At 39.2% G+C, this 141,813-nt stretch overlaps 1 long non-coding RNA gene and 1 pseudogene across 2 annotated transcripts; one reads left to right on the forward strand and one right to left on the reverse strand.

The window, feature by feature from the left end:
* Positions 1 to 19,344: 19,344 nt before the first annotated feature.
* LOC148082860 (uncharacterized) lies at positions 19,345 to 76,685 on the forward strand. Of its 2 annotated transcripts, XR_015710846.1 has the most exons (6): positions 19,345 to 19,384; positions 19,947 to 20,034; positions 75,817 to 75,889; positions 75,969 to 76,053; positions 76,131 to 76,291; positions 76,361 to 76,685. It is a non-coding gene; the product is annotated as an uncharacterized LOC148082860 (long non-coding RNA). The 2 variants fall into 2 exon arrangements; XR_015710847.1 differs by lacking the exons at positions 19,345 to 19,384; positions 19,947 to 20,034 and adding an exon at positions 75,665 to 75,714.
* A 12,678-nt stretch (positions 76,686 to 89,363) lies between these two features.
* On the reverse strand, positions 89,364 to 97,533 carry LOC148082861 (uncharacterized; annotated as a pseudogene).
* Between the last annotated feature and the right edge of the window lie 44,280 nt (positions 97,534 to 141,813).

Here is a 141,813-nt window from a genome sequence, read left to right on the forward strand (position 1 = left end):
CATTAGAGGAAGTGAAATACTTGGGTGTCATTTTAGACCCTACACTTAATTAAAAAAAAAACATGTGAAAAAGGTCTGCAATGTGCAGAAATTTAACATTGCTAACTTTCAACACATCAGGAGCTCCTTATCATTGGATAAACTTTCAACTCCCAAGGTAATAAACAGACAACATGAAACATAACTGCTACAGACTGTAAACCACACTAAAGTCATTTGGAACCCTGACTCAAAACCAAAAATGTATTTTGGTGGAATGTGCAGAAATTTAACATTGCTAACTTTCAACACATCAGGAGCTCCTTATCAGGAGCATCAAAATGTTATTTTAATGCAATGATAATTTCACATTTTTTGTACTGATTGTCATCATGGTCCCAAGCGAAACCCACAATTTTAAACTCGCTTTATCTTTGCACAGCCAGGCCTTAAAAATCCTTGATCAAAAACCTTGGCGTTACCACCATTGCAACATACTTGAAAACAGCTTTATTTGTTCAGCTATATAAATACAAAGACTGGCTTTTAGACCACCAGTCCTGCTCACACTAATAGTAGCAGATAGGTATTTGGCCATCAGATGACCTTATTAGATTGTACTGTGTTTTTGTATATTATTGTGTTTTTGCTTTATTTTGTATGTGATGTATTATGTAAACTGGACTACAAATGGAAAGTAGCATTGTGCTAAATCTGGTGCAGCCATCTTTTTAATGTAACTACATATTGTCCTTTTAAATAAACTAAAACTGAAACTGAAAAGATGATATTCTATTTTTAATCTTTGTATCCTTTTTCTTTGTTATTTTTCTTTTATCTATGTTCTTTATCTTTAGATTTTGATTGTGTCATAATGCGCTTTCTTTTTATTGCTCTTTGCTCTTGCTCTTGTTTTATGAATCTTTTGTCTTAAAATTGCTAGATGGCAGCAGTCATTCATCCTTTACAGCTAAAAGAACAACAAAATCAGAGGTCCCTTCGATGATTAAGGACGAGAGGATACAGTCTACTCCAGAAGCTTTCAAGCTTGATGTTTGGACATATTTTTGGTTCAAAACAAATTAAAGTATTAATGACTTTGACAAGAGTCATGTGTTCTGTAAATACAGGATAGAGTCAAGTGCTGGGACAATACTACAAATATATCCCTGTTCTTATTGCTGTTGATATCGCATTATATAAGATATAGTTTTCCTTGTATCATGATACATATCGTATCCCTTTGTAATACAATACCTTTAATACCTTATCAAACAGCTGATTTCAGACTTCTCTTTCTTATCTCCTCAGAGAGAGAGCCATTCAAAGCTTTACTGAAGATTTACAGTTCTTAGTCTCTTTAATTCAAAACTTAAACTTTAGAAACACCATTCAGGGTCACAGGATGTGAGGATTAGTAGTGCTCCAAATGTTTCAAACTATCTAAATTCGCCAGACACTACTACACAGCAGAGGAGATTTATCTGGAGAATGATTTAACTAGTCAGTGTTGGTATCAAAGGCTTTTTTCGCCACTAGATTCAAATGTGTTCTTAATGCTTTACCTGAGAAGCAGATGGAAAAGGCTTTAAGTTTCTTAATATAAAGATGCAGGAGCACACTTGAGAAGAGCATCTTGGTTTTTGAAGAAATTGTGTATATTTTTAAGAATTATTGAATGCATTTTTTGGTCAAGGGAAATCAGAGTCTCTCCCGACACTGTGAAGATACATATTGAAGATATCTTCCAAATAACCTTTCAGAGGAATCTGTAAATAAAAATTGAAAGCTAAGTGGATGGAGAATCAAGGCCAGAGGCCACTAACTTTTTTTGATTCTCAGTTCTCAGAAGAAGCACCATGGTAAAGAATACACAAGATTGAAGAATTAATCAAGTTTTCCCTCTCTCTTTTAAATTTGCAAAACAAAATAGTCACTTAATAAAAAAAACAAAAGAAAATTACGACCAAAGCTTTATATCCTCATTGTATAGCACTGGTAGGTTGATAAGGCCTTATAAAACAGCTGATGAAGTATCATGATACAGTGTCTTCATTTTGAAAGACCACTAGATGGCACTCTTTGGCTCTTCTACTAATTTGATGAAACCTCATATCATTATTATTAACATCTAGTGGTCTTTCGAAATGAAGAAACTGTATCATGATACCTCATCAGCTGTTTTATGAGGCCTTATCAACACATCACTATCTAAGAGTGAATGATGATCGTCCAGTCCATTAAAGATGACATCATTGCAAACTCTACACACAAACTGTACATTTAAACAAAGTAGACAATCCTTTTTAAGAATTTTTATTACAGCAGTTTTTTTCTTAAATTAATTATATTATTTATTGAATATATAGAAATGAATTGACTAGATTTTGAAGACTATTAAAGATCTAATGAGGGACGGTATCGCGAGTCTCTCTAGTGAGTTGTAGATCACAGCAGGAACTACTGTTTAATCATCCTCTCAACATATTTGAACAGTCACATGCATTCGCCAATCAAAATCAAACACTCTTTGATATTTGAAGCTTCACGCTGCTGCAAAATTATCAATTATTTAAAATGTTCCTTGCGAGCCAAGAGAAAAAGAGGAGGCTTAATTTTCTTGGTTAACAGAATGATGGCCGTCTCTCCTTTCTATTCCCTCCCCATCGTATTCAAAGATTAATGTGAAGGTGCTGGACACAGCTGGACGTGGTTAATTCTTCCTTTTAATCTATCTGATGAAAAACAAACAGAACACATCTCTCTTTTAGATCTTTAAGAGCTGTTATACAGTAGAACATTTTTTGTCAACCCTCCAGTCTGAGAAAACAGATTGGTGATGAAGAAAGTACAGTAAACTGTACTGATGGGTAAAAACAGCATTTAAAAAATAAAATAAACTGCAGAATTATTTGTAATCAAACAATGGCTGAGTGAAAACACTCTACAGCTAAATGTGGACAAAACTGAAACATTGGTGATTGCTCCTGATGATAAGATTCCAGGGTTGAGTCAGTACTTGGGTGACTTAGGTCAGTCTGTCAAACTGAGCCTGAGAAACCTGGGTGTTGTATTTGATAAAGACATGTCTCTTGTTCGACATTGCAGAAAACTGACCAGAAACTGTTTCCTTCAACTGAGAAAAATCTCTAAACTTAGGAAAATGTTGTCGGAACATGATCTGGAGCTTGTAATCCATGCGTTTGTTTCTTCTCGTCTGGACTATTGCAACAGTTTGTTTTCATGTCTTAACAAGAAGGATCTGTCTCGTCTGCAGTTGATTCAGAACTCTGCAGCGAGAATTCTGACCCGCTCAAGTAGAAGAACTCACATCTCTCCGGTCCTTAAAACTCTTCACTGGCTTCCAGTTTCTTTCAGGATCAACTTTAAAATTCTGGTTCTTACTTTCAGAGCTATTCATGGTCAGGCTCCTCCTTACATCACTGATCTGATCCAGCCTTACACCCCAGCTCGGGCTCTGAGGTCTGTGGATCAGAATCTACTTATGGTTCCACGCACACGGCTCAGGACCAGAGGAGAGAAATCTTTTCAGGCTGTTGCTCCTAAGCTTTGGAACGATCTTCCTCTCTCTTTGCGCTTGATGGAGTCTACTGACTCCTTTAAGAAACATCTTAAGACGTTTCTATTTGTTCAGGCTTTTCCTTGAATTTCTCGAACTCCTGTGTTGTTCTCAGTATTATCTTGATCTTTAAAGTATGTACTTTTTTGAGTATTGTTTTGATTGTTTAAGCGCTTTGTGACCCTGGTCTCGAAAAGCGCTATATAAATAAATATTACTTACTTACTTACTTACTTACTAACGAGTGTAAATGCAACGTCATCAATTCTCAGTTTTCGATTTTTATTAATCAAAACATTAACCCTTTGGTTATCTCAGGGTCAAGGTGACCCTGTGGCCTGATTTCAAAGGGTTAAAGAAAAAAATCCCCAAAAACATTAACGTCAAAATGTAACATATTGTCGTTTAAATATTTAATATTTACTATCTACTCAGATTTACCTTGAAACAAAGACTAACATCTATGCTGTCTATTTTTTTGTGCTACTTGTTATGATAGCTAATCTCATATCCTGACGTCTCTTTGGAAAAAAAAAGGTGTAAGTAATTCCTGAAGGAAAAGTAAATAGTCACCAACTAGACAGAATAGCTTACTCAAACAAAAAAACAGATGTCTTTTTTCGTTCTAAAGCCCTGACAGATTGGTGTCATTTACTGCAGAACAAAACGTAAAAGGTTAAGAGATTAGACATTTTCTGTTTTGTAAATTGGGTCATCAAGAAAATGTGTTTTTTTCGGTGATGGTTGAACAAGTGATAATAAATACAATCTCCATTTGCTTCTTTCCATCTTCCTTGTTTCATAAATATCCCATTGGGGGTTTTGACAAAGTTCTCTTCAAGTCCTCTTGTCATCCATCTAATCTAGTTGCTAAATTACTCCCATTGAAAAGCTGAGCATCCTTGACTAACACTCAGCAGGCTTTTCCATGATTTTCTGAGACTCCTGTGTTGTTCTGGGTGTTATCTTGATCTTTTAAGTATATATTTTATTGGATATTGTTCTGATTGTTTAAGCGCTTTGTGACCCTGGTCTAGAAAAGCGCTCTACAAATATTACTTACTTACTTACTTACTCTTCTAACTGCTTCTGGTATTTATTTTTCATAACCTTACATCACGTCCCAGAAGACCCCTGTAAGTTCACACAACATTCTGTCTTTTTTCTAATGATCCACATTCTTCTTGTATCAAACATCTCCTTCACTTTGTTCTTACCCAGCTATACCATTAGCAAACATCATGGTTCACAAGACTTCTCATTGAACCATGGAGCCTCAACTCCTACAGCACAGGTCACCACTATCCTCATACATCACCTGCTCAACCCTAACACACTTCTTGAGGCTAATGATTTTCTTATAAAGTGTTTTATAGTATAATTCCTGTAAGTTCGATGGATGCATGTTGGAATAATTTGGAGGGTAAATGTCAATCATTCGTTGACCCGAGCTGGAATATTTATGGTCATCATCATTATTATTATTGACCACTCAATGTCACTTATTAATAGTTAACCGCCACCACAGTGATCTTGCATCCGTTCTTCACAGCATCAGAGAGTTAAACAGTTAAACAGCAGGAGTCGGAAAGAAAGTGTGCCCTTATGGTGGGCAGGAAGAGAAAATCCCTTGGTGCGAAGAGTTGCGATCAGGACAAAGGACGTTGAGAGTTCATGACTTATCTGTTCGTCACTTAGTATTTAAGACTAAGATGCTGAGTCATGCTTGATGTGTCAGAAAAAAAACTTTAATGCAACAGCCTGTGTTCACATTTCTCATGTGAATTGAGATGCAAGACTGTATTACCATGGCGTACAGACGATGATATATATTCTAATAAAGGTCCAATATGAAAGTTTTTAATCTTCTGAGGACCCAATCTTCAGTAGAATGTAGCACAAATAATAGATCTTCTCTCAAGATGACTTCCAATCTTGATATGTATCTGATCGAATCAAAGAATTTTGTTACAGATATAGTTATACACACCACTCTGTCTACTCATATTCCTTCCTTGCGCTGCATATCATTCTGTTGAGTGCCCACTCCATTGCAAATAAATCCTTTTCTCTAAATGATCTCTTCACAAGAGAGTATTTGGATTATTTGTGTCTTTCAGAGACATGGCAGAAAGAGGAAGAGTTTATTCATCTTAATGAACTCTGTCCTGCTTGCTGCTCTGTCATGGGGGTGCTTTGGCTGTTGTTTATAGAGATAGTTGTCATGCAGTGACAGTGATTCAGGCACAGAAATTCACTTATTTTGAGTCTCAGTTGATCTCATACTATGCGCACAAACACACACACACAAGCACCACTATTGATCTCATAAAGTGCAACATTATTTAGAAAAAAATGCATTTACTCACGTAGTTCATGGAGGAAATGTGGCGGATAAATCCATCTGAAGCTTGGAGCAAGTATAACTATCTTAACAACGTCCAGCTTTTCTTGAAATGTCCTTCTTGAAAATTGCTTTGCAAGTATATCCGCGACTAGATCAAGCTCTTCAGCTATTGTGTTTAAAAACAAACAGTTAAAAGAACTCAAATCATCGTTTCAGCTTCATGTGGCTAGTATCAGTGCTATCCATTCAGAGGACATGAACGTGTCACGCGTTCAACACACTCAACGCGTCCAGCGTCATGGAAGCTGTGAGAAGAGTAGCTGCCAAAACGCTGACGTAGGTGTTGCAAACTCTGTTTGGTAAACACAATCTTTCGGCTGCTGTTGATTTAAATGTACAAGAGCAACTTCTGAAACGACTGTTCTGGCAACACGTGACAGCTTAAATATGATTGGATGAAAGCTATAACATGAACGGACAATCCTGGAAACAGTGCTCAACTTGTGCAATAAAGCGGAAAGAAATTAAGGCGAGAAAAGACCATGAGGAATAATTCAATACATATTTATGAAAAATAAATGATTCAAAAAAATAAATATTTTATAACTATTTTTATTTTTTTAAATTAAAAAATTAAATTTACTTTCTGATTATATTTAGGTCAGCAAAGAAGGCCTTGCTGCCCAAAGTGTTGTTTGACATGAAAAATTCTGTCATGTGTCCCATCACCCCTGTCTTCTGTGAAGCTGACAGCAATGCATTGTTGAGATTTTTCACTGACCAAATAATTTCAGATCAAAAAAGAAAACCTCTTGTTTTGTGTGGAACCCCTGCTATCGATGAAGCCTGTCTAAACCTTTTGGGCCTTCATTAAGCCTGTAACTCTAGCTGATATTTTAACTGATATCTCTAGCTGTATTTTAACTGTGTGTTGTTTTTGATTGTTAAAGCGCTGACCCTGGTCTAGAAAGGCGCTTTACAAATGAATGTTACTTACTACTTACTTACTTACTTCCATCTTCAATGCTTATTTGTTGACAGCCACGAATCTGGTAAAACATTCAGAACAACACACAAAAGCAACTCCCTGCTATTTTATTTAGTATGTGTTCACTTCACAAGCATCTTAAAAATTCTTCAATAAATTAAACATTGCTAAATAAGACTGTAACTAAAGATTCACTTTTTCTCAATGGAAGAAACAAAGCCTTGATCAGCCCACTTCTGTGCCGTAAGTCCCTTTAATCACCCTGTTGTCGTAGCTTTTTCAAGTGCAGACTAGAGTAACTTTATCACCTTTGAAAGTTGGATGAACGTCTTATCGGTGAAAAAGCTCTCAAGCTGCCCAAGAGATTTACATTAATGTATAAAAGATACTGAACTCTTTAGCCACATGCAGCCTTCACTCAATAAGTCACACTGAAGGACGAGGGCGTCAAATTTGTTTAACAAGCCATAGTTAAAGAGCTTGTTTTTTTTATTTACAGCCATTTTATGAGTTTCTTAATAACCTTCTTTTGGACTTTTTGTCTTAATCTAGATATGTGCTACTAGCCTGGAACTATATACGTTTATATAGGCTTTAATCTACTGAATGATCTAAAATGGGATCAAACACGTTTCACCGTAGCAGTGGGTGGTCTCTGATCTCCTCTTTGAGGAACGATGGATCACACCGAGGACTGTCATCTATTATCCATAGAAGCTATGCAGATACAGATCGCCAGCTTTCTCCAATAGCTTACTTTTCTGATATATGTGACTGAGCTACCAAGCTCAAATTAACATGCAGCGAAGGTTTTCTACACAGCTTTCAAAATGATCGAAAGAGCCGGTACAACTGCAGCTTTACTAAAATGTTTTGCATTTAAAAAAAATGGTGGATTCAGTTTAATTAAATTAATTTTGTTACTTCTCTGTCTCTGTCTTTCTACTTCTCCCTTTGACCACCTACTTTAGTTGACCTGACTTTTTGACACATTCTTATATTTAGATTTAGGACTCGAAACTTAAAGAGCAACTAATGTGAAAACCCAACTCTTCTGACTCAAATGTTTGAAATGTTGAAATCTTCCTCTCCAAGATGCAGTGAGTCATCGTGACCATGTCTGGAATTTATTACTTTATAAAGTTCTCCCCTGTAAGCGAACGAGAGTTTACCAGAATGAAGTCCATTGTTACGTTATATTGTCTTCAAACCTTCTCCAGCCAGCTGTAATCACACACCACTTTGTTTATAAAATGAGTCCCTTCGAAGTGGAAACTTCCATGATTGATTCAAGATTCAAGATTCAAAGGGTTTATTGTCATAGGTACTACGTACCATGAAATTCTTACTTTATACCCCCGAAAAAAGTGCACAGTAAAAAATAAACATATATATATATATACATATATATATATACATGTGTAGCAGGACGAGGTTGTTGGCATTCCAGCCAATCCCGTCTTAGCCTGCTGGTTAAAAGGAGGCGGTGCGCACACTTCTCCCTCGCTCTGAATGGCTGGAGGCTGAGTTCCCACCTCAATCAGCGTCCTACGCTTCCGCTTCCGGGGTCAGAGGTAGGCTGTTAGCGACGACTGTGGTTCTCTCGTGGTGTTCTGTCCAGCTCTGTGGTAAGCTCATTGATCCTTTTGATAGATTCCTCTCTGGGTGTGTGCTTGGCTGCGTGTTGCTTCCCCTCTGCAACTTCTTTACGAAGTGGGTGACGCCGTTTCGTGCCGTGCTCCCCAGGAATGTTTTGATCGGTATGTGGCTAGGTGATTAGCACATATGGAGCTTTCCTCCTCCGGTTTTTTAGTTTATTTTTAACTCTGCTTTTATTGATCCCCCTAGGTCACTTAGCGCAGCCTCCGCTAAGTCCACCCGCTTATTTCACTGCTGTTTTGTCTTGGGTTGTTTTATTTAAACTTCACCCGGAACTGCTGGGACGGATCGGGTGGCAACGATTCGCCCCTCCCGACCACCTCTGTGTCCCGACAGCCGACTGTGCGTGTGTGTGATTGGCTAATCGCACTAAGTCGAGCGAGCGACAGCGGACTGAGGCTCGGTGTCGCAGTTCACCCCGGACTCTTGAGTTCTTGTGTTCATTTTTGTTTACGTTTATTTCAATTGTGTCTGTTTCTTTCCGTGTGATTATTTTGATCATTCTATGTTTTGTTGATTTGTCATTTGTTTAGTTTTACAGTTAAAGTATATTCATTTGTATTTTGTTCGTCATTGTCGTCACTCATTGTTAACGTTTCACTCTCTATCTGCTCAGGAGCTGCCGTACTGCGGTGTCGGATTGGTGTCCTGTTGGTGGTGTTTCCCCCCTTTCTTTTGCACGTGGGTTTTGTTTGTAGTGTTCCCAGGGATCCCCCCTTTTCGTTGGGCATCTCTCACCGTAGGTGTCAGCCCTGAGCAAGGGTAGTCGTAACCAGCACTGTTTTATTGTTGTGGTAAATTAATATATAGAAATAATAAATATTCTTTCTGAATTACTGTCTCTGCTCCTTCCCGCGAATGAACCTATGTGCTGACCTTTATATTAATATCCTCTGGGTGAAATTCCCAGGGTGACACAAATCACATAAATAATACTCTATCCGTGCTCGTGTCGCCACAAACTGGCGTTGTTGGCAGGATCGCGTGATTGAGAGCAGAGACAAGTGTTCAGTTTTAGATTGAGTGTGTATTCTTCTATTTTTGTTTAGAAAGCGAGTGACCAACATTTTGGTGTCTGACCTGTGTTTATTTTTTTCCTGTCCCATCCCCTGAGACAAAACAGCAGTTGGTTTTCGCGGATCGGCAACGAGCCCTGTCCCACCTTACCTGGCTTCATCCTCAAGGTAAGGGTGGTCTTAGTTGTTCAAAAAAAAAAGAAAAAAAAAAGAATTTAAATGATAGAGGCTGAAATGCAGGAACTTAGGGATTTAGTTGCTCAATTGAGGGCTGACAATGAGAAACTTAGGCAGGAAAAGGTTGCAGCTGTCCCTGGCCCTAGTACAGCCCCTTCAGTTTCCCTTCCTGCATCCTTCAGCGTCAGTGCCCCTGTAACCGAGAGACTGGTTATGTTATCACGTGATAGAAGGTGTCCCATGTTTAGGGGAAAGTCGGGCATAGGGTTAGGTGAGTGGCTGGAGGAGGTACAAGCCGGTATGAGGGCTCGTCACCTATCTGTTTCCGATCAGGCATTCTTCTTGTTCGATCATCTAGAAGGGGAAGCACGTGATGAAATTAAGTACCGCTCTGCTGAAGATCGTTGTGACCCAAGTAAAATCATTTCAGTGCTGCAGGAGTTATATGGATGCACAGCATCTTATGTAGCGCTACAAGAGGCGTTTTTCTCCCGACGTCAACATGAGGGAGAGACTCTCCTTGAGTTCTCGCTCGCACTTATGGGTCTAATGGCATCCGCGAAGCAGCGTGCACCCACAGGCATCCCCAATGCGGAGGTACTGTTGAGGGATCAATTTGTGGAACATGTGCTGGATGGGTCACTCCGTCGGGAGTTGAAGCAGTTTGTTCGCGGGCAGCATGCCTCTACCCTACTGGAGGTCCGAAGTGAAGCCATCAGATGGGAGCGAGAAGGTTCGCCCAGCAAGGCTCGGGGTCGTAGCAACTCTCTTCCCCTGGCTGTTGGTGCTCAGTATGTGGTTCAGGGTAGTTATCCGTTGGGTGTCCCTCAAGTCTCAGAGTTCAGCGAATTGAGAGAGATGCTTAAGTTGCAACAGGAGCAGTTGAACCAACTGACTCAAAACATTTCCCGTCTGCAAGGTTCACAGCAGCACAGCCGGGCAGTTTCTCGTGGTCCTATAATTTGTAGGAGATGCCAACAGCCAGGTCACTTTGCTAGGGACTGCGATGGATCACGTGCTCCGGCCCGCAGTCGACCTTCATCACCTTCTGCACAGCAGAGATCATTCCGCTCTGCTCACACGTCGGAAAACTAGCACCCGCCGCATTGCAGAGTCACAATTCGGAGGGGGCAGTTATTGGCTCAAGTGTTCGGGCAGGCGATGTTTAAGTGTCCAAGCTCATGTCTTCCTGTCCTCATTTAGCGGTGAACATGGGCGGAGTTGCAGTCTCGTGTTTGGTGGACACGGGGTCCATGGTGTCAACCATATCGGAATCCCTCTTTTACAAAGAGTTTGAACCATGGGGTCAAGAGCGACTCCGGGCTTGTCATTGGCTGCAGCTCACAGCAGCGAATGGTCTGGCTATCCCATATATTGGTTACCTAGAGTTGGATGTTGAGCTGTGTGGCAAGTCGTTACCTGCCTGTGGCATTTTAGTGGTTAAAGACTCACCTGGCGGTACCCATCTGCCGGCTCCAGGTGTGCTGGGGATGAATGTCATTCGCAAATGCTATGGGGAACTTTTCGGTCAGCATGGCCTGGCATTGTTTCATCTACCGGTGGTGTCTGAGGCTCCTACTGCCGTCACAGAGGCCCTCCAGAAGTGCCATGAGGCCTGTGAGTTGGCTGATCCGAGAGCAGGGAAGCTCAAGCTACGTGGTAAAAAGGCTTGGCGTATCCCTGGTGGTATGATGAAGATTGTAGCTGCCACATGCTCTGATAAGTACTCCAGCACTACAGCACTGTTTGAACCACCAGAGTCTGGCCTGCCTGCCGGACTGCTGGCTTCCCCCGCGCTAGTGCCGATAGCCCGAGGCACGGCCTATGTGCCAATTTTAAATGTTGGTTCGTTGGATGTGTTGCTCTACCCCCATTCTGTTGTTGGAACCATACAGGAGGTTAAGGTCGTGAGTTTGCCAGCTGGTGTGACTGAGGTTCTGTCTGCGGTGGCCACAGTTTCTTCTCAGTCTGTTTCCTTCCCAGTGCGTGATCAGATGGCTGAATTGGAGTTTGGTCATCTTCCGGCAGAAGCGCAAGGTCAGGTGAGGGCCCTCCTGGGTCAGTTTTCATCAGTCTTCTCTGCCCATGATGGAGACCTAGGATGTATTGACCTGATCGCCCATGAGATCCCCCTACTGGATGTGGTTCCAGTACGGCAGCGCTATCGCCGCATTCCCCCATCTGAGTACGAGGTAGTCAAGGATCATATTAACCAACTGCTTGGTTCCAAGGTCATTAGAGAGAGCAGCAGCCCCTATGCTTCCCCGATTGTGCTAGTTAAAAAGAAACATGGCAGCCTCCGTATGTGTGTCGACTATAGGCTCCTTAACAGTAAAACCCGGAACGATGCATTTCCACTGCCACGCATTGACGAGTCTTTAGACGCCCTTAGTGGAGCCCGTTGGTTTTCCACGTTGGACCTAGCAAGTGGCTACAATCAGGTCCCTGTAGCGGAGCCTGATCGTGCCAAAACTGCTTTTTGCACACCCTTTGGCCTTTTTGAGTGGAATCGTATGCCATTCGGGCTTTGCAACGCACCTAGCACTTTTCAACGCTTGATGCAGCGCATTTTTGGTGACCAGCAGTGTCAGTCCCTGCTGCTCTACCTAGATGACATTGTAGTTTTCTCCTCTACCATTGAACAACATCTAGAGAGGTTGAGGTTGGTACTGGAGCGTTTGCACCATGAAGGACTGAAGGTGAAACTTGGAAAGTGTGCCTTTTTCCAACAGGAAGTGCGGTATTTGGGGCACGTTATTTCTGATCAGGGTGTCTCCACAGACCCGAGCAAGATTGAAGCGGTCGCCCGCTGGCCACCCCCTACTACCGTATCGGGGCTTCGCTCCTTTCTCGGTTTTTCCAGTTACTACCGTCGCTTTGTGGACGGTTTTGCAAAGTTGGCTGCACCTCTGCACAAGTTGGTGGCAGAGCTGGCGGGTGCCAAGCCCAAAACGGCCAGCAACAGCATTGCATCCCATTGGTCCGACGAATGTCACACTAGCTTCGAGTCACTGAAGGCCAAATTAATCTCCTCACCAGTGTTGGCCTATGCAGACTTCTCCCTTCCATTTATCTTGGAAGTGGACGGCAGCTATGGTGGCCTAGGTGCTGTTCTGTCCCAACGACAAAATGATGTGGTTAGACCAATAGCTTATGCAAGCCGTGGATTGAGGCCTACAGAACGAAATATGGAGAACTATAGCTCCATGAAGCTGGAGTTCTTGGCTCTTAAGTGGGCCATGACTTAAAAGTTTAGGGAGTACTTGTTGGGTCACCAGTGTGTAGTTTACACCGACAACAATCCCTTGAGCCACTTGTCCTCTGCCAAGTTGGGGGCCACGGAGCAGCGGTGGGCAGCTCAGCTGGCCTCGTTCAACTTCGAAATAAAGTATCGGTCAGGAAAAAGTAATAAGAATGCTGACGCCCTCTCCCGCCAGAACACACCGGAGCCACCAGACCTGCATACTATGGTTCGTGGCACCCGGCTACCTGAGCCCTTGCAGCAAGCGCTACAATGCGGCAAAATTGTAGCCACCCAGTCGGTAGCTGCAGCCTTACCTCATCGTTCGCCGTCTGATATTGCTACCCTCCAGGCTACTGACCCAGTTATCCAGGAAGTATTGGCCTTCTGGAGGTGTCAAAGACGACCCAATAATGAGGTGCGGAGGCAGATGTCCGCTGCTGCTTTAGTGTTACTCCGTCAATGGGATCGTCTGACAGAGAGGGACGGGTTAGTTTATCGGCAACTTTTTAGACCAGATGGGGCGGAGGTGGTGCTGCAGTTGTTGTTGCCTGCTGTTTTAAAAAAGGAGGTCCTCACTGAGGTTCATCAGGGCCATGGTCATCAGGGCATTGAGAGGACTTTGGAACTTTTGCGCAGGCGTTGCTACTGGCCAGGTATGACAGCTGAGGTGGAACAGTGGTGTCAGGCATGTGAAAGGTGTCAGGTAGCAAAAGTTTGTAAGCCGGCCGCTCGTAGTTTCATGGGCCACTTGATGGCTTCTCGGCCTAATGAAATTTTAGCTATTGATTTTACTCTCCTCGAGCCAAGCCGTAATGGTTTCGAAGACATCCTGGTGATGACTGATGTATTCAGTAAATATACCTGGGCGGTCCCTACCCGTGACCAAAGGGCAACTACTGTTGCCCAGGTCCCGGTGACTGAGTGGTTTTCCAGGTTTGGGGTACCCGCTCGGATACATTCGGATCAGGGACGTAGTTTCGAGAGCACCATTATAAAACAACTGTGTGAGTTTTATGGCATTGACAAATCTCGCACCACTCCATATCATCCAGCAGGAAATGGTCAGTGTGAGCGGTTCAACCGAACACTCCATGATCTTCTGCGTACTTTGCCAGTGTCTCGGAAACATGACTGGAGCTCATGTCTACCCCAGGTCTTGTATGCCTATAACACCACACCACATCAAGCCACTGGTGAGTCCCCATTCTTGTTAATGTTTGGCCAGGAGCCCAGGCTCCCTCTTGACTTTCTCCTAGGTCGGGTTGAGACCCCCGTGGGAGGTTATATTCATGAGTGGGTTCAGGAGCATCAAACCCGACTGCAGATGGCATTTGAGGGGGCCCGTGACCGATTAAAGGTGGCCGCGGAGCGCCGTAAGAGAAATCATGATCAACATGTCCGGCATGCTCCTCTGAAGGAGGGCCAGTTCGTTTGGTTGCGGGAGCTTGGTGTGCGGGGCCGCCACAAGATCCAAGATCAGTGGTCATCTGTCATACACCTTGTCTTGAGGGTACCGAAAGAAGGGGGCTCGGTATACACCATCGCCCCAAAAGATGATGCAGATAGAACCAGGCAGGTCCATCGTTCCTTGTTAAAAGCCGTAGTTGGTGTCGATCCTTCATGTGAACCTCCCGCTGTTCCCTCTCCATCTCCGCCCGAGTCAATTCAGTCAGAAGATGAACTTTCATCTGAATGTGACTGGCTGGTTTTAAGGACCGAGAGCTTTTCACCCATTTCTGTCCAGGCTGGAGCTCCAATCCATACTAGCCCCAGAGGTCAACCTTCAACCTCTGTGCACCCTGATCCTATGGTGGACAGGCCCCGTCTTCTCCCGTCGGTCGGCAGAGAAACTGTGCGGCGTACAGTGAGGTCAACTGCGGGTCAGCACTCTAATGTTCACCATCTTCCACGGCCGTTAGCAGACCCTGAACAAGGATCTACTTGTCCTTCCAACTCAGTGTTTAACTCTGTTGCTGCACTGTTTAGACCGTGGCAGTAAACTCGGTCATTGTGTCCGGTTATTCCATCGTCGGGCCGACGATTCAATTGTTGGGGGGAGATTGTAGCAGGACGAGGTTGTTGGCATTCCAGCCAATCCCGTCTTAGCCTGCTGGTTAAAAGGAGGCGTTGCGCACACTTCTCCCTCGCTCTGAATGGCTGGAGGCTGAGTTCCCACCTCAATCAGCGTCCTACGCTTCCGCTTCCGGGGTCAGAGGTAGGCTGTTAGCGACGACTGTGGTTCTCTCGTGGTGTTCTGTCCAGCTCTGTGGTAAGCTCATTGATCCTTTTGATAGATTCCTCTCTGGGTGTGTGCTTGGCTGCGTGTTGCTTCCCCTCTGCAACTTCTTTACGAAGATGGTGACGCCGTTTCGTGCCGTGCTCCCCAGGAATGTTTTGATCGGTATGTGGCTAGGTGATTAGCACATATGGAGCTTTCCTCCTCCGGTTTTTTAGTTTATTTTTAACTCTGCTTTTATTGATCCCCCTAGGTCACTTAGCGCAGCCTCCGCTAAGACCACCTGCTTATTTCACTGCTGTTTTGTCTTGGGTTGTTTTATTTAAACTTCACCCGGAACTGCTGGGACGGATCGGGTGGCAACGATTCGCCCCTCCCGACCACCTCTGTGTCCCGACAGCCGACTGTGCGTGTGTGTGATTGGCTAATCGCACTAAGTCGAGCGAGCGACAGCGGACTGAGGCTCGGTGTCGCAGTTCACCCCGGACTCTTGAGTTCTTGTGTTCATTTTTGTTTACGTTTATTTCAATTGTGTCTGTTTCTTTCCGTGTGATTATTTTGATCATTCTATGTTTTGTTGATTTGTCATTTGTTTAGTTTTACAGTTAAAGTATATTCATTTGTATTTTGTTTGTCATTGTCGTCACTCATTGTTAACGTTTCACTCTCTATCTGCTCAGGAGCTGCCGTACTGCGGTGTCAGATTGGTGTCCTGGTGGTGGTGTTTCCCCCCTTTCTTTTGCACGTGGGTTTTGTTTGTAGTGTTCCCAGGGATCCCCCCTTTTCGTTGGGCATCTCTCACTGTAGGTGTCAGCCCTGAGCAAGGGTAGTCGTAACCAGCACTGTTTTATTGTTGTGGTAAATTAATATATAGAAATAATAAATATTCTTTCTGAATTACTGTCTCTGCTCCTTCCCGCGAATGAACCAATGTGCTGACCTTTATATTAATATCCTCTGGGTGAAATTCCCAGGGTCTCGTTGTTGAACACACAAATCACATAAATAATACTCTATCCATGCTCGTGTCGCCACACACGCATATATAAATAACTATATATACATGCATATATAAATAACTATATATACATTTGAAAGAATCAAATCTAAAAACAGAGGAACAAAAGTACAAGTAGTGCATGAGGTAGATGTGGTTTAACTGTTGAGGAGTCTGATAGCGGTTGGAAATAAAGAGTTTTCAGTCTCGTTGTTCCACACTCCTGTATCTGTGGCCTGAGGGCAGGAGTGTGAACAGTCCGTGCTGGGGGTGCGTGGGATCTTTGAGGATGGAGACAGCTCTACTGTGGACCCTGCGGTGGTATATGCTCTTCAGGGAGGGCAGAGAAGTTCTGGTGATCCTCTCAGCTGTCTTCACCACTCTCTGCAGGCGTTTGTGGTCCGCCACAGTTCTGCTGCAATACCACACGGTGATGCAGCTGGTCAAGATGCTTTCAACGATGCAGCTGTAGAAGTTCCTGAGGATCTTTGTTGACATCCCAAACTTTCTGAGCCTCCTCAGGAAATACAGCCGTGTTGCGCCAAGATCCTCGCTGATGTGGATGCCCAGGTATTTGAAGCTGCTCACCCTCTCCACTTCAAGCTCTCGGATATATAGTGGCTGATGAGGCTCCCTCTTCTTCCTCATGTCCACTATGATCTCCTTCGTCTTGTCGGTGTTGAGGGTGAGGTTGTTGTCCTCACACCACGCCACCAGACTGGCAACCTCCGTCCTGTAGGCCGCCTCCTCCCCGCCAGTGATGCATCCTATCACTGCTGTGTCATCTGCAAATTTAAGGATGATGTTGTCCTTGTGGGATGCGACACAGTCATGGGTGAACAGGGTGTAGAGGATGGGGCTGAGGACACATCCCTGTGGCACACCGGTGTTTATGGTGATGCTCAGTGAGGTCTTGTCTCCAATCCTGACCGACTGGGGTCGGCCTTTCAGGAAGTCCAAGAGCCAGTCACAGGCTGGGGAGGGTGTGGTACAGACCGAGTGCAGACAGTTTGTGGGTGAGTTTGTGGGGAATGACTGTGTTAAAGGCAGAGCTGTAGTCATTAAAGAGCATCCTTACATAGTAGTCTTCATTCTCCAGGTGGAAAAGGGGATAATGGAGGGCAGAAGCAATTGCATCTGAGGTGGATTTGTTGGACCGGTAGGCATACTGTAGGGGGTCCAGTGTGTCTGGTATGTTGCTCTGAATGATGGCCAGCACTACTCGCTCAAAACACTTCCCTATGATCGGAGTGAGTGCTACTGGTCTGTAGTGATTCATGCAGGTGGGTGGGTTTTTCTTGGGGAGGGGGACGATGGTTGTGGTCTTGAAGCAGGTCGGAACAATGCTCTGGCTAAGGTAAAGGTTGTAGATGGAGGTGAGAACATCAGCAAGCTCGTTTGCACACGCTCTGAGGGCCCTGCCAGGAATGTTGTCTGGTCCTGCTGCTTTCCGTGGGTTGATTTTCTTCAGTGCCTTATTGACCTGTTCTGGTGATATAGTTGGTGGGGGGCTGAGGGGGTCCAGGTATGTTTGTGTTGCCCCTCTGTTCTGTGGCCGGAGTCTTCAAAGCAGGTATAGAAGGTGTTGAGGTCATCCGCAAAACTGTCTGTGGAGTTTATTGTGCTGGTGGTGGTGCTCCTATAATCAGTGATGTGCTGCAGGCCTTGCCACATCCGCCCGGAGTCGGCAGAGGAGTAGAAGCTGTCCAGCTTCTCCTTATACTGCCTTTTGTGATGGCCTTCCTCAGTCCGTACTTGGCAGCTTTGTACTCCGCTTCGCTGCCAGAGTGACAAACCTTGGTGCTTGACCAACCACAGCAAAGTCCCTTTCTGGACTCTGGTGTACCTAATCTACACTTCTCACCCTGTCTCCTTACCCATTTTCTTCCTTTGTTTCATACCTCTGTTCTCCTCTTCCTATGTCATGACATTAGTCTGTTCACACTCAGCCTAGTTTTGCTCAAGGTTTCTGCCTGTTAAAAGGACGTTTTTTTGGCCACTGTCTCTTATTGTGATTCGCTAAGAACTTATTTCTAATTTTCAAAACGTATTTTAACTGATTCTCTCTTATGAAGTGTTATTAAAGCATTTAAGTGTCTTAAGAAACCTGTTAATAAAATTGAACAGCTTTTATATTGCAAAAATTACCTACAGTGGGTTTTTTTGAAGAGCTCTTGGACAAGGACCAGGATCTTTCTGTGGCAACACTCTGGGCTACTCTTTCTTGGAAGGCCTTCATATGTTTCAAATGTATCTACTAAGCACCACCTGCTGGTGAGAGAGGCTTTATAGATGCTTTTGGGTGTGATATCCCAACACGTCCTCACACCCAAGGTGTCATACCGTCCTACGCCGTGCAATGTCCCCCTGGCGTCACTAAGGTAACGTTACAGGGGGGACAAAAACGTCGGTATTCGCCTACCCGAGTCACCCAGTAATATACAGAGCACCCCCCGACGTCGGATTCAAACGACCCGGGTTACATTTGACGCGTCGCCAACCTCTTCGTTGCCATAGTAACGTGACGTGACGTCTCGCTGGTATCCTTTGGCTACCGTAATTCTACAACTATGAAGCGCACTTGAAATGTTTAATGTCAACAGTGTGATTCTAACCCCGATTGTGCTTTACGACCTCAAACCACTTTAAGGAGGTACAGAGTGAATATAAATCGGTAAAAATGCTAAATTTTAATTTTTTGGAGCTTTGATTGTTCACGCATCGCGGAAGTCAAGAGGCTCTCGCGGATTAATACATGCTTAAAAGGTCCTGTAAAAGTGACTATATTGTATATTTGTAGGTGTTTCAACTCCATAATGTTGACATTGTTTTATGAATGAGTAAAATAAAGTCTGTGCTATTTCGCTTGATCCTCTTTATAATCCGGTGCGCTTTTCTATGAAAATAGAATCTTTCATTGAGATTGCGTTTATGGACATATGTTTTCTTTTTATTTAGCTTTAGTTTATTGAGCGTCTACGTGACGTTTGTCAACAGTAATCGCGATCCTGCAGAGGTGACGTCACACACACTAATAAACGCCACTTCCTCCAAACTTCCGGATGATGACGTCACACTTGTTGACAAAGATCGATAGCATCTTGTGCTCACGTTTGTGCTGTAACTTGACGGAACCAGGTGCGCGTCACTCGTCTATTGAGGTAAGATATCATTATTGCTTTAAGTCGACTCAGAAATAAGGTTTCATTGTGTAATGTAACTTTCTGTGGTGCGTTAACACGAGAGCTAGTTCGCTAAAACATAGCTTTTTAAATTATAATGCAACTCACACACGTATTTTGTTTGTTATTTTGAAAGGACGAAAATATATTCAATATTCCAATAAAAAGTTTGCTATATTGGCAGGTCAAGGTAGGCGATTTATTTTATTAATATTCAAGATATTGATTTCATTTATCACTTCCGCATATTAATACAGATAACATATTTATCGTATTTAAGTATATAAGTATACGTTTATTTGAACCATTTTGGATGAGGGATTTGATCTGTTGTTGTTTTCTTTAAATAAAAGAATATATATAAAATAATAATGAAAAGTATTTTAAATTCCAGCATAAAGAGGTAAACCAGATGGAAACACAATCAAACAATGGATGAAGGAAGCATTGAGAGCTTATCTCTGAATGATCAGGTATACTTGCTTGTATTTATTGATTTATTATATTTAAAAGGGAGCACTAGTATGTTTTTGCATGGAAGTGACCTGCAAGAACTGCCCAGAACTCCAGACCTGCTTGACATGAAACCTTTCTCTCTGTGGTTCCTGACAAATGATTTCAAATGTGAAGTAAGTGAGTAATATTTGTAACATAGTGAACACAAACTTGCATTTGAATTTTTGGATTAAAGGCGCCGACGAGGACGGCTGCCTCTCCAGTAGCTCAGCAGCAATTTCTATAATTTTCTTTTTTTTTTGTTTTTTTTTACTATAATTTTTTAAATGGATACTTTTGAACATGAGGAGAATCCTCTTGTTTACTCAAGAGAGGATCTACTGTCGCTGAAGTCAATGGCACGGGCTGGAGATCGCCACTCAACAACCAGCGGATCTACAGAGAGAGCAGCTTGTTGATCTTCACGGAGACGTGGCTCACTCAGCTGACTCCGGACTCACACATGGAGCTGCCTGGTTTCAGCACCGTCAGAGCGGACAGAGACGCGCGCGTGTGTGGGAAGCACAAAGGAGGAGGACTGATCATGTACGTGAATAAACGCTGATGTAGTCCGGGACACGTTACTGTGAAGAAAGTCTCGTGTTGTCAAGATTTAGAACTGTCGGCTGTCAGCATGCGTCCATATTATCTACCGCGTGAGTTCAGTCACGTGATCGCGCTGTGTATCTACATTCCTCCAAGCGCTGCGGCTGCATCTGCCTGTGAGAAGATCCACACAATGACAGCTCGACTTCAGAATCAACATCCTGACGCGTTTATCATCACCCCTCAGCTCCACACAACCACTTCCCAGCTTCACCTCACTCCAGGTACAGGATGTACTTTGGAGGATTCGTCCAGGGAAGGCTGCTGGTCCTGATAAGGTGTCTGCTCAACTGCTGAAGACCTGCGCTGCTGAACTAGCTGAGCCGCTCCAGCATGTCTTCAACCTCAGTCTACGGCTGGGGAAAGTACCAACTCTGTGGAAGACTTCCTGTATAGTTCCAGTCCCTAAAAAGATCCGACCGAGTGTGCTGAACGATTACAGACCGGTGGCACTGACTTCGCAGCTGATGAAGACACTGGAGCGGCTGGTCCTCAAACATCTCAGGCCACAAGTCCAGCACGCGCAAGACCCCCTGCAGTTTGCCTACCAGACCTATGTGACCCTCAGCCATATGAAACTTGGTCTGTGTGACCTCTGACACCTGTAAAGTCATATGCTGGTAGAACCATAATGATAATCCCTCCCAAACCGGAAGTAGCTTCAGGAAGCACCTAGAGAAACACCCTTGAACATATATGTGTACAAATGGAACATGAAGAGCCTCTAAAAGTTTCAGATCATTTAAATTAACAATGGTCGATTTATAGAGCTTCAAAGTCCAGATTCCTCCAAGTTTCCCATGATACCATGGGGCACAGGAAGTTCATATCATCAAACCACCACAGTTCAACTCAGAATGGAGTCTAGAATAACATATCCAAATATCAGCTCTGAGGTCCAAGTAGAAAAAAAGTTGCCTAAGTCCATTCCTGAAGGATCTCTCTCCAGCACCCCCATGGACTCTCCTACACTCTCCTCTTTTCTCTCACTATATCCTCCCTCACTCCTCTCCTTATCCATCTGTCTACCCCCCCATCCTTCCTCCCAGCCGGTCAAAGCGGCAGGCCGTCAACAATGAGTCTGGTTCCGCTCAAGGTTTCTGCCTTCTAAAAGGAAGTTTTTCCTCGCCATTGCTCACTGTACAGCTCACTGTACAGTGTTTTGTTTCTTGCTCTTTGTTGAATTGCTGGGATCTATTTTTCCTTAATCAACTGTAGTCTTATTTCAACTGTATAGTGTCTTGAGATAACTTTGTTATGATAAGACACTTTAAATAAATAAATTGAATTGAATTGAATTGAAGGATCAGGTCCGCATATTCTGTTACACTTAGAGACCATCTTGACAGAAGAATGACAACCTCTCCCTCATTTTTGGATTCATTGAACCACACTACTCACAGGATAGAAGGAGACCATCTGAATGTGTCATATAAATATCAGCTTTACAAGCCTTACAAGGCCTTCATGCCTCTTGAAGTTAGAGAATTAACCCTTTGATGTAGCACAGGCCACTACAAACAAATGAATCATGTTGGTGTGTGTAGTTTTCTGATAGTATAACAGCAGTCTTGAGTCACCTATCAATAACATAAATATGTATATTTTTAAGTTCAAACATGTACTGTGGGTCTCACAAAGGTTTTAGACGTGCTGTCTTCTATTTCATAGTTTGAGTGTAATTTACAAATAGCTCTTCAGTTGCTATTTTAAACGATTTACTGATGATTTAAATCAATTTTTACTGTTACCCATATCACATGGAATGACACAATTATGAAAGTTATTGCAAGTGTGGTGATTTCAAGAAAGGAGTGGTTTATCTCTATTTATATCTTAAATATATCCACTGTGTTTTGCTGCATGTTTGTTTGTTTATGTTTGTATTTTGTTTATGTACTTTGGGTGTTGATGGTTAATAATTGAGTAGTGAAGGGTTAGGTATAGACGAGCTTATGCTTCATCCTTCTTAATTTGGACATGTTGGGTAAATATTATTGTTTTGACTATAATTATTGTTTGACTAATGTCATTGGTTTTGTTTGTTTGTCTTAAGTTTACTTTCTTATGTAACATGTTTGAAATAAAGCATTAATTAATACATGATTCATTAACATATGATGTCTGCTTTGCCTGAATATTGTTCATGTTGAACTCTATGTCGATCTCAAACCAGGGTAAACAGATACTTTGTTACAACTTTAAATGACCAATAGTCATTTTCACAACACATTACTGCACTGATGATGAATACTGTGCGACGTTATTCAAAATTATGTCAAATTGTGCTTTATTACAGGTTTCATATCAAACAATTGTTCACAGATCGTCACAAATGTCACGAGTAACCATCAGAGTAAATCTGCACGACGTTGATGGTCTCGTCCTCAGCAAAGACTTGTGTGTAGTAGTTTCTGGTACGAGTCATGGTTCGAGTGACCTCATGCTGACTTGCTGCTGCTCCCCAAATGCTCTGAAGATCCTTCAAAGCCTCACCAGTCAAGCCCATGGTGCATCTTAAAAGAATAAGACAATAAGTATGATCAGCTGTACTTCTGTTCTTCACTTGCTAAATAAACTCTTACCTTGCTGTGACGCTGCCATGCGAGACAACTCTTTCAGGGAATCACAACGACTTGACAGAGACCAGAGGTGGTTCATCTCCTTCTCAAGAATCTTTCACTTCCTGCCGTCTCCTTACTGCCATAATAACGTCGAATGCTCTTTGTCTGAAAGTCAACAGAACCTGGAAAACATTGTATTAATGAAATCGTTTGATTCTGATCATTTGAAGTGTAAACTCTAAAAGACTCTTCAGTCTAGTGTACCTTCCACCTTGACGGGCACGACTAAGTGTTTCCAACAACAGAGGCCAGAAAACCTTGACCATAAGCGTCAGCATGTCAGTGCGTCCTGCCACAGAAATGTATTGATCATTATTACCAAACATGACTATTTTAATGACCAAAGTGTGTATGATGTAACCACCTCACCTGCTTTTGACATGTTGACCCCTTCCACCTCCGATGGTTAGTCCAGCACCTGATATGCAGCACTCCATCTCACCTAGAAAAGAACATAGAATTGCATTTTAGATTATTTACATGATGGGATGTGCTGTAGGTTTACAAGTTTGTGTTCACTATGTTACAAATATTACTCACTTACTTCACATTTGAAATCATTTGTCAGGAACCACAGAGAGAAAGGTTTCATGTCAAGCAGGTCTGGAGTTCTGGGCAGTTCTTGCAGGTCACTTCCATGCAAAAACAAAACAAAAACATACTAGTGCTCACTTTTAAATATAATAAATCAATAAATACAAGCAAGTATACCTGATCATTCAGAGATAAGCTCTCCATTTTTCCTTCATCCATTGTTTGATTGTGTTTCAATCTGGTTTACCTCTTTATGCTGGAATTTAAAATACTTTTCATTATTATTTTATATATATTCTTTTATTTAAAGAAAACAACAACAGATCAAATCCCTCATCCAAAATGGTTCAAATAAACGTATACTTATATACTTAAATACGATAAATATGTTATCTGTATTAATATGTGGAAGTGATAAATGAAATCAATATCTTGAATATTAATAAAATAAATCGCATGACCTGCCAATATAGCAAACTTTTTATTGGAATATTGAATATATTTTCGTCCTTTCAAAATAACAAACAAAATACGTGTGTGAGTTGCATTATAATTTAAAAAGCTATGTTTTAGCGAACTAGCTCTCGTGTTAATGCACCACAGAAAGTTACATTACACGCAATGAAACCTTATTTCTGAGTCTTAAAGCAATAATGATATCTTACCTCAATAGATGAGTGACGCGCACCTGGTTCCGTCAAGTTACAGCACAAACGTGAGCACAAAATGCTATCGATCTCAATAAACTAAAGCTAAATAAAAAGAAAACATATGTCCATAAACGCAATCTCAATGAAATATTCTATTTTCATAGAAAAGCGCACCGGATTATAAAGAGGATCATGCGAAATAGCACAGACTTTATCTTACTCATTCATAAAACAATGTCAACATTATGGAGTTGAAACACCTACAAATATACAATATAGTCACTTTTACAGGACCTTTTAAGCATGTATTAATCCGCGAGAGCCTCTTGACTTACGCGATGCGTGAACAATCAAAGCTTCAAAAAATTAAAATTAAGCCTTTTTACCGATTTATATTCACTCTGTACCTCCTTAAAGTGGTTTGAGGTCGTTAAGCACAATCGGGGTAAGAATCGCACTGTTGACATTAAACATTTCAAGTGCGCTTCATAGTTGTAGAATTACGGTAGCCAAAGGATACCAGTGAGACGTCACGTCACGTTACCATGGCAACGAAGAGGTGGGCGATGCGTCAAATGTAACCCGGGTCGTTTGAATCCGACGTCGGGGGTGCTCTGTATATTACTGGTCGACCCGGGTAGGCGAATACCGACGTTTTTGTCCCCCCTGTAACGTTACCTTAGTGACGCCAGGGGGACATTGCACGGCGTAGGACGGTATGACGCCTTGGGTGTGAGGACGTGTTGGATATCCCTATCAGACAAGTCAGTCACACATAGAGTGCTTGAGGATACTGATTTGTTCTGTATGTTTTCCAGCAAGCATACAGACCCCCTGCTGCTCATACTGTACGTTTGATCATAGAGAATTCATCCACCATCTTGGAGCCAAAACCGTACATCAGAACAGAATTATCAAGGGAGATGATCCTCTCAGTGGGGGAATGAAAAGGCAGATTGGCTGAGCATCCCTGGATACTGTGAATCTCATCTTTAGACCCATTATGTACTGTGTCATAGACAGCCTGGCTTTATGCTCAGCAAAAAACATTGTTGACCCTCCTTCACTTCATGTCCTCTCTGAACACTGTAAGGAGCTGGGTAATGCATCTGCAGCTAATTGTGTTCTGTTAGCAGGAACCTTCATGTATGATACATGAATGTAGTGGTCCCTTTGGTTTTTTTTGTGCACCAACTGACTGAATTATACAAAGATTTATTGATGAGGTCATTAATACGGAATACACTGGTGTTATCTGAGTAAAAAATGTATAATTTTGATGTTGTGTGAATACATTATAACAAAATCTCCTGATGAGATGAAATCTAACATTCACAGCCTGACTCAACAGCCTGTCTTTTGAAGTAAAGCAAAAGGGCTGAAATACTAGCGCAGGTCAGCATCCATTAGTGAGATATGGTTGGTCATTTGGTTTGATGGAGAAGACGGCAATGGTCCAATGGCAGCATTGTGGTTGGACTATTGCTAGTTTATTTCCGTGTCTAAACAAGAAAGAGCTGTCAAGTCTGCAGTTAATACAACTCTGCAGCAAGAATTCTGACCGGCTCTAGTAGGAGAACTTACATTTCCATAATCCCTAAAACTCTGCTTTAGCTGCTAGTTTCTTTCAGGATCAACTTTAAAATTCTGCTTCTTTCTTTCAGAGCTATTCATGGCTCAGGCTCCTACTTACATCAGTGACCTGATCCAGCCTTACACCCCACCTCGGGCTCTGAGGTCTGTGGATCAGAATCTGCTGATGGTTCCACGCACACGACCAGAGAGAAATCCTTCCAGGCTGTTGCTCCTAAGCTTTGGAACGATCTTCCTCTCTCTTTGCTTTTGATGGAGTCTACTGGCACCTTAAAGAAACATCTTAAGACCTTTTTATTTGTGTAGGCTTTTTCTAGATTGTCTTTGGGCAGCTGTGTTTGTCTCTATGTGGTCTTGACCCTTTAAAGTATGTACTTTAATAGTTGATTGTTTTGATTGTTTAAGCGCTTTGTGACCCTGGTCTGAGAAAGGTGCTTTACAAATAATAATTACTTACTTACTTACAAATTGAAATAGCAACAGCTAGGTTTCTTCTCACTTCCCCACGAAGAAATGCCTCTGGCATTTGCTTTGTGTAGATCATTTTCTGGCTATGCTATAATTTGACCTGGCCTGAGAGGGCCATGTTTCATTGTCTTAACACATCTAAACACCTGGCCAGAAATCTCATAGCACATTTTACGATTGTTGTCAATTTAATCGTATTATACTGTAAAATTAATGCATCACTGTTTTATTTAAACCTACTGCCATTTAACCCTGCCTGGTTCACCTTGCCCCAGAGGCCGCACAAGGGATACCACAAACACATTTGTTGTTGTGCCTCCGGGTCACATTGATTCAGAGATATCACAAGGGTTAACAGCGTCATGTCAACCAGGTTCCAGTGTTTCCAGGCAACCTGAGAGATTGTGTAGCCAACATTAGTTAGTTTTTACTCTGTCATGGTTACAAACGACAAATGGTTGCAAAACTTTCCCCCTAAATGTGTTGTTCCAGACTGTTCAATGTGGTGCAGTAAATTTGTTGATCACAACAAATACTGGGCTAAAACAATAAGTTGATCAATCCATTAGACAAATTAGACAACACCTGCAAATCTACTTCATTTCTTGCTGAAAAGTTAAGTAACTTGGTCGTGTGACTCAATAATTTGACTCTGACATTCTTGTTACAGATAGGGTCTTTAAAGCTGATGGAGGCAAGAACATTTTGGGGTCATATGAAAAAAGGCACGCGTGGCGACCATTTCCATTTATGTTACTCGCCGAGAATGTTTTTTTGTTGTTATCTTGCTGAAACGCTCACAGGTGGCCTTTAGCAGAATATAGTTTTCTTTGATTGGCTGCAGAGATAAGAGTGAACGAAAATGTCACCAAATAGAGATTTGTGGGTGTGTATGTGTGTCTCTCAGCATGTTGGTCTAATACATTTTTGTCTTTTCCTCTGATTCATTGTTGGTTCAAAAATAAATATAACATGAAACAAACAATGACAAATTCTCAATAACGTGGTGGTTCTCCCAATCTTTGCTGTCAAAAAGATTTGATGATGCAATCACATTTATTCAATTCAAATCTATTTTATTTAGTGTCAAATCACATAAGAGTTTTTTTTAAGATACTTAACAGTTCAGACTAAACTTCTTAAGAGAAGAAAAAAATCAGGTCCAGCAAATCATAATTACAAGCTTTTGGCAACACTGTTGAGGAAAATGATCCACTTCACCGGCATAAACCTTGAGCGGTACCAGTGTGGTCAGCCTTCTGCTGTGACCGGCTGGGGCTGAGAAGGAGAGAAAAAAGAAAAGGTGGAAAGACCTTTTGATCAATCAGGTGTCTTAGCATTGTAATCAGTTGATTGTCTACCAGGATCGGTTGGAACAAAAACCTGCACCCCCTGTGGCCCTTGAGGACCGGAATTGCAAACCTCTGATCTCAGATTCATGTCATGTGACCTGCCATAATATTGTCTGGAACATCTTCATGTAGGCCATGCTCTGTGGATTTTCAGTTCACCCTTTCATTTACTCCAACTCACTTTACAGAGAAGCAAGTTCTAATATCCTATATCAAAATATGGAACGAGATTAGGAAATAGTCAGGCTTTGCCATAGTTTCTACCTCATCTCTGTTATTAGTAAACAGTGTTATTGCGCTATAAATAAAAACTAAATACTGAACTAGCGTGATGAGTATTTGCTCAACCGTAGGTATTTACATGTTATTCCTTGCATGTGTTTAAGAGCTTTGCTTGGAAGTTAGGAATGGAATGTCTCAAAAGGACACATAGGATGTTAACTCAGATTTGCGACCAGGAAGAACACTAAGCTTTGTTTGAATCATTTAAGACGAGTTGTTTTTTATGGATTCAAACTTTGTTCTTGTCTCTTGGATAATCAAAAACGTACGATGGAGTATGAAGGTGCGAACTTCTTACCTCAGTGTGAAATCAGACATTCTTTGAGAAGGTTTCGTATTACTCTCCAAGTAAAATGGTTGTGACTTTAAACCCATTCTAATGTCTGTTAGCTGTTATTTGAGTTTTGAAACAACTTTCTGGCAAATATTTACTACCATCTGTTCATTTATCTCGGTACTTTCAAATTGCAAATTGTTCCATCATTTCCTCACCTGCCACCTGAACAGATGTTGGAGGAACTTTCAAAAATCTATCTACTCACTTCAAACCGATCTTTCAGACAGATGGCATGCCTCTCCGTGCACTCTTCCTCACATGTTCTTTCTCTGCCCTACTCTATCCAATTATTGAAATAACTATTTATTTGTTCAATGCCTGTAAAAAAGTCTGTTCAAATAGCCACACTTGGCTTTCCTGAACGCTACAAGAAATACACTAGTAATCAGCTCAATGTTATTGCTATCACAACTCTGTTCTGCCATCATCCTCTGTTATTTAATGAGTTAATTAATAAGATATGAAAAGGTCAGATTATACTCTCGAATATTAATCATACGCCGAGGTGACTTTCTTGAAAGATTATTTCTAAGTTCTGTTGTGTAGTTTCCATGAAATCCTTAACACCAGACTATGTATTCATTTTTTGTACCTTAAAAAGCATTTTTGTCATTATTCGCACCTAATAAAAAATCAAAATGTATATAAAGAAAGAACTTCAAAACACAAATGGGGCCAAAAAGTTTCCAAGAGGTCTAACGACAAAAAAAAGCATACGGATGGATGGAAAAGCATACGGATGGATGGATGGATGGATGCATGGATGGATGGATGAATGGATGGATGGATGGATGGATGGATGGCTGGCTGGCTGTAACTGAAGGTGGACCAGGTTATGATCAGAGCTTCCAAGTGGAGAAAGAGGTTTGGCTCTGTACGCATCACTGAAGTTGAAATAAAGAAGGTCAATTGTCCTCTTATTCCTGGTGAGACAATCCACCGCCTGGTGGAAGGTAGGCAGTGTAGAGTCCAGGTTGACACACAGCGCTATCCCGTGACTGATCTGCGGTAGATAATATGGGCGCAAGCTGACAGCCAACAGTTCCAAAACTTACAACACAAGACTTTCTTCACAGTATCATGTCTCGGGCTACAACAGCGTATATTCATGTACATGATCAGACCTCCTCCTCGGCGCTTGCTGACAGCAGATCCACTCTTGAGTAAACAAGACGATTAATAATGATAAAAAAAATTATTAATAAAAACAGAAAGTTATTGATTATTGCTAAGGACCTACTGGAGAGGCAGCCGTCCTAAAGCGCTTAAACAATGAAATACTCGATAAAATATATACTTAAAAGGTCAGGATAACACAGAGAACAACACAGCAGTTCCAGAAAATCAAGGAAAAGCCTGCACAAAGTGTCTTAAGATGTTTCTCGAAGGAGTCAGTAGACTCCATCAAGCGCAGAGAGAGAGGAAGATCGTTCCAAAGCTTATAAGCAACAGCCTGGAAGGATTTCTTTCCTCTGGTCCTGAACCGTGTGTGAGAAACCATCAGTAGATTCTGATCCACAGAACTCAGAGACCGAGCTGGGGTGTAAGGCTGGATCAGATCAGTGATGTAAGGAGGAGCCTGACCATGAATAGCTCTGAAAGTAAGAACCAGAATTTTAAAGTTGATCCTGAAAGAAACTTGAAGCCAATGAAGAGATTTAAGGATCGGAGAATGTGAGTTCTTCTACTAGAGTGGGTCAGAATTCTCTCTGCAGAGTTCTGAATCAACTGCAGGTGGGACAGCTCCTTCTTGTTAAGACATGAAAACAAACTGTTGCAATAGTCCAGACGAGAAGACACAAACTCATGGATTACAAGCTCCAGATCATGTTGTGACAACATTTTCCTAAGTTTAGAGATTTTTCTCGGTTGCAGGAAACAGTTTGTTCTCAGTTTTCTGCAGTGTTGAACTAGACATGTCTTTGTCAAATACATCACCCAGGTTTCTCAGGCTCACGTTGACAGACTGACCTACGTCACCCAAGTACTGAATCAACACTGGAACCTTCATCAGGAGCAATAACCAGAGTTTTTATTTTTTTCCATTTAACCATTTTTCTGCAAAGTGTATTCACTCGGCCATTGTTTCAACAATTGACTAAGCTGTTTAGCCTCTGGGGCTCAGTTGGATCAAAAAAGCAGTATAGCTGGATGTCATCAGCAGAAAAGTGGTAAGAAACATCAGGAAATCTCTGATTGATTTTGCCCAGGGGAATCAAGTGCAGTAAAAACAATAAAGGACCCAAAACAGAACCTTGAGGGACTGCACACAACAGATCCGCTCATTCAGACCTCATTTGATTTGCAGATACACTGAAATTGTGCCCAGAAAGGAATGATGAGAACCACTGTAACACAGACCCAGACAGTCCCACTTCATCCCTCTGTAGTGATTTTATTCCTTATAAAAAGGTTTATTTTCAGAACATCTAAGTTCTGGTAGATTTCACTTTAAAATTGCCTCTAGGTAAGAGTTACCTGAAGAAAGGGGACACCACCCTTGTTTTATAGTGCAAGGGAAACTATTACATTTACGTGAATAATAATTAATTAATTGGCCTAATTAATTAACTATGAAACACTAGTTTTAATCAATCTCATTTAACTGAAGTTTACTACTTTTTGTCATGATTATCTGTTCTTTACTGAGTAAGAGGCTCTTAAATTGACCGTTATTACACCAGAATAGAAATGCGTACAACGACGTGACGTTTTATAGATTTATTTAAAAAGGGATGAACAATGAATGACAAAAATGAGTATGTTATATGTAAGTTTCGGAACCGAGAATAAAAACGGAAACGGGAAAAGAATCGTGTACGGAATCTTACTGGACTACCCACATATTAAACAACCCAGACACAAATCAATTTGTTCAAGATGAAGTGATCAGCTTCTTACTTGACGGTAGATGGTGAACGGAGGTTTGGGCAGCAGCTGGAGACCAGATGAAGGTGGCAAGCGGGTGGATGTCAATGGAGTTGGAGGATGAGGATGAAGTAGAGGATGATGAGGAGGACAGTCAGGTACGAGGGGAACAAAGTTCTTTCGATGGTCCGATGAATCACAGTGTCGGCTTCCTGTTTGTAGACACCTCACGTGAACGCGCTGAACGCCTGGAATGTTCACTTCGCTGAGGGAAAGTCTTTAGGTCAGGAACACTTTCTTCTTACGGGAGGTAAGGATGATTCACGGGCTGTTGCTTCTTGATGGAGATTCGCAGTCTGGGAGACGTGCTGCGAATATTGGAATAATCGGACCAGTCTGGTCAAGATTATTAAGAAACTCACGGAACTTTGCGGAGTCTGGAACGATGCTGGAAGCGGGTCCTTCAGTGCGGTCCTCAGTTTGGACTTGCAGGAGCTCGTCAGGAGGCCGGAGATCGTCTTGAAGGCAGGTGGTGAAGACCAAGTTTATCACGCGGGAGGTGATAAGCTCTGATGTTAAGAGGCACGCTCTGTTTTTCGGAACAAAACGAATTCTCTAAGTTGAACACAGTTCTTATGTTGAAACTTGGTGATTGTAAAAAGGGGCAAACCCTTATGATTGGTTGACGTTTCTTAGGCGGGAAAAGGGTCTTCCAAACTGACACCCCCCTCCTCCTCCTTCTTACCTCTCCAATTGTCTTTTCTTCTCATCACACAAGAAAAATCATATGTACATTAAAAATGCTTTAAAACGATTTGTTCTTTCTAGATTCTTTTCCCACGGAGCGCGGACATTCAAATAACACCAAACATGACAAATTTAGACTACGTATTACAAAATGAAGGTTTTGATAATGATTAATTAAATTCTGATATTTTATATGTTATTTCTTTCTTCATTTTGATAACTTCAAATACAGGAACAATGACAGCTGTTCAGACACCACTTTCTCCAAGATCTTGGACAAGAAAGGGAGCTTAGAAATAGGCCTGAAATTAGAATAGAAATAGAAATAGAAAAGCTTTATTCATCCCCAGAGGGGAAACACACTTTCACAACAGCGCAGTTTAAAAAATAAAGTGCAAGGAAAAAGAAATAATAAAAGAGATAATACAAAATAAAATAAAAACGATCTTAAGAATATACAATTATTTACAAAAATTAGAAATTTAACACTATTAACAAAATAAAATACAAAAAAACCGGGAAAATAAAAATAAAAATAAAAGACACACAAGAAGAAAAACACACTACGGATTAGCATCAGGATATTTAAAGTAGAGAGTTAAATATCCTGACACCAGTTGGGATGAAGGACCTTCTGTAACGCTCCGTCCTACATTGGGGGTGCCTGAGCCTGACACTGAAGGAGCTGGCCAGCTCCTCCACGGTCAGGTGCAGTGGGTGAAGAGCGTTGTCCCTGATGGAGGGTAGTCTGGAGAGTGTCCTCCTCTCTCCCACCTCCTCCACCGAGTCCAGCGAGCGGCCCAGGACAGAGCCGGCCCTCGTGACCAGCCTGTTCAGTCTCTTCCTGTCCCGGTCCGTGCTGCCTGCTCCCCAGCAGACCACAGCGTAGTGGATAGCAGAGGCTACCACGGAGTCGTAAAAGGTCCTTAAAAGTGGTCTGCACACTCCGAAGGACCTCAGTCTCCCCAGGAGGTGGAGGCGACTTCGGCCCTTCTTGTACACGGCGTTGATGTGTGTGGACCAGTTCAGTTTATTGTTGAGGTGAACACCCAGGTATTTGAAGCTGTCCACTAGCTCAATGTCCGAGCCCTGGATGCTCACCGGTTGATGTGGTGGGGACTTTTTCCTGAAGTCAATCACCATCTCCCTTGTCTTACCGGTGTTTAAGCAAAGGTAGTTGCTCTCACACCAGTCAACAAAGTCCTTGATGACTGACCTGTACTCCAGCTCGCCCCCCCCAGACACGCAGCCCACAATGGCCTGAAGTAAGTCAGGTCTAAGTCTGGCTTTTTGAGCAAAGGCTCCACAATGGCATGTTTAAATGCATTGGGAAAAACCCCTGTGGAAAGGGAGAGGTTAACCATATCGGTAACCCAGGGACCAATTACATCAAACACTTTGATAAAAAGCCTACAAGGATGGACGTCGTCTGAGTAGGAGGAGGGTTTCATCTTGCTTACCAGTGCCGAAATATCACCCGGAGATACAGCACTGAAGGAAGACCACGAGTTGTAGACAGGCTCAGTGACAGCAGGGCTTCCACATAAGGGCGGCTTTGATCAATTTAATTTTGTCAATAAAAAATCTCAACAATGCATTGCTGTCAGCTTCACAGAAGACAGGCGGGATTTGAGGTTTGGATTCCTAAATTGTATTCCTAAATTTACTAGAAGTCAATGATAAAAAGCCAGAATAGAAGAAATATGATTATGCCTCTCAGTCTTAGTCCAGAGTTCTGAATCAGCTGAGTCTGAAGATTTCCAAGAGATAATGATGACAGCATGTAACACACTTAATGATACATCAGGCTGTGGTAATGTATTACAAGAACAAGTCCCTTAGTGAGTGTTCGCTGATTTGGGCTTTGATCCTCTTAACACTCGCTTATTAAGCAACAATGAACAGTCTCCTCAGGCAATAATCACGATCAGGTCAGAGGTCGCATTAAAGACTTTTAGTGACCTGTGCCGAAACTGTGATGGACAGAAACTTCCAATTAGCGTCAGGAAACCCTGTGTGCGTGATTTTGTTTTGCTTGATTGAAAAGCCTGACACACACAGTGTGCCTATTGACTCACAATATACTCGTGCGAGTGTTTGTGTGGCTCACTGTAAGTGTGTGTGTCGGACTGCACGTATTCTTCGTGCCAAAGGTCATATTGAATTTTAATTACCCATTAAGAGTCTATAGGGCACGTGCAGTTGCCACGGTGACCCCATGTTTGACATGCGGGCTGATCATGAATGCAAACATACAGCTTTGTGGATTCAGCATTTGTTCATCCACAATCCTGAGCGAACATGCACAAGAAAAGTATGTTCCTGGATGTGCATGAAGGAACATTTCTGCACACGGCTGCTAATTAGTTGGAATCTGGCAACATACTATTAGTAACAGGCTACTTGCCTGCATAGGTATATAAACACAATTAATAAATGCAGGTCAGCAACATCCACTAAATGCACAGTTGGATCATTGTTATTCATGAACATACTGAGCTCACAAGCTGGTTTTCAACAGTGACTACAGATGTCATCAGAATTTTATTTTACATATTGACAGAGGATAAGAAGCCTTGTGTTGTGTATTAGTGGTATTCCTTGCGTTGCCTCTTGAAGCCAGAGAGGTTGTTCAACTTGACCTAGAGATAACACGAAGAATACCACAAATACATTTGTTTGCTGGCCTCAGAGGGCTTAAGCTGTTTAAACATAAACAATGAAACAAAAATCTAAAAAAATGGTCAGGTTTGATAGTAATGTGACGTAACACGTACTTAAAATAAAAATCAGATTTGTTTCTGAATGAACAAACTTTACTTGTATACAAGGGAGAAAGTAGAACAGAGCTTACATGTTTGTCTGTATTCTTTCTGAAGCACAGAGCTGTTAGTTCGCTGTTATATCTTCATCCCAGTTTCACCAGATGTTTATTTTATTTATTATCTTACTTCAAAGGTTTCCATGAAAATCAAACTTGGATGAGTTATTATCCTCAATGTTAGGAGTTTACTCCTTCAGAGACTGATTTCTGGTCATAAGCAGTCTCACACAAGCAGTCATGTAAGACCAGCAGTGAAACAATTATAACAATATCATATCTAGTTAATTAAAATTGATAAAATTACTTTATTTCATGACATTCCCGTCACAAACAAAAAACAATTGAATAGCTGGCTAGCTAAATGGATGAATGAACGGATGAATGGAATAACGGATAGATAGATAGATAGAAATAAAAATATATATTGTAGCTAAACAAAAGAAAACAGCACAAAAACAACAGCAAACCCTGCCAATGGTTTAATTAAACAACATGAAATATATGAAGTACTTCCATGATTGATGTTGCAACAAAAACAACAACAATAAAAGATTCCACCCTCAGGGGACTTCAAACATCCGGTGGAGTTAATGTCTAACCACTGCACAACAAAAGATTTCCACTTTTTGCCTTTCGGGACCACCGTAGTTGCTATCCTCAAGTCAGTCAATGCCGAAACATTCAAAAAACTTTTGTAAATTCAAATAAAAAAAGAAACCAAACTTTAAGAATTTGGTTGCTTATTATTTATATATTATTATTATTGGGCAATTATATTTTAGCACATTAAGTTATTTTGCTAGGCGCTTTACAAATAACTTTTTTTTACTTTACTTACATACATACAAACACCGAGAAAAGTGGACCTCCTTGTCAGCAATAAAGTGGAGAACATAGGGGACAAGGACAAGAGCAAAAATGTATATCATTTTTTTTTAAATTGTCAACAAGTTATCAATTAAAAAAACTCAAATTGAAAATCCAAAACATTTAGTAGAACATGTATAAGACTTCAATTAATAAAGGCAATGGGAAGAGAAAAGACAATGTCTCATCCTTTAATTTCATCCAGTCCAGCCATCCTTGATCAATAGTAAGTTAATAGATTCCCAAGACCAGCTATACAAAATGATTTTCCATCAACTCACGCCTCATACAAGTGCACAAAGGACTAAATCTAAACGTTCACATTTGCCTCACATTGATCTGAATATTGATCTGATCTTTCAAGTGAAATTGTATCCCGTGGAATCGCCCAAATACATTTAACAGCACTTAACGGATAAATCCAGACAGATTTATTTCCTGATGGATGCTTTTGTCACTATACTCACGATTTATGTCTCCAACTTACACATAAACTGCTATTCGAAAAAAAAAGCAATTGAGGTCACATGTAGCTAGAGATAGTATGTCAATGAAAATGGCTGCGCACAGTAGTGCTCAGATGCCAGAGCTCCGTAGTTGAAAAGTAGAAAATACAGCTGGATTAGGAATTATTTTAAACCTAATTTTTCACAAACTATAAACACAAAGTATGTTTTAACTGAATGAATACAAATTCAAGTCAGTTATGGCATAACTTTGACCAAAAAATGTTTTTATCACCTAAGGAAAATCTCTAAACAGGAAATGTGTTTGTGTCTTCTCGTTTAGACTATTGTAACAGTTTATTTTCCTGTCTTAACAAGAAGGAGCTGTCTCACCTGCAGTTAATACAAAACTCTGCAGCTAGAATTCTGACCCTCTCTAGTAGGGGGACTTACAATTCCCCGATCCTTAACAATACCAGTTTCCTCGAGGATCAATTATATAATTCTGATTTTAACCTTCATAGTTATTCATGGTCAGACTCCACCTTACATCAGTGATCTGATCCGGCCTTCACACCAGCTCGGGCAGAGAGGTCTCTGGATCAGAATCTACTGATGGTTCAATTTTCTTTAAATTTGTATGTATTTTTAACTGTGTCATGTTATTTTGTTTAAGCACTTTGTGTAGGGAGTTCAGTCACGTGACTTGACCCAGGGGGAAAACAGGGTAAACAACCCAATTTGAAACTTTAAAAGACAGCTCTGCAATCCTGTGGCCTGTGTCATTGATTTATGTACCACGGTCTTACGTCTGCTTTTTCCTTGATGATTTCGGAGGGGTTCGTCACCCATATAAGGTATCATTCGAGTATTATCGGCTAGTAAACCCTTCCCGAAGCATTCATGAGAAAGGGCGAAGTTTTTCGAGCACATCCTGGCGTCACAAGAAGGTAAGAAAGATTTATTTTGTAATATTTTTGTAGAAGTTGAAAAGATATCGATCTGCATCTTGGAAATATTAAAAAAGATATTGTTAGGAACAATTTGATATATAGTTTATGTGGTTTGTTGGGAGATTACGTGACAGGGCTTTGTCCGGGCTTCGCGGGTGGCAGGGCAGCTGGGTCACTGCAGTCAAGTGAGCCGCGATCCAGCCGCAACTTTATAACACTTGCGCTTTTGTGAAGGTGTTACGGTAGTGAGAGAGAAGTCACATGCGGAAGGATCACCGACACTATTACTGATAGATTCTCAAAAATAATCTGATATGGTGACATTAAAGTGTCTTTTCTCTCAATAGATTCCAGAGACTCTTCTGTTCTAGATTTGAAGGGACACTTGCTTGATGAGACCAGAGTATGTATATAGTATAGTGGTGCCATTCTTGACCCCATTGGCCCCATTGTTAAGGCCTTTGTTTATTGGTGACCAAAATCTTGATTTCTTAGAACTAAAATTTTCATTACTCCCCAATAGTACATCATAAAAAGATGAAAAAAACCCATTTACCCAGATACAAATATCTGTCTAAAGTACAGACATTTAACAAGTCTTTACCAATAGGCTCATATCAGCGATTGCTTTTATGCACATTCATGCCATATCTGGAATCGAACTGGCAAAGACCCTCGTGCATACTGACTCTCGCGCACATAACTTAGCCACAAATTATGCTGAAATGCAACAGTTTACTACATGGAAACACATTCAAAATCTTTATTTTAAATTATTTCTTTCATAGTTTAACATTTTAGAACTATTACATTTTTTGTATCATTGGCACCGTTTTCAATAATAATTTCCAATACATATGAGGGTAAAATAAAAATGTATGCAGTAACTTATACGACGTATAATTTAGTAGAAAATTAGTCAAAAGGAAAAAATAAAACGTAATGTCAAGTCAAACCTTGAGCTTGATAAATAGCTGTTGGAAATAAGTTAATTACAAAAATCCAATTTGTTTGAAATTGGTTTTGAAATTGTTTTAAAACCAATACAACAAACCAATGCAAAGCTAAAGATGTTCTTGGGTAATGTTTAGATTTTTAGATTTTTGCTCTCACCCCACTCACCATCAACTTTTCTGCCTGCATGCTATATTCCACTTCTGCCCTCTTATTTTTTCTTTGTCTCCATGCGCTAGCCTTCCTCTCCAGAGACGAAAACCGCTGAACATGAATTTATTTTTAGTTTGGTGTTTTAAGACTACAACTGTGTCTGTGGTTTTTTCTTGGACATGGTCATGTGAGCAGCAATCACTCAATCTCAACAGATTCATAAGAAGATAGTTTTGATGGCATATTGAGGAGTGTTGTGTTTTAGCTCCAGTTTTAAACTGAGAGCGCCACATACTGAAAATGATGACACTGTATATCTAATCTTTACAGAAGTTGAATTTTTGCTATGTTCTTCTTACTCTGTCTCTGGGATCTTGAATCAGTAATCCAAAAGTAGAATACGATTGTTTTAGTTGCAGTCTAAAACTTCCAATGACAGTGTTGCAAACGTCTGGAATTCAAATATTGTTTTTGGGAGGATGATTTTTTATTCCACTACTGTTTTTAAACTTTCACAAAAGTACTGTGCTAGTTCAGCTCTGGTACCCGTTACAAATTCTTAAGTATACCTCCTCCATTGTGCTAACACTAGCCTATATGTCCGGCAGCTGTGATTGAATAGCAGTCTTGTTGTTGGAAAGTTGTGTTTTTACGGACTGAAGGTCACTTTTATTGGTGTTCAAATCTTCATCCAATGCTGTGCGAAGTTCGTTTTTAAAATATCCACAATGTCCTTCCTCAGTGAGGCCAATAATTCAAGCTTCAGGGCTTCTGTGTCGCAACCTGCCGGCAATGCCAAAGGGCTTTGGGGCGAGGTCGAGTCACTCAACCCCGCGGCCTCTACCTATGGAGCAGGTCCAGATGATTCGGCAGCATTTTGTGATTTAGAATTCCTGCTTGTCATGTCGCATTAATCCAAGAGTGATATAAAGTATATAGCAGTATTAGATGTATTTAATTTATTATTTATTATTTTAAATCTTAATTTAAATTCATGACAGATTTATCGATTTATCTTGGGACACTTAACAGTTTAAACAACACTTTACTCTAGAGAGAAAAACAGTTTTCCAAAAGTCACAATGAGCAAGCATTTTGTGAAAGGAAGGCCTTTCTTTTTAACACGAAGAATCCTCAACCCGAACCTGATTCAGCAACACGTCCTCACACCCGTGTTTGTGCAATGCAAAAAACAAAAACGTTGGTTTTAACCTACACGGGTCACCCATTAATATACAGAGAACTACCCGACATTGGATTCAAACGACCCGGGTAACATTTGACGTGTCGCTCAACTCTTCGTTGCCATGGTAACGTGACGTGACGTGTCGCTGTTGTCATTTGGCTACCGTAATTCTACAACTATGAAGCGCACTTGAAATGTTTAATGTCAACAGTGCGATTCTACCCCCGATTGTGCTTATCAACCTCGATCCACTTTCGATTCGTACATGACGACCATAAATCGGTAAAAAATGCTTCATTTGTATTTTTTGAAGCTTGGATTATTAACGCATCGCAGAAGTCAAGAGGCTCTCGCGGAGAAATACATGCTTAAAAGGTCCTGTAAAAGTGACTATATTGTATATTTTTAGGTGTTACAACTCCATAATGTTGACATTGTTTTATGAATGAGTAAAATAAAGTCTGGATGTGCTATTTCGCTTGATCCTCTTTATAATCCGGTGCGCTTTTGTATGAAAATAGAACCTTTCATTGAGATTGCGTTTATGGACATATGTTTTCTTTTTATTTAGCTGCGATTATGAGCGATCTACGTGACGTTTGTCAACAGTAATCGCGATCCTGCAGAGGTGACGTCACACTCGCTAAAAAAAGGGAGTTTAGAAAAAAACACATTGACAAGGTAATGATCCAGTTCCTTATATATGTTCCTTGTTTATTTAACTTGAAAATTGCGCATTTAATCTGTATTTAACCTCCATTTTTTTTACACAGCTCAGACGTAGAATATGATCGTGCAGGAATGTAGAGCCGTCACACCACAGGAATAAAACCAGATATTGTGCTTGTTTGTTTAAAAGCGCCATGGAATACAATTGTAGATGTGATTGTATAAAGACCGAGTTAAGTACTGTAGTTGCAGGGTCTGGTAAAAGTTTTCCAACTGCCGAACTCCATACGCAACTTCCTCCAAACCTCCGGATGTTGACGTCACACTTGTTGACAAAGATGTATTGCATTTTGTGCTCACATTTCTTCAGTAACTTGACGGAACAAGGTGCGCGTCACTCGTCTATTGAGGTAAGATATAATTATTGCTTTAAGTCGACTCAGAAATAATGTTTCATTGCGTGTAATGTAACTTTCTGTTGTGCGTTTACACTAGAGCTATGCAACTCACACACGTATTTTGTTTTTTATTTTGAAAGGACGAAAATATATTTATATTCCAATAAAATGTTTGCTATATTGGTAGGTCATGGTAGGCGATTTACTTTGTTAATATTCAAGATATTGATTTCATTTATAACTTCCGCATATTAATACAGATAACATATTTATCGTATTTAAGTATACGTTTATTTTAACCCTTTTGGATGAGGGATTTGATCTGTTGTTGTTTTATTTAAATGAAAGAATATATATAAAATAATAATGAAAAGTACTTTAAATTCCAGCATAGAGAGGTAAACCAGATGGGAAACACCATAAAACAATGGATGAAACATGGAGAGCTTATCTCTGAATGCATGATCAAGTATACTTGCTTGACAGGTTGGACAGGAGGGCTGGCACTGTGGTTGGAATGAAGCTGGACTCACTGGTGACAGTTGCTGAGAGGAGATCATTGAACAAACTACTGTCCATCATGGATGATGACAGTCATCCTCTCCACACTGTCATCAGTGAGCAGAGAAGCAGAATGAGTGCATGAATGCTCCTACCCAGGTGCAAAACAAATAGACTCAGGGACTCATTCATCCCTCAGGCTATTAAATTGTACAATTCTGAGTTCGGGGGCAGGAGTGGAGTGAGAGTATCTGGATGTTCTGTTCCATGTTAGTCTTTGTATCCTTTGTCTTTGTTGTTTTTCTTTGACCTATTTTCTTTGTCTTTATCTTTATACTTAGATTGTGTCATCTTGTTCTTCCTCTTATGTTTTTTTCTTATTTTATTTTTTATGTATTATTTTTTATTGTTTATGAAAAATTGCTGGCTACTGGAAAAAACAATTTCCTCCTGAGGGATCAATAAAGTTTTACCTTACCCTTACCTTACCTTGTATTTATTGATTTATTATATTTAAAAGGGAGCACGAGTAAGTTTTTGTTTTGTTTTTGCATGGAAGTGACCTGCAAGAACTGCCCAGAACTCCAGACCTGCTTGACATGAAGCCTTTCTCTCTGTGGTTCCTGCCAAATGATTACAAATGTGAAATAAGTGAGTAAGTAATATTTGTAACACAGTGAACACAAACTTGTAAACCTACAGCACATCCCATCAACACTATCAACACTATTTCAACACTATCCAACCCACTCTGCTGCAGGACAAACTGACTAAGATGCATGTGGATCCTGGTCTGGTCTCCTGGATTGCGGACTATCATACTGATCGACCACAGTATGTCAGGCTGAAGGACATCAACCAATCTGACACTGTGGTGTGCAGTACAGGAGCACCTCAGGGGACAGTACTGGCCCCTCTCCTCTTCACCATCTACACTTCAGACTTCTGCCACAACTCAGAGCTGAGTCTCGTCCAGAAGTATGCTGACAACCCTGCTATTGTTGGATGCATCAGGGACAACAGCGAAGACGAGTATAGGAGTCTGATACATGACTTTGTGGACTGGAGTGAGAGGAACCACTTGCAGCTGAACACCTCAAAGACCAAGGAGCTGGTCTTGGACTTCGGGAGGTCCAGGACAAAGCCACGTCCAGTGTCCATCAGAGGCGACGAGGTGGAGATAGTGGACAACTATAAGTACCTCGGTGTGTGGATTGACAGTAAACTGGACTGGTCCTGCAATACAGACCATGTATATAAGAAGGTTCAGAGTAGACTGTACTTTCTGAGGAGGCTTCGATCATTTAACATCTGCAAGAAGCTCCTCTGCATGTTCTACCAGTCTGTGGTGGCCAGTGTCATGTTCTATGCTGTGGTGTGTTGGGGTGGAAATGTGTCCAAGAGGAGTGTCAACAGGTTGGACAGGTTGATCAGGAGGGCTGGCTCTGTGATTGGAATGAAGCTGGACTCACTGGTGACAGTTGCTGAGAGGAGATCATTGAACAAACTACTGTCCATCATGGATGATGTAAGTCATCCTCTGAACACTGTCATCAGTGAGCAGAGAAGCAGAATGAGTGCACGAATGCTCCTACCCAGGTGCAAAACAAATAGACTCAGGGACTCATTCATCCCTCGGTCTATTAAATTTTACAATTCTGAGTTCGGGGGCAGGAGTGGAGTGAGAGTATCTGGATGTTCTGTTCTATGTTGGTCTTTGTATCCTTTGTCTTTGTTGTTTTTCTTCCTCTTTATGTTCTTCTTCTTATTTTATTTTTTATGTATTATTTTTTATTGTTTATGAAAAATGTGCTGGCTATTGGTAAAAAACAATTGTCAATAAATAAATCAATAAAGTTTTACCTTACCTTATCATGGAAATAATCTAAAATGCAATTCTATGTTCTTTTCTAGGTGAGATGGAGTGCTGCATATCAGGTGCTGGACTAACCATCGGAGGTGGAAGGGGTCAACACATGTCAAAAGCAGGTGAGATGGTTACATCATCGTCATTAAAATATTCATGTTTGGTAATAATGATAAATACATTTCTTTGGCAGGAGGCACTGACATGCTAACGCTTACGGTCAAGCTTTTCGGGCTTCTGTTGGAAACACTTGGTCGTGTCAAGCTGGTAGGTACCAGACTGAAGTCTTTTTTAATAGATTTTACACTTCAAATGATCAGAATCATACAACTTTATTAATGGGAACTTTAAAACAATGTTTTCCAGGTTCGGTTGACTTTCGGACAAAGAGGATTCGATGTTGTTATGGCAGTAAGGAGACGGCAGGAAGAGAAAGATGCTTGACGCTACTACATGCAAGTCTTCGCTGAGGATGAGACCATCATCGTGCATATTGACTCATATTATATATTATATATTGAACAGGGTTCATGAAATGATTTCTTTGTTTGTAGTGGCCTGTGCTACATCAAAGGGTTACTTCTCTAACTTCAAGAGGCATGAAGGCCGTTGTAAAGCTGATATGTATGACACATTCAGATGGTCTCCTACTATCCTGTGAGAAGTTTGGTGTCAATGAGTCCAAAAATGAGTGGGAGGTTGTCATTCTTCTGTCAAGATGGTCTCTTAGTGTAATAGAATGACCAGACCTGATCTTCCAGAAATGGATTCGGGAACTTTTTTTCTACTTGGACCTCAGAGCTGATATTTGGATATGTTATTCTAGACTCCATTCTGAGTTGAACTGTGGTGGTTTGATGTTGCTATGAACTTCCTGTGCCCCATGGTATCATGGGAAACTTGGAGAAATCTGGACTTTGAAGCTCTATTAATCAACCATTGTTAATTCAAATGATCGGAAACTTTTAGAGGTTTTTCATGTTCCATTTGTACACATATTTTTGAAAGGGTGTTTCTTTGGGTGCTTCCTGAAGCTACTTCCGGTTAGGGAGGACTTATCATTATGGTTCCACCAGCATATGATTTAAGATGTGTCAGAGGTCACACAGACCAAGTTTCATATGTCTGAGGGTCACAGAGGTCAAATAAGACCAAATAGCAACAATCATGAAAAACACGTTTTTGGCCCCGGTTCATTCCCTGGGGGTCTGAAAATGAGCATGATAGTTGACTGTTAATTCATTTACATGTTATTGATTACTGATGTATGATTATGTATATGCTTATGCAATACATATTATTGATTACGTGTAATTATAGATGTAATTATTCCAATAGTAGTAAACTTTTAAGGCACAAATGCCTTCGACACTGGATAAGCTATTATCTCCAATATGAATATTGTACATGAGCTGCTTTTTATCACCCTGTCATAATAAAAGGTATGAACTGTTATCATAAAAACTTTATTGTAATTTTTTAAGCATTCGTTGTTATCAATTATAGGCATCTCTGAAGTTACAACTGCATTGATCATGTTGGGATGAATACTATGGGAGCGTTATTCAAAATGACATCAAATTGTGCTTTATTACAGGTTTCATATCAAACAATTGTTCACAGAAGTAACCATCAGAGTCAATCTGCACGACGTTGATGGTCTCATCCTCAGTGAAGACTTGTGTGTAGTAGTTTCTGGTCCGAGTCATGATTCGAGTGACGTCATGCTGACTTGATGCTGCTCCTGAAATGCTCTGAAGATCCTTCAAAGCCTCACCAGTTAAGCCAATGGTGCATCTTAAAAGAATAAGACAATAAGAATGAGCAACTGTACTTGGACTATTTCTGTTCTTCACTTGCTAAATAAACTCTTACCTTGTTGTGACGCTGCCATGCGAGACAACTCTTTCAGGAAATCACAACGACTTGACAGGGACTTCCAGTGTTGGTTCATCTCTTTCTCAAGAACCTTTCACTTCCTGCCGTCTCCTTATTGCCATAACAACGTCGAATCCTCTTTGTCCGAAAGTCAACAGAACCTGGAAAACATTGTATTAATGAATTCGTATGATTCTGATCATTTTAAGTTAAAATCTATTGAAAAAGATTCTTCAGTCTGGTACCTTCCACCTTGACGGGCACAACCAAGTGTTTCCAACAACAGAACCCAGAAAACCTTGACCATAAGCGTCATACAGAAATGTATTTATCATTATTACCAAACATGACTACTTTAATGACCATATGATGTGTAGTGCATATGATGTAACCATCTCACCTGCTTTTGACTTGACATTGACCCATTCCACCTCCGATGGTTAGTCCAGCAACTGATATGCAGCACTCCATCTCACCTAGAAAAGAACATAGAATTGCATTTTAGATTATTTCCATAATGGTATGTGCTGTAGGTTTACAAGTTTGTGTTCACTGTGTTACAAATATTACTTACTCACTTACTTCACATTTGAAATCACCTGGCACGAACCACAGAAAGTTACATTACACGCAATGAAACATTATTTCTGAGTCGACTTAAAGCAATAATTATATCTTACCTCAATAGAAGAGTGACGCGCACCTTGATCCTTCAAGTTACTGCAAGAGCTCGAGCACATTTTCTGACTCAATTTGACTTGACTTGACAAAACGCTTATCCGTGTGTCACCAAATGGGACGTCATATCCGTGGGCTTGGAGGAAGTTGCGTGTTATGCGTTAAAGTTAAAAACTTTTTTACCAGACGCTGAAACTACAGAACTTTATACAATCACATCTACAATTGTATTCCATGGCGCTTTTAAACAGACAAGCACAATATCTGGATTCATTCCTCTGGTGTGACCGGTGTACATTCCGTGCACGATCAGATTCTAGGTCTGAGAGAATTACAAAGTACGGATACAGATTAAATGCACAATTTTCAAGTTAAATAAACAAGGAACATTTATAAGGAACTGGATGATTACTTTGTCAATGTGTGTTTTTCTAAACTCCCGTTTATTAGCGTGTGTGACGTCACCTCTGCACGATCGCTGAATCAGGATCGGATTAGTGTTGACAAAGGTCACGTAGATCGCTCATAATCGCAGCTAAAGAAAAAAAAAACATATGTCCATAAACGCAATCTCAATGAAAGGGTCTATTTTCATAGAAAAGTGCACCGGATTATAAAGAGGATCATGCAAATCGAATACAAATGAAGCATTTTTTACCGATTTATGGTCACCGTGTACCACCTCAAAGTGGTTCGAGGTCAGTAAGCACAATCGGGGGTAGAATCGCACTGTTGACATTAAACATTTCAAGTGCGCTTCATAGTTTTAGAATTACGGTAGCCAAATGACAACAGCGACATCACGTCACGTTACCATGGCAACGAGTTGGGCGACGTGTCAAATGTTACCCGGGTCGTTTGAATCCAGCACGGCTTCAGATGGTATGACGCTTCTGGTGTGAGGACGTGTTGGATTCAGAGTGGGCAGCAATGTTCCCTCTAATTTTTTTCGCGTCCGGGCAAACACACCATCTCCCTGAGCGGCCCCTTGTACCACTGTGAGCAACATCAGACGTACTGTCATCAGGCCAGTATCGCATCCATTCAATATTAACTTGGGATAATATAATTGATTTATATAATAACCATGTCATCTTTGACAATTAATATTATACTTCCTAGCTACAATTTTATGATTTAATTATCAAGAGATCAATGTCAGTCCATGATTGTTACCCATGGAAAGTATTTATTTATCATAATCTTAAATTTTCCATTTAAATGATCTAAAACAGGGGTGACCACAGTTTTTCAGTTTGCGAGCTACTTTAATAATGATCAAGTTCAAAAGATCTACCTTCATCAAATTTGCTCAACGTAAGTATGTACATACTTCACTCAGATGACTTGCACTGAATGAAGTGAATGGACTGATAATCAGTCATGATGGAAGGATGTGTGGATTTAATCATCTTCATATAAATTCTGACTTACATAAATAACTAGATTCAAATAGTGCAGTCCGTGAGGAGCATATTTCCTCATACGAAGATACTTTTCCTCTGAGAGTAACTTCCAAAAATGTCCATGAGACCAAGTGTAAGCCTGTGTTAAATCTCATCCTCCACTGCAGACAAGTTCAGGACAAGAATTGCATTGATTTCCAACTAAAAATGGTCGTTCATTCGAACGATAATGGTGCACAAAAAAGTCAGATGTAAGAATCTGTTCGTGACACGAATTCAAGCCTTTTTCCATGTCAAAATCAACAAAGAATTCAAACGGGTTCATCCCTTTCCATGCCTCCATTTCAATATGTCCATCATGTTTAAGTGAAGCACAAGACTTACATTTCTCCATCCTGTGATCATGAAAAAACAAAAACAAAGGAAAACATGAATTTAAACTAACAGTTTACAATTGCTAATTTTAAAGATGTCTGACATGAATCACACTATTGTAAATGAGTTTAGATGTCTCCGGTGTAAATGTTTATATTTTACATACACGCTTATTAACAAGAATACTGCATTTACAGATGCGAGCAGTGGATTATTTACATTTTAATAAAAGGCGCATTTTTTTGTTTGATATATTATTAAAAAAAACAAAGCTTATAATTCTATATCGTTTTTCTGAACTGCGTAAAATGACTGTCGGGAAGTCTGCACGTTTTGCTCTTTTTATTCTCGATTCATATTAACTTTGCCACTGGAAGAGGCGGGAGCTCAGATTGGCTGCTGTGCATGTCGATCAAATTGACAACCAATCGGTGCACTGTTGTTAGCAAGCTAACCTGCACGGTGCCACAGCGTATATGGGCAGGGCACATACACAAGCGCTGTGTGCTATGATTGGCCCCCTAGTGTAAGTAAACTATATCTTATCATTGGCTGGACACCTGTCACTCACTGAGGTGCAGCCTTGTGCCTTGAGCCTTGTACTCATTTCTGATTATCAGACGGTCGTCAATGAACCTACACTTTTTATTGAGGTTAAATGCTGCTTCTGCCCTCATGATACGATCTACTGCCACCATTTTACCTCCAGACATTCTTTAAAGCTCTTTAAACACAAGTCAGAATAGCATCCACTCTGGTATTATCAGTTGTTTTCTTCATTGTAGCTACAAAGAAAAAACCCTGTCTGTTTATAGCTTAATAAGAGGAAGATTAACCTCCATTCCAACCTCTTTTCAAGTGATGTTGATCTGCCCAGTTGACAAGTGGAAAATAGGCTCTACTGGTATTATCTTAATTACGAGGTTCAGATAAAGTAAACTGCAGTGGTTTTCCAGCTGATCAAGGAAATAAAGGGGAATTCTTAATGTTAGTCTTTAATGTCGTTCAACCTATCCAAGGTGGCAAAATCGTTTTTTCTCTTCCATTATTTAATTTCATACAGTAAGGTAAGGTAAGGTAAAATTCACCATAAAACAAGTCCAGAAGAGGTTATTTGAGGGGGTGCGAAAATAATACCACATTCTACACTTGTGCCTGTTGGGGATTTTGTGTTCCGATGAAGCGACCCCTCCCCAGCCTCGTACGTGGTGGTGGAATGAAGGTCTTCGAATGCCAGAACGTATTGGCATTCGAAGACGTCTGCGATAGATCTCTCTGCTTGCTAGCGCCCTTGTTCACGTAAGTTTGTCTCTGACTTTTGCATAATTCACTAAACGAGCATTTTTCTTAAACTCATCCATGTGTCTGTCCTTCATTCCACCACCACGTACGAGGCTGGGGAGGGGTCGGTTCATCGGAACACAAAATCCCAACATGCCCTAATGCCTCCCTGTTGTATCAGCAGGAACAAATCACATTTATTGAGGAAGCAATGTATGACAGTGTATTGTAGCCTAACAGTTTGAAATAAAATTCAAGCCCAAGTTCATAAAAACAAAAATATACACTTTGTGTTTCCAGGCAGCACAGACATCAACAGCTTCTGCTCAGTGACTCTCTATGACAGATTTAGAAACATGTAATTACTTGTGAAAAAGTGTCTATCATCTATCATTGAGCGCACTTTGCTGTTTGTCATGCAAACCAGGTGACATGACCCGTAAGGCTTCAACTTTTAATTGTTTGAATCTGGCTGGGTGTTTGAGAGAGGGTGGGGAAGCACACAATCCCTGAATGTTTTTTGTTCTACTGATGGGAGACCATTAGTGTGAGTGGATTTATTGACTTTTCAACTACAAATTGCCTCCTCTCTGTTCTCTCCAGTAATGACTCTCCACCCATTGTACGGCTGAATTATGGTCTGGCGAGAAAGCACAATTTATTTTTGTTAGATTACAGGTATTTAGAGGTTGTTGACAGAGAAACACATGGAATTATAACAACATTTTTTGTTCCCTACAGATGTCTGCTGCCTTGAGATCAAAGATATTTAAATGAACAGTTTTTTTATCCTGATCTTCAATGTGTTGGTGGTTTCTACTTTCAGACAGGAGGTCTCCTTCGGGAAATGTTTTTTTCCAGCATATAGCAACACAGACGATAGATTAAGAACAAGAATAAGAACAAATTGCAATAAAAAATAAAGTGCAAGATGACACAATCTAAATCCAAAGATAAAGAACATAGATAAAAGAAAAAAAGCAAAGACAAAGGTTAAAGATGAACATGGAATATTTTCTTTTCGCTACACTCCTTGCCCCAAACAGAATTAAACAGCCTAAATGATTGCATAATTTATTTTCCTTCTCTGTCAAAAATGTACAACTATTAATCACATCTAACATTTTTATTTAATTCAGACCTAGAAACACAATGGATTAATTCTTGAGTACATGTTTGTAGTATGACTGTTTTTAATGAACTCTCTGGCTTCCAGAAATACATATGCAGTGGTGGAGGTTGTTCACCTTGACCCAGACGCAATCCAGGGGTGAAATGGTGAGAACCAAAATAAAGATAATCTCTCCTCTAAAGCAGTGGATCAGTAATTGTACTTCGTTGACTATTTGAGTATTATCAGACACTACTTAAAACTTCATATTCAGATAAAGTTGATTCAACTATATTCTAGGTGTCTCTCCTGCTGCCTTAGATTTAAACTACTTCTACTGATTTGATCTAAATTCAAGATGGCAAACTTTGGCTGCTGCTAGAGGTCCACCAACAGCTGCCTTGTGTCCTTTAGAGGTCAGAGTTATTACTGCAAATGAATAAGGTAAAATTATGATGGATGTGTAAAACATTAGGGAATATCCTAAGGATGGCTGAACTAACATAAGGCCATGTAAGTCTCCTGCTTTCCCTTTTTTCAAAAGGTTTAATGGGCTGCATTTCAGGACATAAAAAAATCTCTGTAAATATGTTTAATTTCAACCAAGATGTGACAGATGGATGTTTAAAAACAAACTCACATTATCTTCATGACACATGGTTTAATTCCTTCTGGAACTAACAAGAATCAATGAAGGCTTTTTACCTCCCACAGAAAAGTTAATCCTACAGGAAATAAATCAACATTCATTCTAGGCAGCACATTGCAGATGTTCTTATTGTCTAAGCGTCCGTGCAAAAATTGGATGGAGGCGGTAAACCTTTGCACAACCTTGGTGTCATAAAAAAAGTCCATCATTTTGTGGCTTTGGAGCAGATTTCTCTTCCATCCATCCTTGAACCTGCTTTGAATTAACCTTTGTTTATATATTAATTAATCACATCCGAGGATCCAAACCATACACCCCCCCGGTTACAAAACCTTAGGCCTGCGGATTAATTTTCTATGTCTTTCTTTTGAGGACTTATAAATGATGCTTGGTTAGAGCAAGAAGGTTCTCTGAGGTTTTATTCCGATTAACCAAACCCTCCCCAGTATCCATACGTGGTGGTGTTAAAGAAGGACACAGACACAGGAATAAGTTTAAGAGAAAATGTCGTTTAGTGAAATACGAGAGACAACTTACATGATAATGGGCCTTGGCAAAGCAGAGATCTATTACAGAGACGTCTTCATATGCCAAGCGCAAAGTTCTTACAAAATGGAGGGTCTTTTATGGTATGAATATTCAGGTAACGCCTCTGGTCGTTCCCGCTTGTAAGTAAGTAAGTAAGTAAGTAATTTGTATTTATATAGCGCTTTTCCAGACCAGGGTCACAAAGCGCTTAAAAATTCAAAAGAATATTCAATAAAGTATATACTTTAAAGTTCAAGATAACACTGAGAACAAAACAGGAGTCTCAGAAAATCAGGGAAAAGCCTGCAATAAAGCAGTAAATAAGAAAAAATCACGCCTGTCTTCTGTGAATCTGACAGCAAAGCATTGTTGAGATTTTTCATTGAAAAAATTAAATTGATCAAAGAGAAAAGCTCTCCCCCTTTGCTGTCATTGAGCATGTCTCCACCTCATTGTCTTCCTTCAGTGCTGTATCTCTGGGTGATATTTCAGCACGGGTGAACAAGATGAAACCCTCCTCTTGCTCAAAACATCCTTCCTTGTAGGCTCTTCATCAAAGTGTTTGATGTAATTGGCCCCTGGGTTACTGATATGGTGAACCTCTCCCTTTCCACAGGGTTTATTTCCAATGTATTTAAACATGCCATTGTGGAGCCTTTGCTCAAAAAGCCAGGCTTAGACCCGACTGACCTCAGTAATTTCAGGCCTATTTCTAAGCTCTCTTTCTTGTCCAAGATCTTGGAGAAGGTGGCGTCAGAGCAGCTGTCTTTGTTCCTGTCAATTTTTTTATGCTACAAATCAAACAGTGGCTGAGTGAAAACACTTTGCAGCTAAATGTGGACAAAACTGAAACTCTGGTTATTGCTCCTGATGATAAGGTTCCAGGGTTGAGTCAGTACTTGGGTGACTAAGTAAACTGAGCCTGAGAAACCTGGGTGTTGTATTTGACACTGCAGAAAACTGATCAGAAACTGTTTCCTTCAACTGAGAAAAAATGTTAAACTTGAAAATGTTGTCACAACATGATCTGGAGCTTGTAATCCATGCATTTGTGTCTTCTCGCCTGGACTATTGCAACCGTTTGTTTTCATGTCTAAACAAGAAGGATCTGTCTCGCCTGCAATTGATTCAGAACTCTGCAGAGAGAATTCTGACCCGCTCAAGTAGAAGAACTCACATTTGTCCAATCCTTAAATCTCTTCACTGGCTGCCAGTTTCTTTCAGGATCAACTTTAAAATTCTGGTTCTTACTTTCAGAGCTATTCATGGTCAGACTCCTCCATACATCACTGTTCTGATCCAGCCTTACACCCCAGCTCGGGCTCTGAGGTCTGTGGATCAGAATCTACTAATGGTTCCACGCACATGGTTCAGGACCAGAGGAGAGAAATCTCTTCCTCTCTCTCTGCGCTTGATGGATCTACTGACTCCTTCAAGAAACATCTCAATACATTTTTATTCTTGCAGGCTTTTCCCTGATTTTCTGAGACTCCTGTGTTGTTCTCGGTGTTATCTTGACCTTTTAAATATATATTTCATTGGATATTGTTTTGATTGTTTAAGCGCTTTGTGACCCTGGTCTGGAAAAGTGCTCTACAAATATAAAATACTTACTTACTTACTTACACAGTCCAAAATCATAGAGAGGTTTTTTGTAATGTCCCCAACCTCTTGCCCAAAGTAGCTGGGATCCCTGTCACCGTCACCGGGATAGGGGATTCAGCTTTAGTAAATAAATTAATAATGTCATGTCATGTTTAATTACTTAAAAAATGAATAGAAATTAGATCGGGTTTAAAGTCAAACATTTACTTTACATTTTACAAGTTAGAAGGTAGAACAGCACAGAGTTTACATGTCTGAATACTTTCTGAATCACAGCGCTGTTAGTTTGCTGTTATATCTTCATTTCAGTCTCACAAGCCGTTAATGATCAAACTCAAAAGGTTTCCACTAAAATAAACTTGAATAAATGACTGCTGTTTAGGCAATCTGGACTGGTGTACGATTTACAGCGGGCATGAAGTTACTTAGAGATAGACTTTTCTAATCCGTGTGATGTTTTCCCACACATGCATTAATAAGAAACACAATCGTTGAAAGGTTAATATTATGTGAGGTCAGTAAATGTGATAAACATAGTTTGGCTCAACACTTTCCCATGAAATGATGATATTAGAAATACTGTTTTAATGAGTCCATTGTTCATAATTATTGTCCATTCAGAGACTTGTACTGTGTGTAAAGTTCTGAATTGTTTGTAGGATGTATGACCACATGAGGGAAGTACAAGAACCAGAACAAATAGATGAAAGTTTGCACCACAAAAGTTGACGTTATCTTTGAGTTCTCAGTGGCAAGAAAATGTCTCCACTTGGTAGCAAATCCACTTTTGTATTTATTTGTGCCATAAACTTGTTTGGTGGTGGCTTTGGTTGATTTAGTCACACAAGTGTCCAAAATCTTTCAGAAATTTACTTCACATGGCAAACAATAACTTATTTATAAATCTGTCTCTAAGAGGAAGTCTGATAATCACCCATGTGTTTGTCCTTCACCATACACTCAGAATATTTTACAACTTTTTCTAACTTTCTTATTCACCCACCTCTTAAACCATTTGCTTCACACTCAGGGTACAAACAGAACAGAAACACTAATCTTGGCATCTAACTATACAACATATTAATAAAACTTCACTGAATAAAATAAAAGATTCAGCTTGTAAACCAGATATATTAAAACATATAGAAGGAAATCCTTATGTTTCCTTTGAACCTCAACATCAGTGATGAGACAAGAAACTTAACTTAAAAAGTGGAAAAAGTAAAATGAAAGTGTCTGTAGTGTCAGTATAAGGTGCTTCCAAAAGTAAAACTAAGGTTTAGAGTGAAATTACAGATCCAGTAACAAAACCATCATGAACATAGATTAGAATTTTAGAATTGTGCAGTGGTCAGTACCTGACATGAATGGAGTGAGCATAAGTGACTGATACAGGAAAGTGTTTTTGTTCTAGTCTACAATAACTACACATCTGATATGTAATAACGACACAGCTAAGGTTAAACTAACTGTTAAAAATGAAAATGTAAATGAATTCTGACACAATAAAGTAAAACAAGTTCCATTAGGCTCATTGTTGGGCAGAGTTGAGTCATAGTGTAACACGTGTCTCAGCAGGGGGGATGGTAAGGTCAAAAGGACACTTTTTACTTTTTACTTTTTGTAAATCTTATGCTAAAAGCTTAAAACACAACCCACACTGTATCATGAGATAAGAACTTAGGAATCCAATTTTTCATTTTTAGATACATTTTATAGACTTCATGGAGGTTAATTCCATGTAAAAGGAGAATTAATTGTTTGATAATCATTGATGAGTTTTAAATTGAAATACATTTTTTCTGTGTTGGAATAATGATACTGTATTGTTTGAAGAATTGCTAACTACTAAGGGTTTAAACTGCTTAAATATCAAATCGATATCCAAATGAAATCATAGGAACAATCAAAGAAGAATAGTTTACCTTTCACTGAACACAACATACTCTGTTGAGTGTGGAGTCCTAGATTTGTTTGTTGGACACCAGCAGGAACTGTTATGATACATAGAGGATGAAAAAAATCTCTTTTAGACAGAGCCTCTCCCCCCTCGCCACGCCCCTCTCCACTCCTTCATGACACGTCTACACAACTACTATAAAGAGTCATCGACAAAGACAGGATTTCACCGCTCACATACACATTGGAGCAACACGTAGCAACTATGTCTAGCAGACGACATCTAAAGCCTACCTATCTGGGCCCCATGTCAACAGAGAGGAAGAGTGTCTTTGTTTCAGCCTGGTCTCCGACAACTATGAAGCCAGAGACTCTTTATTCACAAACAACCCTCCAGGAACCCTCTAATGACTCAAATGTGACCGATACAGATGTCCAGACGGCGGATGCTCCTCTCAACCCAATCCTTGATGAGGGAGAACCTGAGACCCCCCCAGACCCTTCCTACTTCGCCAAAAGAGAAGGTGGATGGTTGGATGCCGGATGTCCTGCTAAAGGTTGTGAAGACCATCGTATTTCATCTCTTGCGTCGCACTCTGTGCAAGTTCACAGAGGACAAATGCTACAGCTGTCAAGTCTACCACCCCGGTCAGTTGCACCACAACTGTCTGGAGGCCACTGACGCGGAGACTGTAGAATACTTTTACCTGCAGAAGTTTCTCTCTCCGATGAAGAGGCTGTACACTTCAAACTTCCTTCCGGCCTTCCAACATTGCAAGAAATTGACAACTGGTTTGGTATTTTGCCTTCAAAAAGAAACACATATAGTTGTTTCAGCCATTAAAAATAAACTCACAGAGTTGTACTCTGTAAAGACAAATGACTTTGGTAAAAATTGCATTTAAAGTCATTTTTAAAGGATGTTCTAAACCAGTGGTGGCCAACCAGTCAGAGCCTAAGAGCCACATTTTTTACTGTGTTACCGTAAAGAGCCACATCATACACATGGGCACACATGAACATCTCCTCATCCCTTCCTCACACACACACAGACCTCTGCTTAGCCAGATTTATTGTAAATGTCACACACCAACATGATAATGACAGAATTTGACTTCTACGGACCACGGGTCAGTCATTTTCAGCAATGAACATTGTGTGCACTGTCTTACACACACAAACTCTCAGTTCAACCAAGTCCACAAACAAAAATATAATAATTAAAAAAAAAAAAATTCTATGATGCGCATGCGTGTTAGATGAAAATACCGTATTGAACTCAAGCGAGCACGCACATTTAAAAAAAACACAAACCCAAACTTCGATATAAACGATATAGTGATGGGATCGGCAGTTTTTTGAATGTACTGAATCACTAGAATAAGTTCATTAAAAGGATTCGTTCAGTTTGTTCGTTCACCAAATCACTAACTCAGTGCTTATGGAGCCCTGACTGCAATTTCTTCTACTTCCTGAACGCAACCAAACAATCCGTTACTAGGTTTAATGATTCAGACCCGAGGATCACATTCACTGCACTTGAGGGACAATGCAAAAAAAAAAAGAGAAAAAAAAGGACGCCCGGTGCGTTCACGAAAAAAGGACCAGTGACATTCGTGAGAAAAAAAGCAAATAGAGAAGATCTTGAGTTGTGTTCACAGCCGAACATGAATCCTTGTTCACTGAACGAATCTGTGCCAACATAAAAACTAAATGTTCTGTAGCAAAGTCTTATCATAGAATCCCTCCCACCGGCACGGTCGCGGCTGAGTTCAACTGAACTGAGAAAGGAATTAATCACTTCATGAAGTGATTCGGTTCGGTACGTTCACTCAAAAGATCGTTCGTTCGAACAAATCGTTCGCGAACGACACAACACGTTATGAAACCAGGTAAAGAGCCGCATGCAGGCCTGTTCTAAACACATAACGGAACAAAAGGCTTGATTAACAATGTATATTAACTTATGATGTCTATTTATTTTCACTTCCAGTAGAGACCTGTCGAAGATGGCTGTGTTATGACGATACAATGTTAAGAGATTTTTCTTTACAACAAACTCTCAAAAGTTCCAAGTTCCGAAAAAAAATTCCACAGCAACAGTTCAGTGCGAGGGGGGTAGGGTCATAGGAGGCAGGATCATCCATAGAAAGTTGGAAAAAGTTGTTACAATATTGTAATAATCAAATTGTTACAGTGGATCTTATGAAGTGGATTCATGTTAGAGTGTCCGTAAAAACATTGGAAAGTTCTATTTCAAAAGTCCACAGCTTCTATTTGGTTTTGTATTTTGCCTTTAAAAAGAAACACATGAAGAAAATTGCGAGTAAACCTATCAATCTTACCTCGAGTGTCCACTCCGAAGCGTATGATAAATGCGTAAATAATGTATGACAGAAATTTACAACAAAAATTGAAAAAAGGATTTGAAAAGAGTGAGGCCCATTGCATCGGAAATTGGGGTGAGGCTATGAATCTTACCTCTAGTGTCCACTCCTAAGCGTGTGATAAATGTGTGAATGACAATTATGACAAAAGTTTCATTGAGGCTCCGTTTCAGATGCGAGATCAGAAAAATCAACGACAAGCCCCTCAAAAGTCTAACTAGTCAACTCCAAAGCGTGTAATAAATGTGTGAATAACGTTTGACAGAAAGTAACCAGGGCACTATACATTTTCTGTTTTTGTATTTTTCCAAGACTCGTCCAGAAGCTCGGAGGTGTTCGAGGTCTAAGTTGTGGAGCATAGTGATACTTTTTGAAGTTTGGAAGAGCCATGCCTCCTTGGTCTTTAGGGAGCTGGGGTATTTCATATTTATTCCTTGGTTTTCTACCGTTGCATATACATTTGTAGATGAATATTATATTCCAATATATTCTTAATTGTCTATCTGAGATTTGTATGATATACAAATATAGTCATTTTTATTATTCTCTATTCTAGCTCTAATCTAATCATTTGACTTTCCACCCTTGAATTTCTCTCCTTATTTCTTAGTCTGTGTGTCTATAATTGCCATCATATAATTTGAGCAGACCTTTAGTTGAAGTGACACCAAGGTATTTCATTTATTTATGTTATTTTCTTTTAGTTTTCCAGTAGAACTTTAATGTTTGACTAATATTTTGTATAGTTGTGTATAGTTAGAGGCCAAGATTAGTGTTTGTGTTCTGTTTGTACCCTGAGTAGGAACCAAATGTCTTTATGAGGTGTGTGAATCAGAAAGTAGGAAAAAGTTGTTACAATATTTAAAGAAGTTGACAACTGGTTTGGTATTTTGCCTTTAAAAAGAAAACTAACATAGTTGTTTTTAGCCATTAAAAAGAAACACACAGATAAAAATTTAACTCAAAGTCATTCAAAGATGCTCGAAACACAAATGGAACAAGAGGCTTGACCTATAACCTATATATGTGATGTCTATTTATTTTCACTTCCAGTAGAGGCCTGTCGAAGATGGCTTTGTTACAAAGATACAATGTTAAGAGATATTTTACAGCAAACTAAAACTCTCAAAAGTTCCAAGTTCCGAAAAAGGTCCACATTCCAGAGTGCTAGTGGGCCGGACCATTGTAGACAGGGTCATCAATCAAATTTGACAGTTACTGGTACAAGGGGGGCGGGGGCATATTAGGAGGGGTCATCAATCAAATTTGATAGTTACTGTTACCAGGGGGAGGGGTCGAAAGGTCATCAATCATTTTTATTATGGCAGAAGCATGTCTAGTACTACTCTCTAATGTTGTAAACACAACATAGGATTTTTTGTGTGTGTTGGCAGTACAGAATAAAAGACAACTGAAATAAGAAAACACAAAAAAACCCTCCTTTCAAAAAAAGTAAAAATAATAGTAATTAAGTAAGTAATTTATATTTATACAGCACTTTTCCAGACCAGGGTCACAAAGTAAATAAAATATATAATATACTTTAAACAATCACAACAATACTCAATAAAATACATACTTTAAAAGATCAAGATAACACCGAGAACATCACAGGAGTTCCAGAAAATCAAGGAAAAGCCTGCACGAATAAGAATGTATACTGTATATTCACACTGTATGTGTAAGAACACTAATATGAGGAATATGAATAAAATGCAAGATTTGCTGAAGATATGAAGCAGTCTTCAATGTTGAGTACAATAATTGTATTCATATAGGGTTTTATTAAACTTATACAGGGTTAAAAACGTTTAATTATAAAAGTAATATAGTTCCACTACTTTGCAGATTTTAACTTTTCATGGGTGATCCTGGAATGTAACCCCTGCGATAAACTAGGGAAGACTGTGTAAGATACGAACATGATGTCACATGTGTGTGACTGAACCACCTTCCAGAAGCCAATCCACAATAAATAAAATAAGTATAATAAATATATTATGAATAATTAATTCAGTTTTCCAGGTTAAGCCATACTACAGTCAAGAGTTTATATAGGCTGAATTATGAGCGGATGATGAAAGAAAACCCATTTAGTTAAGTCTCCAGTGGCAATTTAATGCTCACCTGCTACACCCCTTACTGTGTGGACTCAGGTAAAAAGATGAACAGGAAATTTAAAAAGACAAAAAACCAACCTGGTGTGTTAAGTGAAACAAGTGTTTTTTGGTATTTAAATTATTTTCATTGCACAACATTGGAAGATTCATGTAGTTTGTAACATGTCAAAATCTGTTTCGGCCAAGCGTCTAATTGGCTTCTGGTCTGCATTCAGCCTCAAGTGGACACTCAATGAGCTGCAGCGTTTTGCTCTTGCATCTAGATTTTAACTTTTTATTTTCAATTCTTCATATATTCACACCGGGAAGGAGTTGTTTGTTTTTCCTGTGTTGCATGGGTTTACTCGGGCACTCCAGTTTCTTCCGACCAAAAACATACAGAGGTTGGTTGGGAACTTGAGGAAATTGTCCAGGTATGAGTGTGTGGGTGAATTTTATGTGTCTTTGTGTGCCCTGCAACAGACTGGTGTCCCGTCCGCGGTGTCCCCATCTCTTGCTCAAAAAAAACTCATGTAGACTCCAGCCTCCGTGACCCCCATAATGGGAATGAGCGTCAGAAAATGAATGGATATATAATATGTCTATATAATTATTTTTCTTCAAAGGATTATTTGCTTTTTTTTTTTTTTTTTTTTTTTTAAACGTCATCTGTATATTTGTATCCTTAGCCGTCAGTCTGAGACGAATGCTGTGAATAAAAAAAATGTGGTTCACCATAACATTCGCCGTCTCTAGAGCCGAAGGAAGCTTTGGTTACGGGTACGGAAAGTAACATTTTGGAGAACCGTTCCACAATGGTCATGATCACTGTCATACCTGCAGAAGCAGGCCGGTAACAAAGTCCACAGAGATGTGTGACCAAGGACGGCTGGGGATAGGTAGCGATTGGAGTAGTCTGATGAGATGCCTTGCTTCTGGAGCATTTAGAGCAAGCATTGATGAACTCCTTCACATCAAGACCAATCTCAGGCCACCAGAAACGCTGCCGGAGCCTCCTGAGAGTGTGTGCCGTACCTGGGTGGCAAGCCAGTTCGGAAGCGTGTCCCCACTCCAGGACCTGGGTCAGGGTGATCCTTCTGGGCCTATAAGACAGTTTGTTTAATGTCCCAAGCAGCAGCTCTGAGGAAGCAGGAGTCATTAAGTATGGTGTCCTTGACTTCTTCAGATTCTGGGGTTCATACTTCCTGGAAAGAGCATCTGGTTTAACATTACGACTTCCAGGGCAATAGGAGATGGAAAAGTTTAAACGTCCAAGAAACAGGGACCAACGGGCTTGGCGAGAGTTCAAACGTTTGGCTGACCTGAGGTACATCAAGTTCTTGTGGTCAGTTAAGATGACGAACGGAACCCTCCAACCAGTGTCTCCACTCCATTAGTGCAGCCAGCAGCTCCCTGTTGTTGATGTTGTCTCCGCTGGGGTCAGTTTCCTTGAGAAGAAGGCAGAGGGGTGTACCTTTACGTCAGTAAAATCCCGCTGGGAGAGAATGGCACCAACACCAGTGCCTGAAGCGTCAACCTCCACCAGGAACTGACGGGAAGTATCCGGATGGTGAATAATAGGAGTCGATGAGAAGAGCTGACAGAGTTGCTTGAATGCCGTATCAGCATCAGACATCCAGTGAAAAGGTCTCTTTGTAGAAGTGAGGATAGTGACTGCTTTACTAAAACCACGGATAAAACATCTATACAAATTGGCGAATCCCAGGAACTTCTGTAATTGTTTGCGGTTTTTGGGGGCTTGCCAATTGACCTCAGCTTCAATTTTAACCGGATCGGGTTTGAGCTGTCCTTGCCCAAGGATAAAACCCCAAGAACCCACACTGTCTTTGCCAAACTCACACTTTTCAGCCTAACAGTACAATTTGTTCTCCAACAGTCTTTCCAGCACCATACGAACATGGTGTCTGTGTTCCTCAAGGGATCTAGAAAAAATGAGTATACCCAAACACATGCATAAACAAAGTTGTTGTCTGAGAACATCATTAATAAGAGGCTGAAAAACAGCAGGTGCGTTGGTAAGGCCGAAAGGCAAGACCAGGTACTGAAAATGGCCTAGTGGAGTCTTGAATGCAGTCTTCCATTCGTCCCCTTCCCAGACTCGCACTATAATGTAGGCATTACGATGGTCAAGTTTGGAAAAGATAGTGGCCTGATTGAGCGGTTCAAAATGAGGATCAATGAGGGGAAAAGGGGAAGCGTTTTTTAACAGTAATGTCATTAAGACCTCTATGATCAATGCATGGGCGGAGGTATTTGTCTTTCTCGTTTACAAAGACGAAACCTGCTCCGAGAGGGGATGAGGAAGGACGTATGAGTCCAGCGGAGAGAGAACCGTTTATGTGATCCTCAAGATCTGCTCTCTCAGGGCGTGAAATGTTATACAGCCGACTAGATGGAAGAGGAGAACCAGGTATCAGATTAATAGCGCAGTCATAAGGTCTGTGAGGTGGAAGTACTTCCCCTAAATCAACGGTTGACACGTCAGGTGGTCAGGTGGGGAATAAACTGACAGAGGGGTGGAGCTAGAAACAGTCATAGCAGAACGGAGACAATGAGAATAGCAGAAGGTAATCCAGCCCAGGATCATTGTGTTCTTCCAGTTAATGGAAGGAATATGCTGTGAGAGCCAAGGAAGACCCAGCACAATAGGAGAGGAAGAAGCTGGAAGAACCAGAAAAGGAACCATTTCCGTGTGGTTGCCTTAAATTGACAGCGATAGTGGGATAGTCTGGTGTGTGACAGCGGGAAGAGAACTACCATCAATAGCACACAATGATCGCGTTGATTTTAAACTTGTCAGGGGAATTGAAATCAATGCAAATCTAGCATCAATAAAATTGTTGTCGGCTTCCGAATCAATAAGAGTCTTGACAGTGGTGGTTTGATTATTGAAGCCTAGTGTTGAGGAAAAAAATTGTTTCACTAGTTAGAGAGTCTGACGTAGTACTCACCAGATGCGAGCCGCAGGACGGAAGTTAGGACCCTTGGGGCGAATGGGACGGACACGCATCAAGTGACCACTAGCACCACAGTATAAACACAAACCCTTAGATAGACGGTGCTGGCGCTCCTCTGGAGTGAGTCTTGTCTCCCAATCTGCATAGGTTCCTCAGGAGGATCAGAAAGAACAACAGGAGTAAATTGAGGAAAAACCACAGGTGGATACAACTGTTCTCTTTGGAATTCTTGTAAGCGGTTGTCTCCTCAAGATCTTGAGGCTTGTCGCAAGTATCCAATTGATCCTGCACAATAGCCGACAATTAAAAAAAAAAAAACTGTCTTGAGAGACGGTTCATTCCAGCCGCTTTCACTGGCCAGAACCCAGAAATCTACAGAGAATTGAGCCACAAACTGAGAACCTTGTCTTAAATCAAGTAATTAATAGAGTTCTGAAATATATGCAGGTGGTGAGGTGTCACTTGGTCATTATCTAGATGAATGTCCACTGTATTTATCCCATAGTTGTCTAATTTAAACATCGGCAAGTTTAGCCATGCTGGGGAAAATGGTCACGTGGCAAAGGCATGAGGCTCGGTTAGAACAGGCATGTGCAAACCAGATTTGATGAATGAAAATGGTCTCCGCCCATCTGTTCAACTGGATATTTTTAGTCCCAGTCATTCTTTTTAGATCACAAATGTTTTTAGATGAAAAAATGTATTAAAAACTCAACAATCCAATATATTGTCTATAAATGCAAACTCTCTAGAACTCTATGAAATCCCATTCATGCTAGAAGATTCTACTTTTTCACATGGTATGGACTCCAGGAGGCGCTCTTGCAAAAGGCCCTCGTGATTGGGCTAAAGGAAGAAATACTTTGCAGCTTTGCATTATGCAGCTTTGAGATTAATGTCAATCAATCTGGGTATCAGATGTGGTACATAAACTTGGCATCAAGAAATTGAGGCATTAGAGACGTCAGCGTAAAGAACTAACTGAATGTAAAAGATGAGAAAAGCTTTCCGAATAAAAGTAGATGGCTGCACTTGTCATCACTTTATGTAGTGCGCAGTTTAAGTCCCATTCTACTGCTGTGTTAGATGCACTTCATTTAAATAAATTCCAAATAATTTATTATTTGAAAGTTAAGAGTTTCGGTGGCAGGTCTCAATAGAATTATTCAAAACTCATGAGTGATTTAAAAGTCCCATGTCAAGTTATGGAAAGAGGGAGCAAGAGTAAGAGCCTTGACAACATAAGAGCCGATAGTATTCAACAGTGATTTGATTGATTAAATTGAAACATGATTAATTGTCATCAGAAATTAAAATTTTTAATATAGTTTCAAAATAAAAATGAAAATTGGTATTAATCCATAATATGCTAAAAAAAATCTTTTAAAGCAAGGGTCGGGAACCTTTTTGACTCAGAGAGCCATGAAAGCAAAATATTTGGAAATGTATTTCAGTGAGAGCCATATAAATAATATTCAGATGTAAGAATCTGTGCTTGACACGAATTCAAGCCCTTTTCCTTTGTTCATCAAAATCAACAAAGAATTCAGACGGGTTCATCCCTTTCTATGCCTCCATTTCAATATGTCCATCATATTTAAATGAAGCACAAGACTAAAAATTCTCCATTTCTGTGATCATGAAAAAACAAAAACAAATGAAAACATGAATTCAAACTAACAGTTTATATTTGTTAATTTTAAACATGTCTGATATGAATCACACAAGTGGATTAATTAAATTTCAGATGAAGTTTAACGAGAATAAAACTGTTCATCAGTAACTTCACATCATCATCGCTTTGTCTGATCGTCTCTGACGTCATTAGAATGTGTGTCTCACCTGCACCTGTTTAACGTGTTTGTGTTTCTGCGTATTCTTATTACATTCGTGAGATAAAGGTAATTTACAAATAGTCATCATGTGATGGTGTATTAATGCAAGTGTGTTTTAAGGACCGCGATCACAAAAGGAAAACCAGCATTTGTTGCGCTTTCATTGAAACCTGCAGCTTAACTTTGATGGACCTGACGTCATGTTTCTGTGACTCTCGTAGAGAAGAACCTGAAGCGATCAAACGCGCATTATTTTGTTCGATATATTATTTAAAAAAAACAAGCTTATAATTCTATATCGTTTTTCTGAATTGCGTAAAATGACTGTCGCACGTTTTGCTCTTTTTATTCTCGATTCATATGATCTTTTCCGTGCGTTCAGTGGAAGAGGCAGGAGCTCTGATTGGCTGCTGTGCATGTCAATCAAATTTTCACCCAATCGGCACAATAACCATTTGATTGACATGCACAGTAGCCAATCAGAGCTCTCTTTACTATTTTCTTATATCATATTTTATTAAATCACGCGATCTACTCGCAACAGCTTCGATCGCGATCGACGTATTGCCCACCCCTGAAACAAGTGATAATATTTTATGTTTTATCTGAAAAGCCGAAATCTGCGAGCCAGATGCAATCATCAAAAGAGCCACACCTGGCTCGCGAGCCATAGGTTCCCGACCCCTGTTTTAAAGAATCCTCTGCCATCATTATACATGTGATAACATTCTGACGAAACAGTTTCTTGCCTCAGCAGCCTGATATATATTCTGTAATCTCTCATCTGATATCCCTCTGTGTTCTTACTTCATTCTGAAAACTAAAAAGTTCTTTCAGAACAGAAAAGAAAAAAGGGATTCTACCGATGCTCCATGGGAGGCAGTATCAAGGCATGTTCTGACACAGGAAGTGTGTCAAAGTTAAGCTGCAGGTTTCAATGAAAGCGCAACAAATGCTGGTTTTCCTTTTGTGATCGCGGTCCTTAAAACACACTTGCATTAATACACCATCACATGATGACTATTTGTAAATTACCTTTATCTCACGAATGTAATAAGAATACGCAGAAACACAAACACGTTAAACAGGTGCAGGTGAGACACACATTCTAATGACGTCAGAGACGATCAGACAAAGCGATGATGATGCTCCGCAGCAAGTTTAACGTTAGGAATACAGGACACTGAGAAAAATGCTTTTCCGTTTTGTTTACTTCCTAGTTGCTGGAAATGTCACAAGGTTCTTATTCCTCACTGCATGAGGAAGAGCAGCCCTGGATTGTTATCTTAATGGAGAACTTAATGGAGTTCTTATCTCACAAGACTCACACGTTTTAATTGACATGGGCTCACACAAACACACACACACACACACAGACACACACGAAAGAAGAATATAGACCTGACCACATAATTTAACCAGTTGTGGGGGTACGTGGTGGTGGAAAATGAAGGCACATGGATGAGTTCAAGAAAAATGCTTGTTTAGTGAACACGGTCGCTAGCAAGCAGAGAGGTCTATCGCAGATGTCTTCGAATGCCAGAACGCAAAGATCTCGCAAAATGGTGGATCTTTTATAGTATGAATATTCAGGTTAACGCCTCTAAATATTAAATATGAAAGATTATCAGTTAATCCAGTGACCTTTAAAGTATATATTTTATTGAGTATTGTTTTGATTGTTTAAGCGCTTTGTGACCCTGGTCTGGAAAAGCGTTATATAAATACAATTTACTTATTTACTTACTTACTTACTATTTGAAATGTGTGTTAAATTTAGATGATTGATTACAGTAAAGTTGTCATATCCTTACACAATGCCAACAAGTAAGCCAGGGTTTAAGTCTATGAGATGTTTTGCCTTAAACAAATAAGCTAAGTCTTTCTGTAGCGTCTTCATTACTGTTTATGATATCTAAATTAACTTTTTTTTGTTTTTTCATGTTTAAAGCTTAATTGATATATAAGATAAGAAGCGAAAAGATAACAGAATAGATAGACAGAAACGGAAATATTACAAAAATGGTTCACTTCATGATCATGTGTTTATTTTATAATAAACCATTAGTTATTTAATTCAAAACAACAAAATGATGAACCATGAAATATAAAACATTCAACTTGGCCAAAGTCCTTCTGTCTCCCACCTGTCCCTCTCAGACCAGACGATCTGACGATCTATAGAAAAAAAGAAAAAAGATTTGAATTGGCTCCTTCTCAAGTGACAAGATGTGGCTCGGTCTTAACAAGAAAATGACATCTGGTGCCCCCCTGCCAATTAAGTTGGTCGTCTTACCAAAGTGTTTATTTAAGAAATCAAAAAACGGAGGACAGAGGCCTTGGCTGTGCAGGAGGGGATTAGAGGTAGCAGAAGGTGGAAAACCTGGAGAGACATGGGAGGTCCAGACATTCTCAGATAGAAGTAATTCATTCGCGAAAAGAAGAAGCAAGTAAAAGTAAACACGCAGGTGGAAAGCAGAAACAGAAGTCCCGCAGGGAACTTCTAAGAGGAACGGATCGGTAAAGTGGCTTAAAGAGTCTGGACTGAATTGAGAGCACAGACTGAGTAATGACTAGTGGCCAGGCGAGTGGGGGGAAGAAACTAGGTTTATTTGAAATTGTCAAGAATGATTGGAATCCTGGAGGGAGTTGCAGAAAGTGTTAAAAGGGAACTTTGCAAGGTGAATAAAAACTAAGAATCTAGCTGTGAATTAGCTGAACTAGTTCTCTTGAACTATCATAATAATTGTAAGTATCCTTATTGTGGACATCAAATCCTGGGATTGGAATGAAAGAATTTCCCAACTGAATTCAAGACCTCAGTACTCTCTGTTACCATATTAATCAAGTAAACTCTACCATATCTTTAAATAAATAAATAGATGAGCTTCTCTTCTTCCCACTCATTTTATATTTAGAGTGCATGAATCAATATGTGGAAGAACAATCGATTCATATTGACTTGACAAACTTCACAGTTCTCACTGGGTAGATTTAGAACCGGTAATACTGTTTGTAAGACTAATTTCATCTGTCACAAGGAAAAGACAGTCACTTTTCATTTCTCTTCCTGTTTATTTTGCTCTCTCATTAGACACTGCTTCCTCTCCGCATCCCTTTTCTCTTCACCATGCTGGGATGCACTGCATCTGACTGAACGCTCCAAACGTTTGAAATAAGTCATTATATCACAACAGGACTGTACAAACAGTGCGCCAGACACAGTCTTGTTGGTTTTTCAGTTCCTATTATTATTATTACTATTTTCAGGAGATATTAATAAAATATAATATATAAAAAACAAATTACAAACAATTATTTCATGTCCGATTGCTCACTAGGCTTCTTCCATCAGATCTCACCTAAAATACCCAGAACCCTCTTCAGTGAGTTTATCTCCATTTTAAGTTAATCTTGAAACTGACAATTTAACAGTAGTTGCAAATACTGTGGCTCATATGCCTCTCTGGGTCTCTGTCTAACCATTAGCTAAACAGGTGTTGTCAAAGCGGAACATTGGAACTTCATTGTTATTGTTATTTGGACTATTTGTTAGTGAATAATCAAATAAATGCTGTTAATTATATTTTTACTCGCATTTGGGGGAAATGTTGTCACTAGTTTATATAATGGAAGAAAAACGTTCTTTTTAGTCAAACACATACCTATAAGTCATAAAATCAGAGAAGCTGATAACTTTGCAGTGACATCTGAATACACTAAAATCTTGAGATGAGATTCATCAATGCTAATGCGATGTCAGGCAATAGTTCAGAGAGAGAAGTCTTAGGTAAAGTTATATGTTTTGGGACTCATCTTTAATTAAAAAATATATTTTTTATACAATTTTGTGTACAGTGTATAACATAGATTCCTGAGCACTCTAATCAATGTGAATTGTAAAAAAACATAATTTAGTGGGAAGAATACCCTCACAAATGTAAAAAACTGCAACACTATGCAAGTGCAAGAGTATCCTAAAACATTTCCTAATTTTGTAAGAGAAAGTCTTAAAAAATAACTCTGGGCAAGGTGCAAAAGAATCTTGTATCTTGCTGTAAGTAAGTAAGTAATATGTATTTATATAGCGCTTTTCCAGACCAGGGTCACAAAGCGCTTAAACAATCAAAACAATACTAAATAAAATATATACTTTAAAGGTCAAGATAACACTGAGAACAACACAGGAGTTTCAGTCAATCAAGGAAAAGCCTGCACGAATAAAAATGTATTGAGATGTTTCTTGAAGGAGTCAGTAGATCCATCAAGCGCAGAGAGAGAGGAAGAGATTTCTCTCCTCTGGTCCTGAACCGTGTGCGTGGAACCATTAGTAGATTCTGATCCACAGACCTCAGAGCCCGAGCTGGGGTGTAAGGCTGGATCAGATCAGTGATGTAAGGAGGAGTTTGACCATGAATAGCTCTGAAAGTAAGAACCAGAATTTTGAGATTTTGAGTTCTGAATCAACTGCAGGCGAGACAGATCCTTCTTGTTTAGACATGAAATCAAACGGTTGCAATAGTCCAGGCGAGAAGACACAAATGCATGGATTACAAGCTCCAGATCATGTTGTGACAACATTATACAAATACAACACCCAGGTTTCTCAGGCTCAGTTTGACAGACTGGCCTAAGTCACCCAAGTACTGACTCAACCCTGGAACCTTATCATCAGGAGCAATAACTAGAGTTTCAGTTTTGTCCACATTTAGCTGCAAAGTGTTTTCACTCAGCCATTGTTTGATTTCTAGCAAACAATTGACTAAGCTGTTCAGCCTCTGGGGCTCAGTTGGATCAAAACAGCAATAGAGCTTGATGTAAACATACAACATCCTAACTTTTCTCTCATCACCTATAATAATAATTGTAAGTATCGTTATTATAGACATTGGATGCTAGGATTGGAATAAATAATCTGGCCGAAGGGAATTTGTAACCGCAGTACTTCCTGTTACCATAATTTTGAAGAACCTCTATGAAATATTTAAATAAATCCACATCAATCTACATATTTTTAGCAATGCATAACGAAATCAGGAGTCCTTCCAGTTTTTATACCTTACATTTTGTTCTTATCATTATGCGGAATCTTGCATTTTATCCAAGAATATGCACTCAAGACTTTTCTGGTCCTACAGGGCTCAACAACAACCAAGATTCTGTTATTATTGTCAGCAGAGTTCATGCCATTAATATTGTGCCTGAAACCAGTTTCAATTTTAATAAGGCTGATTATAGAAATGAAGCGCATGCATTTTTTTGCACATTTACATATAATACGATTTGTTAGAGGAGCTTTGGGCAGAAGTTAAGTACCAAGTGTTGTACGTGGAAGTGCAAGACAACAGGAAGTGCAATCATAAAGATACAACCACTACAACCCACACAGGCATCTCTTCTGGTGCTGAAAAGCATTCACACAACTGTGTTAAAAGTGTCTTTAATTAAGCTCTCGAAAATAAATTAAGAGTCTACTGCAAAATGATCAGTTTCTTTGATTTTACAATTTGTATTTGTTTGAGTAAAAAGAACAAAATTGTTTCATTCTCACTACTGACAGCAGTCTCCCAAATTATAATAATAAAAATACTGTCATCTAGAGCATTTATTTGTACTGACAAATGGTCAAAATAAAAGAAAAGAATTTTAAAACAACACAATACTAATGTTTTCACCCAGGAAGAGTTCAGAAAAACAACATTTGGTGGAATAACCCTGATTCTTAATCACAGCTGTCATGTGTCTTGGCATGATCTTCACCAGTCTTTCACATTGTTCTTGGGTGACTGTATTCCACTCGTGGCGTAAGAATTCAAGTAGCTCAGCTTTGTTTGGTGGCTTGGTTCATGCGTCCTATTCAAAGACAGATCTACCCAATTCAAGCCTTGCTGAAGCTCCTATCAGATCATGAGTGATCCTTAAATTTCACAGTAGGTATACGAATACTGTACTTACATAGGCCTCTCAGGGTCTCTGTCTAACCATTAGCTAAAAAGATGTTGCGCAAAGCTGAAAATTGGAGCTTCATTCTTATTGTTATTGTTATTTGGACTATTTGTCAGTGAAAATAAATACTCTTAAAGATATTTTTACCCGGATTTGGGGGAAATGTTGTCACTAGTTTGTATAATGGAACAAAAACTTTATTTTTAGTCAAACACATAACTATAAGTCGTAAAATCAGATATACCGATACTTTTGCAGTGGTCTCTTGTTTGTTTACAGAGCTGTAAATCATAAATAAAGTAATGGCAAAGAAAACGGTGAAAAGGAGGAAAAGTCTTTTATTAACATTAAGAGGCATTATGTAAGATTTTGAAATTTGCATTTCTCTCGTTTTGGTAACAAAGCCTTGCAGTTACACATGCTGGGGGAGGCAGTCAACTATACTTTTTAAACCTACCTGTTGTTGCTTTATAAGGAAAATAAGTTATGAATACATCAAAATATCACCCATCATAAACATTTCCAGATAGTTTTACTGTGTTCTCATGAAAGTCACTTTAAAATAGTCAAAGAGCTTCCAACAGGTTTTCCTAAATTGTAAAAAAAATATATATATATATTTGTTTAAAATTGTTTTCACCTTTACCTTACCTACTGAGAGAAACTCCTCTGTTCCCTGGGCTCTTCATCCTACTTTTGCTTTTTCTTTGCTTTACACAATTTTCCATCTCACCGTACATGATCACCCCACTCCCCAGTCTCCATCCCACTTATTATCATTAAAGCGATTAATTTCTACATCAGCCCTTATCTTTGCTGACTTGTCTAGAAATATAATCAAAAGAAAAAAATGTCCTACTGGTTAGACCGAAAGGCATCGAATGAAATTAATGAAATAGCCTGAGGGCATTTGAACTTCTTTGGAACTCATTTCAAGTCCATTCGGTATTTTGGAACCGCCAGTGTTGCTGCAGTCAGGATTATTTGTTTTATCACACAAATATACACTTTTTTTTTTTACATTCAAGTGTTTCATGAATTCACTGAAGGACACAAAAAATATACCATGAATCGTCAGAGGTACAATTTCATTTACCTCTAAACAAATTTCTCTAGCAGAGTGAAATTAACTTGAAAATGAACTTGCAGACTGTCTTGGAGGAGGTTGTCTGGGATTTGAAAGGAGAAAAAACAAGTTCGACAATTAAGCACAAGCTAGAGACCACGTTTCTTGCCAGTCCCCACAGGCTTAATTTAGTCAAGTGTGTGAATTCTGTGCATAATTGGTGGGAGCAGTGGAGTCAAAATACACAGATTTAACACAGAATCTACCCACTTCTCATCTGTCCTCCACTGATCAACAGAAAAATGTCAAACTCGTGAAATACCGTAAAGATACTATTGTAAAAAAGGCTTTAAAGCAGTGATGGTGGTGAAAAGTCGCCACTTCAACAACAACTAAAAGTAGTTGAGGATTATTATAAACCGTGTGAGGTAACAGCCTTCTTCAAAAGACTCATGCGGAGGCACATGGACATAACTAAACCATGTGCCAACAGCTCAAAGAAGCGTTATCACCCTATGGTGTCAAAGCTAAAACCAAACATACTCCAATGAAAATGGATCGACCTACAGCAAGGTTTTAAAAAAAGTTTTTGAAAACGAAAGAAATACAATTATGTTCCAAAAAAAACACCCACACAACTTGGAATAAACAGTCTTCAATCCACTATCTTCACATTAATATGATTTAATTGAACTAAAATGACGGAGGTGTCCTACTTAGTTGGCAGTTGGTTACATTTATAAAAATCTTTTTACAAAGATCTTCACTACATAACTTTGCCTTTTCTTCCCATGTAAACACCAAACTGCTTTAGTTGGTGAAATACCTCGTTTTCATGTGTCTAAAGAGCCATTTCTGGAGGGGGGGGGACAGAAACAATAATAAGGAAGTCACATATTCTCCCTTTAACTGTTCAAGAGCAGATATGTTTTATAAGTCAGCCATTTTTAGCAAACATTAGATTTTACATGTCGTAATTAAGTGTACTATGATGCCATAGCTGTAGTTCATCTTATATATGTTTATTAGAGAACCGGAAGGACAGAGAATGGGCATACCTCAGCCAAGGAGCTAAGTACCCAAATTAATAAAACATCTTCTCTGATTCAAGAATTTTGTTAGCTCACAGGAAATGTTGCATTTCTAGTAATTGAACTCACGACTCTTAAATGAGAGATACCTAGCAATCATATGCCTACAAATTGTGTTACTACTGTCTAATGAAAGTTGATTTACTTCAGTGATTCAATTGTATACTATGTTTTGATGAATGAATTCCATTATTTTTGGAATATATATAATATATATGGAGTTTCTAGTTCTGGAACCGCAGTGCTGAGAGGCCATACCAGTAAATGAAATGATGAACACTGGTTGGAAACTTCCTTTTGAAACTGCACAAGGTTTCGCAAAAAAAAAAAAATATATATATATATATATATATATACATGAGCAAAAATAACCCCTATGCAATTGCAAAAAAACAACCAATTTGATCTAGATCTTATTATCCATGTGTGAGCAAATTTGTGAAGCACATAATCACAGCACTGATCATTTATTCCCTCTGGTTTTTCTTGGGTTTATGTAACAAATGACAGATGGTCCCTGGTGCTCCAATTAAGTTCTGATGGTATACAAAGTCGGTGACAGCACACCCAGCACTAAATTTAGTTTAATCCACTAAACACTTGTGTATTTAGTGTAAAATCAATCTTGGTAAGTTTCTCAATTTATAAAGCCACAAACTTAAAAATGTTCCACACTGATAAAATCCACCACCCCATACACCAGACTGTAAAAAAGTGTGGTTTTAATGTACGCGTAGAAATATTTTCAGATTATTTATCACAACAATATCTCCGGGTTGACTAGTCATTCCTGAAGCATTAATTTATTCACCGGTATGTTTTCTATTTTCACATCACTTTTAGTCTTTCATGAATGATTAATCCCATCCCATCTTGTGTTTCAAGCTCATCTCATCAATATTAAAAAGATCAAACTGTAACCTTTATCAAGTCATGCTCGAGCATACCATATTAGTCCAGGAAAGAATGTCACCTTCCTCTTTCATAAATGCTAATTTTATTATTAATTGTTTTTATCCCAGGAAACAATTGTCGTGTGGATTTCTTGGCTAAGCTGTTGCATGAGAAAGTGGGTTTGATAGTCAGGAGGGTTTTAATGAAATGAGTGACTTCTCATTTAGCTCACAAACTATTAGCATTATCTCTGCGTGTCTGGAGATGGACCATTATTCTTAGTATTACCTTTGAGGGGATCAAATTCAAGCGTACATTTTGTATTTTACAGGCTCTAGTGCCAAACATCATTCTAACACTCAAGCAGGGTAGTTAAGTAAATGGAGAGCCAGAGATGCAAATCAATATTGAGAAGCAATAAAAATGTAAAACACCTAAAGTTTCGGTCCAATCCTAATCTTTCTGGCTTGCCAGATTCATGTTCTGATGAAGACCTCTTCCGATGTTTGAAGCGCGAGGATGCATTAATGAGTCAAAGTATCCCAATTTATTTTCTATTTTCTACCAGACAAATGTCATGGAGGGAGATTGTCATCCAAAACAAACAAAATATGAATTCCTTGATAAGCGAATCAGCAGCAGAAAATTAAGGAAATAATTAATTTTGCTGTCTTTATCTTTACCTGATGGAGTTTTTGCCCTCCCCATAAAACCCTCACTGAGAGGTCAGTAGTCAACATGTTCATTTCTAAGCAATTTTGTCGAGCGGTTTGGGACATTAAGTTCAGACGTGCACACATAGACATGGCAACTTGGCAACTTATTACATGAGGTTTTAAGTATAAGTGTTGGACTGCATACATTTTAAGTCAGTGTTTATAATGATTTACAATTTCCTGTCCAAGTGAAGCAAAATCTACTCATAAATATGATTAATGTTTAGTTTCAGGAATTACCATATCAGTATAGGATGACTTTTAGAGCTTTTTTCTCGAAACAATATAATATTATATTTTTGATTAATACTTGTTATTGCAGCAAGGTTTACATTTTACTTGAGACTGCAATACTTCATAAGATAGTTGTAAGGGGCAACTCATGTGAATACCCAACTCTTCTGACTCACTCACGTTTCAAATGTTGAATGTCTTCCTCTCCAAGACAGAGTAAGTCCCTCGTCATGACAAAGTTATTTCTTTATAAATTTCTCCCCCGTCTAAAATCTTTGCAAAGGAGAGGTTCGAGGGTGAGACCCATATTGACGTAGTAATGGTCTTCACTCCTCCAGCTGTATTATTTGTTTATACAATGAGTCTCTTGGAGCTGGACACTTGCGATATTGATGACACCTCACATGGTAAACAAGGTTCTATCCCTAGAAAGTGTTTTCAGTGGGCGGGGCTTAAACACACAAAAGTATTTCAATGAAAAGGGAGCTTTGTACGAACAGACACATACTGATGAGTACAATAGAGGTCAAAGATCAATTTAAGAGACACTTAAATCAACAGATTAGTTACAGAAGGTAATTAAACTGCCACTTATTCAACATTCATCAAGTTTCATTTAAGATAACTAGATAAACAAAAAAAGAATAAGAAAAGAATGAGGTCGTCACCAAGTACAAATCTTTCTCTTATTTACTCAGACTTATTTGGAGCACTCCACATTTACCACAGATACATTTGATCCTGAAACTCATAACTCTATATTTCAAGAATATTATTCCTTGGGAATTCCCATTTTAGTTGGGCTTTTATTTTCCTGCAACTCAGAGAACATCACGGAATACGAGTCAGAATTGTAATCATATTCTTATCAAAAAGTGATGCAAATTAGATGTAACTCTGAGCTCACAAGAAAGTGGTAAAGAAGAATAATTATTAAAAAAAAAACATTACATTTTTACATTCAACCACCAAAGAAAAGAAAAAGTAATTAATATTGTTAATTTCAATGCCTGAAAAACTGTATGAAACAAAATTAATAAACCAATCAACATGAAATCAATGTGAAATAAATCCAGATATATAAATTCAGAGGTTATTCTTCTCTGCTTCCACCAAAACCTGTAACTTATTGTTACTTCGGAAAAACCTTTTCAATCATATATAATGTCACGTTATTCATTTGATCTAACTTTTGCTATTAATCATTGTTCATTTAGTATCTCTTAATGGATTTTGAAAAAAAATATCGTTGTCGGTGAAAGAAAAATACGAACAGAAACCAGCGACGCAAACCTGAAAGAAAAATAACCTATAATCACCTGTGAGGATCAAGGAAAAACACAGAAGAATATTAGTTTCCTCTGATACACTGTTAAATGTTAAATGTTTTTTAAACAACATTTAATCTGCTTTTTTTCTATGTAATTGTGTAATGTATTACAACACGTCCTCACACCCAAGGCGTCACACCGTCCTACGCCGTGCAATGTCCCCCTGGCGTCACTAAGGTAACGCTACAGGGGGGACAAAAACGGCGGTATTTGCCTACCCGGGTCATCCAGTAATATACAGAGCACCCCCCGATGTTGGATTCAAAACGACCCGGGTTACATTTGACGCGTCGCCCACCTCTTGGTTGCCATGGTAACGTGACGTGACTACCGTAATACTACAACTATGAAGCGCACTTGAAATATTTAATGTCAACAGTGCGATTCTAACCCCGATTGTGCTTACCGACCTCAAACCACTTTAAGGAGGTACAGAGTGAATATAAATCTGTAAAAATGCTTAATTCCAATAAAAAGTTTGCTATATTGGCAGGTCATGGTAGGCGATTTATTTTATTAATATTCAAGATATTGATTTCATTTATCACTTCCGCATATTAATACAGATAACATATTTATCGTATTTAAGTATATAAGTATACGTTTATTTTAAACCTTTTGGATGAGGGATTTGATCTTTTGTTGTTTTCTTTAAATGAAAGAATATATATAAAATTATAATGAAACGTATCTTAAATTCCAGCATAAATAGGTAAACCAGATGGAAACACAATCAAACAATGGATGAAGGGAACATGGAGAGCTTATCTCTGAATGATCAAGTATACTTGCTTGTATTTATTGATTTATTATATTTAAAAGGGAGCACTAGTATGTTTTTGTTTTGTTTTTGCATGGAAGTGACCTGCAAGAACTGCTCAGAACTCCAGACCTGCTTGACATGAAACCTTTCTCTCTGTGGTTCCTGAAAATGATTTCAAATGTGAAGTAAGTGAGTAATATTTGTAACATAGTGAACACAAACTTGTAAACCTACAGCACATCCCATCATGGAAATAATCTAAAATGCAATTCTATGTTCTTTTCTAGGTGAGATGGAGAAATGCATATCAGGTGCTGGACTAACCATCGGAGGTGGAAGGGGTCAACATGTCAAAAGCAGGTGAGATGTTACATCATACACACTTTGGTCATTAAAATAGTCATGTTTGGTAATAATGATCAATACATTTCTGTGGCAGGACGCACTGACATGCTGACGCTTATGGTCAAGGTTTTCTGGCTTCTGTTGTTGGAAACACTTGGTTGTGCCCGTCAAGGTGGAAGGTACTCTAGACTGAAGAGTCTATTTTACACTTCAAATGATCAGAATCAAACGACTTCATTAATACAATGTTTTCCAGGTTCTGTTGACTTTCGGACAAAGAGGATTCGACGCTGTTAGGGCAGTAAGGAGACGGCAGGAAGTGAAAGATTCTTGAGAAGGAGATGAACCACCTCTGGTCTCTGTCAAGTCGTTGTGATTCCCTGGAAGAGTTGTCTCGCATGGCAGCGTCACAGCAAGGTAAGAGTTTATTTAGCAAGTGAAGAACAGAAGTACAGCTGATCATTCTTATTGTCTTATTCTTTTAAGATGCACCATGGGCTTGACTGGTGAGGCTTTGAAGGATCTTCAGAGCCTTTGAGGAGCAGCAGCAAGTCAGCATGACGTCACTCGAACCATGACTCGGACCAGAAACTACTACACACAAGTCTTCGATGAGGACGAGACCATCAACGTCGTGCAGATTCACTCTGATGGTTACTCGTGACATTTGTGACGATCTGTGAACATTTGTTTGATATGAAACCTGTAATAAAGCACAATTTGACATCATTTTGAATAACATCCCATAGTATTCATCCCAACATGATCAATGCAGTTGTAACTTCAGAGATGCCTATAATTGATACCAATGAATGCTTAAAAAATTTAAATAAAGTTTTTATGATAACAGTTCATATCTTTTATTATGACAGGTTGATAAAAAGCAGCTCATGTACAATATTCATATTGGAGTTAATAGCTTATCCAAAAGTTTACTACTATTGGAATAATTACATCTATAATCACACTTAATCAATAATATGTATTGCATAAGTACAAACATAATCATACATTAGTAATCAATAACATGTACATTAATGAACAGAGGCTTGATATTGAGGCTAGTGTGAACTATCATGCTCATTTTCAGACCCCCAGGGGCCGCTGGGAATGAACCGGGGCCAAAAACGTGTTTTTCATGACTGTTGCTCTTTTGCTCTTATGTGACCTCTGTGACCCTCAGACATATGAAACTTGGTCTGCGTGACCTTTGACACCTCTTAAATCATATGCTTGTGGAACCATAATGATAACTCCTCCTAAACCGGAAGTAGCTTCAGGGAGCACCTAGAGAAACACCCTTGAACATATATGTGTACAAATGGAACATGAAGAACCTCTAAAAGTTTCAGATCATTTAAATCAACAATGGTCGATTTATAGAGCTTCAAAGTCCAGATTTCTCCAAGTTTCCCATGATACCATGGGGCACAGGAAGTTCATAGCAACATCAAACCACCACAGTTCAACTCAGAATGGAGTCTAGAAAAACATATCCAAATATCAGCTCTGAGGTCTGATTAGAAAAAAAGTTGCCCAAGTCCATTCCTGAAGGATCAGGTCTGCATATTCTATAACACTTAGAGACCATCTTGACAGAAGAATGACAACCTCTCCCTCATTTTTGGACTCATTGAACCATACTTCTCACAGGATAGTAGGAGACCATCTGAATGTGTCATATAAATATCAGCTTTACAAGGGCCTTCATGCCTCTTGAAGTCAGAGAATTAACCCTTTGATGTAGCACAGGCCACTACAAACAAATACATCATGTTGGTGTGTGTAGTTTTCTGATAGTATAACAGCAGTCCTGAGTCACCTATCAATAACATAAATATGTATATTTTTAAGTTCAAACATGTACTGTGGATCAAACAAAGCTTTTAGACGTGCTGTCTTCTATTTCATAGTTTGGGTGTAATTTACAAATAGCTCTTCAGTTGCTATTTTAAACGATGATGATTACTGATGATTTAAATCAATTTTTACTGTTACCCAGATCACATGGAATGACACAATTATGAAAGTTATTGCAAGTGTGGTGATTTCAAGAAAGCAGTGGTTTATCTCTATTTATATCTTAAATATCTCCACTGTGTTTTGCTGCATGTTTGTTTGTTTATGTTTGTATTTTGTTGATGAACTTTGGGTGTTGATGGTAAATAATTGAGTAGTGAAGGGTTAGGTATAGACAAGCTTATGCTTCATCCTTCTTAATTTGGACATGTTGGGTAAATATTATTCTTTTGACTATAATTATTGTTTGACTAATGTCATTGGTTTTGTTTGTTTGTCTTAAGTTTACTTTCTTATGTAACATGTTTGAAATAAAGCATTAATTCATTCATGATTCATTAACATATGATGTCTGCTTTGCCTGAATATTGTTCATGTTGAACTCTATGTCGATCTCAAACTAGGGTAAACACTTTGAGACTTTGTTACAACTTCTAAATCACCAATAGTCATTTTCACAACACATTACCTGCACTGATGATGAATACTATGGGATGTTATTCAAAATGAAATCAAATTGTGCTTTATTACAGGTTTCATATCAAACAAATGTTCACAGATCGTCACAAATGTCACGAGTAACCATCAGAGTGAATCTGCACGACGTTGATGGTCTCGTCCTCATCGAAGACTTGTGTGTAGTAGTTTCTGGTCCGAGTCATGGTTCGAGTGACGTCATGCTGACTTGCTGCTGCTCCTCAAAGGCTCTGAAGATCCTTCAAAGCCTCACCAGTCAAGCCCATGGTGCATCTTAAAAGAATAAGACAATAATAATGATCAGCTGTACTTCTGTTCTTCACTTGCTAAATAAACTCTTACCTTGCTGTGACGCTGCCATGCGAGACAACTCTTCCAGGGAATCACAACGACTTGACAGAGACCAGAGGTGGTTCATCTCCTTCTCAAGAATCTTTCACTTCCTGCCGTCTCCTTACTGCCCTAACAGCGTCGAATCCTCTTTGTCCGAAAGTCAACAGAACCTGGAAAACATTGTATTAATGAAGTCGTTTGATTCTGATCATTTGAAGTGTAAAAAGACTCTTCAGTCTAGAGTACCTTCCACCTTGACGGGCACAACCAAGTGTTTCCAACAACAGAAGCCAAAAAACCTTGACCATAAGCGTCAGCATGTCAGTGCGTCCTGCCACAGAAATGTATTGATCATTATTACCAAACATGACTATTTTAATGACCAAAGTGTGTATGATGTAACCACCTCACCTGCTTTTGACATGTTGACCGATGGTTTGTCCAGCACCTGATATGCATTTCTCCATCTCACCTAGAAAAGAACATAGAATTGCATTTTAGATGATTTCCATGATGGGATGTGCTGTAGGTTTACAAGTTTGTGTTCACTATGTTACAAATATTACTCACTTACTTCACATTTGAAATCATTTGTCAGGAACCACAGAGAGAAAGGTTTCATGTCAAGCAGGTCTGGAGTTCTGGGCAGTTCTTGCAGGTCACTTCCATGCAAAAACAAAACAAAAACATACTAGTGCTCCCTTTTAAATATAATAAATCAATAAATACAAGCAAGTATACTTGATCATTCAGAGATAAGCTCTCCATGTTTCCTTCATCCATTGTTTGATTGTGTTTCCATCTGGTTTACCTATTTATGATGGAATTTAAAATACGTTTCATTATAATTTTATATATATTCTTTCATTTAAAGAAAACAACAAAAGATCAAATCCCTCATCCAAAATGGTTCAAATAAACGTATACTTATATACTTAAATACGATAAATATGTTATCTGTATTAATATGCGGAAGTGATAAATGAAATCAACATCTTGAATATTAATAAAATAAATCGTTGTGTATTAAGATGTATCTGTTACACATAGCTTTGGCAGGAAATTTGTAGGCTCGATGTTGCCTGAAGTTGGCATTTAATCGCTGACACGTTTGCCACATTAGAAATCCGACATTGATGAGGCAAGCCTTTGAGAGTCACAAGGGACAAGCAGGATTATGTACGACTGAGGTGTCCTAATGTTGGCGGATGACATTTTACTGCTCATCTGCATTGAAAGGACGCACTTGAGGGGTCTCCATTCTGAAGCTGTCTTCATGTATGTCCAGCCATCAGGACAGCACTGGGTGGACAAAGGATGGTTGGGAAGTTCACTTACTCTGGGAAAACTGAGGATCTTAAAGGAAGACCTTTAAAAAAAAAAAAACAGAAAATCTTATCAGGTTTACTTTTTCTAAATATAGTCAAACTATCTCATTATTCTTAATAAAAGAAAGTATCTTGTATCATTTTCAGGGCAACTAATGTGAAATTTTTTTCACAGGTGTTAAATGTTGAAGTCTTCGTCTCCAAGATGCAGTAAGTCCTCTATCATGATTCAAGATTCAAGATTCAAGAGCAGCTTTATTCGCCAGTACATATTGGTATGCATACATGGAATTTTCCGTGGTTGTGGGCGACTCTGGAATTGTTAACAAAAATAAGAATAAACAATATGTACAAAATATAAAAGAGAAATAATAATAATACTAATAAACATAGTGCTAAAACGCCAACAGTGTATTAAATGGAGTATAAATGGCATGGTGGGGATTAACGGTTCAAGAGTGAGATGGTGGAGCGGTAGAAAGTCTTCTTGTGGCGGCTTTTTCTTGTCCGCAGGGCTCTGTAGTACCTGCCTGAGGGGAGGGGGCAGAAGAGGGAGGATCCGGGGTGAGTTTGGTCTTAGATAATGTCCCCTGCTCTCTTCCTGGTACTGGACTTGTACAGTTCCTGGATGGAGGGCAGGGGCACCAATGGTCCGCACTGCAGTCTTCACATTCCACTGAAGTCTCCTCCTGTCCTGCTCTGTGGCCGCTGCAAACCACACAGTGATGGAGGAGGAAAGCATTGGATGACTGCATTATAGAAGTGAAGCAGCAGATGCTTCTACAGTCCGCACCTTCACAGCTGATGCGGGAAGTACATCCTACAGTACATTACAGCCTCTCGACCTCAAGACAATATGCAGATTCGTCGCCGTCCTGCATAAAGCAGATGACAATTGTGTCGTCTAAAAATGTCAGACGTTTGACAGCAGGGTATTCAGAGGTGCAGTTGTTGGTGTAGAGGGAGAAGAGCAGTGGTGACTGGACACATCCCTGTGGGGGCGCCGGTGCTGAATGTCAGTGTTGTGGAGGAGACCTCTCCCAGTCTCAACTGCTGGTTCCTGCCTGTCAGGAAGCTGGTGATCCTCTGACGGATGGAGTCAGACACGTTCAGCTGGGAGAGTTTGAGAGAGAGGATTCAATTCAATTCAATTTTATTTAAAGTGTCTTATCATAACAAAGTTATCTCAAGACACTATACAGTTGAAATAAGACTACAGTTGATTAAGGAAACATAGATCCCAGCAATTCAACAAAGAGAAAGAAACAAAACACTGTACAGTGAGCTGTACAGTGAGCAATGGCGAGGAAAAACTTCCTTTTAGAAGGCAGAAACCTCGAGCGGAATCAGACTCATTGTTGACGGCCTGCCGCTTTGACCGGCTGGGAGGAAGGATGGGGGGGTAGACAGATGGATAAGGAGAGGAGTGAGGGAGGATACAGCGAGAGAAAAGAGGAGAGTGTAGGAGGGTCCATGGGGGTGCCGGAGAGAACTCGGGATCCGATGACGTGGCGAAGATCCTGGATCAGCGGCAGCTCTGGAGGTGGATCCCTGGATCAGCAGCAGCTCTGGAGGTGGATCCCTGGATCAGCAGCAGCTTTGGAGGTGGATCCCTGGGGCTCCGGGAGAGAAATAAAAAGGTGTGGGTTTGGGACAAATGTATACAATACACAGGTATACAGACTCCGGTGACGGGTGAAGATATATAGAGGGGAGAGGGGGGGGGGGAGGTTGAAATAGCCAGGCCAGAGGGCACATACCTAGCACAGCAGGATCCAGACACAGGGGCCCAAGCCGCGGCAGGAACCCGCGGGAGACCAGGACACGGCAGGCGAGATAACCACCAGAGCCGACCCCAAAGACCAGCTCGAAGGCGGACCACCACCGGGGGCGTGAGAGGGCAAGCACAGGCGAGGACGACCGAGGAAGCAGAGAGGGGGAGGCACCAGGCGCAGGCACCGGGGCAGAGGGGCAGCCAGAAGAACCAGTCAGGGGATAGAGCCCCGGGGCCAGGCCGGGCCACGGAAGACCCCCAGACCGTCAGGCTGCCACCAAGTCCATAGCAGGGGACCGAGTCAAGGAGATAGGGATCCACCACAGCAGCGGCGGCGGAGCCCCCCCCAATACCCTGCGGACACGGCCAGTAGCCGGGTCGAGTGCCACCGCATGAGCCTGGGGGAGCAATGGCCAGGCACCGGCCCAGGTCCCCCGGGTCACAGGGGGGCCACGGTTGTGCGGGCAGGGCGGGGGCAATGGGGCTGCAGCCATCCGGGAATGGCCCCCAATCTTTGAACTGTAGACCGTCCCCAACAGCCGCAGCCCACCTCCCCCATGTCATGAGGGAAGTTTGGGGGGCCAGCAGTATTCCATGGGCGGTCCACGGTCTCTAAGGTGCAGAGGCCCCGCCCATCACATGTACTGACCCCCAGCCCCCGCCCCTACCCACCATGCAGCACCCAGGGGGACAGCAGCACTTGCATGGGCGGTACATGGTCTCTACTGTAACATGGGTCCGCCCAATGCCTCCGCCGTCCCCCCAATGTGGCCCCGCCCAGTGTGGCCCCCCCCACCCGGGAAGCCCCCGAAAGACCGACCAACCCAGCCACGAACCCCCAGGACCAAGGGCGACAAACTCCCCGACCACTGCACATGCCACACAGGGCGGGTAGAGGACCACAGCCACCGCTGCAGCAGACACCCACCCCAAGACAGGCCCCCCACCACAGACCAGGCGAAGCCATCGGGGCCGGAAGGTCATCCAGAACACCCGGCCAGCCCCAGCCCCACCCCTAACGGTTCACCCGCCAACCCCGTCAGCGGGACCAGCAACCCCCCAGCCCCAGCACCGCCCCCTGCGTGGAGTGTGGGGAGTGGGCTTCCTGAAGTTGTTCAGGTGTCTGAGGCCTTTCCACACTGTAGCATGGTTGTTGGATGCACATTTGTTCTCCAAATTCTCAGAGTAGCTCTTCTTGGCTGCTCTGATCTCTTCGTTCAGTGTGTTCCTGGCCTGCTTGTAGTGATCCCGGTCCGCATCTGAACGCCTCCTCCTTAATCCTGCGGAGCTGTCACAGCTTGGTGGTGAACCAAGGCTTGTCGTTACTATATGTCCTGTGGGTCTTTGTTGGTACACACATATCCTCGCAGAACTTTGTTTATACAACAAGTACCTTGGACAAGTTGAGCTTTCAGCGGGCGGGGCTTAAACACATTTAAATGCAAATGTTTTTGCTAAAAAATAGTTTTTTTCAAACGGAATGATGAGTACAATAGAAGTCCAAGATCAGTTATAGAGACACCTGAATCAACACATTAGTGGCACTTTCTTAAATGACTTTGAAGAAATAAATCGTTTTTTTAAAGTTAAAGCTGCAAAAAAGTGGTTGAAAAAAAGTTTAAGCATGCTGATTGAATGTCGAAGCAACTAAAAGACACTCAGAAAATCAATCACCTTGATAAATAGTTTAGAATGTGACAGTAGAAAAAATAGCTTCTATAGAGTTTATTTTGTTCTTTGGGTGAAACATTTGATCAGACAGAAAATATAATAGCTTCACAACAATGTAAAAAAAATCAAGTTGTTGATTTACATAGAATGACACTTTCCATTCGCCTGAAGAAAAATACATTTAAGTTGGCAAATTTGTTGACGATGTTCATTCATATGTGTCAAACACAATTTGTTTGGCTATAAAACATATCAACTAAATGACATGCTTGAGTGACAGCTGAATAAATAAATGTGTCAAAGTGATAGAGCAACACAACTGTCTAAACGTGTTTGAAAGTTTTATTTTCTGTTACTTCGTCACTCGAATAAAAGAGTCTCCACTGTATTTTACGGAAATATATTGAAACAAATAATAAGCTCAGGATTTGTGACTCATTAAAATGTAGTTATTAAATGTAAACATTAATAACACCGACACAGGGGAAATGACAATGTAAAAATTGCTCCAGTGCTGCGTTCTGTCTTCTGGATGTAGTACTTGCTAATTACTCTTGCGGAGGAATGAGAACCTCTCAACAAAGGTTTTATCCTGCAGCACAGGGAGGCAAATGATTTACGGTCCCACATCCGCAGCATCAATATCCGACTTCCCTACAGCGAGCATAGAGTCAAGAACTTCTGCAAGTCATCCGAAGGAAGGTGTCAAACTCAAGGCCTTGGAGCTAGATCTGTGGATACTGTAGACATGATGAATCTGTTAATTCATTTTCTACCGCCATTTCCCTCATCTAGAGGGGCTAGAGCCCATTTTCTTCATGTCCCTCATTTCAACTAAGGGTTGGGATTCTTTTCAGATTAATCAGTTCCTTTTTAGAGTTAAAGACAAAAATGTATGTCCATTTTATTGAAGCACCTGAGGTCTCAGGGTTGAAGTTCCGAAAAGATGCTTAAAAGCAAGCCTCCACGAGAGGAGTGCTTCAAGAGCGCATACCGTCTACACTGGAAGAGTTTTGATATAGTACTTTTGAACTACTTCCTGTTTATATTGCTTGTTATTCATTAAACGTCTATAGACTTGTTTATTTTTTTCCATAACAATTCTTCTCATCGAGGCTTGAGGTTAACTATTGCTTTAAATAATTCTTTTTTTATATTTTACTTTGCATTCTCCACTGATCAAGTTCTGGTTTCACAGAAAAATCTTCATATTACCAAAAACAATGACGCAGGTGTAAACTGTTTTATGATCAGTGATGCCAGGAATATTTATTTAAGCAATATTTAGATTCGGTTTTGATCAAAAATCCTCATTAAGGCTGATCGTAATTTAACAGCTTTAAATGTGCTTCTGAGACAGTATTTGCATCTGTTCCCTGCAGTGGCCCAGAAGAGCAAAACAAATGTACAAACTCTGACACAAATTTCGAATAAAAAAAAAAAATCTTTCAGGAAGTTGTATTTTTGTTTCTGAGTTGCTATTTAGTTAAAGAGTTTGTACATGTGTTTAAGGACATTGAATTTTTTTTATCACAGTAGTTAATTGTGGCATGTCATTTTCCAGTTCCCTCAAAATTTGATCATTTCAGTACAATATTTCTACATTTTACATTCTATCTCAGAATGCCTCTGAGTGGTTAGACCTTTATACAACAATTATGACATTCAACTCTCTCCTGGAGTTGAAGAAGGATGTCAACAACGAAAACTGCGTTGAGTTTTTTTTTCAGAGCCTCTTCAAAGTTGCCTCTAAGTGGTCCTTGACCTAACCTCGCAAAGTTTTGTCCCTCAGAATTCCTGTTGATAGAGGGCAATCTTTACGCATATTAAGACTGTTTGGTTTGATTCAGGTTAAGTCAGACTGACATTTACATGTTCTCTATAATAGACAAAAAAATGTTTAGTTTATTCTTTTCAATATTGTTTTTCTTATCAAGGATAATTAATAGAATGACATAATATCTTTAGTTTAAAAATTATTAAAGTTATACCCACTATATATATTTCATTACATTAAAGTGGTACACGACCTCAACGGTGAGCCGTAGATCTTACATTCAAGCTGTATGAGTGAAAATGAGTAATTAAAGCAATTGTATTCTACATTCGCACGTTTGCTTAAATCAATATGCAATCTGGGACATAAGTGCAACTTAGTGTTTCCAGGAATATGTTTAAATTTAAATAAATATATCAGCCGCCATCTCATTTAATATGCATTCATTTATTATCTCCTGCTTATTCCTTTATATGGGAAAACATAACAGTTTGCAGGGATCTGGAGCATATTCCAGATGCTTAGTGTGTAAGGCTGAGAAGTGGCACCTTGGACCAGTCGCAGGTCCATTGCAGGACAGATTCTCATTCATCAATACGTTGACAAATGAGATTTTAAGTTTTCTTTTCATTGTCATGCATACCCAGACGCAGCAATTATAGTAATAAGGAGCTGTTTTCCAAATATATTGATATATATATGTTGATATGTATATGCTTGATTCTGTTTACTATGCTATCATGATGTAGGGAGTTATTAGTAACTGTAACTGTGTGTTACGTGTAAGCATAATACGTACACTCACTAAACAAACCAAAGTAACATATATATATATATTACAGTTTTATATCAACATTCTTGACACTAAACTCTAAACAGTAGACTGGTTATCAAAGAAGGCTGTGGTTTAATAATAGTCTTGTGACTTCAAAGATACTACGTTCATATTTGAGGCAGTCTCTGATAAAACAAAGAAAGGAAATGAGCAAAAATTAGTTAAAAGATAATGCTTTCTTTACGATAAAGGTGAGAAGGTGAAAACTATGGTGTTTGTTGTGTTCTGTATGTATGTACATGTGAGGAAGAGAAGCGGTTGTTGCTATGTTAAACTTCCTGTTGCGCTCGTTGATATCGTAAAGTTCCTGTGAGATACCAAAGTTGTTTCATTTTTCAATACACCACTACACACTACAACTTAGCGACGATTTCGACTAAGAAGACGAGGTGTCTGTGCACATTTCTGAGCCTGCAATGTTTTTACCGTCTCCGGGGGAACCGGCCATGCTGTTCGAAATGTGGCTCGACAGAGCAACTCTACTACAACCTTCTGACTCTTATCCCAACTTTTCATCTGCTGTTTAAAACTAATACCTGTTGACCTGCTAGTGAAGCTACACTACAGTCACCATCGATTACATTACAGTACCTTTTTTTTTGTGTGTGTAAAATTCTTACGTAAGTGTTTCATTTCAGTAGTATTCAGAATCAAAATAATCATTGCACAGCCGAGCCAGCATGTTAATGCGAGAAATTGTGGAATCCTCTGATGCATCTTGAACACAATTCCATTCACACTATGCTGCAAATAAATCAGAACCCCACGTTTGGATGGCTGTTGAATAAATATGTGTACAGCTAGTTCCCTCCAATACCTCAGAGCGTTCATGTTGGCGTTGATATGATACAATCGATGTTCCCCTGTGAAAGTTGCTCAGAGAGGAGTTGTGGCAACTTGGCCACAGCAGAACTATTGATGGTACCCTTTTGTTCTCAGAACACCCGGGCTGCAGGCACGTCATGCAGAAAGTACTTTTAATTAAAAGCTAACAAACATTGATTAGTTTCCAACAGTCTTACCCACAATTTCTCCTCTCCAACTCACAAACTCATTGGATTTATAAATATTTACATTTACAGTATATATTTTTTTCAGATTTTTTAAGGAAACAATGACAATACCTGCTAAAACCAACTTTGTCCGGCCAGATAATTTTATAGTAGAAAAGTGATAACCTGATCTAACATCTTCAGACCAAAACCTTTCTCTATCTCTTTTTTCTTTTTCTTGTTTATTTGTTAATCTGTGAGTATAATGACATTTAATATGCTAATACACTACTTTCAACTAACTTAGAGTAAATGTATTGTATTTTTATGCAACAAAATCATAGCTGCTGTAGAAGTATTTTAATGGCAATAATGTTTTCACCTAAATGGGTAAAAAAAATCATAATTACAGAAAGTAATATTTTGCCTTTTCTTCATATGTAAAAATTTCTCACATTGAAAACAGAACCAATTTGATTCTAAAATCATTGTTTTCATTTGAGAAACTCATTTTGATTTTATTAGCTCTATATTTCTATTTGAAGTTTTTAAAATCATATTGTTAGCTTGTGTCAAACACATGGATATGGGCAAGAAAAAATAGATAATTAAACCTTTTTTTATGCAGATGGTTTGCCTGATTGATTTGTATTACATGATTGTGTCTGATTTTATTTCTTGTGTTCCCTAAATTGCAAATTATACCACTTTTTTAGCTAAAGCTAGCTATATTTGGAATATTGTAATATTTAAAGACACTATCTTACCAAGCTTTACCAGAGACAGATGAATATGTCATTTACTGGGTGTGAAAAATATTCATGTTTTTTTAAATGCGAAAACACAAGGTTGAAAAAACAATTCTTACAATCTGTTTCCTCTGCAACTTGTCAATTTAGCAGGACTAATGTTCCTTTGTACTTTGTTTTGAACTCTTTTTCTAATTTCATATACTTTTCTGTTCTGCACTTAAAGGTTCAAAGTCATAAGTGGCGTGCTAACACCATGTCCACGATGAAAGGTGAAATTAAAACCGGTAGCAGATTTCCCTGTGGTCTCATTAAAGTTTCATTTCACACTATATGGCACATTAAAACCTGGGTCTCTGCTTCTCCTTTTTTTTTTTTTCAGGTGCAACTCTCCAACAGTCTTGATCTGCCAGGAAATAAAACTTGATATTTCTTCCCCTATGATTTTAGATACAATAACAACTTTTCCTATCCTTTTTATTTATATTCTATACATTTTTCTGTCACACCTATTACATAAATGTCTGTCAACATGATTCATAACACAAATCTGTCATCAGTATTTACACACTGTAAACATGACCTTTCTAGCTCACAGTAGCGCATTTCACAAACAACTGTTAAACACCCTAGTCTTGAAAAAGAAGCATTATCAGTACAATCTGCAGGATGTACACAAGGTTTACATTATCGCTGCATATTATTTAAATACCCTTGTACTACCGATGTTCATTTGCTAAGAGGGTCCTGATATTTTATGTATTTTGTTGTTTATGTTTTCCTTTAATGCACCTTTAATTCCTTTAATGCGTCTTTTTGAGCCGGTCCCAAGCCCGGATAAATGCAAAGGGTTGTGTCAGGAATGGCATCAACTGTAAAATCGGTGCCAAAACCAAATATGCGAATCACAACCATGACTTCCATACCAGATTAGTCGAGGCCCAGGTAAACAACCACCGCCATTGGAGCTTATAACCTACAGGGCAAAAATGTAAATTGGCAAATGTGGATCGAAGTCGGGAGGCGGGTTCAGAAACAAGAAAAGCGGAATGGCAAGAGTCTGTACTACTATGGTATTGATAGGGTGACGAATGGAGTAGGGTTTATCCTAAAAAGGATGTTGTTAGGAATGTCCTGAAGGTGAAAAGAGTGTCAGATAAACTGATGAGTCTGAAGCTTGAAATTGAAGGCGTGATGTTAAATGTTTTTAGTGTCTATGTCCCACAGGTGGGATGTGAATTAGAGGAGAAGGAAACATTCCGGAGTGAGGTAGATGAAGTGATGAAGAATATCCCTACAGGTGGGAGAGTGGTAATTGGGGCAGACTTCAATGGACATGTTGTTGTAGGAAATAGAGGCCATGGAGTGATGGGCAGGTTTGGTATCCAGGACAGGAACATAGAAAGACAGATGGTGGTAGACTTTGCAAAAAGGATGAAAGTGGCTGTAGTGAATACTTTTTTCCAGAAGAGGAATGATGTTACATAGAGCATAGGGTAACTTAAAGGAGTGGACGTAGGAGTACATAGCTAGACTACATCTTGTATAGACGATGTAATCTGAAGGAGATCAGTAACTGCAAAGTAGTGTTGGGTGAGAGTGTAGCAAGTCAGCATAGGATGGTAGTTGGCAGCCTGAACCTGGTGACAAGGAAGACGAAGAGGACAGAGGAAAAACAAAGGACAGAGTGGTGGAAGCTGAAATTACAGGATTGTTCTATTGTTTTCAGGGAGGAGTTGAGAAAGAATATAGGTGGTCAGGGAGAGCTCCCAGATGACTTACCAACTACATCTAATGTAATCAGGGAGACAGGTAGGAGAGTACTTGGTGTGTCATCTAGAAGTAAGTAGATAAGGAGCCTTGGTGGTCGAATGAGGAATTAAAGGACTACTTAAAGAAAAAGAGGTTGGCAAAGAAAAAGTGGGACACTAAGAAGACTGAAGAGAGCAGACAGGAGAACAGGGCGATGCAGCACAAGGTACAAGTGGAGGTGGCAAAGGCCAAACAAAGGGCGTATGATGATTTGTATGCTAGATTGGAAAGTAAGGAGAGAGAGAATCATTTATACAGGTTGCATGGGGAATGGAGAACAAGCAGTATTTGCTTTAAGAATGTTGGTAAAGAAATACTGAGAAGGTCAGAGGGAGCTGCATTGTGCCTTTGTTGATCTTAAAAAAGCCTATTACATGGTGCAGAGAGAGTAACTATGGTACTGTATGAGGAAGTCTGGTGTGGCAAAGAAGTATGTTAGACTGGAGGATGATAGTGAATATATTGGTAGAAGGATGCTGGGATTTGGAACTGCCAGACAGGATGTCTAGAGGAAGACCAAAGCAGCCGAAAGGAAAATAAGAAGATGTTTATGTTTCCTTTGAAAGAAAAAGCAATTCCTATGGATACCATAATTTCTTAGTTGTATTTAAAACAACCTCTGACTGCTCACCACTTATTGATATATTGACTAAAATGCTTATGTTATTGAGAAGCTGACCGTTTTTCTGGTATGACATTGTCTTTTAAGTATCAGACACTCAGTCCCCCAGCCTATTGCCAAGACTAGCTGAAACCCAAAGAGAAGATTTGAGAAAAATACATGTTTGAAAACCTTGATAATGAAAAATAGTTGTTACAGTGATTTACATCTACTGAGGATGTTTTACGATCTAACTGGTTTAAAGTGATAGTTCACCCAAAATTAACACTCATTTTCCACTCACCCTCATTTCATTTAATAGTTAGGATTATTTTCAAAGTAATCTGATACTTTTTAGAGTTGCAGCCAAAAACATTTTTCAATTTTATGTGGCGACTGGAGCTTAGTTTTCTTCATCTTCTTCTCCTTTTAAAAATACACTTAAAAACACTCAAAAATCTCCTTGGCCACAGCGCTCTTGTCACCCATCATCCACTTACTAAAGAGAGCAGCTAGTCTTCCTCACCAATCTATCCAGCCTCTTCCTGTCTCTGGCTGCGATACTAGGGTGTTTTAAGTTCCTTAACCTGCCCTGTCCAGAGGATGCCACTGATCATACACACTGGTTAGAGCTCTGTTGAAAAAAAAAAATCCTACTGATATCAGTTGTAACTAACCCGAACTAGCTTGCTTCTGTCAAACCTGTTTCCCTGTTGACCAATTTTATCACCATTAAAATATGGGAAAAAAACAACAACATAAGGTACATCAAACACAAATATATGTCTTACACATAAAATATACACAAGGATCCATTGATCGAGGGACTTTTGAACAAAAACACATCATTTATTCATCATGATCATAATACATTATGCATAATTTCAAGCTTTTCATCTCTATCTTAAATTAAAGCTAAACTGATTTGTTATTGCTCAGTTATGGCTTGAAAAACGTTCTCTTAGGGAACAGATGGTTTCCTCATCTGAGACTTTAAATTATGTTAAGGCTGTGAACACCAATTCAAACTTGTTCATGTTGCATTGTTTTTCTCCACACTAATCAAATCAGTTTGAATTGAAGAATAAAACACATCTGTGTTGTTTCCTTGCTGCCAAATTGAACAAGAGTGAAGCAGAGAAATGACAACTGGAGCTTGAAATCAGATCATATGTTGTCTATCTTGAGCAGGCTTCAGTGCTGAGTCATCACAGAGAATGATTTGTCAGCACATTTTGCTGATTCTCGAGTCGCATAATGCAAATGTGCCGAAAGACTTAAAGATGATAGGGTGACAGCAGAGTTAAAGTCAAACTACAGAGAGTTTGACTATGAATTATTTAAGCTTGGTTGAGTTAAAGGAATGTGCAATTCACAAACTAAATACACAATTAATATTTTAGAGTCAATTGTCAGGCAAGGAGGTAAATGTAGATTCAGAAATGGATCACCATTGGAATTAATCATTCAGGATTGGGCAGATTACTTTGAGACTCATGATTTGATTGAAGATATTGAGGTTTGCAGGCTGTTGAAACTGGTGACAAAATGTTGCATTTCAGTTTGCTGACATTTAGGCGGATGATATAATGGGTAACAAAAAGGGGGGGCTATGAAGCGACGTCCTGTGAAAACCAGACAGAATGTCAAGGGTAGCAAACATTCCACTATGAGAACCAAAAGAGAAACCAAAAATATTCAGCTGAAGACAAGGTTACAAAAAATGAAGAGACCTAGATGTGCTCTCAATCACAAACACAAAAGCTTTATTTTGCCTGCCAAATTGTAAAATAAACACTATTTTAGCAAACTAGTCCTTTTTTGGTATATTAAAATTAAGTGGCCTCTCCCCTTCATCTTTACAAAAATCTTCACACAGAATTATTATTAGACTTTACCCAGATACCACCTCATCCTGTGTATAGAAGAGAGAAAGATAGAACATGTTCTTGACCACTTATCTAATCTTTTACCCCTTGACCAAAAATCCTTTATGGCGGATGATGGCAGGTCAATTCTACCTACAAGTGACCATTCATTATGTGAGTTGAAGAACATTCAATCGAATTACAAGTCTGAGCAGCAATTCTGTTATCTGCTTTTGGGCTTTCTTTGAAACTAGAGTGATTATCATAAGCTATTATTCAGGAGAAATTAAGGTGTGCAAACAAACTAATTAAAATAAACTAAAAAAAATACAAAATTCAGATCACATCCAAACATGATTTTTCGAGATGACTTTTATAACAGAAGAGAAAACCTAGTGCTGTATTCTGAGAGTCAACATTTGTTGTCTTTCTATAGAAACTGTTTTGAATGTTTAAGTATATACTTTATTTTCAGTGCAAGTATGTCTATAAGCTGTACATGAAATAAAAGACAGAAACAACTTGAAAAAGAAACCAGAGGTGAGAATCAAAATCAGAAACTTTTATTGCCAGTGTTGTATACACAACATTTCCAACAAACTTTTCAAGAAGTGCACCATAGCGTTAAGCTTGTATTTGACTGGGAAAGTTCAAACAAAAGGTTGTAATACCTTTTCCTGGAATGATTACACCCACATTTGAAAAACCTAAATGTCTATATTTATATGAACTTTTCAATGTATACAAAAAATTAAATTTAAAAGTAAGGATTTAAAACAACTGGAAAATACAACCTTCATGAATGTTAAACCAGCTTTTGCAAAGACCTTAGTTGTGACTTTGCATGTTTTGCAGCTAAGGGCATATGGACAGCTGCTTATACCGTCTTTTAAACCTTTTGCCACCAACAAGCTGGAAAGCCTTGATGACCTGGCGTGGTATTTGCAGCTGACACAACGAATAAAACAGATGGTGTGTTCCCCTTTTGTGTTCACAGGTCTGCTGTGAACAGAATTGAACGGACACCTTGGTTACAAAAGACCGCAGTCAGACTTCCGGTTATGGCCGCGTAGGAAGAATACGCATGTGTTTAAGGCTCTGAAAAAAACTCCTTAAAATATTAGAAAGGAAGCTTCTGAGGGCGAAATAGTAATTTCTCAAGTCAATGGTGACGCTTAACAAACTAGAAATTACTTCAATAGCTACTAAAAACGACGACTAAGATTTTGAGAAATAATCTTCTGATATGCTGGATGGAATAAAAGGTATCAAATCTGAACTACTGTCACAGTCGAAGAGAATTGGAAAAGCGGAGGAGAGGATTGTGCAGACAGAGAATGACATCATCCTTCTTCGCAACAAAGTTGGAAAACTTGAGCGGCTGGTGGTGAAACTCAGCGAAAAGGGCAGGAACAACAAGATCGCAGAAGACATTCTAACTTGAGACTTGTTGGTCTACCTAAGACTGAAGGTATCAATCCCTTCACATTCCTGGAGAACAGGCTGCAACAGATTTTCAGTGACATCATTGCCACTCCGCCAGTAATCGAGAGGGCTCACCTTGTTGGATACCTGGACCCGGAAAAAACTTCCCAGCCCAGAACCCTCATTATGAAGTTCCTCAACTATTGGGACTGCGCAGCAATATGGAGAGCCGCCAGGAATGATGGAGAAGTCAAGTTTTGGGTGATCAGAGAGTGAGCTTTCCAGGACCTGCCAGCAGAGACCAGAGAGCAGCAGTGGAGCTTCGACGGAGTTAGAGCCAAGTTTCTATGTGGTTTGCTTTACCCAGAGAATCTGATCACTACACACAACGACAAAACCAGGATCTTTGGGACTGTCACGGAGGCTGAGGATTTCATATGAGGCATGCTGGGATCACCTGCGCCCTCAAGTATGAACACTTGAGGTATTCACTGACTGCTTGAGGACTCGATTTTTTGTTGTTAAATCTCTGAGGTTATCTTTCTAAGTTGTAAATGAGCCTGTGTACACAAAGGAAAAGTTATCATCCCCCTTTTGGTTGTTGCAACCTGTGTGCAGGGTTTGGGGGGGGATTTGGTTTTGTTCTAATCTCAGTGGGGTTTTGTTTTTGTTTTAAAGTGTTGTGTATTGAAGTCATGAAGTGAAAAGAAACAAGGTGTTTCAAAAGATTTACTTTACTTAACTAATATACAAATGAGGATGTCTAATTTGTTGGATATAAAACTCTCAAGCCTGAATGTATGGGTCTGAATAAAATGGTTAAACTAAAGTGCTGGGAATGGTTAAACAAATGAAATCTAATGTTGTGTTTCTACAAGATACTCATTTAATAGGGAAAGACTTGTGTAAAATTGAAAATAGGTGGCCAGGGCAAATTTGTTCTGCTAACTTTAAAACTCAGGCTCGAGGAGTTATGATAATGATTCATAAATCATTTCCTTTTCAGCTTAAGAGGAAATATGTGGACCCATCAGGTAGGTTCATTATAATCAGTCGAACAATCATTTCTATACAGATTCATTTTGTATCTGTGTATGCGCCAAATGCAGATGATCCCTTTTTCTATCAAAACCTGCTCCTCACATCCACGTCCAGTGTCCATCAGAGGCGACGAGGTGGAGATAGTTGACAACTATAAGTACCTCGGTGTGTGGCTGGACAGTAAACTGGACTGGTCCTGCAACACCATGAGACCACAGACCATGTATATAAGAAAGAGTAGACTGTACTTTCTGAGGAGGCTTCGATCATTTAACATCTGCAAGAAGCTCCTCTGCATGTTCTACCAGTCTGTGGTGGCCAGTGTCCTGTTCTATGCTGTGGTGTCTTGGGGTAGAAATGTGTCCAAGAGGAGTGTCAACAGGTTGGACAGGTTGATCAGGAGGGCTGGCTCTGTGGTTGGAATGAAGCTGGACTCACTGGTGACAGTTGCTGAGAGGAGATCACTGAACAAACTACTGTCCATCATGGACGATGACAGTCATCCTCTCAGCACTGTCATCAGTGAGTAGAGAAGCAGAATGAGTGCACAAATGCTCCTTCCCAGGTGCAAAACTAATAGACTCAAGGACTCATTCATTCCTCGGGCTATTAAATTGTACAATTCTGAGTTCGGGGGCAGGAGTGGAGTGAAAGTATCTGGATGTTCTGTTCTATGTTAGTCTTTGTATCCTTTGTCTTTGTTGTTTTTCTTTGATCTATGTTTTTTGTCTTTATCTTTAGACTTAGATTGTGACATCTTGTTCTTTCTCTTTATGTTCTTGTTCTTATTTTTTTTTATAAAAAAATGCTGTATGTATTGGCTATTGGAAAAAAACAATTTCAATAAAGTTTTACCTTACCTTACCTTACTTTACATTATCAGATTAAAAAGGACATAACATCAGGTGATTTTAACTGCACACTGGACCCGGTAGTCGATCGTTCAACTGGTTTCGACAATACACATCAAAATATTAGGAAAGTATGAAAAAAGTATATAAATGATTTAAACTTATTGGAGATCTCGAGGCACCTTTATCCTAACCAAACAGAATTTTTGTGTTTTTCAAGTACCCACAATACATACCCCAGGATAGACAATTTCTTAACATCATACAGTTTGTTGTCTTTAGTCCAACAATGCTAGTATGACCAAATCTAAAATATACTACTATCAGTTGGATACACTAGAAAAACAAATTAAAAAGCTAGAAATTGAGTTGTACCATAACATTGATGAACATAAAAAACAGTAACTACTTATTTTGAAAGGACAGTACAATGAACTAACTACAAATAAAATTGCATCCAGCCTGCTATGGCTAAAACAATCATACGTTTCATTTTCATACGTATCATTGTTTCAAGCAACAATAAATTCATTTGAAAGATGGAATAATTTACCAATCTCAATGATTGGTTGAATAAACATTGTAAAAGGTCAATTTTACCAACATTTTTGTATATTTTCCAGTCTATGCCCCTCCCTCCTCCAGCCAACATTTTTTCTTTTTGACAAAAAAACATAATTTTGTGTGGAATGGTAAACACTCACAAATTCGCCTTTCTCTCTTGTATTTAACGTATGATCGTGGTGGACTTGGACTCCCTTTTTTGAAACTGCCACTCAACTTACTGCTGCCACCCATTACTTTTTAGATGTCGAGGCCCCATCTTGGATAAATATAGAAAAAGAATCAGTCCGACTTCTACTAAATCATATCTGTATTCAGCACCGACTCATTCAGTATGGCATCAATCCCATGTTTTCTTAAACAAGGCATTTGAGATTTCCTGTTTTTCACCAATCTGGGGGAATAATAATTTTAAACCAGGTAGGTCGGATATGGGATTTAGGCTTTGGTCAAATTAAGAAATTGTACTGTGAAGGTATTTTAGAATCATTTTAACAATTGATAAATACATATGACATACCAGAGATATCAGTTGAGGAATGGGAAAAATCATGTTTCTATTTCGTCCTTACTTGTGGCCAGAGGCGGTGCTTAAAGCACTGAATGTATCCATCTCGCGCATGTGCTGTTCGAGTGTTAATGCCAACAAAGTCACCTGTGACCCCTGATGACCCCGGATAGGCTATATCTTCCGGTGAGGATCTGTTCCTTTACATCTTCTCGCTGCACTTGTAGACCGCATGTCACCGAACTAGATCAAATAGATATTCAACCAGCTCTATCCGGCCGATCTGAACGTCGGGCTGCTGAGACTAGAGGCCCCACTTCTAGGTAGACGCTTAAAGAGTCCGGACTTGCTTCCAAGGTGAGTTTGCTGAATATGGAGAGGATGTTGTTCAACAGCATGTAGCCTCCCACTCCTCCGCGGCAGGCTCCCGCTTAGTGGGGGCCATCATTCGTATGGCCCTGCCTCACCTGCAGTTGGACATACCGCAGGCTCAGCCAGCTTCGGCCAGTGTTTTTTTCAGGGGGGGATCAGCTCCTGCCAACTTTACTGTGCCTCCATCCGGTGAATATTTGAGGAAGTTGCATTCATGCTGGAGGGACTCTAGGGCCTTCTCTCATGCAACCTCAGACGGCCGGACCCTGGCAGCCAAGTTTGGCTTGGGCCGCTTACCAGCTGTTGAGCCGACAATAACTGCATTAATTGTTTCACCTGATGAGGCTCTGAGACCGGATGCGAGGTGTCCTCATCCCCAGTGTCGCGTGATGGATGATCTGCTTCCCGAAGCCTATGACGCAGCGGCAAGCATGGGACGCATAGGCAATTCTATGTTCCATCTGATGCTTGCTTTATCAGAATCCCTACAAGAGGCTTCACTGGATGCTTCCGTCCATAATTTCAGTGACTCTTCCCTGCAGGCAACTCGCACTGATGTCTAGAGAGCTGGAGTGGTTTATGTCTACTCTCATCCAGGCTCGACGCCAGGTTTGGCTGGCACAATCTCCTCTGACGGAGGCATGCGGGAGAACCCTCCGCATTGTTCCTGTAGAACCGGGGGAGCTGTTTGGACCTGCAGCGCTAGAGGCACTTGAGCGCACTGTCCAAGCTTGACGGACTCAACAAAAGCTGTCCTGGCTCCGCAGGCAGACCAAGGGGTTATTCAGCTGCCCCCCAGCATCGCTCTCATGTACACAGACCTTTCGAGCCCCTGAGCAGCTGCCCTCTGGGCAACCTCAGACCTCACATACTGTCCACCGTACCCCAAGAGCCTCTCGAGGCCGGGGCACCTTATACTGAGGCATTGGGGCCGGCCGTCGGCTGTTTTTCCCAGCAGCAGCTCAGCTATTGGGCTGCTTCCACTCGGAACCCTTGGGTGCTCTCCACCTTGACCAACGGGTACAAACTTCAGTTCCGTCGTGGGCCCCACACTTTGGCCGGGTCAAGATGACCATCATACTCAACCCGGCAAAAGCCCAGACCCTCAAACAGCAGTTGTCTGTCCTCCTGGACAAGGTTGCAATCGAGCAGATAGATCCAGTGTTACAACCAGGAGAGCTCTACTCGACTTGCTTTCTGGTAACAAAGAAAGATGGCGGACTCCACCCTATCCTCTACTTGAGGGGACTCAACAAGGTTCTGAAGGTCCTGAAATTCCACATGCTCAGCCCTGCAGAGGTTCTGTGCACGGTTCCCAGAGACACACCACAGACAGTTTCTGAGGTTCGCCTTTCAGGGGCGTCATTTTCAGTTGAGGGTGCTCCCGTTTGGCCTCTCCCCTTTGCCGCGGGTATTTACCAGGTTTGTGATGGCAGCCCTCTCACCCCTGCAGTTGCAGGGCATGAAGATCCTGCCATATCTAGACGATTGGCTCATCTGTGCGCCATCCCAGTCTCGGGTGACCCTGGACACTACAAGCCTTCTTTCCCATGTGTCGGTCTCAGGGTGAACTCCACAAAGAGTTGCCTGCTTCCCCCGCACAGTTTTTCTCGGGATGACACTCGATATCTACTCGATGGCAGTCACCACAGCAGGTGGACAACATCCTCCGCCTCCTTCCCCTCTTTTAAGAGGGCAAGTGGTTGGATTACGTGGATCCTAGGCAAACTGACAGCTGCCACCACCGTGGACCTGACCCTCTTCGCCTGCATCTATGGGTCTGGCCGCTGCAGGGCCCAACCCGCTGTTGAGTGTTCAGATGCTGTCTGCGATATCATACTAAATGCCAGGGCGCATTCTACCTGGCTGCAGTACACAAATAGGTGGCAACTGTTTACTGCATGGTGTTCAGACACGGGTTAGGACCCTGTGCGCTGTTCAGTCTCCACAGATTCTGGAGTTCCTCCAGTCACTATTGGACAGTGGCCAGTCCCCTGCTACTCTGAGGGTATACTTGGCAGCGATTTCCTCTCGACATGCTCGGGTGGATAATGACACAGTGGGGTCCCACAGACTGGTGTCCCTCTTTCTAAAGGGTGCATGGCAACTATGTCCCCCACGCGCACAGTGTGCCCCAGCATGGGATTTGCACCTGGTACTCAACGCTTTGTGTCTACCTCATTTTGAACCCCTGGCTCAGGCAGAGCTGGAGTGGGTCTCTGCTAAGACTGCATTTCTCCTTGCCATTGCTTCAGCGAATCGTGTCAGGGAGCTACATGCCCTGTCTGTGAGTGAGTCATGTCTGCGGTGGAACTCAGATGGCTCAGGGGTTACCCTCTGGCCAAATATGGCCTTTCTCCCAAAGGTTCTGTCATTATCTAACCTCAACCATCCCATTCAAGTGGCACAATTTATTCCCCTGGGAGGGGAAGACAGGTTTGGACTGCTGTGCACTGTGCGGGCTCTGAAGACCTATGTAGCTGTAACCGCAAGAATAAGACGGTCGGACCAGCTGTGGTGGATCTAAGAAAGGCTGTGCTCTTTCCAAACAGCGACTAACTCTCTGGATCGTGGATGTTATTACCCATGCATATAAAGTAAGTGGTCACCCCCTGCCATCCAGGGTGACCGCCAGAGCGTTCTGTCACTCAGAATCCTTGTGGCTTCACGAGAAGATTATGCATTAACAGATCCTCTGATGACACCGGAAGATATAGCCTATCCGGGGTCATCTGGGGTCATGGAAGACTTTTTGGTATTAACACTTGAACAACACATGCGCGAGATGGATACATTCAGTGCTTTAAGCACCGCCTTTGGTGCTCATCCAGGACTCATAGAACCGTAGTTACATACGTAACTTTTGTTTCTGTCTATAACTCAGACTGTCAACACAAGGTTCAGACTTTTACAGTATGAATGGCTTATGAGAATGTACATTACACCAGTAAAGATACACCATTTCAATCCCAACATCCCGGATACATGTGTGAAATGTTATACTGAAAAGGGTACGTGACAAACTACAAATGTTTTGGAAAGAAATATTTGAGCTCATTTCAAAAATGACAAAAACGAAGATTCCCAAACTTGGTATTTTACACAGGTTTCCTGTTAATCCTTCTATGGATATAAGGACGAAAAAATGGATCATTTTCTGTATGCTTCAGGCCAAACATGTTATTGCAGTGAACTGGAAAATGCACAGAGCCTAACTACCAACCAATGGCTAAAGGAGATGACATGTAACCTGGCCCTTGAAAAGTTAACTTTTCTTGCAAAAGGTAAAATGGAGGACCTTAATTATTTTTGGACACCTTTCATTCAATTCCCTAAGGACACACCTTGTTGAATGATCAAGACAAATTTCTAATGACTTTGTTTTGTTTTCTGTTTTTTTATTTTATTTTATTTACACTGAGAGTAAACACTGGAAGTTGCTGCTGTAATGGGCGGGGTGTGGGAAAGGGGAAGTGATTTTTGCTGTATTGTTTTAAATTTTGTTGTGAAAATCAATAAAAATATGTATGAAAAAAAACAAACCGAGGACACTCCTACAATGTTGTGCTATTTCAAGTTTATTCTGACTTTTTATCGTTTTCTCTTTTGCTCAAATGGGGGATTAAAACATACTCACAACCCTCCTGCCAATTGTTACCAGGTACGAGAGCCATCTTGAAAAAACCATCAGTTCTTGTTGTTTTTAATAAATATGTATACTGGCAGAATGTTGCGACATGAGGTGACACACACCTCAGTGTACCTCATCTTCAACAGACACACTTTTATTAATATCATCCTGTCACTTAAACCTCTGGCTACTGTACTGTACTGACTGTGTGCTGAGCCCCCTCCTGTTTATCCTGTTGATATACGATTGCTCTGCAATTAACTCTGACTCTGAGTATAGATGCGAGAAAATAACCTCTGCATTTACTTGAACAAAAAACATATGATTGCTCAATAGAAGAGCAGTCGATAATGTTACCTGCAGCTGTGAACCGTTGGGATGCAGGGATTTGTTCGACATTTGTAGTTGGGCTAAAAAAGACCCTAATTGGAGAGGAAGTTGAATATTTAAAAGTGAGACAAAGTGAGGGGGAAAGAGTCAGTCAGCCATATATGTATTTATATTCAATACTTGACTCTTTCATCGGCTGTGAAAATCATGCAGTGCATCATGAAGTCTGTGTTCTAGACAAATACGCTTGAAAGTATCACATATTTTACCATGGCTACAAGCATAGCCTAACGATGCATACAAGTTGTAAATGTTTAGTCAAGTTGCTTATTAACAAGACTATTTCACTTTATTGAGAAAAGGTTGTTTTTTCAAAAAAAAGAAACAATTTAGTTCACCTCTAGTGAAGGGTAATGATCTGAGATCAATCAAATTGAGGTGATCAAATTGAAACCACAGAGAGACTAAAAGGGTCCAGAAAATATAATTAATATGTTAATTTGAGTGTGTCTTAAATTGATCTTGCCCTTCTATTGTACTCATCAGTATATGTCTGTACAAAACTCTCTTTCAATTGAACTATTAACATTAAAAAATGCACTTTAACCCCGCCCACTGAAAACACTTAATGTAAGCATTTGTCATGGTTGGCTGTTCCTTTCGATCAACCAATCTTCCTCAAATACCTAATTGAAAAGTTTGATGATATTTGGTGAAACTTGAAAATGTCACCAGTTGGACTTCATACATACTGTATTTCTTCAGCTGTAGAAGTAAAAACTTGGTTTGAGATTTCCTCACAGCACTCACATGCTCCCATGATCACAGTGTTGGTTGTCTGAAGGCACCTCCTAAGTCTGAGTGCCTAAGACCCTCGACTAGAGACATACTTTGGTTAAGAATGCTTAATTAAGTGTCACATTTTCAAAGATACTTTTAAAAATCAGTTCCATTTTATTTATATGCTAAATATTAAATATGCATCATATTGTCGGTCCTAAGTTGCTGTCACACTGTGTGATGTCAGAATTCTGACAACACCCACTCAGATATTGGCATGCAGAAGATGAAGACATTCAAAACTGCATCTAAGAATAAAATCTGTACTGAAATATTTCCATGACAAACGGTCTTGGGATAGTTGCTTAGGCATTGACACAAGCTTTACCAGCAGTACTGTGGTGGGTATATGTTCTTTAACAGGCAATGGGCCAATGCTGAAATTTCCATTACAAATAGCAGAAAAATGTCCGTCAAATGTAGCCAATCCACTTAATTCTAAATATCATGATCATCTATTTTCTTGAATACTTTGAAATGTCACCAATTTTTGAAAGATCTGCTGATCTAGAGACATGCTTGCATGTGTTCCTTACCATAAACACTTGAGAAATTATCCCAGCTGACAAGGAAATAAATAAATCAAGCATGCCATACACAAGACAAGTGATGAGTCGGCAAATCCATGCACTTTTCATCTTAAGATTTAAAGCGCACCTTCAGGCGACATCTCCCTTGTGCTGGCATCATGAAAACTAGTGACATATTTTAGAGGCATTATATAAAAAAAGGCATGCATTTCAATTTTGTGTCTGGCTTCACTCAACGCATCTCATTGCTGATCATGTGTTGACGTTTTGACATATTTGTGTAATAGCAGGCTGTCTCATGTCATAAAAAAAGCTTATTCCTCCTGAGAGTGGGATGGAATCTTGGATTCAATGATAAACTGCACTTGATTTTTCAGATGAGCTGAGAAAAGCTGCTTAAGCTTGAAGCAGTGATGAATGATGGCTTAGTGTTTTTTCGTCCAGTACAGTTTAAGATTCCTTTTGCTGGAAAGGCATACAGGAATTTAAGTCATGAAATGCAACAGATAAGCTAAAAGAATTGCTGTGGTTTCATTTTTAAATGGTTTGTATTTTAAAATGCACTTGGACAATCATTTTCACAAACATGACCAATTATTTCTAATGAATGGTTTGTGTCAATAATTGTATCACTCCTCTAAACATAATTTAACATAAAGAACTAGTAAACTAGGTACAAATTACAAACAAACACAGCGGAAAGTAACATGAGCAAAGTCTGGGGACATCAAATGGAACACAGCCGAAAGATTACAAGAATAAAGAGCGGAGTCCATTATGATGTGATGAGGGCTTTTTCAGTATTGAGCATTGGCTGCAAAAGCCTAATTGTATTTCCTCATTAGTCTGATGTGATGCAGCCCCTACTTGTCTCCTAAACATCATAGAAAGGTAAAAAGATATTATTATGTGAGGGCCGATTCAATTACAAACTTTCTGTTTTCTGAAAATATTTGGAAATGATTAGCACTTTATTACCTGCCTAGCTTTTGAAGATGCACACATTATTGAGATAAGGTCACTTTGGCAAGAAAACAAAAGTATAGTTTTTATTTACATTTCAATAAACTTTGTGAAATTTCAGCAGATAGTATGTGCATTAGGAGAAAAAGCAGAGCGTGGAAACAAGTTAATTATGAGCAATCTGAAGAACAGCGTTGCTCTATAAGTAATTAAGTATAACTTTAAGTCATTTGAAAGCGGGTTGCAAATGATATACAGCCACAATCAGAGGGATAGACTTCTCAATACTCAATACAATGTGTTTCTAAAAGTCTCATTTAACACCTTGTGTTTCTGTTGAAACCCTATATAAGTATCACACCACTTCATTTAGCATTTAGCAGTGTTGTATCCTTGAAACAATGTTTCCACCAGGCTGGAATCTTAACTTTGTTGAGATCTGTAAAACAAAGACCATTATGTTAAGTGGCCTTAGAACAAGTTCTAAAGTATTTATTGCATAACTTAGATTAAAAATTGAGAGAAATGAACACAGAAAAGCCCTAAATGAACTCAGCAGCTGTGACAGGTCCTGGCGATGGAACAAGAATGCTCTTGTCCAACCACAAGAATTATCCAGGTTTCAGAGGCCAGTGGGGAATACAGCAGAGAATCAGCACATCAACCTGGTGGCACATTTGGCAGCTTGATACATATGACCTGAATTGAGGTGAGTGAGGAGAGCTTGGAATTCTCAAGAAGAGTTTTGAAGTGACTGAAAGACAAGATACCCTGCAGTCATTAGCAGGACAATTTCTTTTTATTTAAAGAAAGTAAATACATGTTTTTGGACGTTTCAATTGTATGTAGAACATATTCTTACAAACACATCTTGAAAAGATAAATAGATGCAGCTCTAAGAGATTCTTCAAAAGTAGATTGTACCTGCTCAAACGTACATCACTCAAACTGCTAATGAAGCATTTAGCCTGTGAAAATACATATAAAAATAATTTCTCCATCCCCATCTGCTTGTTAAACACCCTCAAATTCAATTGTTTTTATTTCCCCTTCCTTGTCCTCTTCCATCTGAGCATAAAGTGCTTTACTGAAGAGGAAATATGAGTCATGAGTGACCACTTAACATATAATAGAATAAAAAACAGATGCATTCGTAATGGGAAGTTTTCCACACTTGTGGTTTAAGTAGTGAAATTATCACCGTAAAGAAAATACACATTAACATATTTCCCCCTCTTTGCTTTCCAGAATAACCTTTTGTTGTGGTAAAGACAGAAAGAAGACAAACAGAATAATAGTTTCTGAACTGAGAGTGAAACAAATATAGAATAGAATATAGAGTAGAATCTAAAATATAGAATATATTGTTCTATGGATTCAAAATGAAATAGTCTGTTCTTGGTGATGGGGAATAAAGGTTTTGTGTCTAGGTAGAGTGCGATCAATCACTGGAGAGTCTTTCTTTCTTTATCTGGCGAAAAACTTGAGGCCACGAAAATATTTTTAATTTATTTTTTACTCTCTTTTTCACACGAGTAATACACATTCACCATTGATCTAAATGGCATCCGCTAACATCATAGATATGTTTTATGAAAACACTTTTAATGATATATGTATAATATTTTCTGGCAGTACTGTGACTTCTTCCACGCTGTTTATCTTCTGTGTTGGTGTGCGAGCGTGTGCTCAGACACGAGGGGGCTCTCATTTCCATTTGAAAGTGCTGTTGTGTGTCCTACTTGTGTAGTTGGCACACTTGCTTCTTACATAACGGCCTTTGTGCTGCTTAGAGAAACTTGCATCCAATCTGGCTTCCTAGCTTTGGACCACAAACTGATCAGCGAGGAGATATTTTCATGCGTAACTGTCAATTACGATCAGTACAAAGAAATGCTCTAAGGAATAATAAGTCTCCCTCTTATAGCATTTTAAATGGATCTTGTCTGATAAAGCTGCTTGATTTATTTGACAGGATCAATCGAGTCATCTTAAAAAAAATGTTTATCTCCCTCTAATGAGACCAAAGCGTTGATGTGGAGTTTTAGTTGTCCTTGCTCTGTTTGACTTGAACGGCCTGCCTGAGGGCACAAGCCAAAAGGCAGAACATCTGTGCTGAGAGGGATGCTGACGAGGTCCTCACTTTTCTGACTCAAAGGGACGAGTACAAATTGTGATCTTCTGTACTGTAGATACCACCCTCTAACAGGCGTGTCTTAAGTGTGGCCCCTGAGACGAGGTTTAGGCAGCCTATAAACTTTATTATTCAACCATTGATAGACACAGGCTATGATAGACACTTTGAGCTGGATTGGTCAAATAATTTCAGAAACATAAACAAAACCGAAAAAAAGGTTTTATTATGACTTCTTCTCTGAAATGTTCATTTTTTACTCAAACAAAATAAAAATAAATCTCCATAATCATTGTTCAAATACAGCACAAGTCAAAATTAGCTGACTGACTGAATTGCTAACCTTATCTGTATAAGCTAAAACAGGTATATAAATAGTACTATAGATTCTATAGTACTATGAAGCCATTTTATATGTGATACAAAACATATTTTACTTATTTATTTTGTATCTATTGTAGCGAGCTTCAGTGAGCGTCAGGCGAAGAGAACAAGGGTGTCTTTTCCACACTGCCACAGACAGATGCCTTTTATTTAACAGAGCCAGTACAGGCTTGAGTAACATGTAAAACATGGTGACAGAGACTAATTCTCCCACACCTCTCACTCATGGTGCCGAACTTGAGGACCCATAATGCACCAGTCGCTACATAGCCCCCACCTGAGGGGTCAGTCGTCCCCGACAACCCCAACATCTAGCACAAAGTCTCTAAACCTCCAAGGCCGCCGATGCTGTCGGGTAGGCCGTCTAGTTGCGACAGGTGTAGATGGCGAGTAAGGGTCCATGGGGCTCAAGGTGCTGTCTTCAGGAACATCACAACCGGCTGGGGAAGGACTCAGGGGACGGTATGGAGAAAGTCTGTCCTGGTGCAGTACCACCATGCGTCTTCTGTTTGGCAGCCGCACCCGATACACCACTTCAGACAAGCGGTCAATTACTTCACCAGGTCCTTGCCAGTGACTGCGGAGCTTAGGGGAAACTCCCTTTTTGCGGACCGGACAGTAAACCCACACCTTGTCTCCCGGCTCAAAGGCACGCCCTCGACAGCGTGTATCATAGGTCCTCTTTTGCCGGGCGCCAGCACTGTCTTGAGACTGCCGACTGTAGTCGTGTACCACCTGTAGTCGGTCCTTCAGTCTGCGGAGGTAATCCATCTCCTTTCCTCCAGGAATCTCAGGTTCTGGCGGGTCACCAAATACCAAATCCACTGGTGTCCGCAGCTCTCTCCCGAACATCAGAGCAGCAGGAGTGCATTGGCTGGATTCCTGCACAGCAGATCGGTATGACCACAGAACCAGGGGTAGGTGACGATCCCAGTCCTTTTGATGTTCACTCGTCAAGATAGCAAGCTGAGTGGCAAGAGTGCGATTAAATCGCTCCACCAAACCGTCGCTCTGTGGGTGGAGCGGCGTGGTCCTTGTCTTCCTCACCCCCAGCCGTCTGCAGACCTCCTGGAACACCCGGGACTCAAAGTTTCGCCCCTGGTCACTGTGGAGCTCGTCAGGAACTCCAAACCGAGAGAACATCTCGTCCACCAACTTCTCTGCTGTTGTGATGGCACTTTGATCTGGTACTGCGTATGCCTCTGGCCACTTGGTGAAATAATCCATGGCCACTAAGACATAGCGATTGCCAGAGTCTGACACCGGAAAGGGACCAAGAATGTCCACTCCAACTCTCTCCATCGGAGCCCCCACCAAGTACTGTTGGAGTGGGGCATGGGACCGCTGTGTTGGCCCCTTCTGGGCAGTGCAGGCATCACAGCAGTGGACATACAGCTCCACATCTCGTCTGCATCCTGGCCAGTAGAACCGGCTCCGAAGGCGATGTAGGGTCTTTGTATTTCCATAGTGTCCTGCCCCCACCGAGCCGTGGACATGCTGAAGAACTTTGGGCCGGAGAGCCTTGGGCACCATGAGCTGCAGGAGATCTCTTCCTCCCCCTGGTGCTTGCCACCGCCGGTACATCACACCAGTGTGGACCTCGAAGTTGCCCCATTGGGAGTGGTATGCCTTCACCTCGGGTCCTAAAGCCGACACCTCCGACCAGCTTGGACGTTGTCCGGCTTTCAACCAACCCTTCACCGACGCCAAGGTTGCGTCAGCGGCCTGTTGTTGCTTCAGCTCTGGAGGTGTAAGTTCCAACCCATCCTCTTCCCCGCTGCTGGCGCGCACCGATATCACCCTTTGTGCCACATGGTCCCGTTCTTCCTGTCGGCAACAGTATCGACACTAAGCTTCAGCACAGGGGCGACGTGAGAGGGCATCAGCATTTCCGTGGAGCTTTCCTGCCCGGTGCTTGATCTCAAAGTCAAAACCTTGGAGCGTTTCCAGCCATCGAGCCACTTGACCTTAAGGGTTCTTGAAACTCGAGAGCCAGGTGGTCATGGTCAGTTCGAAGAAGGAAGTGATTACCTTGCAAGTATGGCCGGAATTGACGCAGGGCCAGGACCACGGCCAGCAGCTCACGACGGGTGACGCAGTAATTCTTCTCCTCCTTGCTAAGTGCCCGGCCGAAATAGGCCACAGCTCGTTCTCCATCTTCCCCTTGCTGTGAAAGGACAGCCCCAACGCCAACATTACTGGAATCCGTGTCCACAATGAAGGGCCGCTGCCTATCAGGATATGCCAAGACGGGAGCTTCAGTGAGGGAAGTCTTGAGCTGAGTAAAGGCAGCGGAACAGTCAGCATCCCAGTTGAATGTTTTGCCCTTATCTGTGAGACTATGGAGTGGGCTGGCAATGGTGGCAAAACCCTGGCTGAACCGTCGATAGTACGAAGCCAGACCCAAGAAGCTTCGCAACTGGCTGACATTTGCAGGGGTAGGCCAATCACGAACTGCAGCTATCTTTTCTGGGTTGGTGGCGACCCCACGAGTACTGACAATGTGGCCAAGGAACTCAGTCTCTCTGGTCAGCAGATGACACTTTGCAGGGTTCAACCGTAACCCAGACGTATAGCCGTGAAAACCTCACCTAGGTTAGCCAGGGCTCCGTCGAAGTCAGCGGCATGCACCAGCAGATCATCTAGGTACACCACACAGCGGTCACGGGGCACGTTAGCCAGAACTCTCTCCATCAGTCGCTCGAACGTAGCAGGTGCATTGCAGAGTCCAAAAGGCATAACCCTGAATTGCCACAGTCCTTGTCCAATGGTGAAGGCTGTCTTTGGTCTTGCCTCCGGGGCCAATTCCACCTGCCAGTATCCACTGCGGAGGTCAAGGGAGCTGAACCAACTGGACCCAGCAATGTTGTCAAGTGCATCATCAATGCGAGGAAGAGGATACGAGTCTTTCTTGGTGACTGCATTCAGGCGCCGATAGTCCACGCAGAACCTCCAAGTACCGTTCTTCTTCTTGACCAAGACAACGGGGGCTGCCCAGGGGCTATCTGATGGTTCAATTACTCCAGCATTGTACATATCCTGGATCTTTTCAACTGCGACCTTCCGCTTGGAGAGTAACCGATGGGGGCGTAGACGTATGGGTTGAGCGTTACCAGTCTCAATAGTGTGCTGGACAAGTCCAGTCTGCCTAAAGTCCTCATCCCTGGCAGCAAAAATGTCTTTATACTCGTTAAGCAGACATTTCAACTGCTGGCCTTGCTGAGGTTCCATGCCGTCACTACTGCGCTGCCAAAGTTGGTGGATGGCTTCCGCAGTCTCTGCAGAGGAAGAAGCTGGTAGGGTTCGTGCTAATGCCGGTTGTGGAGCTTCAAAAGATCTTGGCATCTCTTGAACTGCTGCTGTCATCCTCCGATGATCAGGCTGTGCCTTCTCCTCCCTACTAGACTTGAGCTCCACTTTTTCCTTGCCCAGGATTATGGTATTTCCTACTACGTCGATTTGAGCTTCCCAGCGACTCAACAGATCCATACCACTTCTGACACCAATGTAGCGAGCTTCAGTGAGCGTCAGGCAAAGAGAACAAGGGTGTCTTTTCCACACTGCCACAGACAGGTGCCTTTTATTTAAAAGAGCCCGTACAGGCTTGAGTAACATGTAAAACATGGTGATAGACGCTAATTCTCCCACACCTCTCACTCATGGTGCCGAACTTGAGGACCCATAATGCACCAGTCGCTACACTATTATGCTGCAATGGACAGATTTATTTAAAGTAAGAAAAATAAAATCGATGACAATAAGATCTTTTATTTATTATTGCGTAAAAATTAATTAAATACTATGAATTTGTCCATGCAAGCCTCACACAATTGTTTTTTAATGAAACAGCATTCCAATTTTATTTTGGTTTATTTGGGACATCTATCCATCTACCTTTTAAATAGGTTGATAGTTATCAACAGATAGTAGTAGTAGTAGTTTCAACCTTAATACTTACAAATGCAATTCTAAATCTGGACAAAACTGTTGCAATAAACAGTTTCTGTTGTTTATTTTTCCTGTTCTTGGTTTCTAATTTCTCATTTTCAGAGGATAGCTTAGTTGGCAAGTTAACCCTCATCATGGGCGTCTAGTAAAATAACTGACTGACTCACACTCACTGCTAGAACATCCCACTTCTCTGCTTGGTACTGGCCTTCTGTGCACTCCAAGTACTCTTTTACCACCTCTCTGCTTCCTTTTTGAGCACTTGAATTTTTAATGCATGTTTATCATGCATCGTTTTATATTTTATATTGTTTTCATAATTTGTCTGTGAGCAAAAAGGCTCAACAACAGATTAACAAAAAACAACAACAATGAAATGGGAGTAGATAAAACATCTTTGGTGGTGTGCTGCTTTACCACCTGGACCGACATGTCTTTTGATGGATTCATCATTCTCTTCTGTGAAAACCAAGCTTCTTTTGTTTCTCTGATTTTGTTTATACAATTAGGATCCGGATAGACCCGTCCAATTGATTTTTCTACTTTTTAAAACTCGATCCAGGTCATGCCAAAAAACAGGTGAAAATAAGATTAAGTTTTGTCTCTTATGTCTGTTGAAGGAGTTTACTGTAGCAGTGGGTTGACGAGGCCTTATAAAACAGGTGATGATTTATCATGATACAGTGTTTTCATTTTGAAAGACCTGTAGGTGGCACTCTTAGTTGAGAATAGGCGTATAATATTCTTTATTCTTAGATTTTGTCATTTTGCACTTTGTTCTTTGTTTGTGCTTTGTTCTTGTTCTTCTTGTTTTATGAATCTATCAGATGTGTTCCTGGGAGCAGGAAAACCAATTTCCCGAAGGAGATCTCCAGAGCGATTAATTTCCAATAGTTAATCTATCATGATACCTCATCAGCCCATCACTAGTTAACTTTTCATTTCATAATGATTGGTGGTTATAGATCGAGGGTCACTAATAATTTCTTGACATAGCCTCAAATGACCTGCCATGTCATGTGATAACCAGAACTTTCAACCAAATGCTGTTTTTGACCTGCGTCGACCTTGGCAGTGATCATCAGTATTAACTTCTTCCAGTGGCTTGTTCACATCTCGACCACTTAAAACGAGGCAAAAAGTATTCTGAAGACTCACTCGGTGAGTACAGTTCTTCGGTGGGTAATTAAAACAGTTTGGGTGCAGAGTGAGGATCAGAATACATATAAATGCCTTGAACCCCTGCTTCAATGTGTTCCTTTAATTAGTTTTGAGTGTGAAGCTTCCTTTTGGCTCAGAGCTGTATCACACAGATGGGTCTATTTTGTCATCAGAGCACAAAACAAGACAGAACAAAACACCTGGAAACAATTAAAGAACATGTTTTGTAATCACATGACCCATAGGGAAATCTAGCACATTTCTCTTCTTTTATTGTTAAGGATAACGTTTCTTCACAGGTGTTGAGCGTTTTTAGTGGCAAAATATTCTGGGGGTTAGCTTTTGATTAAACGGTCCACATCTGAGGAGTTAAAGTATTGAAGCTAGTTGAACAGAACAACGGCTCATCATGATTCATTTATGAGTCGTCAAAGATGTTGATGTATGAGGCGCTGGTGTATCAGGCTCCACAGCAAGTGACCTCAGAAGATCTGCCACAGGGATGAAATGATTAGGAAGACAGGAATGATTCATGGATCAAGTCACTGCCCAAGTCCTCATTTCAAACTGTGTTGTCTGTTTTTCAGGGCCTCCCTTCTTAAGGTACGTCAACCAAGAACTCACAAACCTTTTATCCCGATATTTAGGAGCTTTAAGCTGCCCCCTGTGAAGAAGAGAGTCATGAGGATAAATAAAGATAAAAAGATGAAGGCTCTACTTAGTCTGAGCTTCCGGGTTTTAAAACTCTTGATAAGAAAATAGAAAAGAAGATAATCTTCTGAAAAAAAGGGGCTAAACAACAAGGGGAGGCCCCTCAGCCTAAAAAGGGTTGAAACAGATTGAAGGCATGACCCCCGGAGCAGCCCACCAGGTGATTCAGGCTTTGAGGAATATGTCAAAGTCTCTTTGTCAATAATTATTGTGTTTATAATTCAAATGGATTGAATTAATTTTAAGCTCGCTGTCAGAAACGGCATGTTCACTTTCACATTTTTAGTTTAAACCCTTGTGTTATCTCAGGGTCAAGGTGACCAGAATGCCCGAAAACAATTTTTTAAAACTATATTCAAACCATTTATAATTTTGTAAAATTAATGTAAACTGTAATGAAACAATAAAAAAAATAATGAAACAATTTTCAACTTCAATGGTAATTACATTCATGAGAATTATATTCATAGAGTTTATATCAACAACATTCTTCCTCATGCCTTGCCTTCTGTAATCATTTATCATGAAATGCTCATTTATAATTATTCTGACTGATTTCATAAGTAATGGCTCTGAACTGTTGACCTGCTGATCCTCTCTTCATCATCGGCCCACAGTGTGGTTTATTGTCTTCAAAGTCTTGAACACAGGACTTATTTGTACTGCAGCGTATGTTGGATTTTTGTGTGTATGTGTTATATAAATAAAGGGGAGAAGCCTGCGGACATGAAATCTCGTATGCTGCATGTATGTGTGTGTCGTATTTAGTGCCGGCAGTAAAGATTTACACAACAGAAGGAGACTCAGTTACTAGCAATGTAAATATAAGATTCAAAATAGAGGTTTACTTTATAATACTATTATTATTATTATTATTATTATTAAAGACAGAATATTACTTTTATTTGTATTTCACATTATAATGTGGAGACAAAATTGAGTGTATTTTTGATCCACTAGTGAGCATCAAATATACACAATATTAGAATTTGGATGACGCTTTTATCTTACAGCAAGTAAGAGTGAGGACATCATACAGATCCTCATTGTGCGAACTGTGAACCCTTGCTAGAACTAAAAAAAAATAAAATCTGATGAATATTCTAAAAGTTATTTACAAAACTGTTTACAAAGTCGTCATAACACATATCATATTTCATTATCCACAATGTGATTCATTACCTTATCAGTATCCATCCTTCATTTAGCCAATGGAAGTCTGGAAACAGAAAATTCGTCCAACTGCTACAAACCGGCACAGGGAAACTTTTGCGACATTTAACGAGTGCTCATGGGAAATGTGGTCTCCCATCAGGCTAAACACTACCACTTTGGTCCACTGGCGTGACTCGACTTCAAATGGCCTGGAATTACTTTAAGGGTATGTGGATTAAGAAGAAAAAGACAGATCTTGAGAAGTTTAGATCAAGAAGATCTTTTTCAACTTCTCGACATCTGTTTCTTTTTCTTCCACGTTCCCCTCACTACAGAGTCCCTGTAGTTATGGAATGAAACATGAAATGCTTAAAAAAACTCTAATCAAATTCAATCTTGGGTTGATCAAAGTAAATTTATATAAAGTTAAAAAAAACAACAGCAACATGAATTGTTAATATATGACTCTTTCTTCCTATTAATCAACTGCACATAAAATCATTCAATCATTTATCTTCGCAAATTAAAAAAATATATATACATATAATTTAAACTCATAATGTTACCTTCTTACTGTTGATACTTCTACTGCACGAGCTAGCCATGTGACTTTCTAGAAACAAAGGTTTGACTGTCATTTAGAGTTAAGATGATATTGTCTGGCCTCTTTCCTCCACTTTATTTCCAGTTGTCTGTAATCTTCTTCTGCAGCTATGAAGGCTTTTTTTTCTCCTGAGAGACCAAGTTTTTGGTGGGGAGTAAGGAAAAAAAACGGTTGAATGGCGGGGAGAGTGCAGACGACTTTTGAATGTCCATTTATTCAACTTGAGTTCACTCGTCAGTGATTTAGGGGCTGTACTGTGACGGTCAGTGCCTGAATCTCACGGCAGGAATCTATCCTGTTGAAACCACCAACTGTCAAATCTGACTTTTCTGTTCGGAGTTTGTACGTTTCAGAAATTCACATGTGCTTTATTGAAACTGACTAAAACCTTATGAAAAAATAAAAATAAATTCAAGTAACAATTAAATCGAACAACGGCATTGAAACTTTTATTCTGTTCCTTGACCTTTTAAATGAAGTTTTGTATTATTATTTTTTTTCAAAGACACTCATGTGATGAGAATACACAATTTGAACCTGCAGGATGTACAGGTAAATACTTCAACTAGATATAAACGAGAATTTAATTTCCGTCTAGCTTTAATGAAAAAAAGTGAATTAAATTCAAAATATCTCAAAAATATATACAAAAGAGAATAAAAACTACTTTATAAAAAGCAGGACACATACATCTATGTAAGGCCTAGCCAACCTTTAACAAAATGTATACAGTCTTTTTTAAAAGTTAAATAGTAAAACTGAACATGGAGTAATATTTCTGTCAGCCAGCTAATAATTTTTATTTTGTACCTATTTGAAGTATTCTCTTGAAGTATGTGTTAATTCCAAATATAAATTGTAAAAGGTATTTATATTATAATAGTATAATATAAAAGTGTTTTTAACGCCCCTCGGATAACTGTGTTATTGTGTATTGAACATATTTGTAAGAAAAAATAGGGATTCTATGGAGATTTTACTTAACAAATACATTGCAACTCAACATTAAAGATGAATTTTGCTAAGCATGAAATTATCTTAAATTCAGAATTCCAAGTCCAGAAGACGCTCGAGAAAATTTACAATATCTTTGTTGTTGTGAGTGTGTCTGTTAGTGTGTGTTTTTTGTTTTAAAAAAGGTAAGTTTGATTGGGTAAGACCAGATACTTTTACAAAACTGTTTTCACAAATTATTTAAAATAAATCACAATTGTGTTGGACTAATGACTGAGAACAAAAGAAAATACTGTATATAAAATCTGTCTTCACCACCTTGTTGGACAGTCGAGGAGTATAAAGGAGAGACATCAAATGAGCTTAGAAAACATTTCTGGATAATTACTTTTATGACATTTGCACTATGCAAACACGCTGCTTAAATCCCAAAAGCAACACAATCATCTGGAGATATTTCCTTCCATTACCGTCCATTTAGTTTGTTTGTACTCAGGTTTGTCACTTTGCCCTCCGTTTCACTATCAGCTGTTTATCTCTCTTATCACAGTTTCATGTTGTTATCTGCCAGTGGGAGCGATAATGCAAGTAAAACATGCAAACACAAACAAACAATCTCCTCTCCGTACCAACAGTCTGAATCATTGGACGACGAGTGGAAACCTGTGATTGGCAGAGAAACCCTTGTGCTGCTGTAACTAGCAGTTTGTAAATGTCAGACACAATTAGATGGAACATCAAAGAAAAAAAATGGATGAATACATTTCCCACATGGATGAAAGTAGTTTGAACGCCTACAATGAAACAATCTCCATGTTTACATTATGTTTTGGCACAAATGTTGCAATTGTTGAATTAACTTTTTCCACATGAATGAGCTAAATCTCAACCGTTATTGTTAAATCGATGATAAAAACAGGCTTATGGTTGCCGAAATACTCTCTTGTTCCTCAGAAATCTGTCATAAGCTGAGTCAACCGTTTCTAAGAATGTCCAAGCTTAAGTAGCTTTGTACCCTCACAAGGGTACAACGAGACAAAACACAGAATGATTGTAGGTACCACCGACATGATTCTGTCATTGGCGTTTTCCTTTCAAAATTAGTTTTGCTCTAAATATATCTGCAGCTGACTCTTGCATTCAGTGTTTGATTGACAACCAAGAGCGTATTCACCGCCAATTCACAGCTAAACAATAGTTATTTGAAATACTATCACAGCCATATTTCTACTATTCCAAGTACTGATGCTGCCGTACATGTATCTGAATTTCATTTGTAACCTTTAAAGGGCAATTTAAATTGATCTTTGACCTATATTCTGTCTGTTTGTATAAAACTCTCTTTTCATTTAAATATTAATTTTAGAAAATGTGCTTAAGCCCCTCCCATTGAAAACACTGCAGTGATTGGTCAAGCGTTGAGGTTTGTCACTACGTGTTAGCAATCCTCTTGTAACCTCTTGTTCACTGAGATTTCAGACGGTGGGGAACTTTACAAAGTAATAACTATGCAACATCGTCATGACGAGGGACTCTTGGAGAGGAAGACTTCAACATTTCAAATGTGATTAAGTCAGCAGAGTTGGGTTTTCACAGGGAGGATTCCAGGGAGGATTTCAAGCCACATATCAAAGTGTTGTGGAAAAAACACAATATATTACAATGTATTAAAAACACAATTGACATTCAGAAATGGGTTTGAAAAAAATGTGGTCAACTCAATAACATTAATAATATATTTTTAAGTGTGCATTGAAAAATGAGCAGTATTTATTTAATTATCCATATTTCACTCCTTGATTCATCGACCAATGTCTTCTCACAATAAGTGCTTGAGATGTTTCACTACACTGTGTATATAGACCTTCTTACAGTGTGATGCGACAAATCTAAAGCAAAGTCATCGGCTTAAATCTAATTCAGGGTTTCCTCAGAGTAAAAAACAGATGTGACAAGTGGTTTCGGAACAAGAAATTAACTATTCAAATGGCTTCAGATTTCTAAACTATTGGACACTTTACATAAGACATAATGTAGGTGCGGGCTGATTTTTACATGCTTTGAACTTCAATACAAAAATATAGCCAGAGGTTCTCTTTAAAGAGCTATAGCCTCACCCCCCCTAAAGAAATTGTGCTTATATATAACAAATCATCAGGGGCAATGGTAGTAGGTCTGAGTGATAATGGTGGAAGTCGGCCTTGGTCACGGATTATGGGATTCATTTTCATGGATGTTGTCCTGGTTGCTTGATTGGTCCATAATAAAAAAAAACGAACACATATCGAGCAACATCCCTTCGATTAACTGGACTGGATTCATCTGATTTAAGTGAGTGAAATAATTTGAATAACAATTTACTACAGTTATTATGGAATGGATTGGTCTTTTGCATTTTTCTTTATCTGTTTTTTTTTTAGGTTCAAAGTTTATTTTGGTCTTGAAACATTAATTTTGTACAACAAAGAATAAGTGTTTTCTCTGATGCCAGATTAAGGCGTATTAGGGGAATTTCACAGCCACAGTAGTTGTTGTGAGTTTTGCATCACTCACTGGTTAACAAAATCATTAAAGACATAACCTTTATGGAGTGTTTCGCACAAAAATCTAAAGTGGACTTCTCAATTCCATTGGCGGATGATTGTTAAGGACTGAGGAGCCAAGGTTTTTCATTTCTGCTTTTGACCATTGCAGTCTTTGGGGTGTAACAGTATATTTAAGCGTCAGCCAACAACAACATCAAGTCCATAACATGTATTATCTTCTTTTGTTGAGAACAATATCAAAATGAAAATTCTGCAGATTTAAAAATGTCTGATATTTTAATCTTCCAAATGGGTTACCTCAATGTTATTTACTCCGATGTTACCCAGGATTACTTCTGATTTTACGCAGAATTCTTAATAGATGTGTTGTTTCACCTTCAAATCAATCACTCATAGGCTGAACGACTTCCTCTTCTCCACAAGTAAAATCCATTTCACATTTTGAGCTAATTAGTAGCTTCAAAATAAATAAGCTTCTTAATTACCAATTTCAAAAGGTATAGATAAAATGCGAGGTAAATATATTAAGACAATATATAGACAATTATAATGCCTAATTAAAATTTAAATCTTTTAAGGTTTAGCCATGAGCTCTTTACAATAACTGAAATACCTACTAAAATGTTTGTCATTTGAAATCTTAAATTATTTTTCTCTTAGTCTGTAAGTGCAATTTTCTTATTAAATATATATGGATTATATATGTTGTATAGACAAACAAGCTTGCCAGTATGACAAAAGATGTAAAAAGCTGTATATTCAGCAAGAAAGCAGGAAAGACATCTGCATTAAATCTAGACACTTTTTTTTTGTTGTTGAGCTTTTTCAAATCGATAATTGAAAATCACGACAGTAATCTGGAATATTCCTGTTCTTTTGCTTTCACCACATGCTTCAGCCAATTAAATTTGTAACCTGCCACAGGTCCAATGGTACTTTTACTGTATGCTTTGTAACAACAGTTTCTAATCTCTTTATTTTTTTCTTTTAGAAAGAACAGCAATACCTTGACATTGTGTTAAAGTTTCTTAGTTTCTTTATCTTTATCTGGCTAATAGATGGAGAGATTGCTTTTTTCTTTTCACACTTGTATCCATTCAAATCAGTTCAGTTTTCAAATATTGCCAACAATCAAGTATTGCCGAGAGGGCATTTGCTACTATGAACTTCTGACACTTACCGTGTGTGTCTCACTCATTGATGTTTGGATTCTGTTGCCTGATAAAGACACTTGCCTTCTCTGTACAACACAAAAATTTGAATCCCTTAAGTACTTACAATTCTATGCAAGAATATTACAGCGTGTGCAAGTGTTGAGATTCAAGTGTTTTGTTAAGAAAGTTGATAATCCAACAGGATGTCTTTCAGTTATTAATTCAATTCAATTAAATTCAATTTTATTTAAAGTGTCTTATCATAACAAAGTTATCTCAAGACACTATACAGTTGAAATAAGACTATAGTTGATTAAGGAAAAATAGATCCCAGCAATTCAACAAAGAGCAAGAAGCGAGCTATGGCGAGGAAAAACTTCCTTTTAGAAGGCAGAAACCTCGAGCGGAACCTGACTCATTGTTGACGGCCTGCCGCTTTGACCGGCTGGGAGGAAGGATGGGGGGGGTAGACAGATGGATAAGGAGAGGAGTGAGGGAAATTATAGTGAGAAAAAAAAATAATAGGAGAGTGTAGGAGAGTCCATGGAGGTGCAGGAGAGAACTCGGGATCTGATGACTTGGTGGATCAGCAGCAGCTCTGGAGGTGGAGCCCTGGGGCTCCGGGAGAGAAATAAAAAGGTGTGGGTTTAAACTGCACATGTGATGAATGTAATGCAGAAAAGAAGGATATACAGAGCTCCGTGTCTAAAACTCCTCCAGCATTCTCAGCCTATAGCAGCTAAAGATAAACAGTTAAGTTAGTTATAGGCTTTATCGAAAAGTAAGGTTTCAAGATTGTTTTTAAACATAGAGAGGGTGTCTGCCCTCCGGACTGAGGCCGGTAGTTGGTTCCACAGCAGAGGGGCTTGAAAACTGAAGGCCCTGGCTCCAAATCTACATTTAGCGATTTGTGGTATAACTAATAGATCAGAGTTTAAGGATCGTAAGGTCCTAGAGGGTTGGTAAGTTTGGATTAAATCTTTAATGTATGTTGGTGCTAGACCATGTAAGGCTTTATAGGTTAGGAGAAGGATTTTAAATTGTATTCTAAATTGTACTGGAAGCCAATGTAGGGAAGACAGCGCAGGGGAAATGTGTTCGCGCCTCTTAGTCTTTTATTACTGCTTATCTATTCCCAATAACTAATTTCCCCTTTCTATCTTTTCAAGACCAAGCAACCTCAGGTGTATAAAACCAATGTAGTGCCTGAACCTGTCCATTGAACGATAGTTCATGAACAAGTTCATGAACAGTATTTTAGCAGATCATGGCTTCTTAGAATCGTTCTTGTGTCTGTGAAAATCACACTCTTAGTTTATCTTTGTCCAGTAGGTTCCCACATTTCTAACAGAAAAACAGAAAACATTACAGTAAACAACTTAATGTATACCAGAAAAACACCCAATCTGGCAACATAAAAATATGCACAACCGCTTACGTCATGAAAACAAATAGCAGAGACATGAAAGCTTCAGCAGCATACAGCAGCCCACAAATTCGGGAAATAATTAATGATTTATAATCATTTAAACAGGTTTTATGACAAGGTCGATGAGGATGGAATTATATCTTATTTCTGTGCAGACTTCAAGAACCGACATTCAAATGAAAATTTTGCATCACTGCTACTTGCCCCGATGTAAACCCGGGTTCTTTACCGTTAAAAATGCAATGTCTGGATCATGAACACTTTAGTTATTTATCTTTTATATGCCTACGTTAATGGGCAATTCACTTATTTTATTGTATTCAATTGATCTAATTGTATTCAAACGAAGGAATCCTGCACTAAGCATCTCCCCAACAGAGTCATCAATGGGGACCAATACAAATGCCTTACCACTCTCATGTCAACCAATAAGCATTTTAATAAAGATTCCTCCTACCTTTGCTGCTGGAAAATGTCACAAGGTCGGCAGCTAACATAGAAGAGCTGACTCGGCTCTGACATCTATGAAAATCTCTGACTCAGGTGAGTGGAAGGTTTTTAAAGACAGGGTAAGTCAAGAGGTCAACAAATTGACGCAGATGTTTCATTATTATGGTGGATCAATATGCAACATTTACACTTGACAGTGACCTATCCGATTTCTTTCCCCCCTGGGTGACATTTTATATTCTGGAAAAGAAGATTTTTTGAAGTTCAACCAATTTTTATCAGGAATGAGTGTTTAAAGAAAAGTAAAAAGAAACAGAAAGCCAAATAATTTAGGGAAACTTTTCTAAAGGTCATTCACTTATGTGAATAATGTCTTATTTAATTTCCTTTCAACCGTCTTCTTGTTTTGCACCGTGGGTCTGAGAGGAATACAATTTCATTTATGCTGTATGTCTAGATACACTTATATTTCACAATAAAATAACCTAAACCTGAACTTGAACTTCCTAACCCATACGCTGACATTAACATTTTTGAAATCAGATTGAAGGCATGATTGCTTAAGGTTTGGACAATCCAATCAGATTTACAGGCCCATTCAGCAAATTTTCTGGAAATTAAAATTCACGACAGAGCAGTTATGTCCATAGGAGAATGTGCTGTTACTTTTGGAAATAAACTCCACCAAGGAGGCTCATTTTAAACAAGAACAGTTTTAAAGTGAAAATTCAGAATTCACTCATTTTCTACTCACCCTCTTGTCGAATAAGGGTTGGGATTATTTTCAGAGTTTTCTGTTCCTTTTAAATTATAGGCAAAACTTTAATTCCATTTTAAAGTAGCGACTGGCACTCAGTTATCTTCGTCCATATCTTCATCCAAAAAACACATAAAATCATCCATATACCTCCATGGGGCTTTTCTGTAAAGTCCATCTTGTATTGAAGCCTCAATAAGAGGAAAGAGTACTTCCTGTAAGTGTAGCATGTTAGCCTTTGAGCTTCTGCAACAAAAAAGCTTTAAGTCTTTCATGATATGTTCAGGATTGGTTAGAAATTGTTACTTGTTTTCAAACAGACACATACTGATGAGCACAATAGAGGTCCAAGATTAGTTGGCCGAGTTCCCCCAATGTAAATTCTTTACTGCACTGGACAGCATTCCCTATACTAGCTTTTCCTTTATTTAAATGCTTTTCCTTAAATAAATTGTTCTTTATTTAAAGTTATTTAAAGTGAACAGGTATCTTTTGTTTGCCAAATATCATCTTCTTTCAATATGCCAGCAATATACCATATCACAATGACAGACAGACAGACAGACAGACAGACAGACAGACAGACAGACAGACAGACAGATAGATAGATAGATAGATAGATAGATAGATAGATAGATAGATAGATAGATAGATAGATAGATAGATAGATAGATAGATAGATAGATAGATAGATAGATAGATAGATAGATAGATAGATAGATAGATAGATAGATAGATAGATAGATAGATAGATAGATAGATAGATAGATAGATAGATAGATAGATAGATAGATAGATAGATAGATAGATAGATAGATAGATAGATAGATAGATAGATAGATAGATAGATAGATAGATAGATAGATAGATAGATAGATAGATAGATAGATAGATAGATAGATAGATAGATAGATAGATAGATAGATAGATAGATAGATAGATAGATAGATAGATAGATAGATAGATAGATAGATAGATAGATAGATAGATAGATAGATAGATAGATAGATAGATAGATAGATAGATAGATAGATAGATAGATAGATAGATAGATAGATAGATAGATAGATAGATAGATAGATAGATAGATAGATAGATAGATAGATAGATAGATAGATAGATAGATAGATAGATAGATAGATAGATAGATAGATAGATAGATAGATAGATAGATAGATAGATAGATAGATAGATAGATAGATAGATAGATAGATAGATAGATAGATAGATAGATAGATAGATAGATAGATAGATAGATAGATAGATAGATAGATAGATAGATAGATAGATAGATAGATAGATAGATAGATAGATAGATAGATAGATAGATAGATAGATAGATAGATAGATAGATAGATAGATAGATAGATAGATAGATAGATAGATAGATAGATAGATAGATAGAACAATATATAACAATACATATATTGCACTGCTTTTTAACTAATTTATATACCTTTGATATACATTCATTATATGCAATATTTAAAAAATGTATTTGTAGTATCCTTTATGTTAATTCTGGGTCAAGTCAAGTCACCTTGACCCAGAATCAACACAAGGTTGCTCTTCACCCTGATAGCCCTGAGCTCATGAGTTTGTGAACGGGACCACCTAACAAATGCACATGCTGTAAGTATTTTCCAATGTTGAATCGGAGATAAATAATAATAATTATAATAATAATAATAATAATCATAATAATAATAATAATAATAATAATAATAATAATAAAAAATAATACATTATATTTAAAAGCGCCTCTCAAAAGACTCAAGGTCGCTTCACAGTAAAATCTCTTAATACAATAAAATCACACTATACCTACTCTCACCTAGATAAAAGAAGCAGCTCAGTGAGGATCCTGTTCCTCGACTTTAACACCATGCAGCCCACTCTGCTGCAGGACAAACTGACAAAGATGCATGTGGACCCTGGCCTGGTGTCCTGGATCTCGGACTATCTCACTGATTGACCACAGTACGTCAGGCTGAAGAACATCACGTCTGACACTGTGGTGTGCAGTACAGGAGCACCTCAGGGGACAGTACTGGCCCCTCTCCTCTTCACCATCTACACTTCAGACTTCTGCTACAACTCAGAGCTGAGTCTCGTCCAGAAGTATGCTAACGACACTGCCATTGTTGATGCATCAGGGACAACAGTGAGGACGAGTATAGGAGTCTTATACGTGACTTTGTAGACTGGAGTGAGAGGAACCACTTGCAGCTGAACACCTCAAAGACCAAGGAGCTGGTCTTGGACTTTGCGAGGTACAGGACAAAGCCACGTTCAGTGTCCATCAGAGGAGACGAGGTGGAGATAGTTGACAACTATAACTGAAACACTGGTGATTGCTCCTGATGACAAGATTCCAGGGTTGGGTGACTTAGGTCAGTCTGTCAAAATGAGCCTGAGAAACCTGGGTGTTGTATTTGATAAAGACATGTCTCTTGTTCGACACTGCAGAAAACTGACCAGTTGTTGTCGGAACATGATCCATGCGTTTGTTTCTTCTCGTCTGGACTATTGTAACAGTTTGTTTTCATGTCTTAACAAGAAGGAGCTGTCTCACCTGCAGTTGATTCAGAACTCTGCAGCGAGAATTCTGACCCGCTCAAGTAGAAGAACTCACATCTCTCCGGTCCTTAAAACTCTTCACTGGCTTCCAGTTTCTTTCAGGATCAACTTTAAAATTCTGGTTCTTACTTTCAGAGCTATTCATGGTCAGGCTCCTCCTTACATCACTGATCTGATCCAGCCTTACACCCCAGTTCGGGCTCCGAGGTCTGTGGATCAGAATCTACTTATGGTTCCACGCACACGGTTCAGGACCAGAGGAGAGAAATCTTTTCAGGCTGTTGCTCCTTAGCTTTGGAACGATCTTCCTCTCTCTTTGCGCTTGATGGAGTCTACTGACTCCTTTAAGAAACATCTTAAGACGTTTCTATTTGTTCAGGCTTTTCCTTGAATTTCTCGAACTCCTGTGTTGTTCTCAGTATTATCTTTATCTTTAAAGTATGTACCTTTTTGAGTATTGTTTTGATTGTTTAAGCGCTTTGTGACCCTGGTCTCGAAAAGCGCTTTATAAATAAATATTACTTACTTACTTACTTACTTACTAACTATAAGTACCTCGGTGTGTGGCTGGACAGTAAACTGGACTGGTCCTGCAACACAGACCATGTATATAAGAAAGTTCAGAGTAGACTGTACTGTCTGAGGAGGCTCCGATCATTTAACATCTGCAGGAGACTCCTCTGCATGTTCTACCAGTCTGTGGTGGCCAGTGTCCTTTTCTATGCTGTGGTGTATTGGGGTGGGAATGAGTCCAAGAGGAGTGGTGACTGTTGCAATCTACCAGATTTTCAAGTATTTGATTCCGATTTGCTGACTCCTTTTTTGCTGAATAGACACAGTGTTCTTGTATTATTAAAAATAAAAATATTGTACATTTCTACCCAAAGCACAAGATGTTGTTTGAGCATTTGCATGAATTGTTACTCTCATATTTCTAATATCTATTTAGCATGCAGCGCCTTTTATTAACCAGAGTAAATATAATGTTTTCTTTCGATCTGATCAGATTCCGACTCATTCATTTACCTCAGCTGCGTGGGTGTGTGCAATGTTGGCACTGGATGCCTGCGTGTGCGAATTGTGTGTTGAGCGCCTTATCTAAATATGTCGTATAATGATGTGTGCACGCTTGTGTGTTTGCAGGACTGTAAAATGAGTTGCACTTTGTCATAATGGGCTGTTGTCTGTATGGGGAAATTGTTTTTGACGGGAGGATGTGCGCATGTAAGATTGCAGTACGGGGGGTCACAAAGGGTGTCAGAATAGATGTTTGGGAGAAAAAAAACAATGGTTAAATTAACGGTATATTTGAGGTCACCAATTATTTATTGTTGGATACTCAGAATACAATACAAGCCAACAGAGCGCTCTATAGTGGGAGTCAGGATAGATAGAAAGATAGATAGAACTTTATGAGACTGTGCTGACTGCTAACTCTATAATCTCAGTGCTCTGTGCTCTACAGACAAAGACTTACATATTGAAACTAAAAGACCTCAAAAGTACCCACAATGTACGAGCATTTTTGGAAAATATATAGCAAAGATAAAAGCACATGGTCCAAACTTTGCATGAATGTAAATTGCAAATACGACCTCCTATTTTTATTTTTTTACTTTTAAAATTGTATATGTTGCAGTTAATATTCAGCAATTTATTTCTGTATTTATAGAGGGAAATTATAAAATGATATAGAAATAAAAAATATGTGTATGTTTGTATTTATTTAATCACAGCAGCACCAATTTTCAGATTTTGGCAACTATTGGACTCTCTTATTTATGTAAGTCAGTTGTGGAGTGACACTGAAACTAGAAAGTCACTTCCAATGTAGACACAGGACCTTCATATAAAGTGTTTTATTCATCCCTGTACACAGTAAGGAATCATTTAGACCAGCATTTACACACTATTAATAATACAAAACCATGTTTCCCTTATTGATGGCAACTAAAACGGTTATTTTGGTGCTTTGCTTTGTGTATGCTTCGTACCACTTGGTGAGCAGGCGTTTAAAAGTTATCAATTTCCTCTATGGAGAGAAACCAAAGATAAAAGTGTCCTTGATAACAGCTGCTTGTTAAGGATTTTTCACTCACTGCATCTATGTGGCAACAACAACAGTGTGTGTGGTCGTCCTGATAGAAATAACTGTCAAACACATTCACACAAGCACACAATTTTTTTTCCTGCTGTGATTTACCGGCTCTTCTAGGGTGATATCCTTTTTTTGAAAAATGCCTATTGTGGTCTCGTGCCTCAGTCCAGTTCTCACACATCTTATCTTAATCCTTATTTAGGGAAGAACTTCTTTATTTGTCTTTAGAGCCTCTGCTGCCGAACACAAAATGTGCACCTTGTAACATGGTTGTATAATTGATGGGTTAAAACCTTTTGGACGTTTAAAGTAAAAGCCTTAAATCAACTCACATACTAGGTTGAGCTCAAGAGGGAATCTGACAAATGAAGACCCTGGGGGGGAAACATGCATGACCAGGTGACGAAATCTCCCCTGAGGCTTATCGCTCGTTCATCTTTCCAGAAGATTCTTTCATCGTCCTCCTGCACCCTTATGATCAAGGAGATCTTATGAGCTCACAGTGAGAAGTAAAGCAGTTTAATGATGTATGCAGAGGATCAGATGATTCACTCAAACAACATTTTATATGAGTCTCAGTTCACTGTCATTACTCACAACTGAGAAGACAAAACAGTAGAATTATAAACTGGGTCAAATTAATTCCTGGTCAAGTCTAGTCACCTTGACCCAGAATCAACACAAGGGTTTAAGGTTGCTCATCACCCTGATACACCTGAGAACATGAGTTTGTGAACGGGACCACCCAACAAATGTACATGCTGTAAGTATTTTCCAATGTTGAATCAGAGATTAATAATAATAATAATAATAATAATAATAATAATAATAATAATAATAATAATAATAATAATAATAATAATAATAATAATAATAATAATAATACATTATATTTAAAAGCGCCTTTCAAAAGACACAAGGTCGCTTCACAGTAAAATCGCTTAATACAATAAGATCACACTATACAAAAAAAAACAGTAGGTGGAGGATAAAAACAATATTATAAAACAAGGTGGTAGCAGCAGGTGAGAGACTTATGAGGGGTATACAATGCGGAACAGGTGAGTTTTTAGTCGAGATTTTAAGGGGGCGGGGTTCAAAATCATGTTTAGATTGGCTGATTGGTGGCTGGATTTGCCCCCCGGGCTTTTAGTTTTGACATGTTCGATGGCATCTCGGTTTAAACTTTCAATATTGTTTTACTTGGGGATGTCTGGATGATATTTAATTTTAATTTTAATGTATTTATGTTCATTTGACTTAAAGTAAAGAACAACTTGTATTACTTGACATGGTTGGGATTTGACAGAATTAAATATATATCCCCTCATATACAGTATTGAGTATTTTCCTGTCCTTCAACATAAACAAACACGACAAGATACTAAAGACATTGTTAAGTTTCATAAAATTGATCGACTTCAGTTGTGTAACTCAATGTATTCATAGATGAGTGAAAGACTAACAAAAATACTAAAGGGATTCAGGAAAAACGACCTTCAAGACTAAAATGATCTATTTATGAATACCATATTAACAAAATGTTCCATTTGTGCTGGGATGTGGTTTGAGAAAGTGGAATATAAAGTTTTACACAAAACTCATAGAAATGGAATCTTGGAGGAACAACTGTCTGTACATAATAGCCATTACCACGTCTCTGTGTCTATGTTTTTATTTTTGGATCCTGAATGAATCTCCAGGAATCAGGATCTCAATGGTATTTTGCAAACATAATTGTTCAAATAAAAAATCAATAAAATAAAATAGAATATAAAGTTGTTTTTTTTATTTTCATTATTAAATTCAGCACTCAACACCAGGGGCAAATTTTTTTCAATTTCTTTTCAGTCGTACTTCACACTGAGGTGGTGAAGAAAAGTGTACACCACTGTTCGAAGGTTAAATTATTGGCATATCCTATTGATAATCAAAGTATTCAATTAACATATAATTTCCAGAATAAAACATGAATTTCAGGTCATTCTAATGAATTGTGATAATATCAACATAATTATGTTTGGCTTCAGACTAGGGGTCATCCACCTTTTTCTTTTTGAAACAAACCTTATCCATGGATGGACAGATGATTAAAAACGTCCTTGGTGCAGGTTCACATGCTTATGTAAAACCATTAGAATACTGCCTAATGTCCTAGGACAGATCCACAAATATTGAATATGTATGTGATTTGTAATATATATAGAATGTTCTGCCCTTGAGTACAGACACTTGAATCAGATTTCTTGAGATGCTACTCTCACTAACGGTTCCAACAAATGTGCCTTGATGTTCACTTCCATTACCACCTTGATAAGATATGCTGTTAATGGAAAGCATTCCGGAATAAATTGATCTTTCCCCTTGGGACCTTTTTTAAAGAGCTGCAGAGGAAAAGATTAGAAAACTTTTCAGAAGAGATTCAACCTGATTTTGGATTCATACCATAAGTGCGCAGGGCTAATGTTAACTCTTTTTTTTTTACTTCTCAAGGACAGTTTATTTTAGTCATGATATGTGGAAGGAAGCCACAGTCATTGTCATGAGTCTGATTGAAAAGGATGGTGAACAGTTACTGTATCTCTCTAGTTGTAGGTGGATTTAATGTCAATCGTTTATTCGACCAGCTGAAAGGTTTGAATAAGTATATGGTGAGCAGGCAACATGGTTTCCTCTTTTATCTTCAGCCATTCAGACCGTAGTATTTTTCTAGTTTTTCATGTTATTGTGTCTTAATGTTGTTATGGTAAAGGATGGCTACATATACCATGATGGCTTTCCACTGCTACTTGTCCATGATCACAATGTCCAGGCGGTTGTCTATTACCATTTTGTCTGCATCTGGACGTCCCACAGGATCTTGTGGTTCCCATCTTATACCTCGGGATCTCTGATCTTTGTATTCAACATCATACAGCCTGATGTTAAGGTGCTGGACACCATCTTCCTCAAGAAGTCATGGAGGTTGGATGTTTCATGTAGGATAGTGTCTCTGATGCTCCCTTACCCTCAACCTCATTCGTGGAACTATACACAGAGTATGGTGAGTAACTTTAGTTTTGACATTTATAGCCAGAATTTTGTTATTTTTAATAAAAATGGTTTACTTATACAAATGTCCTCCTTTGGCCCGCTCATTATTCCAGCAGGGAATCTGATCAGTGATTCAGCTGTTAACTGCCCAAACCCTGTTTCTGCCTTTGAGCATTAACATTTTAAGATACAAACAAATACTCACAGTATTTTTAGTTTTAATACTCTAAGAATTATAACCGACACTAAAACCCCTACAACACCAGACGTGGAAAGCCAAATTACTAACCAAAGATATTTTAGTCAGTCATAATTAAAGCTTATTTTTCAGCAAACGCACAAATACAAAAATAGGAAATTGAAATATAATTCTTCTAATGCAGATTGGTTCATTATTTTTTGAATAACAGCAGTCTGAGCACCGTCTGAACGCACATAATACCAAAATGTCATCTGATTTCCACAGAAGGCAGCTCTAATTACAACAGTTGATTAATTATTTCCTTACCTTTATTGGAGTCGTGGCCTGTTTCGCTTCCTCATTGATTAGTTCATCATCACAAAGGCAACTGTTTAATTAATTTACTCATTTGCATTTAGAGATAAGATATTTGCCTTTGGGGGAAATAAACCTGCAAGATTTGGCCTTTTTACAAGTCCTACAATACAAAGGTCAGTTTCTCACAATACATCATTAATCATTGATGGTTTTTGAGGGATACATTTTTGGGGGATGGATGGCGATTGGTTCATTAGTTCCTCATAGCTAAGCTCATTATTTCAATCCCTAATTATGATGAACATTTTACAGATTGACACTGCCCACAATATGTATTTTATATATTCTTTTGTTATTTGGATGTTTCCTGGTGGATGCCACAGTAAGTCAACCCAAGTTATCTTTGTCCTCGCCCTTTATATTATTACTTTATAAGTCAGCTGGAGTCTCCCACACACTCGTTCATCATTGATTTATTTGTGGGATTGAAATGTAGGTTGACAACATGACAATCTGTTTGTGAATCATATTTATTTCAGCACAATACTCCTGTGTATTATTCTCATTTCCATGAAAGTGCTTGGATGAATGTAAAGTCATACATCCGTCAAAGAGATCTGTTTGTTGATTCAAACATTTTTGATTGTAAAAAAATGATAATGTATCAATATTATAAACAGCTATTTTAATCCAATAAGTATTTAACATCTTACAGACACACATTTTTTTTATCACTTAATATTACACAATTATATATGAACAACAGCCTGATGAATAACCCAACAATAGTATAATATTTACAATTTGCATAGTCCAATATCTTCAAATGGACGCAGGTCAGTTCTATCGAAGCAAATTGTGACCATTCTGTGTGTGTTGCTTAAGCACTCAAGTTTTCCTAAAGTTTGTTAATATACAGAGGTTGATTGGGAACTTGGGGAAATTGTCCGTGTGTGTGAATGTTTGTGTGTCTTTGTGTATCCTGCAACGGGCTGGCTTGCTGTCCTGGGTGTCCCCACCTCTCACATAAAGTGGCACAAAATTAAAGAATGAATGAGTGTCTCCAAAAGAACAAGTCAATAACTCTATGGTCACTCCAACAGAAAACAGAAAAGAAAACACTTGCGAATCGTGCAGGGTATCGAACTTCGTTTCTTGGGCGGCACTGACCTGTAATGCTAACTATGGGTTGTAGTGAATATCCAAACATACATTGTCTTTTTGCGCCAAGTTTTGGTACAATCTTGATAATCTGTGGATTTGTTGGAAGAAAAACTGATAAGGCAACATTTTGTTAGCACAAGTTAGCTCACTGTGAAAATTTACCAAAGCTGGGAAATTAAATTTAAGATTTATGCTATCTGTGATGTAATTTTACTTTTTCTTAATATTGACCTTAAAAAAATGGTTCAGAAAACATTATCGAAGTGAAGGCATAGGTTTTAGTGCTGGTATCAAAATGTTTCGATCGATATCCAGCCCTACTCACAAACAAGAAACTTACTAGGCACAGGGGCATAACTGGAAGATCCAAATAATATGACAGAAGCAAAAACGTATATCTGGATGAAGTAGGTGTCAGGTCAGGACATTGATGAATACATTTTTCTTTGACCAAATATTTAACAAAGAACACATGGACACAAACAAAATAACTAAAAAATTGATCAAAAAACCTTTTAAGTATATAACATAAATTCTGACAGTGGCACTGGGATTATGAAGCTTTTATATAATATGATTGCAACAAAGAGAATATACTTTATGGACAGAATTGAAGCGGTTGTTTCATCGTAAGCAGGGCTTCATGATTTACATGTAAGAGCGTCTGTGTGTTCGCCAGTCGGCTAGTTAGAGACAGTGAAATCTTGTGGATGTGTCCCCGTAGCAGCCAGTAGGAAACGAGGGATTGTACCCAAGAGACAGTGACAACGTACCATGAAACGCTTCACTCACATGTGTCAAGTCTGTTTTCTGTGCAGATAAATTAATTAAAAAGTATCCCGTTAATGTAGCAGCACGCTGATGAAACGTGCAGTAAATGATGTGTGTATGCTTTGAACTCAAGGAGCTTGGACCGACATGGTGGCAATAGTTGGTTAAGACTTTCCTTTTCAATAAATGTTTGGGCTAAGAAATGTGTGTTATTAGATGTTTTTTTTTTGTGAATGATGATGCGTGAGATAAATAATCAGTTAGGGTTGACCATATTCATTATAAAAGATATAAATTCTGAAACATCTTTAAGTTAGGAAAACGATTCATCAACTGTTGAGTGTTTGTGCATGAGACTCCAATGACTTCAAAATAAACTCTTCTATTCTTCCTAGCTGTTTTGTTACATCTGTTGCTCTGCTCCTCTGTCGACACAAGGAAGATTAAGAATTTAAAAGACAAAGCTGAAGCGTACGCAGTAGGTGAGATGCGATCTTTTACAGTATTCAGATTGGATTGTCTTGAAATAATAGTTAGCTGACACAGGGGAATCATGACTAAACGGATGAGGTCAACATATCCTTCAACAGGATCTGTGGCTCATATAAAATTGCAGACAGACAGTATACATGACCTTTATCACTGGTTTCTAACCTCCGGTCAGTACAGGCCCGTTTGGCATTAGTTATTGGGCCACATAGAAAAAAAATGTATACAATCTCTGTTTTATTGATTATTACGGTTTTGAAAAAGCTAGTTTTTCCCAAAAATAAACCTGTAATACACCTGTAAACTACTAAAAATGAGTGAAAAACGAACTATATTCAATTTACTTTTTACTTTTTTACTAACACCAGAGAGATAAACATGTTTTAGTTCCTAATCAGAGGACACAAAACATCTTTCAATTGTTTGGACATTGGTTGGACCTGCTGCCTACGACTACATTAAGATGGATAGACTTTATGCTGGGGAATCCAGAGAGATAAAGGAGAGAAGTGATGGATTTTCAGGTTAAACAAAGAGTAAATGGTCGTGTTAAAAGGGGATCAGAGCAGAACAACTCTTGAAGTTGCACAACTGAAAGAAGAAAATTGAGATGAATGTAAATGAAAAGATGAAGCAGATTGAAAGATAAAAATAACACTCTAATTTTGCAGATCTTCACTCTACTCCCCTTCATGACCAAGACACTTTTCTCATCTTTAATGTTTTGCACAAACAAGGGAAAAGTGCTTTCAACCAGAAGCTCCAGAAATCTAGTTTAGTGATGAATACAAAGGCTTTGATCAGTGTTTTTTTTTTTATTGAGCTTATTTGATGATGGTAAGAATGACAGGCGAGGACAAGATGGAAATGTTTAACGGAGAGAAGAGGAATAAACAAAAATGTTGCAACAATGTTAAATAGTGATGCCAGTTTTGTTTAAGCAGGCACCAGAAAAGTTTTCTGCATTTTATAGCTAAATATTGTTTGGCTTATTGCAACATGATAATGAATACATGGAAGCCTAAAAGCGTGGTGTTTGCAATATTTTCTGAAATGTATTCATTTTATTTATGGTGATCTTATAAAAAACATTATGTTATAATATTCATTACTGTATAGCAACTATTAGCTTTATATGTGTAGTCTTTTTAAACTTGAGATACGTGATTGTTCTCAATCATTTCTATCAAATGTGTATGATAGAACTATGGAGGAAATGTGTTTACATTTATTTAAATATGAGTATAATTAAATCAATCTAAATCAAATTAAAAAAAAAAGTTTAATCTAGATCCCAAGAATTTTAATGAAAACAGCTCCCCTTGGACATTTTCCGCAGCCATGAATTGTTAGTGAAAATCAAATCATTTCTTTATCATTCTTCTGGGAGGATTGACACTTATTCAGAGGTAGTACAAAATAAAACAAGGACAGCTTTTCTAAAAACTCTCTGACAAAGCACTGAAAAATGTGGCTGTGGAATAATTACGGAAGATGTTAACTAGCTCCATGTAGACTTTGATTCTCTTCCTATATTTTCTCAGAGACATTTTTTATTTTTGTGGAATAGTTGTAAATGTTGCCTTTTTTTGTTTTGAGCTATTAAATATTTTCTCTCATAATTTGAAGCAAAGTTGTTGATTTATCTAAACATCCCAATCTTTATGGAAAGCTAAAGAATGTGTATTTGAAAAAGAAAATCTTAATTTGGGGATAAAGAAAGTACCAGGAAGATTTTGAAGGGCCAAGGATGACTACTTACTGCAAAACTTATCATAAATGATCTTCAGCATGTAAATTATCGAGAGAAAACCTCAAAACGAGACAACAATCTCTGTAGGATGCAAAAGCGAGATGGAGGGTGGGTGAGGAGCAAATAAATGAGACTTGAGGAGAAGCCTGCAGTCGCATCATCATGACACATCCAATGAGACAAAGAGCAGGAGGTGAGACGGCAGATGCTTTTCAATGCTAGGCGACTGTTCTTGACGTTTTCTCACCGCGGTATCCATAAAAAGAATCTAACCCAGATTGAGAAGATGTCACACGACAGAGATAAAACTCATCCGGGGAAAGATGCAACATAATGGATGATAACATCCCTGTGGACGTTAATGCAGCTCCAGCGCACGCACTGCTCTGAGCGCTTAAACCAGTCCCGGCATTACTGCACGGAACAATAGATGAACTATTATTCAAAAATAAACCGGCAGATGTTTATTGTTATACAATTAAAATGTATTTTCTTGATTTGACAAATAAAATATTCTGACTAAATGTGTGAGAAAATAGGGGTGTCTGGTTCTTCTGTAAAGGTTCTTGATGGGCTGTTGAACCTAAAACCTTCATCACATGTGTTGTTAGTGTGCTACAGTAATGCACGTATATGGATAATTTTTTTCATTAACTTTATCTTATGACATAAGCAATCTTTCCCGTTGACCTCACCAGCATGTATGAAAAAAGTGAATCCTGGAAATGCTAATTCGCTGCAGTGCCTTAAGATATGAAGGATTTTGCAGCTAGTGAGGATTAAGTGTAGTTAGTATGTATGTGAGTGTAAACACATTTGTATGCACCCTAATGGCATGTATGCACATGTGTGCATGTGTGTTTGCGTTTGTGCTGTTGAAGAAGGTGAATCTTTCAGCTGTGCATAAAATTGAGTCCAGCTAAGCTTGAATTTCATCACTGACAGTTTGGGAAACACACAGCCGGTAGACAGGACCATTTAACCACAATAAGAGCCTCAACTCAAGTAATTTTTGGACTCCAATGAAGTTAAACATGGAACACAAGTTTACAAATAACCTTACTTCTTTTCCATGTTTTGTCAGGTTTGGATAGTGTTAAAATGCAATACCAGTGATTTCATAGAACATCAACATCAAAACCAAAATGTTTGTACTTATTTCCCAGAGATTAACCTGCTTTAAACAACACTAACTGATACCAGAGTAAAGATAACATAGTCAATATTTATAGGAAGAAAATATGCTATTTCAAAAGATACGGACACAATTATCCGTAAAGACGGACAAACAGATGGATGGATGGATGGATGGATGGATGGATGGATGGATGGATGGATGGATGGATGGATGGATGGATGGATGGATGGATGGATGGATGGATGGATGGATGGATGGATGGATGGATGGATGGATGGATGGATGGATGGATGGATGGATGGATGGATGGATGGATGGATGGATGGATGGATGGATGGATGGATGGATGGATGGATGGATAGAAGACTATTTTCTATATTGTCTTGCGTTTTTCCACTGCACCACATGTTGAATTTCTCTGTGAGAGTTCTCTATGCAGATCAATAAAGTATATTGATTGATTGATTTATATTTATTTTCTTTACTTAAATGCCAAAAAGTACTTTTGGTTTTCTTTTGATGACCTGATCATTCTCAGAAATTGATATAATGAGTAAAGTATAAGAACTACACTGATGCTCAAACGAAGTAATCTATCAAGTCAAGGTTTGACTTCAATCAAGTTTGGTCATCAATCATCTAGTTAACCAAAATGGATTTAGAAAGAATTATCCTGTATAAGAAAATGGGCAAAATTAAATTCACCCTGAACACAATTAAAATGAGGACAGTCATTAATCATAACATGGCATGATAACGGACTATATCGCAAACCAAATCTGAACAACAGTACATTATAAAACACATCATTATTTCTTGCTTTTGGATTGTTGCTGCTTCCATGGATAAACTCATGAGGCAACAAAACAAATCCTCAAAATGAAAAGGCGGCAGTATCTAATAGAATAATCTTTTTAACTTGAACTTCTTCTTGTCTGCTCATTTCATGATTCCTCTGGAGTGACTGATGACTTCAGGACGGTGACTTCACGACTCTCTAAGGCAGGCACATCAAACTAGTCATATGCATCTATTATGGATAAAAACTAAAAAGTAATTCATGCCAACTATTCTCGGCTTCATTTCATTGTAATGCCTCCTAAGATTATTCATTTCATCCAACAATTTTTTTTATCGGGGCAAAGCAACAGGGACACTTGCAGAGTGATGCTTCAGTTTCCTTTTATAACTTGCCAAAAATATCTGTAATTTGGAAGGGAAATTCCATGGAAAATGGTAATGGTAGCAATAAAGTTCAGTCTGGGCCGGCAGAAAGATTTTAATGAACTTAAATGGCAACTAATGTGTTGATTTAAGTGTGTCTTGAATTGATCTTGGACCTCAATTGTACTCATCAGTATGTGTGTGTTTGTACAAAACCCTTTTTTTATTCAAATATTTACATAAAAAATGTGTTTAAGCCCCGCCCACTGAAAACAAGAGTTTAAATTTTTTTAACCATAACCACATCCACACTGCTGTGATTGGTCAAGCATCAAGGTTTCTCACCGTGCGTCATCAACCCCAGAAGTCTACACCTCCACCTCATTGTATAAACAAATGTTTAAACGAAAACGTAACCTCTAGGGTTACTTATTTGGTATTGTAAAACAAGTGCGCTATTTTTATTACTATTTTGTAAACGCCCACGAGTTTATACTGAAAACAATAAGAGTTCTTTCACAGAGATAAAAAAAAATATCATGCCCCACTTTTTACATCTCTGCGATTGTGCCCTGCTGGCATCTTTGTCGATTGTCAACGTCTCCATTTAATCCCCGCAGTTTTGATTGGCAGGCTCATTAACGCAATACTTCAAACACAGCTGCCTAGTGTTCTTTGGTGATAAATATAGATGACACACACACACACACACACGCACATACATACACAAATTAACACGTTAATTTTAAGAGTTATATGACAAGCATACACAATCATACTTGGAGTAATGTTTTAACTTTAAGACATTTAAGAAATAATCTGACTTTGAGAGAGAGAAATAATCAGTATCTTGTATAGCTCTCTCATAAAGTTGTGTGAGTGTACATGTATGCATGTTCTGGTCGGCCTATGGCAACTCGTTTGAGCGATATGGTCAGAATCCTAAACGCTGCTTCGTACTTATTTTAGGATTTTCTGCCAGAAAAGGCCAAGATTTTCCCTCAAACATTAAACCTCTACCTTGAGGAAAGAGTTATTTTTCTCTAATTAGAAGAACCAATTCTTTCAGACGTTTAGCCAAGAACCTTCCCTAAAGGAACCATCAGCACCAAATCATCTGCAAAAAAACATTGATTAGATCCTGTGGCTACCAAATCAAAGACCCTTTTCTTGCTGTTCAGAGATTTACTGTCAGTCAAATGTGAAGTGTTTGATAACAGGTCAGCCCTGATCCGTTCCAACTCTCACTTGAAAATAAATCTAACGTAACATAATGTGGACCAGATCTTGAAAACGCTCATACAGGGAAAGTTGTGTTTGGAATCTAAAACTCCAAGGGTTCCATCCTCTGGATACCCCCTCAGCAACCTGTCTTCCATAACATGCCTAAAGACCTTCAACTGTTGAATGATGGTCTTGAATCTGTTCTAGGCAGAGCCAATCCTTTTCCGTGGTCTCCCTGACAATGTCCCACATATTTTTCACTACAACATTCACAATATGCACAACAGACACAGCTCCCCTTGGACTGTGGTTACAAGTGAAATGCCTTTGGTATCCTACAAGCAAATAGCACTTACTAGGCCACTTGATTTTGATGTTGGGCACTGTTGTATGCACTATTTTTTATCTTTCTAAATTAACACATTTGCCGATTCTTTTAGACAAAAAGCTCCATACCAGGTACCAGGTAAGGCAGCAAATCTTGAAGGACAAAGAAGGACCTCCTGTTGTGTGGCAGGTTCTGTTTGTGTGTGTGGTGCAGAAACTTTATCAGATAAACTTCAGCGTAAGGAAACATAAAAAACTTAACAGTTCAAAGTATTAAAAGTAAATCTGAATGTATTAACAGATTATTATGAAAGATCGCTCGCCGGAAAAACAGTCGCTGGCTGCTGTACAAAATATACACATGGAAGTCAAATATAATGTAAAATGTGAAAAAATACTAACAAATGCAGGCTAAATAGGAGCGGCGAAAGGGTAAAAATATTCCAAAGTGAAAACAGAAGACGACAAAAATATGGGTTTTATATCTTGGTATGTAGGGAATAATCAGATTTATGCAAAGATTTTGTTCTCTGTATGCCTTGAGTTGCAAACTGGATGATTATTTGCACAATAAATAAGGACATTAAGAACTCATTTTAACAATCCTGCTCATTCAATTTTGTTTCATCTGAGGAATATCCAAAGTAGAACTACCAGACTGAGAAAAAATTATTTTGCTCAGCTGTCAAGTTGATGAACACTAGCTCTGTAGACACCTAATTTATTACCAGTATTATTCTATTGTAACTTCCTGCAATGAATGACATTTAACTTAATTATTAGTATTACTATGTTATTTGCATTCTTAGTATTAACATTATTTTATAATCCATAATAAATAGCAATAAAATAAATTAAAAAACAAGAATCTTTTTCATTAAGGACCATTGAGGGTCTAAAAACACAAAAGATAAACCTTGAGTCTCTTTTTTCAGGCAGTTGTGTCGAGTGCGCTGGCAGGAATTTGAAAGTGCGAAGTGAAGCAGAGAAGAAGGCCCAGTCAACCATGGTGGTCATGTTTGGCCTCAGGTTGAGGAGAGGGCTTGCGTAGGAGAGCGGAGGGATGTTGTCAGTGATTTGTTGCTTCACATGGGGGTTGGGTCTTTTCTATACATGCATTGGCGCGTCAGGAGACATGTTGATTGAGATTGTATTCCAGAGGAAACAGGAAGGCAACAGAGCAAGTGCAGGACAGGAGTGATATGCCAATAATGCCACATGTTCAGTTTATTCCACTCTTCTTCTAACTCTGAATAAAGGCTTGCAACCACATGTTTTCACACTGATAACGTCATGCTTCTCAGAGTCACACACTCCTGCTAAATAGCACGATATATTCCCCCGGCATATGCTCACACTGATTCATCTTGTCCAGGCTTGTGTGTGCCAAGGATATGAAAACAGATGACACTTACTTACAGGTGACGGTGTGAACGGCTGGTGGACTCCAGACTTCACTGCTCCTTTCGTCACACTAAGTTCTACACCAGATTCTGCCAGACGCTCTTCTTGCAAGAGTTACATCGTGATCCGTCTTTGGAATTGTCACAGTATATAATCCTCCATCAGACCAGCTGAACCTGCATGTGATACTACTGTTCAGTTGCATGATTACATCTCACTTTTAACTACATCTACTACTTCTACTACTCCCAACCCTAAACACACAAAACAATATTTTTTTCATGCTGCAAATCATGGCAGGTGTGAAGGGCGGACCCTTGATGCCACAGAGACCGTGGACCGCCCATGGAATGCTGCTGTCCCCGCTAGTGCCCATGGTGCTGCGGCTGAGACATAAAATCCAAAGTAAAGAACTAGGGTTTCTCCAAATGGCATTTGATATTGATTTAATATAAAAACACATTTATTTATTTTTACACGTTGAGTTTTATATCCAAATTCTAATAAATGAAAAAAAGAAAATATTCAATACAATCATTTTGGTATAATAATTCAGACAATACCAAAAGAGTACAGATTTACTTGATCAAACGTTCAGCCAATCACATTTGGAATGTTAATTTCAACCATTTAATGATCTGCTGGCAATGATATACTTCCATTAAGTTTGCAGTGAACCAGCATTTATCCGTTAGCTCGTGCAGTATCTTGAAATCTAAGGCTGATGCAGTTATCCAGGATTTTACATTTGACATGTATTTTCAATAAAGCTTCAAATGGTATGTCATTGCTTCAATTAAAAATCACATCACAACAATCACAACTGTCACAACACTGTCGGGCTTAGAGGACAGGCTGCTGTTCCCACAGCGTTGTATTACTGCTTTTTTCCTCTATAAACCTAAAAAAATAAAATAAAACAATACTTTTATGATACAATATTTGTATACAATATAATTACAATACTTTAAATGATGTAAATTAGTCCAACGGTTTTGTTTCAGAAAATTGTCAAAAAGCCTCTTATTTGGATGGAAGAATCTAAATTATAAGTCTAGGAGATGAAAAGACATCTCAGCATTTAGATAGATAGATAGATACTTTATTCATCTCCTTAGAGAAATTCACGGTTCAGCAGCTCCAGAATATGTTACAAAGAGATAGAACACAGAGGCATGCAAGTTATGTACAGTCTAAAATATACTGAAACATATGTATAAAAAGGAAAAATAAAATAAAATAAAAAATATTTAAAAAAATATATATATAAAAACGTTAAAAGAATGAGTCTGCGTCATGTGTGATGCAGGTTGAAGAGTCTGATGGCATGGGGGAGGAATGATCTCCTCAGTCTTTCAGTGGAGCATGACATTGATGGTGGATCTATGGTGCTGTGAAGAGGATGGTGTGGATTGTCTATGATGGACCTATCTATGCAGCCTTTATTCATGGGAGTCAATGATGTAGAAGAATGTAGATGTTGAACCTTGGATCTACAATGATTCAACTTGTTTGTGATCAGATTTACTTGTTATTAAGATCTATGATTTCTTTCATATTAAATATACATATACAAAGAAAATAAATATTTTAGTATGATAAACAATTTCCCGAAGGAGACCTCATGAGGGATCAATAAAGTTCTACCTATCCTTATGATGTTAAAAACATGAAAAGGTGTTAAACTATATATTTATATATATATATAATATATATACTGTATATATATGTTAAAATGTAATATGTAATGTAATATATGTGATAGAAACTGTGTATATTTTTTGTATTTATTATAACATTCATGTATGCTTCTAGATATTTCTTCTATATATTCTAGCGCATGTTTATTTTTTTCAACAAATTACAGAATATATATTTTAACATCTGTGTATGTTTGGACACATTTTTTAAATACTGTATGTATTTTAAAATTTTAGTATATTTTTCACGTATTTTCTTAATAAATATTTTAAAATAAGTGAATGTCTTTAAAATATTTTTAAATCCTAAACCGTGGAAAAACATCACCAAGAAGTCTCAACTATTTTTACAGAAAAAATACTGACATACTTAGTAACATAATCCCAGACACTCCAGCTACAGCAGTTTTCAAGTTGACAATGTGGGTCTACTTTCCATTGATATTTTGCAGTTATTGGACACAATAACTACTCTGCCGGAGGGTCGAAGAGATTGGCTGAAATTTCCCAGTCAAAGTCGAAGTGTCAAAACTTTGACGAGCCCTCTTGATGATATTTTAGCTTTCTGTTCCTCAAGAAGTAAACTTATTGTTAAAACCTAAGGGGGTAAAACAATAAGACAGAAAAAAAATATGTAATAAGCCTCTAAATGTAATTATTGTGGTAGACCTACTTGTAATCTTTTTGCTCTGACGGGTGCTAGGAGGGATTAGCTGGTGTGAATGTTGAGTCATATTTAGAGCTGTGGCTTTTTCTACTTTAATGAAAAATCTGTATACTTGACTTTCCTTTTCTTAATTAGCAAGTATCTTAAAGGTATGAATATATATCAACACAGCTTCATTAAACTTGTAGACTGCTCCTACTGATGCATAAATACAATACCTTATACATCATTCTGTTTAATAATGAAACTTGTTATTCTTTTATTTATTTATTGTTAATGTTTGTGGTAAACATTATAAAATGACCAGATAACTACTTATTAACATAGTATATATAGTTATATATTATGTTATTCATAGAAAAACTGGAACACATATTACATAATTAGGTTACTATATTGGAAATATTGCTATAACGTTTTATATATTTATAATCTTAGAAGTATATTTTCACTTGTTTATTTTCATATGTGGCACACCAGGGGGAAACACTACAGTGGGAAGCTTTGAAAAAATGGTCTGTATCTTTACATATAGCATCACAGACACTTAAATCCACCACTTGTGAATTGTGCAGCTATCTATTGGAACTAGCATTACCATAGCAAGAACATTTTACTTTTCTCATCATTATTATTTTAGCAAGTAGAAGAACACTTTGTGGAATAAGCACATTGGCATGTTCCTTTATGTAAACTCAATAAAACGATAAATAAATAAGTAGAATAAGATTTATTTATATGAACCGTATTCAGAATCGTAAGTTGAATTACTCTCTACTTACACAATTTAATTAGTATAAATTATATTTTGACAGCTAGATATCATTATGGAAATAATTATTGGTTAAAACACATTAACATCGGTTAAATAATGTTTATTAATTAAGTTCCTTGATTCTGATGCTCGACTTGATGTATTGTCCATCCGTGGAATTCTAACAGAAGGTCTTTCTCTTTTAATCCACAGCACAAAACCATTCTAAAGTCAACTAACGTGGAGGTTGGAAGTGTGGGTTGTCTAACGTGTGCCACATGAGGGAGTGGTCATCTGACAAGATGTTCATCCTGCTCCAGTCGCTCAGCAGGCAACCGCAAAGCAGCAAATGAATAAGTAAATGAAAGATATATCGGGGTTATGTTCATTTAGCATTTAGCAAAGCACCAGAAAGTACCATAGAAATAAGTCTCATCAGGAAATAATAGATGTTCCCAAAGACACATTTTGTACGAATACAATTAAATTTGGGCAA

Source organism: Callionymus lyra, chromosome 4 (assembly GCF_982586985.1).
Source record: "Callionymus lyra chromosome 4, fCalLyr1.hap1.1, whole genome shotgun sequence".
Classification (NCBI taxonomy): domain Eukaryota; kingdom Metazoa; phylum Chordata; class Actinopteri; order Syngnathiformes; family Callionymidae; genus Callionymus; species Callionymus lyra.